The following is a 142,300-nucleotide window of genomic DNA, read 5'->3' on the forward strand; positions in this document are numbered from 1 at the left end:
ATCATGGTGGATGAGCAGCACTGGGGCAGGGGCCAGGAGATCTTTAAAAATTCTCCTGCAGAAAGCACTTACCAACCTGAACTAACTGTACAGTTAGCCCTGCCCAGAGCACATCGTGGTTCTGGAGATCTCCCAACCCAAATCTTCTAGGATGAAAGGGCTGGAAAGTGGAGCCCTGGGCAGGAGACACTGTTGTGGTGTTAGGGCCTTGCTGGCATTTGTACTCCCTGATCAAGCCTGTCCTCAGAGTTACACAGTGGGCAAGTTCATCCTCCAAAGGAGTCTCTGCTCCATGGGCAACGGGAGTCAAACCAGTGCAGGAAGACTGCAGAAAAGTTCTCAGGAACACACCAGGCATTCAGCCCCTTCGACTGCTGAGGTGTCCCCAGACCGGTGCTTTGCATCCTGGGTCTGAAGGGATAAGAAATCTCTGAAGCCAGAGCAGATCGGAGTCCCACCTCCCGGGCTCATGGGTTACAGGGTATCAGCAGGGCTGTACCGGCTGCAGGGAGGGAATCACTGCCCGGGGCATGAGCAGATCCCCCTCTGCCTTCCCCTCTCTCTTCACTGCCCGGAACAGAGATCGTGTTTCCCGTGTTGGCCCTCCCTGCTGGGCTGTATTCCCAGCCGGAGGGGATGCAGGCTTCACCCTGGGGAAATGCAGGAGAGCCCAGTCTCATCTAGAGGAGCAGGGTCCCAGCACACCTGCTAGGTGGCCAGGAATACAGGCTTCAGACCCCACTCTGTTCCCCGCACACCTCCTGCCTGGGACTGGAGGGAGCCCAGCAAGAAGGCAGGCATGCCTGGGGGTCTGGTGCCTTTGGGGTGGTGGCCCTTGGACCAGCCTCTGTCTGTAAGGAACTCAGGACCTTCTCCGCCTCCATGTTAGTGGCAAAGTTAGTGTCCCAGCTTCTTCTTTCTGGAGAGCTGAAGATTTAATTCTCTGGAGAAAGCGAAAAAGGAAACCCTTTTGTCCATGGGACTTATACCACCTGTCAACCTTCTACTGCCTTATCCTCCTCTATCACCCCAGAAATCCTTTACAAGGGGCATTTTTTGGTTTTTGACTTTACTGTGAGCAGCAGGTTGGGCTACAGGCCTCCTGTGGTCCCTTCAGCCTGAATTTTCCCAAAAGTCTATGATCTCAGGCCCCATTTTAATCACAGAGCAAATGTCTCTGGGACAGGAGTCATTTGGGCTTTATGTGACCATTCAAAAGAAGGCAGGTGAACACCTCCTCCTTCTTCCTTGTTGACTTTAAGAGCAGCCTGGGAGGCACTGCCTCAGGCATATCTACATTACCCCTGAAGTTCTTTGCATCCACCTTTAACCACAGAGAAGTCCATTGCCTGGATCCCCTCAGTGGTGAGGGGAGAAAGGCAGGCTTTTCTGTAGGGTGAGTTCTCTACCTCTGTAGTTGCACTTGTCCATTGATGGTGACATCCTGCCCTCCCTTTCTTGCCTGAAGCTCAGTCTGGATGGGGATGTGAATGTGGAGGTTGTCTGTCACTGCAGTGACCGTGAGATGGTGGAGAGGTAGGAGGAATAAGAGAATCGCTGCCCTGGACTGCAGGAGAAAGAATTTCATCTTGTTCAGGATCTGCTTGTCAGGATCCCACAGGTGACTGCCCTGGAGGGCAGAGGAGCCATGGAGCCCTCTTGGATCGTCAGCGACAATGTCGTCAAAACACAGGGACACTCTAGTCTGCAGGAAAGTCCATCAGGTCCTGGCCTGAGGCTGGCAGAGATGAGCAGGGACTTTGTGATTTAAGACTTGAGAAGGCAGAAGGAAGTGCACAGAGGGTTGGAAGGGGAATGGGCTACCCAGGAAGAAGACACAGCCATTGTGTGCGGTGGAAGGGATGGAGTTAGGCAAGCAAAAGCTCAGCTGCAGCTGGAGCTGGAGGTGGAACTAGGAAGGGACAGGGATGGCAACCAGAAGGGCTTCTGTAAGCACATGGGCAGGACAAGGAAGGCAGGCAGCCAAGGAAAGGGTGGTCTCCCTGCTCAGTGGGGCAGGGGACGTAGTGACAAAGACAGGGGAAAGGCTGAGGAGCTCATTGCCTCTGTTACCTTGTCTTTTGCTGGTATTGTCTACTGGCAGGCCTCCCTGGCCCCCGAGTCTTCTGGCAGCATCCGTGTTAGCAAAGCCTCACCCATGGCAGAGGACGGAGCAGTTAGGGAGGAACTCTGCCCAGTGGGCTCACACAAGTCCATGGGACCAGACGGGAAGCACCCCAGGGTGCAGGGAGAGATGGCTGGAGTCATTGCAATGCTGCAGTTGATCGTCTTTTAAAAGTCAGGGTAATCAGGGAGGTTCCTGATGACTGGGAAAAGGCAGACATTGCGCCCATTTTGCAGAAGGGCAAGAGGGAGGATCTGGGGAACGACAGGCTGGTCCTCTTCATCTCAGTCCCTGGGAAGGGGATGCAGCAAATCCTCCTGGAAACCATCTCCAAGCATATGAAGGACAAGGCCTGGAAGAGGCAGCATGGCTTGACCAAGGGGAAATGGAAAGCATGCCTGACCAACCTGATTGCCTTCTACCATCAGATGAATGGCTTTGTGCACAAGGGGAAAGTAGGGAATTTTGTGAATGTTCACTTTAGCAAGGCCTTTCACACAGTCCCTCATAGTCTCCTTACAGCCAAATTGTGGAGACCTGCCCTGAGTCAACGGATTGTAAGGCAGGTGGAGGATTGGTTGGACCGTCAGGCTGAAACACTGTGATCAGTGGTACAAGTTCCAAGTGGCAGCCAGTTACTAGCGGCATCCCTCAGTGATCACCATGTGGGGCAGGACTGTTTAACATCTTTAAGAATGGCCTGCACAGTGGATGGAGCGCACTCTCAGCACCTTTGTGGATAATGCATAACTGGGGGAAGCCCCTGGGCAACCTCATCTAGTTCCCTCTGCATTGACCAGGGGGGTTTGGGACTAGATGACGTCCAGAGGTCTCCTCCACCCTAAGTGCTGTGATTCAGTGCACCATTCCCTGGAGAGCTCTGTAAAGAGAGAAGAGGCAGAGGAAGCGGAAAGGACAGAGAAGGAGAAGAAGAGCTCTGAAACATGTCCATTTAAATGAAGTAGTTCCTCAGAACAAAGTTTCTCCATGCAGAGGATTGCCAGCAAGTGTATTTTGATGAAGAATGTATCTCTCTCTATATATGGTTACGCTCGCACAGACAGACTAATTCCTGTAGTACATGAACATGGTGCTGCCAATGAATAAGAAAGAAAAAAATATTTGGCAATGGTAAAAACTGTGTGAAGTTTTGGAAATGAAGATTTTTTTTTTGTCAAAAAAAAAAGAGACTCCTTTAAAACATTGCTTTAACACGGGTTTGTTGAGATTTGTGCAAATTTGGCCACTCAAAAATAGAGCATTTCCTTAAAGCTGGTCACCCTGCTTTCCTCACCAGTCGAGAGAGCCTGACACCTCAGAGTACGACGTGCTCTGTGCAAAGAGTGAGGGGTGGCATGGACAGCCGTGGGCAGGGGGTTGTCTTCTGAGCACCGGGCTCTGTGTGAGACACAAAAATATGCTGTTTAGTGGTGTAGGCCTGATTATAACAGAAAAGTTTAGAAAAGGACATTAAAAATGAAACAAGAAAGAAATTAAGACAAAGACTGAAAGCAAGGAAATGCTTTGTTATACTTTCCAGCTTTTCATTTTTTTGTGCTCTTATTGTCTTTCTTGATTTGTTCTGTTTTAGCATACTAGTGTTCTGGGGAGATTCTGCATTATCTTTCTGTCTGAAAAGGAAAGAGATTTTCAGAACTGTGGTGGGATGCAGTCACAGGGTCATGGACGGCTGGTGCCCTTCCAGGTGCCCTGGTCCCCTCTGCCCAGCCTGCCTCTGCAGCTCCGAGGGGCTCTGGTCTCCCGCAGGTCCTCTGTGAGAGCTGCCAGGCCCAGGCAGGTGCCTCGGAGATACTGGGGCCTCTCCAAGTGCCACTGGGTGCTTGTGGTTGGACACGTGATCTCTGCCTGGACAGGTGAAGAACTGTCTCAACATATCAAAAACATGAGCATTTATCAAAATATGACTTTCATCAGCTTGAATGATTGTCTAATTTTAATGTCAATGTTTTCCTATGATGAAAGAGTGGAAATCTGTAGGAAGGGTCTTAAACTGGGGAGAAGAAATATTGATCTGCCCTTGACCTTGTGTTCCCACTGCTCTGTCTATTAGACTGTGGATGTAGTCTCAGTGATCTCTCACATATTTCCACAGGCCCAGATTAAATTGATCATTTCTAAAGTCATCTTTGCATCAGACGATCTGGGCATATGCACTTTCCATAGTTTTCTAGTCTTTGTCCTCCCCTTGCTCTTTATCATTCAGATACCTCTCAACTCTCCAGTTGCTGCTTTAAGTTTCAGGGAGTCTATAGCTTGCCCTGTGTTTCAGGAGTCTCATTATCTCTTCAACCAATTCCTGCACTGTGTGTCTATTCAGCCTTTCCTATCTATTTGTCAAGAACATTTCAAGGAAGGTTTTTCCTTGTAGACCGTGGACCTAACTGAAGGCAACTTGGACTTGACATACAGTTGAGGAGTGTATTTTACTTCTTATTACACTGGATCAAGTTTATTTGTGTTTGATCACAATGAAGACAAATCCTTCTGTGCCTGTTTGCAGCTAGGTCTCTATGGAAAAACAGGTGGGAATTGGTGCACATGAGCTGTAACATTCAGCTGCAGCCTTGAGTGGCAAAAGGTTCGATTTGAACAGGCGTGATCTAAGTCCCCAGTGGCTGATGAGAGAAGTGGCAGGGCTAGGGTGGTGGGGAGGAAGGTTGTCCATACATGTCTGACCTCAAGGATGCTGCTTTTCCTACACATCGGGAATTCATTAGGAGACACTGTTGAATTGGAGAATGCGGGTATAACTTATTCTGAAAAGTGAAGAATCAAGAAAGCTTAAGAAGCGGACATCTTTCCTTTTCAGGTGCTCATTGAAATCTGCCTTATTTCAATATACTCCTGAAACCTCTCCAATTAGCCACAGCACAAGAATTGAAGAGCTGAAGAAAATTATGGGGAGAGGCATGGCTCCTTAGGGGGTTTTGCATTTTAATGACCCCTCGGGTGCATTTGGTGCTGAGCCCATGAACCTCCAATGCTGAGAAGAGACTGAAGCAACCTCTCAAGAAGTTTACATCAGAAGCAAATCCCAAGTTTCTTGGAGTGTTAATGGGTCCCACTGAGGGCCATTAGCAACAAAGCCTCCCCAGGGGCTGATTAGAGCAGAAAGTTGGAGGCCCTGATTGCAAGTAGGCAAAGGCAATGTGCAGGTGGCTTTGATGCCAAGACAACCTTGATGTGTGTTATCAAGCAGAATGGCCAAGACCCACAGCCAGCCCCTGGGTAGGGTGATCCTTCTCCTCACACTTTGCTCAGGGCTCTTCCTGGGGGCAGTGTGTGTGTGTGTGGGGGGGGTGCTGAGTGAAGGACAAATATGGTACCTCCTTAGCTCCGTGGAGGTGAGGAGGCAGCAAGGCCACAGTGCTTTATGGAAACAATGTCTTCTCGTGGGCCTTGGTGGCAGAGACAGCAGCCATAGCAAATGGGACAAAGACCTCAGTTCTGTTGGAGGCTTTCAGCCTTGGCATTGCCCTCGGTCATCTCCACCACAGACTGTCTGAAGCTGTCCCAAGGCTGCACCTGTTTCCCTGCAGCCTGTAGACACCCAACCTGCTTCCCCACCTTGCTCTCACCCCAGGATCTCCCCACCTCTCCTGGTGTCTTCCTGTCCTCACCTGTTTTTCCTTGAAATACAAAGCCAGGGGCTGAACACAGACTCCCTCTGGGTGACCTCTAGCACCACAGCACTACCCTTCGAGTGACATTTGCTTTTCCTAATGTCACAGCTAAACCCCACAAGCTGCTCTTGGTGGCTTTTTCTCCTTCTCATGTTGTTTCCCGCTACCAAGACAAGCTCCATTATCTCTGAAACCACCCTTTCAAGCAGTCACAGGCTCCTACTCTACTGCCCTTTGCCTCCACTTCAGCAGCATAAAGAAGCCCACGTCCATCAACCTCTCCTAATGGATGGGATTATTCCCACCTAGGCACAGGACTTCACACGTCTCTTGTGAATCTTCATAAGGTATCTGTTGTGGGAATCACCCGAGTTTCTCAAGATCCTTCTGAACTGAAATTCCTCTGTGTCAAAACATAAAAAAAACAAAAACAAAAACAAAAGCAAAATGGCACCAGTGGGTTAACGGTAAGCAGCCGTGTGCTGATGGTATGGGAAGGGATCAGGATGGTAAAAGAGACAGACTTAAAAGGGGTGAAAGAAAAAAAAAGAAATTAAAAGTGAAGTAAATGATTGATCAAGGCTGATTTGGAGGTTCCTGCCAAGAAGCCCTGCGTCTGAACAGTTCTGGATGGAGGAGGAAAAGAAATGACCTTGCTCTCACTGCAGGATCTCCCCACCTTCCCTGAAATCCCTCTGTCCTTGCTGGCTGCTCCTTGAATCACAAAGCCAGGGGCTGATCATGGAGTCCCTCTGGGTGTCCTGTTGCACCACAGCACTACCCTATGAGTGCCATTCTTGTTACCTGAAGTGCAGTCTGAACCTCTCAAGATGCACTTTGTGGCTCTTTCCCCTTCTCATGCTGCTTCCCACTGCCAAGAACATCTCCATCATCTCTGAAACCACCCTGTCACAGGTAGTCACAGGTGACTACTGTATTGGCCTTAGCCTCCACTTCAGCAGGCTGACGAAGCCCTGGTCCCTCAGCCTCTCCATATGGACCATGTGCTTCAGGACACCAATGCCATCTGGGCAGCCTCCTCTAGACCCTCTCCAGTTGCGCCCCATTTCTCCAGCACTGGCTGTACCACACTGGGACACACTGTTCCAGACATGTGGCCACAGCAGTGCTGAGTGGAGAGGGATAAGAACTGCCCTTGCCTGGGTGGCCACGCTCTTCCTAACGCAGTCCTGTATGCAGCTGGCCTCCTTTGTGGTGAGCATGCACCACTGGCTCATATGGAATTCCTTGAAACATCCAGGGCCTTCACCTCGGGGTCATTCCTCTGCTGGTCAGGTCTCTGCCTGTCCTGATGCACGTGTTCTTCTGCCCTGCTGATGAGCCTTTCAAAGAGGACAGGATGTGGGGTAGACCCCTGCATACCCCACCTTTCCCTGGCTTCCTGGTCAAGCATGACCCATTCATGCAACCCCTCTGAGCTCCATCATCCAACCAGCTTTTTGCCCATCTGGATGTCCATTGGACATCCACTACTCTCTTCTCCTCCACAAGTGCAGGCCTTTTATCACAGAAGGCAATCAGGTGGGTCAGGAATAATTTACTCAACCATGTTGTTGTCCTGCACTAGGCATTGCGCTCCTCTGTAATGGTGAAAGGAGGTTCCCACTAGGAGATCAAAGCCTGCAGTGCCCAAGGCCAGGGAGAAACAGAGCTGGGCTGTGCAGGAATGCCAGGAGAGGGGCTGGCGGCCTGAGCTGACTCTGCAGCACCAATGGGCCTGTGACAGACTTCTTGAACCAATCCCCAGAAAGGACAAGGTTCCAGTGAAGAAGTCCCTGGGCCTGCGCAGCCTGTGCTCCAGCTACCCTGAGGTCATCATTAGCCTAGTCCCTGTTCATATCATCTGGCGGTGTGAGAAGAGGTCCAGGAGAAGAAGAGTGAGAAGGGTTTGAGAGTGCAGGAACTAGAGCAGAGACGTTGCTGTGATGTGCCTCCTATTTATGAAGCATACATGGACGTAGACAAGATGGATTTTCCCTAAAGGCAGTATTGGGATTCATTTGTTTGGACACATGTAGGAAAGTCAAAATGCCCTGGGGCACTTGCCCAGCAATCACTCCAAAGGGGCATGGTTTTCTGTTAAGTCCCATGCAGTGTGTGCTAGAGCAGGTGGTTGTGCTGGACACCGCAGGCATCTGAAATGGTCCTGCCAGCCTATTTCTATGTCATGAAATCAAGTGTCTGCACTGAATTACTATAGGTCTTTGTAACATTGGGACCTTCATCTGTCTCAGCTTCATAGTGAGTAGGGCTCTAGTTGTAGCAGGCATCTAGTGTCTTTTCAGATGGCCAAGGAAATTCCCCACCTGCCCCCTGCCTGATGCTCTAGAAGGATGCAGCTCTCGCAGTGGCTCCTTCAGAGCAAGCAGACACTGGCACGTGCCTTAGACCACCTCTGTCTCTTCAACTGTCCCCAGGTGTTTGTGTGTGAGCAACTGACTCTCATCCTCCACCTCCAGGGATTACAATGGGAGCTTAGACAAGAAGCTTAACATGCAGACATCTATGTTGTGCTCACTTCAGTTTTGGGAAGGAGAATCCCACCTCCTGTGTGTTTGTGGAGTTCATGGGAGGGATCTGCATCGCACTGCATGCCAGGGGCTTTTAAAGGGGCATGAGATGCCCAGATTGACTCACCTGAATCAACACCTAAACCATGCATCAATGAGCTCCCTTCTTGTTCCCATCTAGGTATCCTGCCTCGTTAACAGATGGGAAGAGGGCCTTCCAGAGTGGGACATTTCCACCTATCATAGATAGTCATCCTCTGATGAAATAAATTGCAATGCTGGAATCAGTCTCTCTGCACTCTTTAGAAAAGGACAATAGCTGTTTATTTTAGTCTACTTCAGGGAACATTTCCCAGGAGGAGGGAGCTCAAGGGACAGAGAAATTCATGAGCTCATCTGGGCCTCTGCTCCTGAGCAGGGCCAGGCTCCTGGGATGGAGGGAGCTCATGGCAACCTGGCAGCACTGCCCAAAGACATCTGTGTGCAGGAGCAGCTCCTCTGCAAAGAGTAGCAGGGCTCTGGGCACTGCCTGCTGCTGCTAACATGAGATGAGAAGTGAAAGGCAGTGTGGAGTGGGAGGCCAGAGGAGAGCTCCTTGTGGGAGAAATCTTCACAGCCTTGCACACAGTAAGTCTCTGGCTGCAGGGCAAAACTAGTGTGGTTCCTGGAGGGGTCTTCTAAACCTATCCTACCCCATGGCAGTTTTTTAAGGATCGTTCTCCCAGCTTCCTCTTTGCAGAGGAGGAGGAGATGCTTCAGAGCAGGGATTCCCAGCCACACTGTCACAGGGACAGGGCATCCTGCTCCTTTCTTCCAAGGATGGCTGCAGGTGTGTGAAGCCTGGGTGTGCACACATGTCTGCACGGACCGTACTTCAGAGCAGTGTCACTGTGCCCCAGGGTGCTGTGTGCCTGGGACATAGACTCTGCTGCCTGCAAGGGTCAGCACTCAGCCTGTCTGGGGAACTCCCCATGACGCTGCGGGGAGAAGCTCTGGGTGGGAGGAGAGATCCCCATCAGGGCAGGTACTTTCTCCCATTGAGAGGCTGCTGTGTGGGTCAGGGCTGGGGAACATATCTGGAGGGGACTTTTCAACAGGAATGTCAAGGCAGGGGATGAGAGAAGGAGAAGGAGCTTTGACGAGTTTTTGCTTTCAGTTCTTTTCTGTTTGGGTGGAGTGAAATGGGATTGGATCTGTCAGGTTTAGACAGGGCATGGAGGCTCCAAAACAGTGACACTGAGAGAGGATCAGTTCTGGGAGGGACTCAGCAAATGCCTTCATCCACCCCTCAACCTACAGACAGAGCCAGCATCACCTTTCCGGCCTCAGCAAGGTTTCTCTCACCTGCTCCTTAGCACCTGCAAAAAAGAAGGTGCCCCTGGGCCATGTCCTGCCTCTGGAAGGTTTCTGCAGGGCAGAGCTGAGCGCCCAGAGGGTGGGATGGGGTCTGTGAGCACTGACAGGGGAGAGATGTGGGGACAGAGAAACAGCTCCCCGCAGGGACGGCTCCAGGCAGCAGAGTCATTCTCAAAGTGTGAGAGGAAACTATCAACTGTAACGCCTCCTCTCCTCTCCCAGCCAGCACAGCCCACTGCTCTCAAGGCTGGGGGGTGCAGGGCAGGAGTCGTTTCCTCAGCAGCTGGACATGCAGGAGAGGAGACACTCCTGAGTGCCCCTCTGTCCCTCCCTGGCCCTGCCTCCCTCGCCACAAATATCATGGTATTGCTCCATGTTTCCCACCTGTCCATGCTGCCCTTGTGCTTCCACTTGGACTCTCTTGCGCAGGGGGGGTTTCTGATGCAGTTCAGACACTGATCCTGTGGGTCCTGCCATGCAGACGTGTCCTTGACAGTGAGATGCCCAAGTGACCCTCTAACCTGTGGGTGTCCAGGCAATGCAGTGTGGGGGTCTGGGAATGAGCCAGGTCTCTCATCAGTACACCCCATCCTTAGGACATTCCGCCATTTCCCTGGGGTGTCTGGCTGGGCTGCAAGCTGCCCTCCACAAGGACACAGCTCTCCCATTGCAGCTGCGTGTTATCTAGGTGCCCCAGGGAGAAGCCACCTAGATACTGAGGCCACACTGAGACATACTGCTGGGTGGCTGGATGTGGGCAGCTGGAAGGAGCCTGATGTGTTGCTGGCTAGAAGGAGACAGCTGAGACCTGCCTCCCATCCCCTCAGAAAGAGTGCTGATGGGCACTTTGCAAGTGCATTCCTCTGCTCTCCGTGGTGTCGTTTCTTTTTCGGGTAACACGAGTGCAACTGTCCTCCACCTCCACGGTGCGAGCACAGGGCAGCTGGGAAGAAGGCAGATGGACAGGCCAGCTCTGCTCCCTCTGCACTCAAGCCAGAGTGAATCCTTTTGCCTCTTGGAAATCACAGCTGCTCACTCTGAGTGCAGCAGCAATGCTGAGGATTTCTACCTCCAAGAATCCTCCTCCGGTGTGACAGGGTCAGCTAAAGGAAACCAAAAAAGCCTTTAAAACTATTCATGACCCCACATTATGTGGAAGTGGGAGTGAAGGTGCTGAAAATGCCTTCAACATTATGAGTGGATGAAATCTGACTGGAACTGGGAATATAACAGTTTAGTCACCCCTGTTCCCATGTATGCAGTGCTGTAGGTCAGGACTGACTCCTCCGGAGCCCACGGGCAGAGGTCCCTGCTCCTCACAGCAAACTCAGCCAGCACAAACCAGAGCTCAAGCCATGGAGCTCAATGACACTGCTGCTGAGATGGGGAGAAGTAACGTGTGTGTGTTTGGGGGAGGTTGTGAGAAATGTTTGCTCAGAGAAGTCTGCCCTAACTTGTCAATGTCTCTTCTTCCTCGGACAGTCCACCTGTGCCCGAAAGGAGCAAATGTCCAACAGCAGCTCAGTGAATGAGTTCCTCCTCCTGGCATTTGGAAACACACGGGAGCTGCAGCTCTTGCACTTCTCACTCTTCCTGGGCATCTACCTGGCTGCCCTCCTGGGCAACGGCCTCATCATCATAGCTGTAGCCTGCGACCACCGCCTCCACACCCCCATGTACTTCTTCCTCCTCAACCTCTCCCTCCTTGACCTTGGAACCATCTCCATTGTTGTCACCAAATCCATGGCCAATTCTCTGTGGGACACCAGGGCCATTTCCTACTCAGGATGTGTTGTCCAGCTCTTTTTCTTTGCGTTTTTCCTTTTGGCTGAGTATTCTCTTCTCACTGTCATGGCCTACGACCGCTACGTTGCCATCTGCAAACCCCTGCACTACGGGACCCTCATGGGCAGCAGAGCTTGTGTCCAAATGGCAGCAGCTGCCTGGGCCAGTGGTTTCTTCAATGCTGTACTGCACACTGCTAACACATTTTCAATACCACTCTGCAAAGGCAACGTGGTGGAGCAGTTTTTCTGTGAAGTTCCCCAGATCCTCAAGCTCTCCTGCTCAGACTCCTACCTCAGGGAAGCTCGGCTTCTTGTGGTTAGTGCGAGTTTAATGTTTGGGTGTTTTGTTTTCATTGTGCTGTCCTACGTGCAGATCTTCACTGCTGTGCTGAGGATCCCCTCTGAGCAGGGCCGGCACAAAGCCTTTTCCATGTGCCTCCCACACCTGGCCGTGGTCTCCCTGTTTATCAGCACGGCCATGTTTGCCTGCCTGAAGCCCCCTTCCTTCTCCTCACCAGCTCTGGATCTGGTGGTGGCTGTTCTGTACTCAGTGGTGCCTCCAACAGTGAACCCTCTCATCTACAGCATGAGGAACAAGGAGCTCAAAGACGCACTGAGGAAACTGCTTCAGTAGGTACAATGTCAGCACTAGTAACTCTCCCATGTGCATCTGCTCCTCATTCCCAGGGTATTTGGCAACATAGCTAGGTGTTGCTCATGTCTTTCTTTCTCACTTACTCTTCTCTGTTACATTCTCCTAAAAGAAATAAACATATTTTGCTTTGTGCCACTTGTCCTCAGGAATCTCTCATTTGAATCTGATCAAGAGACCGTGTTGAAGCAGGAAGCCAGGCTTCCCCCTTCATCAGCAGAGATGGGAGAACCTCCGAGCCCGCTAGTCTGAGCTCCTTGGATGCCTTCAGTGCAATGAGGAGAGTTTCCCTTTGTAGTGTCTCTTTTGGTGCTGACACCAAGGGAGCTCAGGGGCACAGAGTCAGGCTCCGACGAGTACAGTCGTTTGCAGACCATGGCTTCCCTGTCCCTTAAGAGAGCTCAGTTCCTGTGGCCACAGTCAGGGTATGATCTCACACCCCTCTCCTGTGAGGGTGGCAGCTGGCTGTCACCATGGGTTGGTCCCTTCCCTCCACAGCATTCCAACACTCCAAGCATAGTGAGAGTGGAAAGAAGAAGAGTCTGGATGAAGTCTGTGGGGACAGACACTTTGCTCCTCAGGACTGTTCCCCCACTGCCACAGCAGGCATTTCCTCCCTGCAGCCTTCACTTGGTGGCTGCAGCTTTCTTGGAGACACGTCCACCAACAGCAGCAGGACTTTCTCTTCTCAGGGCTTTTCTTCTCGTTTCCACACTGCCCTGCCTTGCTCTGAAGCGTGTGTATGGCCTCAGTGCTCTTGTAATATGCTGGTGGTAGGTTTGTGCTTCCTTGTGCATTCCTGTGAGCTCAGGCAGGACCAGGCATTGGGTGCATTTAGGCCAGACCTGGCCTACACAAGAACATTGCTGTAATAAAAGGGGATCCCCTCCATTACGTGCCTGAAGTCTGGCCTTTCTTCAGAAGCCAGAGTCAAAAATACGCCCAAAGACATTGCACGATAGAAGGGCCTGCTGCTCTGCTTGTGACCTCCATGGGATGCGGGGGATAAGCTCAGAGTCTACATGTGATCTGTTAGGGACTGAGGGCTGGATCCTGGGTTCATCTGTTGGTGACCAGTGCCAGTGGAGCTGGTGAATGGTCTCTGAATTTCCTGCCTGAGGCTGTCCCACAGGTGACAGTGCTGATGAGAGATGTCCATCCTTGTGGAGGGGAATCTGAGCCCCCAGGAGAGCTCAGGGGATCTCCAGGGACAGCGTATGCCTGGTGTGGGCAGTGAGTGGAGCCTCACAAAGTGAGGGACGGTCTTCGGTGGAGTAACCAGATGGTAGAGCACTAAATGCAGGTATGCATGGGGAAAGGAGGGCTCTGCAATCCCCGGAGAGGCAGTGGGGAGCCAGGAGGCGCAGGGAAGGGTCACTGGAGAGTGATTCCTGCACCCTCAGGGAAGAATCACAGGCTGGAGCCTTGCCTGAGTCATGCTGTGGACATGCCTGTGCCTGGCCCTGCACCTCTCACATCCGGACCTGTCCCTGTCCCCGTCCTGCTGACTTGACTCCCCGTCTTAACCTCGAACCTGCCTCCACACTACAGTGAAGAAAGCCTTAGAAAGGGATGCTGGGACCCGAGCAGCACCCAGAGGGGGTTTTAGGTGCGAAAGATGACCATATATCCACAGCAACACTTGCCTGACAGCCAAGGTAAGGGTGTAAGGAGAGCTTCAGATCTGGACCCCTACTCAGCTAACACTGCACGCAGAGACTTAGCTGGACGAAACAGTGAGGGCGGCCACTTGGGTCAGGTTTTACGACGCACAGTTAGGAGAGGCAGCTCCAGCTCCCTCGAGGGCTGTAATGCAGCCTTTCAGGAGCAGGTTGAAGTGGGGCTGGCACCGCCAGGGCTGCTGGGGAGAGGGCAGCTCCCCTCTGCCATGCTGGAGCTGAGGCTGGGTCTGGGCACAGCTTTTCCTGGGGAGCTCCCTCAGGAGCTGCACTGGGGGGATCCTCCACCTTTGTGCTGGCAGCAGCACCAGTGCTCAGGGTGCCAGATGGGTAGTGCACAAGGGTGGCAGGGGGACGAGCTGCCCAGGAGGGTCATCGAGACCTTGTCTGTGCACGCAGGGATGGAATGAGGAAAGACAGAGCTCAGCTGGAGCTGGCACCAGAGACCTTGGACATGGAAAGGGCTGGGGTATTATTAAGTGACTCTTAAATGATCCCCCAGTGTCTGAGGGGTTTGAGCACCTGGCCTCTGCCCAGCCCAGGTTTTGCCACATGTAGGAGGAAGCAGACAGCCATGTTCTGGGATCTGCTGGGGTGTGGTGCAGAAGAGAGACCGTGCAAGGCTGGCCTTTTCTCCTGTGTCTGGATACGGAGACCTGCAGGAGGACGGAGCTGGCCATACACCACCCCACAGCTGGGGGAGCAGCCACCACTGGAAGGGGATGATGTGAGGGGCTGGTGTGGGACAATGGCCATGGGGCAGCTTCCCCAGTGTGTCCATGCAACACAGGGAACAACCTGGGCTCTTCTCTCCTGCATCCGCCGTGTCCTGGTGCCTTTCCCAGGAGACCTGCATTTGCCCTGCAAGCACGGCTCTGTGCTCCCACACTGCCGTTCACACACAGGAGCTGCCTGCTGGCATTTTTCCTCTCCTGGGTCCTTTCCAGACCACCCCAGACCCTCCCCAGCTCTCCCCACCTCCCCTGCCCTCTCCCCAGGCCACTCAGAAGAGCAGCCCATGCTGGGGTGCCCCACAGCAGTGCCCACCACAGGAGACTGCAGAGCTCTGGGCCCTCACACCACAGCCCCAGACACTCTGAAGGGCACAGCAGGTCCTGGGGGGCAGAGAGGGGTGTCAGCCTCCCCATCAGCCCCTGGGGGGCTGGGGGCCAGCAATGGCACAAGGAAATGCAGGCCACTCACTCCATGTCTCCACTGCTCTCATCACCAGGAGATCCTTAACCCTGGCTGCCTGCAGCCCCTCTGGGCAGCCCCTCTGCCCAGCACAGCACAAGAGTCCTGGCCCTGGGGCTCCTCAGGCAACTCTGGTGACAGAGCAGCCTGCCCTGAGCTGATACACACAGAAATAGGTTTCCATTTATTCTTCCCCACAAGCACACAGTTGCTCCTTTGCTCTTATCTGCAGATGTCCCTGCTCCCCAGAGGGCCTTTCCCCAGGTCAGTGTGTCTGTGCTGTCCTGGCTGGCCATTCCTGCACCCCTCCCCTGTGCTCTCCATAGGGTCCCGGGCTGGCAGTGTTGCTCTGCATGGTGAGCGGGCTTTGGGGTGACTCTGCACTGGCCATGATGGTCAGGGCAGGCCCAGCTGGACCAGCATCACTGCACCTGACAACCTCCTCCCCAGGGTCTGTGGCTGTGGAGGATGCTTGGAGCAATCACAGGGCATTTCCAAGGGCTCAGGGGTGTCATAGACCCAGCCCACTGCCTCTCCTGAGATTGCACAGCCCTGATTTGGTGCATTCCTTGGTTTAGCCCTTTGCTTTGGGTGACTCCACTTGGTTTTGTGAGACCCAAGTCACTGCCCGTCCCAGGAATGTGCTCTCCCTGGAGATCCCCTGTGCTCTTCTGCTGGCTCAGTACTCCTTTCCAGAAGGATGGGCATCCATCACCAGCCCTCTAATAGGTGGGACAATCCCTGGCACAGGCCTCTTGACCACTCACCCTCTGCAGGGGCACTGGACACCCACAAGTGACAGATGAATGCAGCCCTCATTCCCTCACACATCACCTGAAAGAGCTGATGCCCCTTAGCCCATGGAAAACCCAAGCACGGCAGCAGGGCCTTTTTGGGGGCAGTTCCCTGAGCGCATTCTTGGCTCCAGCTTGGGAAGAAGAGCCCAACCTTCAGGCACAGTACGAAGGAGATCCCCTTTTATTACAGTGGTGCTACTTGGGAGGCCAGCTCTGACACAGTGATCAGCAGCTTTGCAGAAGGCCTCTGGGTCAGACAGAGGGGCTTTGTGCCTCTGGAGAAGTGGGAGGAATTCAGACATTTGTGTACAAACATGACTATCACAGACAGAATGCACAACGCACGAGAATTGCTGGAGATGATAAACTGAAAATTGCTTGTGAGGAGAGATGGGCAGTTCATTGCTGCTGAACTAGTACCAGCTGAATCAGCTTCCTCACTGCCTCCTGGAGCTCCTTGTTCCTCATGCTGTAGATGAGAGGGTTCACTGTTGGAGGCACCATCGAGTACAGAACAGCCACCACCAGATCCAGAGCTGGGAAGGAGAGGGAGGGGTGCTTCAGGTAGGCAAAAAATGAAGTGCTGAGAAACAGGGAGACCACAGCCAGGTGAGGCAGGCACATGGAAAAGGCTTTGTGCCTGCCCTGCTCAGAGGGGATCCTCAGCACAACTGTGAAGATCTACACATAGGACAGCACTGTCACGCTATGAAGGTTCAATAGTAATGACTGAGACAGTAACGTAATAAAAAATATGTTTATTTTCTCACGCAAGCTCTTGGATTAGTAACATTCATTAAAATAATGTGATTACTAATTTAGAAAGGATAACTCCAAACCGTCGGTTACTGCACTATTAATTGAAGCACTGCTTATCCTGACTTGAAAGCTAGCTTGTTCACTCTCCTAGTGAGAGGACTCTCAACCTCGAGGAGTTACCTTAACCCAGCGTCCCAGGAAAAAGGAAGGGGGGGATACTCATGGTCCAGCCGGAGAGGATGGTCAGGTCACATTCCCGTCCCTGCTCAAACTCTCACAGCTGCCAAGTCTCTCTTTATATGGCTGGGACTCTGGGCAAACACTGCTTTTGCTGACCTCTGCGAGTTTCACAATCACGGGTCTGTTTGTTTGTCTGCTTGGAAGGACCCTGCTAGCGAGGCAAGACCGCAACACCGCCGTACAGCTTCCTCCCTCCCTGGGTGTCCGTGCAGTTTCGATTCCACAGCCTTATCAGGTGGCAGACTTCTTTAATCCTGTTAACTCTTCTATTCCACAGCCTTGCACATATCAGTTGGCAAACTTCTTCAGTCCTGTTAACTCTTTACTCGCTCGTCAGATGGTATTTATAAATGATGGCCTCACTGAGGTCCTCCTCAGGTGCAGATAATCCCCCCAACTCCAGAACCCACTGCTTTGGATCCTCAAAATCTCTTGCAGCCTCCCCCGCCTGCTACCTTCCCCTGGAAGATGCATATCAAATACCTGAGCCTGGCACAGGCACACATGGTCGTGGGAGAGGAAAAATGCTGCCATTCAGCTACTCGGTGTGAACGGCAGTGTGGGAGCACACGGCTGTGTGCTTGTGGGGCAAATGCAGGTCTCCTGGGAAAGGCACCAGGACATGGAGGGTGCAGGAGAGAAGAGCCCAGGTTGTTCCCTGTGTTTAATGGACACACTGGGAAGCTGCCCCAGGGCCATCGTCCCAGACCAGCCCCTCACATCACCCCTTTCCAGCACTGGCTGCTCACCCCAGCTGTGGGGTGGCCGATGGCCAGCTCCATCCTCCTGAAGATCTCCATATCCCGACATAAGGGAAAAGGCCAGCCTCGCACAGCCTCTCTTCTGCACCACACCGCAGCAGATTCCAGAGCATGGTGTCCGCTAAAACCCACGTTGGGCTCAGCCTGGGCTGGGCAGGAGCTGGGTGCTCAGATCCCCCAGACTCTGGGGGATCATTTAATGGTCATTTAATGATACCCCAGCCCTTTTCATGTCTGAGGTCTCTGGTGCCAGCCCCACCTCAGCCCACTCCTGAAAGGCTCCAGCACAGCCCTGGAAGGAGCTGGAGCTACCTCAGGCCCCAGGGCAGTCTGGCAGCAGGAGGGTTTGACATGGGCACAGCAGCAGCGCTGCCGGGAGCAGGGGGAGGAGATGGGAAATTGGGGTGAAGACCCCTGCCCTCAGCTGCACAGCCAGGGCACTGGATGGGAGAAGCCTGTGTGGCCAGCCAGGCTCCAGGTTCGGGGTGGATGTCAGCTGGAGGGTAGGAGCACTGGGATTTTCATGGGTTTCAGTGCAGCTGTGACTGTGGGGAAGGCAAGAGGGCAGACCCAGGCACACTCAACTGCAAAGGCTGTGGGTGGAAAAGGCAGTGTGGTGCTGGTGAAGGCCCTTCTTCCCCTCCCCATGGGGAAGAGAGTCCCCAGGAGATGCTGGACTCTGCTTTGGCTGATGGGAGGGGAGCACAGGGCAGGGGGAAGAGGCAGACGGAGCCTCTCGGGTTGTGTGAGGGAATTTTCCAAAACTCAGGGCTGAGCCAGGGTTGAACTTTGGATCTTCCCCCTGATGCTCTCCCATCCGGGCTCGTTCTGCCCTGCCCTAGGTGCTCTCGTCCCTATGCCAGCTGTGCCGGAGCAGAGGCTGAGGAGCAAGAATTCATGGAATCACAGAGGAGTTTTGGTGGGAAGGGAACTCCGGAGGTCTCCAGTCCAACCTCCCGCACAAAGCAAGGCTGGTTGGAGCCCTCCAGTCCTGTCCGCCCATCGCTGGACTGTCTCTGACCTCAGTTACCGTCCGCAAACCTGCTCCACTCCTCTTCTCTGGGCACTGCAGGATGGGACCTCTCGTCAGTGGTGCACTTCCCTGCCTGCCTTGCCAGCACCCTTGGCTCCCAGCTCCGCTTCCTGCACCGAGCAGCCCTGCTTTTGCTGATCCCGACAACACCCTCTTTGTAGCAGGAACCCCACCACAAAGGGTGCATAAACACTCAAGTGTTTCTGTGACACAGAAACACCTGTTGTCATAACTATGTATCATAAAATCATACTCCAGGTGGCTGTCCTTGCTTTTTTAATCCAGCTAAGACTTTCTGTGCACTTTGACCTGTGTAAGGGGTCCAAATCCAACGTTCCCCCTACACCTTTAAATTGGCTGTTAGGCAAGAGCTGCTGCTATGGATATGGGGTCACCTTTTGTACCTACAGCCTTCTCTGGGATCTGCTCGGGTCCCAGCTTCCCTTGCCAAGGCTTTCTTGACTGTAGTGTGGAGGCAGGTCCAAGGCAGAGACAGGGAGTCAGGTCAGCAGGACAGGGACAGGGTCAGGTCAGCACCCGAGAGGTGCAGGGTCAGGCACAGGCATGTCCACGGTGTAACTCAGGCATGACCCAAGGACAAGGGCAGCAGCTCCCCAGCAAGGGGGACAAAGCCCTGCAATGACACCAGTCATTCTCTTCTCCCCTGCTCTTGTGCACAGCACATCCCCCTCCCTGTCTGCCTGCAGCCCCTCCATGCCCACCCTGCTGCTCAGCATAGCACGAGAGCCCTGGCCCTGCAGCCCCTCTGGCAGCTCCTGCTGCCTTGGGGACAGAGCTGCCTGCCCCAGCTGGTGCACAGGGAAACCTGGTTCTCCTTCTCATTTCCTATCTCTGAATGCTGCCCTGCTTTTCTCCTGGGACATCCCTGCTCCCCAGAAAGCCTTTCTGTTCCTGCACCCCTGCCCTGTGCTCCCCACAGTGCCCTCCACTGGCAGTGCTGCTCTGCAGAGTGAGTGGCTGCAGGGTCATGAGGCCGTGGGGTGACTCCTGACTCGGCCCTGCCCATGCTGGTCACAGCAGGAAGCAGATCCAGCTAGACACGGCAAAACACGACTGATACTGCTGGTGCATGTCTGTGCGCATGGGCAGTGCTCAGAGTGACCCCAGGGCATTTGCAATGGCAGGAGATGTGTCTGGGCGTGCACTAGCTCCAGCCTGTGGTGTTTCTCTGAGGGTGCAGGAATCACTCTCCAGTGCCCCTTCCCTGCGCCTCCTGGGTCCCCACTGCCTCTCTGGGAATTGCAGAGCCCTCATTTCCCCATGCATACCTGCATTTAGTGCTCTACCTTCTGGTCACTCCACTGTGGACCGTCCCTCACTTTGTGAGGCTCCACTCACTGCCCACCCCCACCACACACTGTCCCTGGAGATCCCCTGAGCTCTCCTGGGGCTCAGATTAATCTCTAGAAGGATGGACGTCTCTCATCAGCACTGTCACCTGTGGGACAGCCTCAGGCAGGAAATTCAGAGACCGTTCACCAGCTCCACTGACACTGGTCACCAACAGATGAACCCTGCATCCAGCCCTCAGTCCCTAACAGATCACATGGAGACTCTGAGCTTGTCCCCTGCATCCCATGGAGGTCACAAGCAGAGCAGCAGGCCCTTCTATGGTGCCATTGCTTTGGGCATATTTTTGACTGCAGCTTCTGAAGAAAGGCCAGACTTCAGGCACATGATGAAGGGCATCGCCTTTTATTATAGCAATGTTCTTGTGCAGGGCAGGTCTGGCATAAATGCACCCAATGCCTGGTCCTGCCTGAGCTCACAGGAATGCACAGGGAAGCACAAACCTACCACCAGCACGTTACAAGAGCACTGAGGCCATACACACGCTTCAGAGCAAGGCAGGGCAGTGTGGAAATGAGGAGAAAAGCCCTGAGAAGAGAAAGTCCTGCTGCTGTTGGTGGACATGTCTCCAAGAAAGCTGCAGCCCCCAAGTGAAGGCTGCAGTGAAGAATTGCCTGCTGTGGCAGTGGGGGAATGGTTCTGAGGAACAGAGGGTCTGTTCCCACAGACTTCGTCCAAACTCTCCTCCTTTCCACTCTCACTCTGCTTGGAGTGTTGGAACGCTGTAGAGGGAAGGGACCAGCCCATGGTGACAGCCGGCTGCCACCCTCACAGGAGAGGGGTATGAGATAATACCTTGACTGTGGCCACAGGAGCTGAGCTCTCCTAGTGGACACAGGACCCATGGTCTCCCCATGCCTCTGCTTGTCTGAGCCTGACTCTGTGCCCCTGAGCTCCCTTAGTGTCGGCGCCAAAAGAGACACTGCAAAGTGACACGTGACACAAGTGGCACAAAGCAAAATATGTTTTCTTTTAGGAGAATGTAACAGAAAAAAGTAAGTAGGAAAGAAAGACATGAGCAACACCTAGCTATGTTGCCAAATACCCTGGGAATGAGGAGCAGATGCACATGGGAGAGTTACTGGTGCTGACATTGTACCTACTGAACCAGTTTCCTCAGTGCGTCTTTCAGCTCCTTGTTCCTCATGCTGTAGATGAGGGGGTTCACTGCTGGAGGCACCACTGCATAGAGAACAGCCAGCACCAGATCCAGAGCTGGGGAGGAGATGGAGGGAGGTTTCAGGGTGGCAAAGATTACAGTGCTGACAAGTAGGGAGACCACGGCCAGGTGAGGGAGGCACATGGAAAAGGCTTTGTGTCGTCCCTGCTCAGAGGGGATCCTCAGCACAGCAGTGAAGATCTGCACGTAGGACAGCACAATGAAAACAAAACACCCAAAGCCTAAACAAACACTAATCACAACTGCCCAAAACACCCTGAGGTAGGAATCCGAGCAGGAGAGCTTGAGGATCCCGGGAATGTCACAGAAGAACTGGTCCACTCTGTTGCCTTTGCAGAGTGGTACTGAAAATGTTTTAGCAGTGTGTAGCACAGCATTGAGAAAAGCACTGGCCCAGGCAGCTGCTGCCATTTTGACACAAGCTCTGCTGCCCATGATGGTCCCGTAGTACAGGGGCTTGCAGATGGCAACGTAGCGGTTGTAGGCCATGACTGTGAGAAGAGAATACTCAGCCAAAAAGAAAAAGAGAATAAGAAAGAACTGGGCAACACATCCTGAGTAGGAAATGGCCCTGGTTTCCCTCAGAGAATTGGCCATGGATTTGGGGACAATGACGGAGATGGTGCCAATGTCGAGGAGGGAGAGGTTGAGGAGGAAGAAGTACATGGGGGTGTGGAGGCGGTGGTCGCAGGCTACAGCTGTGATGATGAGGCCATTGCCCAGGAGGGCAGCCAGGTAGATGCCCAGGAAGAGCGAGAAGTGCAAGAGCTGCAGCTCCCGTGTGTCCGCGAATGCCAGGAGGAGGAGCTCGTTGAGGGAGCTGCCATTGGACATTTGATGCTTTGTGGCACAGGGGGACTGTGTGATGAAGAAGAGATATTGACAAGTTAGGTCAGACTTCTCTGAGCAAAAATTTCTCATAGCCTCCCACAAACACACAAATGTTACTTCTCCCCATCTCAGCAGCACCATCATTGAGCTCCATGGCTTGAGCTCTGGTTTATGCTGGCTGAGTTTGACATGAGGAGCAGGGGCCTCTGGCTGTGTGCTCCGGAGGATTCAGCCCTGACCTACAGCACTGTGGACATGGGAAGAGGGGTGACTACACTGTTATATTCCCAGTTCCAGTCAGATTCCATCCACTCATAATGTTGAAGGCATTTTCAGCACCTTCACTCCTAGTTGCACATAATGTGGATTCATGAATAGTTTTAAGGCTTCTTTGGTTTTCTTTAGCTGACCCTGTCACACCTGAGGAGGATTCCTGCAGACAGAAATCCTCAGCATTGCTGCTGCACTCAGAGTGAGCAGCTGTGATTCTGGAGAGGCAAAAGGATTCACTCTGGCTTTAGTGCAGAGGGAGCAGAGCTGGCCTGTCCATCTGCCTTGTTCCCAGATGCCCTGTGCTCGCACCTTGGAGGTGGAGGACAGTTGCACTCATGTTACCCGAAAAAGAAATGATTCTGCGGAGAGCAGAGGAATGCACTTGCAAAGTGCCCATCAGCACTCTTTCTGAGGGAATGTGAGGCAGGTCTCAGCCGTCTTCTTTTAGCCAGCAGCACATCAGGCTCCTTCCAGCTGCCCACATCCAGCCACCCAGCAGCATGTCTCAGCATGGCCTCAGGATCTAGGTGGCTTCTCCCTGGGACACCTAGATAACACGCAGCTGCAATGGGAGAGCTGTGTCCTTGTGGAGGGCAGCTTGCAGCCCAGCCAGACACCCCAGGGAAATGGCGGAATGTCCTAAGGATGGGGTGTCCTGACGAGAGACCTGGCTCATTCCCAGACCCCCACACTGCATTGTCTGGACACCCACAGGTTAGAGCAGCATTTGGGCACCTCATTGTCAAGGACACATCTTCATGGCAGGTCCCATAAAATCGGTGTCTGAACTGCATCAGAAACCCCCCTGCCCAGAGAGTCCAAGGGGAAGCACAAGGGCAGCATGGACAGGTGGGAAACATGGAGCTATACCATGATATTTGTGGAGAGGGAGGCAGGGCCAGGGAGGGACAGAGGGGCACTCAGGAGTGTCTCCTCTCCTGCATGTCCTGCTGCTGAGGAAAGGACTCCTGCCCTGCACCCCCCAGCCTTGAGAGCAGAGGGCTGTGCTGGCTGGGAGAGGAGAGGAGGTCTTAGAGTTGGTAGTTTCCTCCCACACTTTGAGCATGACGCTGCTGCCTGGAGCCGTCCCTGCGGGGAGCTGTTTCTCCATCCCCATGTCTCTCCCCTCTCAGTGCTCACACACCCCATCCCACCCTCTGGGCGCTCAGCTCTGCCCTGCAGAAACCTCCCGGGCAAAGGGCTCTGCCCAGGGGCACCTTCTTTTTTGCAGGTGCTAAGGAGCAGGTGAGAGAAACCTTGCTGAGGCCGGAAAGGTGATGCTGGCTCTGTCTGTAGGTTGAGGGGTGGATGAAGGCATTTGCTGAGTCCCTCCCAGAACTGATCCTCTCTCAGTGTCACTCTTTTGGAGCCTCCGTCCCCTGTCTAAACCTGACAGATCCAATCCCATTTCATTCCACCTAAACAGAAAAGAACTGAAAGCACAGACTCATGACAGCTCCTTCCCTTTCAGGTGTCCCCTGCCTTGTCATTCCTATTGAAAAGTCACCTCTGGATATGTTCCCCAGCCCAGAACCACACAGCAGCCTCTCAGTTGGAGAAAGTACCTGCCCGGACAGGGGTCTCTCCTCCCACCCAGAGCTTCTCCCTGCAGTGTCGTGGGGAGCTCCCCGGGCAGGCAGGCTGAGTGCTGACTCTTGCAGGCAGCAGAGTCACTGCCCCAGGCACACAGCACCCTGGGACAGGGACATTGCTGTGAATTACATTCCATGTAGACCTGTGTGCATACCCAGGCTTCACACCCCTGCAGCCATCCCTGGAAGAAAGGAGCAGGATGCCAGGTCCCTGTGACGGTGTGGCTGGGAATCCCTGCTCTGAAGTGTCTCCTCCTCCTCCTCTGCAAAGAAGAAGCTGGGAGAATGATCCTTAAAAAACTGCCATGGGGCAGGATGGGTTTAGCAGACCCCTCCAGGAACCACACTAGCATTGCCCTGCAGCCAGAGACTTACTGTGCAAAAGGCTGTGAAGATTTCTCCCACAAGGAGCTCTCTGTCCTCCCACTCCACACTGCTTTTCACTTCTCATCTCATGTCAGCAGCAGCAGGCAGTACTCAGAGCCCTGCTACTCTTTGCAGAGGAGCTGCTTCTGGATGCAGCTGTCTTTGGGCTGTGCTGCCCAGTTGCCATGAGCTCCCTCTGTCCCTGAAGCCCAGCCCCACTCAGGAGCAGGGGCCCAGCTGAAGTCGTGAATTTCTCTGTCCCTTGTGCTGCCTCCTCCTGGGAAATGTTCCCTGAAGTAGACTAAAATAATCACCTACTGTCCTTTCCTAAAGAGTGCAGAGAGACTGATTCCAACATTGCAGTTTATTTCATCAGAGGATGACTATATCTATGAAAGGTGGAAATGTCCCACTCTGGAAGCCCCGATTCTCATCTCTTAACAAGGCAGGATACCTAGAGGGGAAAAGAGGGGAGCTCATGGACACATGGTTCAGGTGTTGATTCACATCAGTCAATCTGGGCGTCTCATGTCCGTTTAGAAGCCCCTGGGCTGGAGTGGGATTCAGATCCCTCCCGTGAACTCCACAAACTCACAGGAGGTGAAAATAAAAGTGGGCACAACATAGAGGTCTGCATGGGAGCTCCTTGTCTATGCTCCCATTGTAATCACTGGAGATGGAGCGTGGGAGTCAGTTGCTCACGCACAAACACCTGGGGACAGTTGAAGAGACAGAGGTGGCCCCAGGCATGTGCCAGTGTCTGCTTGCTCTGTGAGACCCACATCCTCCTAGAGCATCAGCTGGGGGCCAGGTGAGAAATTTCCTTGGCCATCAGAAATGACACTAGATGCCTGCTACAACTAGAGCCCCACTCACTATGAAACTGAGACAGATGAAGATCCCAATGCTAAAAACAGCTGTTGTAGTTCAGTGCAGACACTTGATCTAATGACATAGAAATAGGCTGGCAGATCCACTTCAGGTGCCTGGGGTGTCCAGCACAACCACATGTGTCTAGCAGATACAGCATGGGACCTACAGAAAAAGAATGCCCCTTTGGAGTGATTGCTGGGCAAGGACCGCAGGGCATCTCGGGGTTACTACCTGTGCCCAGACAAATGAATCCCAATACTGCCTTTAGGGAAAGTCCATCCCGTCTACATCCATGGGCGCTGCATAAATGGGAGGCACATCACAGCAACATCTCTGCTCTAGACTCTGCACTCTCAAACCCTTCTCACTCTTCTCCTCCCAAACCTCTTCTCATCCCGCCAGATGATACGAACAAGGACTAGGCTAATGTGAACCTCAGGGTGGCTGGATCACAGCCTGGACATGCCCAGGGACTTCTTCAGTGGCACATTGTCCTTCCTGGAGATTGGTTCAAGAAGTCTGTCACAGGCCCAATGGTGCTGCAAAGTCAGCTCAGGCCACCAACACCTCTCCTGGCATTCCTGCATGGCCCAGCTCTGTTCCTCCCTGGCCTTGGGCACTGCAGGCTTTGGTCTCCTAGTGGGAACCTCCTTTCACCATTACAGAGGAGCGCAATGACTAATGCAGGACAACAATACGGTTAGGTAAATTATTCCTGACCCACCTGATTGCCTTCTGTGGTAAAAGACCTGCACTTGTGGAGGAGAAGAGAGTAGTGGATGTCCAGTAGACATGCAGATGGGCAGAAAGCTGGTTGGATGATGGAGCTCAGAGGGTTTTCATGAATGGGTCATGCTTGACCAGGAAGCCAGGGAAAGGTGGGGTATGCAGGGGTCTACCCCACATCCTGTCCTCTTTGAAAGGCTCATCAGAAGGGCAGAAGAACACGTGCATCAGGACAGGCAGAGACCTGACCAGCAGAAGAGTGACTCTGAGGAGAAGGCCCTGGACATTACGACAGGTGCCATATGAGCCAGTGGTGCATGCTCACCACAAATGAGGCCAGCTGCATACAGGACGGCATTAGGAAAAGCGTGGCCACCCAGGCAAGGGCAGTTCTTATCCTCCTCCACTCAGCACTGCTGTGGCCACATGTCTGGAACAGTGTGTCCCAGTATGGTACACCCAGTGCTGGAGGAATAGGGGAGCAACTGGAGAGGGTCCAGAGGAGGTCTGCCAAGAGGGCATTGGGGGTCTGAAGCACATGGCCTGTATGGAGAGCCTGAGGGACCAGGGCCTCTTTAGCCTGCTGAAGCAGAGGCTAAGGCCAATACAGTAGTCACCTGTGACTGCCTGTGACAGGGTGGGTTCAGAGATGAAGGAGCTTTTCTTGGTAGTAGGAAGCAGCATGAAAAGGGGAAAGAGCCACAAAGTGCATCTTGAGAGGTTCAGACTGCACTTCACGTAACAAGAATGTCACTCGTAGGGTAGTGCTGTGGTGCAACAGGACACCCAGAGGGTCTCTGTGATCAGCCCCTTGCCTTTTGTTTCAAGGAGCAGCCAGCAAGGACAGCAGGATGTCAGTAAAGGTGGGGAGATCCTGCAGTGAGAGCAAGGTGGGGAAGCAGGTTGGGTGTCTAGAGGCTGCAGGGAATCAGGTGCAGCTTTGGGACAGCATAGGACAGTCTGTGGTGGAGATGACTGAGGTCAATGCCAAGGCTGAAACCTTCCAAAAGAACTGAGGTCTTTGTCTCATTTCCTATGGCTAGTGTCTCTGCCACAGAGGCCCACAACAAGATGACGTTTCCTTACAGCACTGTGGCCTTGCTGCCTGCTCACCTTCACGGAGCCCAGGAGGTGCTGTATCGTTGTCCTGCACCAGGCATTGCACACAACCCCACCCTGACACTGCTCCCAGGAAGAGCCCTGAGCAACATGTGAGGGAAAGGATCACCCTACCCAGGGGCTGGCTGTCAGTGCCTGGTCACTCTGCTTGATAACACACATCAAGGTTGACTTGGCATCACAGTCACCCTCACATTGCCTTTGCCTACCTGCAATCAGGGCCTCCAACTTTCGGCTCTAATCAGCCCCTGAGGAGCCTTTGTTGATAATGGCCCTCAGTGGGACCTGTTAACTCTCCAGGAAACTTGGGATTTTCTTCTGACTTTAACTTCTTGAGAGGTTGCTTCAGCTCCTTCTCAGCATTGGAGGTTCATGGACTCAGCACCAAAGACACCTGAGGGGTCATTAAGATGCAAAAACCCCTAAGGAGCCATGCCTCTCCCCATAATTTTCTTCAGTTTGTCCATCCTTGTGTGGCTAATTGGAGAGGTTTCAGGAGTGTTTTGAAAGAAGGCAGATTTCAATGAGCACCTGAAAAAGAAAGATGTCTGCTTCTTAAGATTTCATGATTCTTCAGTTTTCAGAATAAGTCATACCCACATTCTCCAATTCATACTGGCCGACAGTATGTCCTAATGAGGTCTGGACATGTAGGAAAAGCACCATCCTGGAGGTCAGACATCCATGCAAAATATTGCTCCCTACCTCCCCAGCCCTGCCATTTCTCTCATCAGCCACTGGGGACTTAGATCACTCTTGTTCAAATCTGACCTTTTGCCACTCAAGGCTGGAGCTGAATGTTACAGCTCATGGGCACCAATTCCCACCTGCTTTCCTTAGACAACTAGCTGCAAAAAGACCCAGAAGGATTTGTCTTAATTGCGATCAAACACAAATAAAATTGATCCGGTGTCATAAGAAGTAAAATACACTCCTCAACTCTATGTGAAGTTCAAGTTGCCTCCAGTGAGGTCCACAGTCTATAAGGAAATACCTTCCTTGAAATGTTCTTCACAAATAGATAGGAAAGGCTGAATAGACACACAGTGAAGGAGTTGGTTGAAGAGACAGTTAGACTGCTGAAAGACAAGGCAAGCTTCAGACTCCCTGAAGCTTAAAGCAGCAACTGGAGAGTTGGGAGGTATCCGAACAACAAAGAGTAAGGGGAGGAGGAAGACTGGGAATCTATGGAAAGTGCATATGCCCAGATAGTCTGACAAACAGTTGACTTTAGAAATGATCAGTTTAATCAGGGCATGTGGAAATAGTTGAAAGATTAGTGAGGTTAAAACCACAGCATAACAGACAGAGCAGTGGTAATGCAAGTTTAGGGGCAGATCAACATTTCTTCTCCTGAGATTCATGCCCTTCCTCCAAATTTCCATTATGTCATCAGCGGAAAACACTGACATTTTTCAAAAATTATTCAGTCATTTCAGCTGATGTAAATGTTCTCATTTATTTATTTTTGTAATGTTGAGAACAGTTCTTCACCTTTTCAGGCAGAGATCACGTGTCTAACCATAAACATTCAGTGGCACTCTGAGAGGCCCCGGTGTCTCTGAGGCACCTGCCTGGGCCTGGCAGCTCTCACAGGGGACCTGCAGGAGACCAGAGCACCTCGGAGCCACAGATGGAGGTTGGGCAGAGGGGACAGGGCACCTGCAATGGCACCAGCCACCAATGACCCTGTGACTGCATCCCACCACAGTTCTGAAAATCTCTTTCCTTTTCAGACAAAAAGATAATGCATAATCTCCCCAGAACACTAGTGTACTGAAACAGAACAAATCAAGAAAGACAATAAGAGCACAAAAAAATGAAAAGGTGGAAACTTTAACAAAGCATTTTTTTCCTTAAATCGTTGTCTTATTTTCTTTCTTGTTTCATTTTTATTGTCCTTTTCTAAACTTTTCTGTTATAATCAGGCCTACACCACTAAACAGGATATTGTTGTGTCTCACACAGAGCCCAGGAATCAGAAGATCACCCCCTGCCCAGGGCTGTCCATGTTACCCTTCACTCTTTGCACAGAGCATGTCTCACTCTGAGGTGTCGGTCTCTCTCGACTGGTGAGGAAAGCAGGGTGACCAGCTTCAAGGAAATCTCAACATACCTGTGTTTAAGCAATATTTTAAAGGAGCCTCTATAACATCTTCAGTGCAATAATTGACAAAAAAATCCTCATTTCCAAAACTTCCCACAGTTTTTACAACTGTGAAATATTTTTTTCTTTCTTATTCATTGGCAGCACCATGTTCATGCACTACAGGAATTAGTCTGTCTATGCGAGCGTAAACATATATATAGAGAGAGAGACGTTCTTCTTGAAAATTCATTTGCTGGCAATCCTCTGCATGGAGAAACTTTGTTCTGAGGAACTAATTTATTTAAATGGACATGTTTCAGATCTCTTCTTCTGCCTCTCTCTCCTTTATTCTTCCTCTGCCTCTTCACTGAATCACAGCACTTGAGACTGTGTGAAAGGCCTTGCTAAAGTGAACATTCACAAAATTCCCTACTTTCCCCTTGTGCACGCAGGCATTCATCTGATGGCAGAAGGCAATCAGGTTGGTCAGGCATGGTTTCCATTTCCCCTTGGTCAAGCCATGCTGCCTCTTCCAGGCCTTGTCCTTCCTATGCTTGGAGATGGTTTCCAGGAGGATTTGCTCCATCACCTTCCCAGGGACTGAGATGAAGAGGACCAGCCTGTCGTTGCCCAGATCCTCCCTCTTGCCCTTCTGGAAAATGGGCGCAATGTCTGCCTTTTCCCAGTCATCAGGAACCTCCCTAATCACCCTGACTTTTAAAAGATGACCAACTGCAGCATTAAAACGACTCTGGCCACCTCTCCCTGAACCCTGGGGTGCTTCCCATCTGGTTCCATGGACTTGTGTGTGCCCACTGGGCAAAGTTCCTCCCCAGCTGCATCTTCCTCTGCCATGGGTGAGGCTTTGCTAACACAGATGCTGCCAAAGGACTTGGGGGCCAGGGAGGTCTGGCAGTAGACAAGACCAGTAAAAGACAAGGTAAAAGAGGCAATGAGCTCCTCAGCCCTTCCCCTGTCTTTGTCACTATGTCCCCTGCCCCACTGAGCAGGGAGACCACCCTTTCCTTGTCTGCCTGCCTTGTGCTGCCAACGTCCTTACAGAAGCCCTTCCGGTTGCCATCTCCATCTCTTGCTAGCTCCAGTGCCAGCTCCCGCTGAGCTTTGGCTTGCCTAACTCCATCCCTTCCACCACACATAATGGCTGTGTCCTCTTCCTGGGCAGTCCATTCCCCTTCCAACCCTCTGTGCACTTCCTTCTGCCTTTTCAAGTCTTAAATCACAAAGTCCCTGCTCATCTCTGTCAGCCTCAGGCCAGGCCCCGATGGACTTTCCTGCATATTCTCCTGTGTTCCTGTGCTTCAAGGACTTTGTCCCTGATGATCTAAGAGAGCTCCATGGCTCCTCTGCCCTCCAGGGCAGTCACCTGTGGGATCCTGACAAGCAGATCCTGAACAAGATGAAATCCTCTCTGCTGCAGTCCAGGGTGTTGATTCTGTTATTCCTCCTACCTCTCCACCTTCTCAAGGTCACTGCAGTGACAGACAACCTCCACATTCACATCCCCATCCAGTCTGAGTTTCAGGCAAGAAAGAAAGGGCAGGATGGCACCATCTACCTAGAGGTGCAACTACAGAGGTAGAGAACTCACCCTGCAGAAAAGTCTGCATTTCTCCCCTCACCACTGAGGGGATCCAGGCAATGGACTTCTGTGTGGTTAAAGGTGGATGCAAAGAAGTTCAGGGATCATGTAAATACACCTGAGGCAGTGTCTCCCAGGTAATGGGGAGGAGGAGGAAGTGTTCACCTGCCTTTTTTAGATGGTCCATAAAGCACAAGTGACTCCTGTCCCATTTGCTCTGTGCTTGACATGGGGCCTGAGGTCATGGGCTTTTAGGATAATTCAGGCTGTAGGGACCACAGGAGGCCTGTAGTGCAACCAGCTGCTCAAAGCAGGGTCAGATACCAAAAAATGCCCCTTGTAAAGGATTTCTGGGGTGATAGAGCAGGAGAAGGCCGTAGAGAGTGGACAGCATAGTATAAGTCCCATTGACAAAAGGCTTTCCTTTTTCGCTTTCTCCCGAGAATTAAATCCTCAGCTCTCCAGAGAGAAGAAGCTGGGACACTAACTTTGCCACTAACATGGAGGCAGAGAAGCTCCTGAGTCCCTTACAGACAGAGGCTGGTCCAAAGGCCACCACACCAACGGCAGCAGACCCCCAGGTGTGCCTGCCTTCTTGCTGGGCACCCCCCCAGCCCCACGCAGGAGGTGTGCGGTGAACAGAGTGGGGTCTGCATGGTGCAGTCCTGGCCACCCAGCAGGTGTGGTGGGACCCTGCTCCTCTAGGTGACACTGGGCTCTCCTGCGTTTCCTGATTGTGAAGTCTGAGCCCCCCCAGCTGGGAATAGAGCCTGGCAGGGAGGGCCAACATGGGAAACATTATCTCTGTTCCGGGCAGTGAAGAGAGAGGGGAGGGCAGAGGGGGATCTGCTCATGCCCCAGGGCACTGATTCCCTGCCTGCAGCCGGTACAGCCCTCCTGATGCCCTGTAACCTTAAAGTCCAGGAGGTGGCACTCCGGTCTGCTCTGGCTCCAAAGATTTCTCAGCCCTTCAGACCCAGGAGGCAAAGCACCATTCTGGGGACACCTCAGCAGTCAAAGGGGCTGAATGCCTGGCATGTTCCTGAGAACTTTTCTGCAATCTCCCAGTACTGGTTTGACTCCTGTTGCCCATGGAGCAGAGACTCCTTTGGAGGATAAACTCACTCACTGTGTGACTCTGAGGACAGGCTTGACCAGGCAGTGCAAATGGCAGCAAGGCCTCAACCCCACAACAGTGTCCCCTGCCCAGGACTCCACTTTCCAGCCCCTTCCTCCTAGAGGATTTGGGTTGGAAGGGACTGCTGGAGATCTCCAGGACCACAATCTGCTCTAAGGGCAAACTTGACAGTTAGATCAGGTTGGTAAGTACTTTCTCCAGGAGTGTTTTTAAAGATCTCCTGGCACCTGCCCCAGTGCTGCTTAACTACCATGATTATTTCTTTGTTTTTTTCCTTCAACTCATTTGAAATTTCCCTTCCTGCATCTTCTCCTTGTTCTCTCCTCCTTTCCTTCCCTTGGCCCCCAGCCAGACCATCCCATCTTTGTTGACCGATGACAATCACAGCCTCATCTCCAAGCACAGCCTTGCTGGGATCTCCCGGGACCACTCAGGCAGGCTGTGGTGGCCAGCCCCAAGCAGAGCTATGCACTGTGGGTCCCTACATGGTCTCAGAGGAGAGCGTATGGAGACATAGCATGACCCAGGGCAGAGCCTGTGGGCTGACACCAGGGCAGAGCTGGGTTCAGCAGGCGTGAGGAGAGAGGACCTCCAGCAGCTCCAGCAATCACCTGGGCAGGGAGTGACGAACCTGGCAGTGCTCCTGAGAGAGGACTGTGACACAGGAGAGGGGCACTGTGAGCTGTGGTGCAGGGCACTGACCATCTCTCCTGGGTCTGGGAGTCCTGACAGGTGGTGCTGGTGGCTGCAGCCACCAAGAGACCCTCAACCACACAAACAGCAGTGAGTCCCCTCCACAACCGTCGGGAGCTTCTGGAGTGTCGTGGCTCACATCTGCACCCCATCCCTGCGCTGACCCAGCCCTGCTGCCCTTCACGTGGCCTCATGGCCCCACTATGCAGGCACCACACAGTGCAGGAGGCATTCAGGAGTGGGGAAACACTCCCCTAGAATGGTCACCATGACAGTCCTTGGTGCCCCATCCCCCACATGCCCTCTTGCTCTGCAGCCTCCCACCAGCGCCCAGCCCCTGCCCATCCCTGATGCTGTGCCCCTGGGTTTAGCAGAAGGCCATGCTCTGGGGTCTGCTGGTGCCTGGGCCCAGGGAAAGAGGCCAGGCAGGATGGCCATTCCCCCCCCCCCTACACAAGTGCTGAGCCCAGCAGGCAGATGGAGCTGGTCACATTCCAAGATCACTCCTCACCAGCACCATGGGCAATGGCCAGTGCTGGAAATGGCTGGTATGAGGGGCTGGGGGTGGGAGGAGTTTCCTGGGGTAGCTTCTCCTCTCTGTTCATGCAGCAACAAGCTGGGCTGGATCTTTGTTCTGACAGACCCTGTACGAGGCCCCCCTATGGGAGGAGGATGGTCTAGAGGCCCAGTAGATGGCCCCAGGGCCTCCCCTGCATGCTCCCTGCTAGCCCTGCAGAGGACCCAGCAGAGGACTCATCCTCCCAGGGCACACAGCTGGATGCCCAATCCTTCAGCTGGGCACAAAGCCTTGTCTGGGGGTGACATCTGGGGTAAGGACCAGCATGTGGGGTGGGAGAGCTATTGTCTCAAGGACATGGACAGGGGGACAGGGCCTGAGGGACAGCAGCTCTGGATGAAGAGCCCAGCCTTCAGGCACTGCACCTGGAAGAACCTACTTTATTACAGAGATACTGTGAGGGAGTCAGCTCTGACCCAGTGTTAGACACAATTTTATATGGGCACCTGGTGAGAACGAGCATTCTCAGGAAAAGTGGAATGAATCCAGGCAATTCTGTAGCAACATGGTAAAAAATGATAATAACAACAGCAATAATAATGAAAATAAAGCAAAAAAACAAAGCTCATTCCTGGTACAGGACACAGCGGGAGTCATTTGTGGAGAGCAAAGGCAATTTTCCCACTGCTGAAAAACGTCCATGAAATCACTTTCCTCAGGGCATCTTTGAGCTCCTTGTTCCTCATGCTGTAGATGAGAGGGTTCACTGCTGGAGGCACCACTGAGTACAGAACAATCACCACCAGATCCAGAGCTGGGGAGGAGATGGAGGGGGGCTTCAGGTAGGCAAACAGGATAGTGCTGACAAACAGGGAGACCACGGCCAGGTGAGGGAGGCACATGGGAAAGGCTTTGTGCCGTCCCTGCTCAGAGGGGATCCTCAGCACAGCAGTGAAGATCTGCACGTAGGACAGCACAATGAAAATGAAACACCCAAAGAATAAACAGGAACTAACCACAATAAGCCCAACTTCCCTGAGGTAGGAGTCTGAGCAGGAGAGCTTGAGGATCTGGGGAATTTCACAGAAGAACTGGTCCACTGTGTTGCCTTCACAGAGTGGTAGTGAAAATGTGTTAGCAGTGTGCAGCACAGCAGTGAGAAAACCACTGTCCCAGGCGGCTGCTGCCATTCTGACACAAGCTCTGCTGCCCATGATGGTCCCGTAGTGCAGGGGTCTGCAGATGGCAACAAAGCGGTCATAGGCCATGACAGTGAGAAGAGAAGACTCTCCTGCAAACAAGAAGGCAACCAGGAAGAGCTGGGCAGCACATCCCCAGTAGGAAATGGCCCTGGTGTCCCACAGGGAATTGGCCATGGATTTGGGGACAGTGGTGGAGATGGTGCCAAGGTCGAAGAGGGAGAGTTTGAGGAGGAAGAAGTACATGGGGGTGTGGACGTGGTGGACACAGGCTACAGCTGTGATGATGAGGCCATTGCTCACAAGGGCAGCCAGGTAGATGCCCAGGAAGAGCGAGAAGTGCAAGAGGTGCAGCTCCTGTGTGTCTGCAACTGCCAGGAGGAGGAACTTGTTGAGGGAGCTGCTGTTGGACATTTTGGTATCTCTGGGCATGGGGGACTGTTGAAAGAAGAAAAGACATTGAGAAGTCAGGAGAGACTTTTCCGGCAAAAAAACACCCAAATCTTCCAGTTCTCATGCAACTCCCTGTGGAAGAATGGTTAAGTGAAAAGGGGCATGATCTCTTAGAAGTGAGCAATCCTGTCTTCACAATAGAGGGAGGATCCCTGTGGCTATGTGAACTGTCCTTGAGCATTCCTAGACCATTACAGAAGGGGAAGGCAAGTAGTGGTAAACAAGTAAAGGAGGGGGCTGACAAGCCCCTCCACAGGAACAGCAACTTTGCACTAATTGTGTATTCGCTTTAGGCGTGTGAACAGACTGTAAACCAATCATACAGCTATTGCTAGCACATGCTTATCGCTTGTCTATATATACTCTGTGTAAGCTCTAATAAAGGGAGAACGACCATACTCATATTGAGACTCATCGTTACTCCGGGTCCGTCTCCCACTCCGACATCTGGTAGCAGAGGATGGTTATGCTCGACTAAGATCTCCGAGACTGTGGTAAGCAGCTAGAGGAGGGGAGTGGGAAACCACGGCTGAGAGGCCACTGCCCGAAGCAGGAGCCGGGCAAACATTTTAGTGGGGTCGCGCCCCACTTCTCAGGCGCAGCTATGGAAACAGACGCTGCAGCAACGCTACTCGCTGGAATCCTCTCTAAGAGAGGGATAGACGTACCGGCGAAACTGCTACACAGCTTGATTAAACTGGGACGGCGTTGGGGTCCCTTTTCTGACACCTGCTTACTGTTTTCTGTGTCCGAATGGCGGGACTTTGGAGGGACGATGTGGCAGAAGTCAGCTGAGGGGAACGAGAAAGAGGAAAAAGAGATTAAAGCCGTTCGTGCGCTTTGGAACACCGTGCTAGAGACTTTAACATCAATGAAGGCAGAGAGTGAAGCAGCGTGTGCTGCCGTACAAATGCTGGGACCAGGAGCCCCTCCCAAAAAGCCCGTGAGCAAACCGGGACCCATTGCACGGTTCTTTGGGTTGTCCGCGGTGAAGGGACCAATGGGACCCGTCTGTAAGGATATGGACGAGGTGCGAGCAAGGGGGGGGGGGGCTGAAGCCTCTGCCGCTAGCCAAGCCCGATCGCACGGCTGAAAAAGCGGAAGTTTCTGCGGGAAAGGCAGAAGCGAACTCCAAGGGAGGGGAGGAAGTGCGCTTGGAGGAGGCCCCAAAAGGGGAGGAGGTCACGCCTCTGGCTGACCTCATAGACCTGGGCGGAGAGGGTTGCCGGCCCCCTCCTTCCGCCCCGCCTGCTCCTCCTCCGCCGATTGCCCCCCCCTCTCCCTCAGCCTTCCTCTTCGCCTTTGTATCCGCCCCTGCCTTCCTCCAGCAAGTCCTCGGGTGATACTACCCCGGTCACCGGGAAAACAGAGCCGCCGTCGCCAGATGTCACTGCAAAAATATTGCAAACAGCGCCAGATGTCACTGCAAAAATGTTGCAAACACCCCCAGATGTCACTGCACAAATGTTGCAAACAGTTTTAAAGCGCCTTGAGGAATTGGAGCTGCAGACAAAGCACAAGGGGGGAAGCGTTCCTCCATGCTTCCTGAGCCCCTCTACACCATCCGCGACTGCGCCTCCCGTACCTACGCGTTGGAGCGGCGTTATCAAAGACGCTATAATAGAAGGACAATGGAAGCCTGTTGCAGGGTCCAAGGGCCCCACAGCACTGGCGTTCCCCATGCTACAACAGAATGGTCAGGGGAAATGGGAACCACATGATTGGAAAATTTTACAACAAGCTCGTACCACCATCTCAAACTATGGGGGAGGTTGGACTGGACTAGGACCCCAATTTGGAACAATGGTACCCCAAAAGCCTTGCCGCCAGATGTCTTTTTGATATGTGGTGACAGGGCCTGGCAGGGAACCCCCCCCCCCCAAAAAAAAAAGAGAAAAGAAAAAAAGGGAAAGAAAAAATAAAAAAAAGAAAAAAAAGAAAAAAGGAAAAAAGGAAAAAAGAAAAAAAAGAAAAAAGAAAAAAAAGAAAAAAGAAAAAAGAAAAAAGAAAAAAGAAAAAAGAAAAAAGAAAAAAGAAAAAAAAAGAAAAAAGAAGGGGAAAAAAAAAAAAAGAAAGTTGATGTTAATAAAGATTCTCAGAGGTGTCTGACCACTAAAAGCTTAGTACAACTTCATAGTGAAGTTGAAATGGCTTGCCTTGTACTGTAGAGATTTTGACAACTTACCAACCTTTCCTTGCACTTGGTACTTTTGTGTCTTGATTTTGGCTAAATTAGCTTAACTCTGAGTTTTGGTTGAACCATTCCTGCAGTGCAAGAGGCCATACCATTTTTTTTTTTTTTTTTGGACTTTACTTATGCAACCTATGGGAGCCTTGCAGCCCGGAATGCCGTCACCTAGTATGCTGCCAATAGGGTGGCACCTACTGATTGTTGATTTGAAGGACTGTTTTTTCACCATTCCGTTACACCCTCAAGACACCCAATGCTTTGCCTTTTCTGTGCCAGCAATAAACAAGGCTGCGCCCGCGGAGCGCTATGAATGGGTTGTTTTGCCGCAAGGAATGAAAAACTCACCAACCCTGTGTCAACTTTACGTTGCGTGGGCATTGCAGCCACTCCGGGACAAATGGCCAGACACCATAATTTATCACTACATGGACGATATTCTCTGTTGCCAGGAGAAGCCTTTTGTGAAAGAAGCATTAGAACAGCTAACGGACACTCTGTCCTCAAAGGGACTTATCATTGCACCAGAGAAGATTAAGCGCACGGCTCCATGGAAATACCTTGGATGGTCCATTGCAGAGTCTAAAATTCGGCCCCAAAAGACAGAACTCACAACGCGGTTAAGCACCCTACATGATGTACAGACCCTGCTTGGGGACGTACAGTGGGTGCGACATTGTGTTGGTATCTCCAATACTGATATTGCGCCCCTGACGGCGCTATTGGGAGGCACTAATCCCGCTAACAAAATTACCCTGACACCTGAACAACATGCTGTGTTACAGCATATCACACAAAAATTACACTTGGCATGGTCCTCTCGACGCCTCCTAAACCTTCCCATATCCCTAATCATATGCAATGGGAAAGACTCACCATATGCAGTCGTTTGTCAGTGGCAAAACAGAAGCGGGGAATCTCTCCCCCCTATTCTGATCAATGCCACTGCCAAACACAAAGATCAAAAAGATGTATTTCATATCTTGGAATGGGTATTCCTGAGTGTACAACCAAAAACGAGTATCCAGACCCAAACCGAAGCAGTAGGTGAATTGATACGCAAAGGGCGATCAAGAATCTTAGAGATCAGTGGTCAAGAGCCGAACGATATCAGTATACCTGTTAACATGGCTGACCTAGAGTGGTGGCTCCAAAACGCTGTGGCCATACAAAATGCTCTGTTAGGTTTCTGTGGTAAGGTACATTCATGTCAGCCTCAGGGAAAGTTATGGCAGGTGTTACAGCGAAATCAATGGATAGAAAAGTCCAGAGTAAGTAGGGAACCCCTTTCAGATGGCGTTACTATCTACACGGATGCGGGTAAGCGCTTGCGACGTGCCGCGTGCGTGTGGAAAGAAGGTGAGCAATGGAAACAACACGTCATGGAGGGACAGCCTCGGGATTCCCTTCAGACTTTAGAATTAACTGCGGTAGTTTGGGCTCTAACCAATTGGCTGAATACTCCTTTAAATGTAGTGACTGACTCAATGTATGTAGCAGGGATAGTACCACGACTGGAGGATGCCTTAATAAGGGAAACATCTAACCCGAGGTTGGGAAGTCTGTTCATCACCTTGCGCTCTGTGCTGGGTCAACGAACAGCAGCTTGCTGCGTTATCCACATTCGTAGCCACCAGTTAGATGTAGGGCTAGGACAAGGCAATCAGATCGCTGACAGCCTGGTTAGCTCCGTGTGTCATTTACCCCCTATGGACAAATTCCAGCAAGCTAGACAGAGTCACGACACATTCCACCAGAACACAAAAGGGCTAAGAAGACAATTCGGTTTAACAGAGAGTGAGGCCCGAGGCATTGCACAGGCCTGCCCAAGATGCGGGAACCATGGCCCAGGCATTGGGCTTGGGGTAAATCCAAAAGGGCTGAAAGCTCTAGAATTATGGCAAATGGATGTCACTCATGTTCCAGAATTCGGTCGGTTAAAGTATGTACATGTGACCATTGATACCTTTTCAAAAATGATATGGGCAACTGCATTACCTGGAGAAAAGGCACAACATGCGTGCAAACACCTGCTGGCTTGTTTCGCCATATTGGGCGTACCGGAGCGAATAAAAACGGATAATGGGCCTGCCTATGTCAGCCAAAAGTTTAGAACATTCTTATCTCGATGGGGGGTTGATCATGTTACGGGAATTCCACATTCACCTACCGGGCAAGGGCTAGTAGAACGTACCCATCTAGTATTAAAAGACTATCTCAGAAAGCAAAAAGGTGAGGAGACGGACGCACAGCAGAGGTTGCACCGTGCGCTCTTCACCCTGAATTATCTTTGTCTCATGGGTGACCGTGAGGAACCCCCGGTGATCATTCACCATCAGCAGCTTAAATTTAATAATACAACAACGTTACCCCAGTTTAAAGTAATGTATAGGGACCCAGCCTCCGGAATATGGACTGGGCCCGCCCCTGTTATTTTTAATGGTCGAGGTTATATGTGTGTCTCCACAGATCGTGGACCAGTGTGGGTACCCAGCAAGAACGCGAAGCCTGTCTTAACTCACCATGACTCATCTAACGAACAAGCAGACAGAAATCCTGCTTCTGGGAATGTTGTTCCCAGTGGTAATGACTCTCCACAGGATTGAACACAGACAATATCTGTGCGTTACCTGGGCGAACAGGGCAACACGCCTTTCGTCTGTCACTGGCTTCTGCTACGCAACCCTTTAGAACCTGCCTAGTAGGAATTCCCAGCAGTATGATAAAGCGAATTTTCTGAGTATAGCAGGGGGAAGTGCAACGGCAGTATGCCTGCTAGTAATTGTAGTGCTGCGCTTATTAATGCATTAAGTGCTACGCTACCTTAGGATCCTCAAGAGCTAATTCCGCAGCCTTAACCTACTAGAGGACCAAAATAACCTGCGACATGCTCTTCTGCAAAATAGGGCTGCAATTGATTTTTGTTAGCAGCTCAAGGGCATGGTAGTGAGGATCTTGAAGGTATGAACTAACCTGTTTGGAAATCTGCCACAGTGGATAATAGGGTTGCTTACTGAAGGCATACTCATCATACTAATCCTTGTAGTGGTACGCTTGTGCTTTTGTGTAGTACTACACTGCCTGAAGAAAGCTTTGCTAAAAGTAGTGCACCACGCTTGGATTGCTCATAAACAAGAAGGGGGAATTGTGGAGGAATGGTTAAGCGAGAGAGGGCATGATCTGATTGGGATGAGCAATCCCGTTCTCAGGGTAAGGGAAGGAATGTAGGCCAAGGCGAGCGAGCCTTGCAGCGGCCGAGCGAGCCTTGCAGCGACCTTGAGCACTACAAAAGAAGGTATTCACAAAACTGGTGAACAAGTCTGGACGGAACTAGGTTCCATAGATGTCGACGGAGCGTGGACAGCAACCTTGCACCAATCATATATCCGCTTTATGCGCGTGGACAGAAACTGTAACCAATCATGTAACTATTGCTAGCGCATGCGTATTGCTTGTCGATATATATACTTTGTGTAAGCTCTAATAAGGGGAGAACGATCATACTCATATTGAGACTCCGTCGTTACTCCGGGCCCGTCCCCCCACTCCGACAATCCTTCTGTGCCTGTTTGCAGCTCGTTGTCTAAGGAAAGCAGGTGGGAATTGGTGCATATGAGCTGTAACATTCAGCTGCAGCCTTGAGTGGCAAAAGGTTTGATTTGAACAAGAGTGATCTAAGTCCCCAGTGGCTGATGAGAGAAGTGGCAGGGTTGGGGAGGTGGGGAGGAATATTTTGCATTGATATCTGACCTCCAGGATGCTGCTTTTCCTACATGTCCAGACTTCATTAGGAGACACTCTGGATCAATATCAGTTGGAGAAGGTGGATATCACTCTAGGTTGTAAGCTGAAAAATAAGGAAAACTTTGAAAGCAGAAATCCCTTTTTTTTCCTGCTCATTGAAAAACTCCTCTTGTAAATACACTCCTGAAACCTCTCCCATTAGCCACAGCACAAGAATTGAAGAGCTGAAGAAAATTATGGGGAGAGGCATGCCTCCTTAGGGGGGTTTGCATCTTAAGGACCCCTCGGGTGTCTTTGGTGCTGAGCCCATGAACCTCAGATGCTGAGAGGAGACTGAAGCAACCTCTCAAGAAGTTTACGTCAGAAGGAAATCCCCAAGTTTCTTGGAGCGTTAACAGGTCCCACTGAGGGCCATTACCAGCAAAAGGTCCCTGGTGGCTGATTAGAGCAGAAAGTTGGAGGCCCTGATTGCAGGTAGGCAAAGGCAATGTGAGGGTGACTGTGATGCCAAGACAGCCGTGCTGTGTGCTATCAAGCAGAATGGCCAAGTCCTACAGTCAGCCCCTGCATGGGGAGATCCTTTCCCTCACATGTTGCTCAGGGCTCTTCCTGGGAGCAGTGTCAGGGTGGGGTTGTGTGCAATGCCTGGTGCAGGACAACGATACAGCACCTCCTGGGCTCCGTGAAGGTGAGCAGGCAGCAAGGCCACAGTGCTGTAAGGAAACGTCATCTTGTTGTGGGCCTCTGTGGCAGAGACACTAGCCATAGGAAATGAGACAAAGACCTCAGTTCTTTTGGAAGGTTTCAGCCTTGGCATTGACCTCAGTCATCTCCACCACAGACTGTCCTATGCTGTCCCAAAGCTGCACCTGATTCCCTGCAGCCTCTAGACACCCAACCTGCTTCCCCACCTTGCTCTCACTGCAGGATCTCCCCACCTTTACTGACATCCTGCTGTCCTTGCTGGCTGCTCCTTGAAACAAAAGGCAAGGGGCTGATCACAGAGACCCTCTGGGTGTCCTGTTGCACCACAGCACTACCCTACGAGTGACATTCTTGTTACGTGAAGTGCAGTCTGAACCTCTCAAGATGCACTTTGTGGCTCTTTCCCCTTTTCATGCTGCTTCCTACTACCAAGAAAAGCTCCTTCATCTCTGAACCCACCCTGTCACAGGCAGTCACAGGTGACTACTGTATTGGCCTTAGCCTCTGCTTCAGCAGGCTAAAGAGGCCCTGGTCCCTCAGGCTCTCCATACAGGCCATGTGCTTCAGACCCCCAATGCCCTCTTGGCAGACCTCCTCTGGACCCTCTCCAGTTGCTCCCCTATTCCTCCAGCACTGGGTGTACCATACTGGGACACACTGTTCCAGACATGTGGCCACAGCAGTGCTGAGTGGAGGGGGATAAGAACTGCCCTTGCCTGGGTGGCCACGCTTTTCCTAATGCCGTCCTGTATGCAGCTGGCCTCCTTTGTGGTGAGCATGCACCACTGGCTCATATGGCACCCCTTGTAATGTCCATGGCCGCCTCCTCAGGGTCACTCCTCTGCCGGTCAGGTCTCTGCCTGTCCTGATACGTGTGTTGTTCTGCCCTGCTGAAGAGCTTTTGAAAGAGGACAGGATGTGGGGTAGACCCCTGCATACCCCACCTTTACCTGGCTTTCCAGTAAAGCATGACCCATTCATGAAAACCCCTCTGAACTCTATCATCCAACCAGCTTTTTGCCCATCTGGATGTCTACTGGACATCTACTACTCTCTTCTCCTCCACAAGTACAGCTCTTTCATCACAGAAGACAATCAAGTGGGTCAGGAATGATTTACCTTGGGTAAATCCATGCTGACTGTTCCCAGGCACCTTCTTCATGTGCCCAGAAAGGTGATCGGAGAGGATTCACTCAATGACAGATTCCTCACTAAAGTGAAGATGAATGGCCTGCAGCTCCCTGCTTTGTCCTTGGGGTCTTTTCTAGAGTTAGGAACAGCATATTCCTTCTTCTGCTCATTGGGACCTCCCCTGATCTCCACAGCCTTTCAAAGATGAAAGAGAGCAGCCTTGCTGTCAGAGCAGGCAGCTCTCTCCATGTCCTTGGATGCCAGCCACCCAATCCCATAGACCTATATGAATTTCGTTCTAGAGACTCAAGGTACTGTGGATTGGTTTTCTCCTCAGGAGTCCTGACTCTAGGCACAACAGCTGAGGAGACCTTGTGGGTGAAGACTGAAGCCAGGAAGGACTTGACTTCCTCAGACCAACCTACATCTACTTTTGCTAGAATCCCTGCCCCATTCAGCTGTGAGCCCTGATTTCCCTTTTTATTCCTTTACTGTCACTGAAGCAGTAGCAGCTCTTCTTCCTGTCCTTCACATCCCCTGCAAGTGTCTCTATGCCAGGGGAGCTTTGGCTTCCTTAACACCATCCCGACTTTGCTGGACAATATTTCTAAATTCCTCCTTTGCAGCCTCGGCCTTCTTCCCCTTTCCATATGCTGCCTGATTGTCCTGGAGCTCACATGGGAGTTCCCTGTTTAGCCAAGCTGGTGTCCAGAGAGGTCTACTAAATTTACAAACTGTTTGTTATGGTGCATTCTTGTGCTTGATGGGTGCTGTCCTTAGTGACCTGCTGGCTTTCCTGAGCTCCTCTGCCCTTCAGAGCTGCCTCCCTTGGTCCATGCCATGGAAGAGCTCCATACATGCAAGGTACCCCTTCACACATAGGGCATCCCCCTCCTCATCTTGCCTGGTGGTCTCTGCTGAAGAACTTGCACCCTGCCATTGAAGGACCCCAGCCACGCGAGTGATCCCAGCACATCTCAGTTATTCCAACCATGTGGCACTCCTGTCACAGACAGCTTGTGCATCTCCATTTGCTCCTGTACCCCAGGCTGCATATATTTGCATACATTTTGATAACAGCACCTCAGCTGTGGCCTCAACTGAAGATTTGTCACAGGGAAACCTGTTACCAAGACCTTACCTATGCATAGTCTTTGTTAGCACATGGTGACAGTCTGTCATGGATAGCAGATGGCCATGTAATGGTGAAAGGAGGTTCCCACTAAGAGAGCAAACCCTGCAGCGCCCAAGGCCAGGGAGAAACAGAGCTGGGACTTACAGGAATGGCAGGAGAGGAGTTGGCTGCCTGAGCTGACTTTGCAGCACCGTTTCACCTGTGACAGACTTCTTGAACCAGTCTCCAGGAAGGACAAGGCAACACAGAAAAAGTCTCTGGGCCTGGGCAGCCTCTGATCCAGCTACCCTGAGGACATCATTAGCCTAGTCCCTGTTCATATCATATTGGGGGGTGAGAAGAGGTTCAGGAGGAGGAGAGCTAGAAGGGTTTGAGTGTGCAGAGACTAGAGCAGAGACGTTGCTGTGATGTGCCACCCATTTATGAAGCATGTTCGGATGCAGACAGTACAGACTTTCCCTAAAGGCAGTGTTGGGATTCATTTGTTTGTGCACAGGTAGGAAACCCAAGATGCCCTGGGGCACTTGCACAACAAATACTATGAAGGGGCTTGGTTTTCCTGCAGGTCCCATGCTGTATCTGGTAGAGACATGTGTTTGTGCTGGACACCCCAGGCACCTGAAATGGCCCTGCCAGTCTATTTCCATGTCATTAAATCAAGTGTCTGCACTGAATTACATTAGCTGTTTTTAACACAGGGATCTTCATATGTCTCAGATTTTTAGTGAGTGGAGCTCTAGTTGTAGTAGGAATCTAGTGTCATTTCAGATGGCCAAGGAAATTCCCCACCTGGTCCCCACCTGATGCTCCAAAAGGATGTGGGTCTCATAGTGGCTCCATCAGAGCAAGCAGACACTGGCACATGCCTTGGACCACCTCTGTCTCTTCAACTGTCCCCAGGTGTTTGTGTGTGAGGAACTGACTCCCACCCTCCATCTCCAGTGATTGCAATGGGAGCTTAGACAGTGAGCTCCCATGCAGACCTCTGTGTTGTGCTCACTTCGGGTTGGGCAAGCAGAATCCCACGTGCTGTGTGTTTGTGGAGTCCATGGGACGGATCTGAAACCCACTCCAGCCCAGGGAGCTGGGCCAGCATGAGATACCCAGATTGACTCATCTGTATCAATACCTGAACCGTGGGTAAATGAGCTCCCTTCTTGTCCCCATCTGGGTGTCCTGCCTAGTTAAGAGATGGACATAGTGGCTTCCAGAGTGGGACATTTCCACCTTTCATAGATAGGCACCCTCTGATGAAATAAACTGCAATGTTGGAATCAGTCTCTCTGCACTCTTTAGGAAAGGAAAATAGCTGGTTATTTCAGTCTACTTCAGGGGACATTTCCCAGGAGGAGGGAGCAGAAGGGACAGAGAAATTCACGTCTTCAGTTCGGCCCCTGCTCCTGAGCGGGACCACGCTCCTGGGAGAGGGAGAGCTCATGGCAACCTGACAGCACTGCCCAAAGACAGCTGTGTGCAGGAGCAGCTCCTCTGCAGAGAGCAGCAGGGCTCTGAGCACTGCCTGCTGCTGCTGACATGAGATGAGAAGTGAAAGGCAGTGTGGAGTGGGAGGCCAGAGGAGAGCTCCTTGTGGGAGAAATCTTCACAGCCTTGCACACAGTAAGTCTCTGGCTGCAGGGCAATACTACTGAACTTCCTGGAGGGGTCTTCTAAACCCATCCCACCCCATGACTGATAAGTTTTTTAACGTTCGTTCTCCCGACTTCTCCAATGAGGAGCATGGGGAGATGCTTCAGAGCAGGGATTCCCTGCCACACTGTCACAAGGACAGTGCATCACGGCTACGTCCTTCCACGACTGGTGCAGGGGAGCGAAGCCATGGTGTGCACACATGCCTGCCCAGGGCTGTTGTTCAGATCAGCTTCCCTGTGCCCCAGAGTGCTGTGTGCCTGGGGCAGTGACTCTGCTACCTGCAAGGTCAGCACTCAGCCTTCGCAGGGAACTCCCGACAGCACTGCAGGGAGAAGTTCTGGGTGGGGTGAGAGACCCCCAGCAGGACAGGTTCATTTTCCTGTTGAGAGGGTTCTGCATGGGTCAGGGCTGCTCACAGCTCTAGCTCACCCTCAGAACATGTCTGGAGGGGTGTTTTCAAGGAAACACTCACTGCAGGCTTACCTGAAAGGGAAGGCACTCCCCTGAGGCTCTGATTTTGTTTTATATCTTTGGCAGGGAACAAATCAAAAAGGATGTTTTAGGCTTAGACGACTGAAGGAGAGTTCTGCATTGTTAGTGGGAGGGATCAATAGGTCTGCAAGGATCCCAGAAAGTCCCCTCAGCCATCCTTTTACCTGCAGGCAGCACCAATAGCACCTTTGCAGCTCTCATCAGTCTCATCATGCTTAATCTCACCTGCTCCTTAGGTCCTGCAAACACAGAGATGCCCCTGGGCAGTGCCCTTTGGCCACAAGGTTTCCGTAGGGCAGAGCCAAACACCCAGATGGTGGCATGGGGTCTGTGAGCAGTGACAGGGGAGAGACGTGGGGACAGAGAAAGAGCTCCCAGTGGGGACAGCTCCAGGCAGCTGAGAGGTGCTCAGGGAGTGCTAGGAAAGTGCCCACAGAAACACTGTGGCAGGCTGGCTTCAGGCAACTCTCTTGTGCTCCTTCCTTGGAGATGTCTTCCTCTGAGTAAGCCACGCTTTCTTTTCTCCTCTCCCACCCACCAGAGCCCTGCCTCTGCTCTGAAGGTGAAGGGCTCTAGGGCATCTTTCACCTCCTCTGCAGTCAGATTTCCAGAAAAACACAGCTGCCCCCCTCCTGCCACATGCCCATTTCCCCCTGCAAGGCAAAGGGACTGAGAACAACTGCCCTGGGAGGACACACTGTGCACTGGAGGTGCAATCAGGGAAGGTGTCCCTCTGCCTCTCTCTCTCATTCCTTGGCAGCAGGGTCACAGTGTTTCTCCTTGTTTCCCTGCCTCTCCTTTCTGCTCTTGTACTTGCTGTCAGCTGGGGGTTCAGCTACAAATTCAGACACCCACCCTGAGGTCCTGCCATGGAGGTGTCTGCATAGGGACAAGGTGCCCAAGGCCTGTCCTCACCCCAGGGTGCTGAGGAATGCAGTCGGAGGGGCTGGCGAAGGAGCTGACTCTCCCTTTAGGAGACCTCATTTTCAGGACACATGACTATCATCTCCTTCGGGTGTCCTGCTGCGTTTGTGAGCTGCCCTCCAGAAGGGCACAGCTCCCCCCTTGCATCTTAGCAGCATTGGAGAGCCATTTCAAGAAGTTCAGGTCATGCTAATGCCACAGAATGCTCCTGAGTGGTTTTGTATGCATGCAGCTGAAGTGAACCTGTCATTTTCTCAGCTAGAATGGGAGTGTTAAGAATTTCCTCAGCTATAGGCACTCACCTCAGAGAATCCTTGGTGTGATCGTGTATGTCCAGAGGAAAGTCCTGTTCTCTCCATCACATCTCCACCCGGAGTTGAGAAAGAGAGCAGAGTTAGATCTGTGCTTTAAAACCAGCCTCTCATAATCTCATCAGAGCCCAGTGTCTTTTCTAGAGTAACTTGTGTGTGAAATCATCCTCTGGGTAACACAAGTGTGAGAACAGGGCAGCTGGGAAGAAGACGGATGGACCCAGCAGCACTCCTGACACTGCAATAAGCAGCAGAGAGCCCATTTTCCTCTCTGGTCTTTTTAATGTTCATGCTTGAAGAAATAAAAACATCTGTCCCTACAAAGAACAGTCACCAGATGTGATGGCAGAATCTAAAAATCTCCAAACAAAATAATTGTAGAAAAAATGCTAAGTCTCTCTACTGCAGCACAAACTCTTTAAAAGTGTGTGTGAGGATATTAACAGACCTTTTCCATTAAAGGTGGATGGTCTTTGATATCAGCTGTGAAAATAAGGGACGTAACTAACCAGTCCCATATACCCACCGGTAAAACAGGTCCCTGCTCCTCCCAGCACACTCAGCTGGAGCTGAAACTGAGGAGCTGAACAAAGGTCTTCCTGAGAAGAAGAAAAGGAAATTTGCCTGTACTGCAAGGAAGTCGGTGGGGGAGTATTTCTATGAAAACCAGAAAATTTTTCTCAGAGAAAAATCTTCTAAGTTATCACTGGTTTTTCTTCTTTGGACAGTTCCCCTGTGCTACATGGAGCAAATGTCCAACAGCAGTTCCTTCAGTGAGTTCCTCCTCCTGGCATTTGCAAGAACGCAGGAGGTGCAGCTCTTGCACTTCTCGCTCTTCCTGGGCATCTACCTGGCTGCCCTCCTGGGCAATGGCCTCATCATCACAGCCGTAGCCTGTGACCACCGCCTGCACACCCCCATGTACTTCTTCCTCCTCAACCTCTCTGTTCTGGACCTTGGCTCCATCTCTGTCATTGTCCCCAAATCCATGGCCAATTCCTTCTGGAACACCAGGGCCATTTCCTACTTGGGATGTGTTGTCCAGTTCTTTCTCATTGTCTTTTTCCTTTTGGCGGAGTATTCTCTTCTCACTGTCATGGCCTACGACCGCTTTGTCGCCATCTGCAAGCCCCTGCACTACAGGACCATCATGGGCAGCAGAGCTTGTGTCAAAAAGGCAGCAGCTGCCTGGGCCAGTGGTTTTCTCACTGCTGTTCTACACACTGCTCACACATTTTCAATGCCACTCTGCAAAGGCAACACAGTGGACCAGTTCTTCTGTGAAATTCCTGAGATCCTCAAGCTCTCCTGCTCAGACTCCTACCTCAGGGAAGTTGGGCTTCTTGTGGTTAGTGTCTGTCTATTCTTTGGTTGTTTCATTTTCATTGTGCTGTCCTACGTGCAGATCTTCACCTTGGTGCTGAGGATCCCCTCTGAGCAGGGCCGGCACAAAGCCTTTTCCATGTGCCTGCCTCACCTGGCCGTGGTCTCCCTGTTTGTCAGCACTGGCATCTTTGCCTGCCTGAAGCCCCCCTCCCTCTCCTCCCCAGCTCTGGATCTGGTGGTGATTGTTCTGTACGCAGTGGTGCCTCCAGCAGTGAACCCCCTCATCTACAGCATGAGGAACAAGGAGCTCAAAGACGCACTGAGGAAACTGGTTCAGTAGGTACAATGTCAGCACCAATAACTCTCCCATGTGCATCTGCTCCTCATTCCCAGGGTATTTGGCAACATAGCTATGTGTTGCTCATGTCTCTCTTTCTCACTTACTTTTCTCTGTTACATTCTCCTAAAAGAAATAAATATTTTGCTTCGTGCCACTGTCCTCGGGAATCTCTCATTTGAATGTGATCGAGAGACCGTGTTGAAGCAGGAAGCCAGGCTTCCGCCTTCATCAGCAGAGATGGGAGAACCTCCGAGCCCGCTAGTCTGAGCTCCTTGGATGCCCCCAGTGCAATGAGGAGAGTTTCCCTTTGCAGTGTCTCTTTTGGTGCTGACACCAAGGGAGCTCAGGGGCACAGAGTCAGGCTCCAACAAGTGCAGGTGTGGGCAGACCACGGGTCCTGTGTCCCTTATGAGTGCTCAGCTCCTGTGGCCACAGTCAGGATATGATGTCACACCCCTATCCTGTGAGGGTGGCAGCTGGCTGTCAGCATGGCCTGGTCCCTTCCCTCTACAGTGTTCCAACAGTCAAAGCAGAGAGAGAGTGGAAAGGAGGAGAGTTTTGACAAAGTCTGTGGGAACAAACCTTCTGCCCCTCAGAACCATTACCCCACTGCCACAGCAGGCATTTCCTCACTGCAGCCTTTGTGTGAGGCCTGCAGCTTTCTAGGAGACACGTCCACCAACAGCAGCAGGACTTTCTCTTCTCAGGGCTTTTCTCCTCATTTCCACACTGTCCTGCCTTGCTCTGATGTGTGTGTATTGCCTCAGTGCTCCTGTAACGTGCTCGTGGAAGGTTTGTGCTTCCCTGTGCATTCCTGTGAGGTCAGGCAGGACCAGGCAATGGGTGCATTTAGGTTCATCTGTTGGTGACCAGGGCCAGTGGAGCTAGTGAATGGTCTCTGAATCTCCTGCCTGAGGCTGTCCCACAGGTGACAGTGCTGATGAGAGATGTCCATCCTTCTGGAGGGGAATCTGAGCCCCCAGGAGAGCTCAGGGGATCTCCAGGAACAGCGTGTGCCTGGGGTGGGCAGTGAGTGGATCCTCACAAAGGGAGGGACAGTCCACGGTGGAGTGACCAGAAGGTAGAGCACTAAATCCAGGTACGCATGGGGAAAGGAGGGCTCTGCAGTCTCAGGAAAGGCAGTGGGGAGCCAGGAGGCACAAGGAAGGGGCACTGGAGAGTGATTGCTGCACCCTCAGGGAAGAATCACAGGCTGGAGCCTTGCCTGAGTTATGCTGTGGACATGCCTGTGCCTGGCCCTGCACCTCTCACGTCTGGACCTGTCCCTGTCCCCATCCTGCTGACCTGACTCCCATCTCTACCTTGGACCTGCCTGCACACTGCAGTCAGGAAAGCCTTATAAAGGGATGCTGGGACCCGAGCAGCACCCAGAGAGGGTTTTAGGTGCAAAAGATGACCATACAATCAAAGCAACACTTGCCTGACAGCCCAGGTAAGGGTGTAAGGAGAGCTTCAGATTTGGAGCCCTGCTCAGCTAACACTGCCCGCAGAGTCTTAGGTGGACGAAAAAATGAGGGCAGCCACTTGGGTCAGACTTTACGATGCACAGTGAGAAGAGGCAGCTCCAGGTCCCTCGAGAGCTGCACTGGAGCCTTTCAGGAGTGGGCTGAGGTGGGGCTGGCACTGCCAGGGTGGGTGGGGAGAGGGCAGCTCCCCTCTGCCATGCTGGGTCTGGGTCTGAGGCTGGGTCTGGGCATAGCTTTTCCCTGGGGAGCTCCCTGAGGAGCAGTTCTGGGGGATCCTCCACCTCTGCCCTGGCAACAGCACCAGCACTCAGGGTGCTGGGGGGGAAGTGTACAAGGGTGGAAGGGGGACGGACTGCACAGGGGGAGCACTGAGACCTTGTCTGTGCACGCAGGGATGGAGTGAGGAAAGGCAGAGCTCAGCTGGAGCTGGCACCAGACACCTTGGACATGGAAAGCGCTGGGGCATTAAATGTCTTTTTTTGCCTCAGCTTTCCAGGGGAAGCTCTGCCTGAGGCCTCCCAGTTACGGGGGTGTGAGCAGACAGCCGTGCTGTGGGATGTGCTGGGGTGTGGTGCAGAAGAGAGGCCGTGCAAGGCTGGCCTTTTCTTCTGTGTCCAGATACGGAGACCTGCAGGAGGACGGAGCTGGCCATGGAGCACCCCACAGCTGGGGTGAGCAGCCAGTGCTGGAAAGGGGTGATGTGAGGGGCTGGTCTGGGACGATGGCCATGGGGCAGCTTCCCCAGTGTGTCCATGCAACACAGGGAACAACCTGGGCTCTTCTCTCCTGAACCCTCCGTGTCCTGGTGCCTTTCCCAGGAGACCTGCATTTGCCCTGCAAGCACACGGCTCTGTGCTCCCACACTGCTGTTCACGCACAGTAGCTGCCTGCTGGCATTTTTCCTCTCCTGGGTCCTTTCTAGCCCAGCCCAGACCCTCCCCAGCTCTCCTCATCTCCCCTGCCCTCTCCCCACACCACCCAGAAGAGGAGCCCAGCCTGGGGTGGCCCCACAGCAGTGCCCACCGCAGGGTGCTGCAGAGCTCTGGGCACTCACACCACAACCCCAGCCCCTCTGAAGGGCACAGCATGTCCTGGGGGGCAGAGAGGGGTGTCAGCCTCCCCATCAGCCCCCGGGGGGCTGGGGGCCAGCAATGGCACAAGGAAATGGAGGCCACTCATTCCATGTCTCCACTGCTCTCATGACCAGAACATCCTTAACCCTGGCTGCCTGCAGCCCCTCTGGGCAGCCCCTCTGCCCAGCACAGCACAAGAGTCCTGGCCCCGGGGCTCCTCAGGCAACTCTGGTGACAGAGCAGCCTGCCCTGAGCTGACACACACAGAAACAGGTTTTCATTTATTCCTCCCCACAAGCACACAGTTGCTCCTTTGCTCTTCTCCGGAGGCGTCCCTGCTCCCCAGAGGGCCTTTCCCCAGATCAGTGTGTCCATGCTGGCCTCAATGGCCGTTTCTGCACATCTCCTGCACCTGTGCTCCCTGCAGGGCCCCGAGCTGGCGGTGCTGCTCTGCAGGGCGAGCGGGCTGTGGGGTGACTCTGCAGTGGCCATGCTGGTGAGGGCAGGCCCAGCTGGACCAGCATCATTGCTCCTGACACCCCCCTCCCCAGGGTCTGTAGCTGTGGAGGATGCTTGGAGCAATCACAGGGCATTTCCAAGGGCTCAGGGGTGTCGTAGACCCAGCCCACTGCCTCTCCTGAGATTGCACAGCCCTGATTTGGTGCATTCTTTGGTTTAGCCTTTTGCTTTGGGTGACTCCACTTGGTTTTGGGAGACTCCACTCACTGACCATCCCAGGAATGTGCTGTCCCTGGAGATCCCCTCTGCTCTTCTGGTGGTGCCATACTCCCTTCCAGAAGGATGGGCATCCATCACCAGCCCTCTAATAGGTGGGACAGTCCCTGGCACAGGCCTCTTGACCACTAATCCTCTCCAGGGGCACTGGACACACACAAGTGACAGCTGAATCCAGCCCTCATTCCCTCACACATCACCCAAAAGATCTGATGCCCCTTAGCCCATGGAAAACCTAGGCACGGCAACAGGGCCTTTTTGGGGGCAATTCCCTGAGCGCATTCTTGGCTCCAGCTTGGGAAGAAGAGCCCAAACTTCAGGCACAGTACTAAGGAGATCCCCTTTTATTACAGTGGTGCTACTTGGGAGTTCAGCTCTGACACAGTGATCAGCAGATTTACAGAAGGCCCCCGGGTCAGACAGAGGGGCTTTGTGCCTCTGGAGAAGTGGGATGAATTCAAACATTTGTGTACAAACATGACTATCACAGACAGAATGCACAACGCACGAGAATTGCTGGAGATGATAAACTGAAAATTGCTTGTGAGGAGAGATGGGCAGCTCATTGCTGCTGAACTAGTACCACCTGAATCAGCTTCCTCACTGCCTCCTGGAGCTCCTTGTTCCTCATGCTGTAGATGAGGGGCTTCACTGTTGGAGGCACCACTGCATACAGAACAGCCACCACCAGATCCAGAGCTGGGGAGGAGAGGGAGGGGTGCTTCAGGTAGGCAAAAAATGAAGTGCTGAGAAACAGGGAGACCACAGCCAGGTGAGGCAGGCACATGGAAAAGGCTTTGTGCCTGCCCTGCTCAGAGGGGATCCTCACCACAGCAGTGAAGATCTGCACATAGGACAGCGCTGTCACACTATGAAGGTTCAATAGTAATGAATGAGACAGTAACGTAATAAAAAATATGTTTATTTTCTCATGCAAGCTCTTGGATTAGTAACATTCATTAAAATAATGTGAATACTAATTTAGAAAGGATAACTCCAAACCGTCAATTATTGCACTGTTAATTGAAGCACTGCTTATCCCGACTTGAAAGCTAGCTTGTTCGCTCTCCTAGTGAGAGGACTCTCAACCTCGAGGAGTTACCTTAACCCAGCGTCCCAGGAAAAAGGGAGGGGGGGATACTCATAGTCCAGCCAGAGAAGATGGTCAGGTCATGTTCCCGTCCCTGCTCAAACTCTCACAGCTGCCAAGTTTCTCTTTATACGGCTGGGACTCTGGGCAAACACTGCTTTTGCTGACCTCTGCGAGTTTCACAATCACAGGACTGTTTGTTTGTCTGCTTGGAAGGACCCTGCTAGCGAGGCAAGACCACAACACTGCCCTATAGCTTCCTCCCTCCCTGGGTGTCCGTGCAGTTTTGATTCCACAGCCTTATCAGTTGGCAGACTTCTTTAATCCTGTTAACTCTTCTATTCCACAGCCTTGCACATATCAGCTGGCAAACTTCTTCAGTCCTGTTAACTCTTTACTCGCTCGTCAGATGGTATTTATAAATGATGGCCTCACTGAGGTCCTCCTTAGGTGCAGATAATCCCCTCAACTCCAGAACCCACTGCTTTGGATCCTCAAAATCTCTTGCAGCCTCCCCCACCTGCTACCTTCCCCTGGAAGATGCACACCAAATACCTGAGCCTGGCACAGGCACACATGGTCGTGGGAGAGGAAAAATGCTGCCATTCAGCTACTGGGTGTGAACGGCAGTGTGGGAGCACAGAGCCGTGTGCTGGCAGGGCAAATGCAGGTCTCCTGGGAAAGGCACCAGGACATGGAGGGTGCAGGAGAGAAGAGCCCAGGTTGTTCCCTGTGTTGCATGGACACACTGGGGAAGCTGCCCCATGGCCATCGTCCTGGACCAGCCCCTCACATCACCCCTTTCCAGCACTGGCTGCTCACCCCAGCTGTGGGGTGCTCCATGGCCAGCTCCATCCTCCTGCAGGTCTCCGTATCCAGACACAGGAGAAAAGGCCAGCCTTGCACGGCCTCTCTTCTGCACCACACCCCAGCACATGCCACAGCACGGCTGTCTGCTAACACCCCCGTAACTGGGAGGCCTCAGGCAGAGCTTCCCCTGGAAAGCTGAGGCAAAAAAGACACTAAATGCCCCAGCCCTTTTCATGTCCAAGGTCTCTGGTTCCAGCTCCAGCTGAGCTCTGCCTTTCCTCACTCCATCCCTGCGTGCACAGACAAGGTCTCAGTGCTCCCCCTGTGCAGTCCGTCCCCCTTCCACCCTTGTGCACTTCCTCCCCAGCACCCTGAGCACTTGTGCTGCTGCCAGGGCAGAGGTGGAGGATCCCCCGGAGCAGCTCCTCAGGGAGCTCCCCAGGGAAAAGTTGTGCCCAGACCCAGCCTCAGCCCCAGCCCCAGCGTGGCAGAGCAGAGCTGCCCTCTCCCCACCCACCCTGGCGGTGCCAGCTCCACCTCAGCCCACTCCTGAAAGGCTCCAGCGCCGCCCTCGAGGGAGCTGGAGCTGCCTCAGGCCCCAGGACAATCTGGTAGCAGGAGGGTTTGACAGCAGCAGTAGTGCCTGGAACAGGGGGAGGAGCAGCGAAATTGGGGCAAAGACCCCTGCCCTCAGCTGCACAGCCGGGGCACTGGACAGGCTATGTCTCTGTGGCCAGCCAGGCTCCAGGTTCTGGGTGGATGTCAGCGCAAGGGTAGGAGCACGGGGATTTTCATGGGCTTCAATGCAGCTGTGACTGTGGTGAAGGCAAGTGGGCAGAGCCAGGCACATGCAACTGCAAAGGCTGGGGTAAGAAAGGCACGGGGGGGTCGGGGAGCATGGGCAACCGTGGGGCAGGGTGAGCAGCCCTGCTCAGGGCCCCGTGGGTGGACCAAGGAGGCCCGAGGCTGCTGAGGCCAGCCGGGCTCCGGATGCTGCTTCAACGTCAGCTCTGTGCTGGGAACATCAGGGTTTCAGCCTTTGCAGGGAGCAGCCTGCAGTGGGGCCATGATGGGGCTCTATCCTGGACACAGGCCCTGTTTTAGGCAAACATGACCACTCCAATTGGTTTGCATAAAATCCATTTTAATGGAATAATTGAGCAAGACACAAGTAAGCAAAACAGCGCTGGGCGGCCGGGGAGTCTCCTGCTCCACCAACGGCGCGCGCGATCCCCCCCTCGCAGTCTCCTTATATGCAATTCCAGCTCCGGGTATATGTGGCACTTCCTGTAACTTCTGCAGTTGCGCCAGCTGTTGCTAGGGGGTCTTCTTCAGCCCTCTGGTGGTCGTGGGGATGAAGGCTGGAGTCTTCCTCTGCATTGTGAGTGGTGACTCTCAGGTCACGCATATATTTTACAACTTTCGAGGTCGTGCTATATTTCACAGTTGTGTGACATCGCCATTACCATATTAGGGAATCTAAACTAACATTGCCGCTTCGCTATCTCAACTCCCTTATCTCAGGCGGGGTACATGCCCCCACCACAGGATGTAGGATGTTCCCACAGATGTTCCCAAGGCTGTTTCTCACTTTGATGTAACAAATTAGCACATATCACAATCCCCCCTTTTTGTTTTGGTCCCTTCTAATTTGTTCATCAAATCGAGCAACAGCCTCCTGTGCCAGGGAGAGCATAGGGTTATGCTTACTCTCATCTTCGTTTAGTTGTTCATATTGACTTTTTATCAACAGTAGGTGGGCACCTTCGAGTCTGCTTTTTGCTAAGTTAATTATTTTATTTACTATACACGGCCCAAAGGTCAACACAAGTACTAGTAAAGCTAATGGACCCGCTATTGCAGACAATAAGGTTGTTAGCCAGGGAGAACGACTGAACCATGATTCATACCACCCTTGCTGGGCTTCTCTTTCCTTTTTACGTTTTTCAAGGCCTTCTCTCAATTTCGCCATAGTATCCCTGACAACTCCTGTGTGATCCGCGTAAAAACAACATTCTTCTCCTAGGGCTGCACACAATCCTCCCTGTTGTAAAAATAAGAGGTCCATCCCTCTTCTGTTCTGTAACACCACTTCTGATAGTGATGTTAACGACTTTTCTAAGGAGGTGATGGATTTTTCTACCATTTAAAGGGTTGGTGTACATTATGTTCCCCTTTGATTCGTCTTCCTAATAAGCCCAGCACAATCATCTTCCAGAGGAGTAGTGGACCCATGGCTTGGTTAACGGATACTTAACAAACCCTTAATGCCTTGGAGGGGCGATCCGTGATGCCAGGTGTCTCTGGGACTTTAAAGAGTCTGGGTCTTATAATTTTAGGTATTCCTGCTTAGGAGGTGGCTTGTTGGCCTCGATCCCCACAGTTTCTATACGTCTCTGTCTCCTCTGCCTACTCTTTTGCTCAGAGCAGCAGGGTGTACCGTCTTCTCGACAGCAGCCGTATTCTTCAGGGGAACCTCCTTTATGTGCCTTTCTGATTTGAAAGGCTTCCCAGTTTTTCGAGAGAGACACCCAACATACAGCACAGTCCACCTACAATTGGCGTTTTTAATTTTAGCCTTATGTGATCGGGGTGGTTGGCATGGGTACAACCTTTCTCAGGTTGTACTCCTTTAGCAAAGGCTTCCCACCATTCTACCGATCTTTTCTTATGATCTTTTAATGTCCAATAAGTCAATTTTGTCGTAACAAGGGCGGCAGATGCCGCTAGGGAGATACCCGTACTAACAATGAGTCCACTACTTCCCTTCACAAACCCTACGTGCATAACACACAAAGGGATAACAAATACAATGTGGGGTTATAACAAATACTATGTTAGGTTTTACCAAATGTGGTCTCACTTATCGAGGATTCCAGGTTTCTTCTTAAAGGTTACTTTTAAATTGTCCGGGTTTCCAAAGGCTTCCCACGATGATTCTGAAATCGGTCCTTTAATTCTGCTAGCGTGTGTCCATCCTCGCTCTGCGGTACGAATAGCAGTGTCTGTGGTAAGTAAGACAAGAAAAGGTCCCTCCCAGCGGGGAGTCAAGGACGAGTCTTTCCAGGTTTTAATTAAAACCTTGTCTCCAGGGTTAACTCGGTGAATGGCTACATCTAGTGGAGGTCTCTGTTTGGCAGAGCTGAGGTGGGACCCCAGCTCCAAGCACCAGACTAAAGCAGAGGAAGACAGCGAGCCGCCTCGGCGTGCGGAGCAGCACAGGCGGTGCTGGGCTGGGGGAGGCACCGTCACCCCACTACCTGCCTGCTGGGGGGGGCCTGGGGCTGCTGCCACCGCCAGCCAGGGCAGCAGCGTCTCCAGCGGGGAGAAGGGGGAAGCCTGCACCCCACTTCTCGCAGCGCCTGCTGGGACCCCAAGCAGGGTGCTCAGCCCAGGAGCAGCCGGGGTCTCATCCTGCCTTCCTGGGGCAGTGTAGGGGCTGATGCGGGAAGAGGGCTCCTTGCCAGGGCGGGGGCTGTCTCATCGCTCTGTGCCTGGAGCCGCACATGGGGCAGACAGGCTCTTCAGCCAACACACGGAGTATGGGGTGGGGGTATTATGGGGAGACATACAAGGCTCCAGTAACCTTTGATTTATTAGCCTCTGGATTACTGGTCGGAGTCCTTGCCTCCCTTCCTGTGACATTGGATATTGCTTGTCTCTAACAGGGATTTCTGGATTTCGTATACTCACTTCAAAGGGAGCAATATCTAGTCTTCCTACTGATTCTGGGGTATACCAAACTTCAGGGTTGATTTTGGCCTCATCTTCAATAGTAAGGGTGCATAATTTTATAACTAATTCTTGATTCTCTACTTCTAAATTGACTCCTAATTCAACCATCATATCTCGGCCCAGTAAATTATATTCAGCTTCGGGAACTAATAAAAAGGATCCAACACTTAATCGAGATTCTGATTCTATTTCCACATTTTTAATTACTGGGACCTTAAAGGGTTCTCCCTTAGCTCCTATCACTTGTAATTTCTCTGGGGATGGTTTACACCCCCAGGGTACCGTTTGGACAGTAGATCTTTCTGCCCCAGAATCCACAAGGAATTCTACTTCTTGTCGCTGGGGACCCAATTTCAATTTTATCAAGGGCTCGGTTCCTTTATGAGTCCCCAGCAGATAGAGCCCCTGACCCCCCCTACTCTTCTTGGAACATTTGCTCATCCTGCATTCGCTTCCTGCAATTTCTCTTCAGATGCCCTTTTTTTTGGCAATAAAAACACTCCACCTGTCTCAAGTCCCTCGTCACAACTTCTCTGGGTTGTCCTTCTTGGTGAGGTGGCTTTCTTTTAGGTCTGTTATACGACCTAGGGGGTTGTGCCTGGATTCCTCTCTGCCCTTCTCGGACTGCCGCCACCAGAATCTTTGCCTGCCGCCGATGGGTTTCCTCTTCCCTTCGCACATGCACCTTCTGAGCTTCCCTCAGCAATTCGTCCAGTCCTCTATCTTGCCACCCATCTAACTTTTCTAGACAAACTGTGTTTTCAATAGAGCCTGTCCCACAGGGGTACTGGGGTCTACCCCGGAATAAAGTTGCAGATTTTTCCTAAGTCTCTCGAGCCATTCTGTTGGTGTCTCGTCCTTCTTTTGTTGTTCCATGAAGGCCTTATTAATATTTTGCCCCCGGGAACTGATTCCCTGAACTATTATGGTTCTTAGATCAGACATATGCGTCCGATGCTCAGCATTCTGATTGTCCCAGTCCGGCCGTTGGGTGGGCCATTCAATATCTGCTGCGGGACCTTGTTGGTGTTGTTGATCCCAAATCCGCATCCCAGCCCTACGGATCATTTCCCTTTCTTCCGCTGTAAATAATATGCTTAAGATGGATTGTAATTCCTCCCATGTGTAAAGGCTGGGACCTAAAAACTGATCTAATTTCTCAGCCACCCCTAAAGAGTCCTCTAATAAATTCCCCATTTCTTTCTTAAAGTCCCGTACGTCCCCTGAACTCAGGGGCATGGACACAAATCCCATCCCCGGCTGCGGTCCATGGGGAGTTCTCGCAAGGGGTACAGCTGATCAGGTCGCCCACTTCCCCTCGTTTGACTCCTCGTGACCCTTCGGGTTTCTTCTGGGGAACTAGGAGGGTCTAGATCCCGGTCTGGGGTCATTGGAGAGGGGCTACGAGGAGGGGCTGGTGTTGGGTTTTGAGCCGGAGCTGAGGGAATATAGGGGGGAGGAGAAACGGGAAGTTCCTCCAATATTTTGCTTTTCTTCCTCGAACCCTTCTCTTTCAGGGTAAATATCATGGTCCGAGTATCTGGTCTTATCCATAAACTAGCATACGCACTCCCTTCTAAACTAAAGGGCTCCTTTGAATTCACATATATATTTAGGGCCTGACATATCCACTTTTCAAAAGACCCGTATATTGGCCAATAAAGGTGGTCTGTTCTAATCTGCTTCCCACCCCATACTTGCATGCAGTAATGTACCATTTTCTCTCGACTTTTGCCTTTTCTGGAGGGCCAATCGTTCCAATACTTAATCATTAATCCTAAAGGGCTATCGGGCGGTATATCTGGTAATCGTACTGTAAAGCCCTCCATGGGATCAGCAGACTTGCTCTTTTTCTGTCCCATCTTCCGGAGCACACACACACACACGCTCAATCGCTCCCCTAGGTCGTGGCCCATGCCCTCGCGGACAATGGGAACCGCACTACTGTAGGGTCCGCACTCACTTCGTCCGCTGGGGACGTCTCACTCAGACGTGCTCCGGGTATCCCACCCCAACTGAACGGAACCACTTAAGAATACTTTACTCAATCCTGAGTCTTCGTTCGGATCTTCGTGCACAAAGTTTACGGGGTACTGCAGTTCTTTTGCTTACTTGTCCGATTTAGGGTTCGGAAGTACAAGTTGTGGTAGGGGAACTACCCACTCAAGGGCCATCCGAAGATGGGGCGCCTCCCCTGAGTCAGAGTCCCGAACCAGGGAACCCTGTATCCGAGTCACAGCACCAAAATTGTTATAGGTAAACGTGACAAATCGTAACGACCACTCTAATTGGGTTGCATAAATTCCAATTTAATAAAATAATTGAGCAAGTCACAAATAAGCAAAACAGCGCTGGGCGGCTGGGGAGTCTCCTGCTCCACCAACGGCGCGCAAAATTCCCCCGCTCACAGTCTCCTTATATGCGGTTCTAGTTCCGGGTATACGTGGCACTTCCTGTAACTTCTGCGGTTGCGCCGACTGTTGCTAGGGGGTCTTCTGTAGCCCTCTGGTGATCGCGGGGATGAAGGCCGTAGTCTTCCTCTGCGTTGCAAGTGGTGACCTTTAGGTCGTGCGCGCACATTTCACAGTACTACCATATTAGGCAATCCAAGCTAACATTGCAGTTTCGCTACCTCAGCGGATCAGTTTGGGTGGGGGACATGTTCTCCTTACAGGATGTTGCAGTTTAGCCCGTACTTAGTGCCTAGTTTCATCGTACAATCACTTCCCGAGTTGATGTAACAAATTAGCACATATCACAAGATGAAAGCCGTTTGCAGAAGACTTTTCTGTAGGGAGTGCTAACAGCGTAATCAAGGGACGTGCAAGTGGCCCAGGTGAGCTTCTCCTCTCCTCTCACTTCAGCCTCAGCACCTGACAGACCAGCTTGATGCATATTACTGATGTTTGTGTTTGTGAAGTCATTCGGGCTCAGTATCTGCTAGGCCACCAGCAGACACATTGCTTCTTTTTGTACAGGTGCAGGAGCACCTGGTAGAGCAGCAGTATGGAGATGAGTGTTGTTTGGGCTTCTGGGGATGGTGTGCCTCAATCCGTGCTAGGCGAGGAGCATGCACGTGGCTTCAGTGCAGACTGTGAGGTCACTTTTGTTTCAGTATTGAGAGGTCAGTGGTGGGCACATGGGTGCTGTTTGTGGTTGCGAGGTCACTTGTGGCTCAGTGCCTGATAGGCCAGTGCTAGGCCCATGGCTGCTATTTGTGGTTGCGAGGTCACTTGTGGCTCAGTGCCTGCTAGGCCAGTGCTAGGCCCATGGCTGCTGTCTGTGGTTGCGAGGTCACTTGTGGCTCAGTGCCTGATAGGCCAGTGCTAGGTGCCTGGGTGCTGTTTGTGGTTGCGAGGTCACTTGTGGCTCAGTGCCTGCTAGGCCAGTGCAAGGCCCATGACTGCTGTCTGTGGTTGTGAGGTAACTTGTGGCTCAGTGCCTGCTAGGCCAGTGCTAGCTGCATGGCTGCAGTTTGTGATTGTGAGGTCAGTGGTGCCTCAGTGCCTGATAGGCCAGTGCTAGGCCCATGGCTGGTGTTTGTGGTTGTGAGGTCACTTGTGGCTCAGTGCCTGATAGGCCAGTGCTAGGCCCATGGCTGCTGTTTGTGGTTGTGAGGTCACTTGTGGCTCAGTGCCTGCTAGGCCAGTGCTAGGCCCATGGCTGCTGTTTGTGGTTGTGAGGTCAGTGGTGCCTCAGTGCCTGCTAGGCCAGTGCTAGGCCCATGGCTGCTGTTTGTGGTTGTGAGGTCACTTTTTTTTCCTCCCATGCCTGTGCTGGGGAGAATAGAGGGCTGGGAAAAGAGCACGGCTTAAGCTTAGGGAAGTCTTTGCAGAGTTCTCGCGCTTTTTGATAGCTTCCTTTCTTCTTGCAGTTGCTAAGGAGGAAAGGAAAAGGATGCCACAAATGGGCTCTGTCCTCACTAGACCAAGGAGATGGACATGTACACACCCCTGCATGGAGAGCCTTTTCAAACCATTTACAGGTTGAGGCCCATTTTGTCAGTTTTTTTCCAATATTCCTCGACACCGGTGTCCTTATTTCTCCCAGGCCCTTGGTTGAACCTAAATGGTAGAGCCAGAGCGTAACCCTCTCATGGAGGTGTGCATTGCTGTTAGAGTCGGAGGTATCTAAGCATACATTCATTTTTCCTCGCTTCTGCCTCCTGTCCATCCATGTCCCCTCGCTCTGGCTGCTTTAGCAAATCCAAGCTTTCCCCATTCATTTCTCAACTGTGGAGAGAAAATGGATCTTCCTGCGTCATCAAACTACTTCTGACCCCCCCAAGTGTTTGATGAAGACAGGCAGAACAAGAGTCTCATGGATGGTGAGTGCTCTCCTAAACCTGGAGCAGGATGTGCTACTGTTTAAGAGCCGGTATTTTTACCGCAGCCAGGTATTTAAACTGTAGTTTTCTCTGAATGTCACATTGAGAATGCTGAAGTGTTCTTTCTCTCTGCAGGAAAGCTGATGTGTGCACGCTGTGACTGAAGACAACTCGACTGAAAGTCATGTTGTGCTAAAAATAGAACTGGAGGACACAGAAATCTTCTGCCCCCTTGAGTTTTACCTTCTGAAATACCAAAACATGCTGAATGAGAATCTGTTTTAGTAGGAATAGATTTGCATTTACCATCTTTCCCCCAATATTTTCTGCTTGACGTTAGTAGTAAATTGACAGCAACTATTCCATGTGTTTGGTGAAAGGTGCAGTGAAGGCTCTCAGTTCTGTTGTAGGAAGTTTTTGTGCACCTGACACAAAAGGGAGATGGTCCAGTAGTGATGGTACCGTCTGGGTTTGGGAGCAAAAGAAAGGGAAAGAAGTGATTTTTTTGTTGAACACAGATTGAAGAATCCTTACAGTGTTGCCTAGTCTTTTTGAAAGCAACTAGAAGAAACCTTAGAAACCGCTTTCAGTCTCTGTTTGTGAAGCAGAACTACTTGCAAGACTCCATCTTTGTATCAGCTGATGAACTCTTTCACCTGACTATTGCCTTGTGCCTGGTGAGGAAGTGTGCAGCTGAGACTTACTGAAAGACCTAGATCCTGAGCCCTGCTTTAGCAGGATGTTATTTCAGTGAGTGTCTGAGTTGCTTTTCTGTCTTTTCTTTCCTGTCCTAGGTGGACTCTTCTTTTTCTGGAGCTTACAGAGGTAGTGATTTACATGTTTGCTTATGATCTGAGATGGCTCAGTAACCTTTAGTGTGTTGCTTTCCTTGAGGAAGGCAGCAAGCTTTACATCTAGGCCGGGGCAGTATGCTGTTGCTAGTAACACCAGCAACCTTGGGTGCTTGAAGGGGGTGTTACTGGAAGGCCTGTGAGAAAGAGGCCGAAGACGCAGTGGTGGGAGAAGTAGCTGTGTGTGAGCGGGCTGTTGCCTGGGCGAGGTGTGTGGGGTTGCTGAGATGCTGCAGCGGTGGCAGTAGCTGCCCCTCGAGAGACCTTCCCGTGTTTCTGGTGGAGATGATCCGCGAGGTGCTTGGAGGGGAGAACTTTGGGAGCCGAAACATAATGTTGGGAGTCAGGGCCCTGTGCAGGGCCCTCAGTCTGTGAGAGACCTGCCTGTGGTTGCCTAACCCTGTTGTGCCTGTTCTTTCCACAGCATTGAGCCACGTGTGGAGGACCCTGGCCAGACTCGAGCAGGGAAGAGAAAATCAGGAGTTACACCTTATTCAGGTAATTAATGTGCGTTATTGTTCTTGGGTGTCAGGTGCCTTGGAAAACTCTGCTTCTTCTACTAACCCATTGTTGCTGAAATGGTGAGGCTTTTCCCCCATTCTTTTCTCTTTGTGACCAGCTGTGCAGCCAGGGGCCCAAGGAGGTGTCGTGGGGACTAGGTAGGATATGATCTGTGCAGAGTGAATGTGACGGGATACACTATTTCTAGTGCCAGCAGGAGAGATGCCCACGTCAGCAGAGTGCCCTGGACTCCAGGCACTGTTTTCTGGCTGTGTGCCTCTCCCCATGGGCAGCAGCGAGAGCATTTCAGCTGAAAGTCTAAGATCTTTTGGTCGAGGAAGTCTAAATCAGCTGGAGCGTTAATGCTAATATAGCTTCTGTCGGAAGCTGTAGAATACAACAAGCTCTCTCTGGAAAGAAAGAAAAAAAATGGGGGGGGAAAAAAACCCTCCTGGCTGGTTACTGAAGTGGCTGAAGTGGCTTTGTAAGGATTTTGTGAAAGGGAAAATGCATGTTAAAAGTGAATGAGAGCCTTCAGTGTGCCAGTGACTTTCTGAGGTGTAGACTGAGCTCTGTTGGAATAGGGGTGACCTTTGTAGTGTCCTGCTGTTTGCAGTAATGGTGGAAGATAAATTCCCTGGGTACCCTTAGGAGCCCTTTGCTTAAATTAAGGTAGAGTTTAGACAAGACTTAAATAATCCCTTTGTAACTCTTTGGTGCATGTGTGTGCATGGGGTTTTTTTTGTTGTTTTTTTTTGTTTGTTTGTTTGTTTTATGATGGCAGAGCTTCCAAACCAAGTAAGTAGATCACATCTTTTCTGGACAAGCCCCGTTCCATTGTTTATATCAAGGTGGCTTCTTTTCTGGACCCTCTCTAGAAAATTGGAGGTATGTAACTTGTGAGGGTGTCCTGAACTGTGCCCTGCAGAGAGGTCAGGTTAAATTGGTTTACTGACAAACAATTTTCTTCTGTAGCCTGCAGTTCGTAAGAATGTCATGTGTACACATTTACTATTGCCCCAAAGAGGTTTTTTTAATCCTGTTCGTTATTTAAATAATAGTTCACAAGTACTTCTTTTTACATGTCTGACATGATTATGCAGACGTATGAGTTTTGTAATTATTTTTGAGTAGGTTGTGGAATTAGGGGCCTAATTTGGTCCTATGTGGAGTCTCGACATTAAACCCCTAGCAGCTGCCTTGCTTCCACGCTCATGAACTTTCACATGATACTCGCAAGGCCTGTTTGTCAGAGCTCGGGCTTCCTGCTCAGCAGTCAGTGTTAGGAAGCTGTCTGCACTGTCCCCCATAAACTGGCAGCCCCGTACATGTAATTGTCCTTGAAAGCTGACTCGTGCTTTTTCTCTTAACACTTTGCCTTCCTTAAACACACTTGGATGCCAACAGCCATATTGCAGCCAGTCAAACGCACATCATGGTGTTCCGATTGCCTGACTCCAGTGTTGTCCTCTGTTTCCCCTTGTGTCGTCAGCTCAGCTCGCTTTGAAGCTCTCCACCCTCAAGACCTTCCAGGCTCCTGTCCTAGGTGCCTTGGTGCGGGCAATGCCTGCTGTGGCTGGCTGAAACCTCAGCATTGCGAGGGCTGCAGCCTGGTGCGGCACAAGAGGCGTTTGCTGTTCTTGTGTTCGTTCCTGAGCTGCTTTCTTGTGTTTGCTAGTCCTCGGGTTTTCTGTGTGCTTCCTCTCTTTCCACTGTTACTGCTGAAGAGCGAGCAGATTGAAACAACCCTGCCCTTCAAAGTTAGGACTCTGAAACAAGGAACCAGGCTGCTGTGGCTCACTGAGCAACAAACGGAGGGAGCCAGTGATCCTGGGCTCTGAAACACTCCTGCTGTTTCCGGGCTCTAACTTAACAGGCTTTGACAAGCCTTGTTTAGCTACCTGCTGCTCGAAGGTTCGTGTGCTCATTCCTATGTCTCATGAGCCCTTTCCGCTGTAACTGTGGTTTTTCAGGCCATGGTGAGAGGGGTCCTTGCTGCATTTGAGGAAGACAAGCCAGAGGAGACCGTGAGCAGTGCTTTTAACCTCACTGCCACCCCTAAGGACGTCCAGCCTCTAAGGAAGCTTTGCTGGCTCTGGGAGGAGGTGACATTTGCTGCAGTGTAGTGGTGTCGTCATGCAGTGTGTATTGAAAAATACCCCTTGACAGTGTATGGGAGTTTTCTTTTCAAACTCTTTGCTGGCCCCTCACTGCACATCTCAGAAGTATCTGGGTTCGGGCTCTGATTTTCCACCTTAAAGGGCACAGTATTTCTGAAAGCACCTGCACTTCTTGTCTGGTGCTGCTTCCCAGAGTTAATCACACTTAAGTCCAGATTAATCGGAGTGGGTGACTAGTGTTTCTAGGAAACTCTGTAGAAGTAACCATGCACAAAAGTGTGGGAACAAAAGCTGTGACTGGAGTTCTCTCAGGCAGCTGCCTGCTCCAGTGTTGCCAGCAGATAAGTGTTTCAAAGCTTTTTTCACACTTGCTTTTCTTTGCTCTTACATGTGCAGCTTTGTATTGACCCTGCAGAAGGAGGAAGGACCTGAGGAAGGCTGTTAGCTGTAAATGATTTACTGCTATCATGCAGAGCAATTGAAGTACTGTTAAAATATACCGTAATTTCTCACTAATATCTGACTATGATCTTTAGAATTTCTCTTTTTCTCCTACAAAAGTGGATTTTTGACTGCAATCAGCAGGAGGGAAAAATGAACCTAAGTGCAGTGCATGATTGCAAATTCTCAAACGCTTGTTCTTAAATCTCTATCAAAAGGGAACATTTGAACTTTTTTTTTAAGGTTTTCGGGACCTGGCTAAGAGCAAACCAGCGCATGAAGTGAAGATGAGGGAAGATCTTGGGGTGTTCAGTGATGCAGAGAAAGTAAGTATTTATTTATCTTACTCTTTTTGTGTAAGTAATATATTTCACCCAGCAAATTAATAGTGCTAATTTTGCTGAAATAACTTCTTCCAAAGAATGCCACACTCTGAGAGAACTTTTATTTTTCCTCTCTAATTATAACTTTAGAAATTGATAGGTATGACCATACTAGAGGCATCCTCTAATCAGGGAGGACCTATCTTCTTCCTCAGAAAATGTGACATAACAGTGAGAAGTTGGTATATACACCTTGTGCTGCATTCTCTGAATTGCCTTTTTGTGATTTTTGAATGGACACTGTTTACAAACAGCTGTTTCGGGACTTGTTTTTTCACTCTAAAGCTTATCAAAATGATGGCTGGGGTTAAAATATGCTAAAAGACTGCCTGATGCCTTCCATCATATAGGCACAACCAGCTTTTAATCTGTTGAGATTTGCTCCTCAGTTACTAAATCTTGTTGTTCCTCATGCACAAAGGAATGATGTTTGCTTGGGCAGTGTGGTTAGCCTACAGGCTAAAAAGGCACTGTACAGCTTCCTGTGCTTGTCCCAGTGACTGAGGTTTGGATTGCCGTTTGCCTGTTTTTCCTTGACACCTCATCACCTCCCAAAGAATCTCCTGTCTCCTGTAGTTCAGTCACCTGTTACAGGCAAAAGGATCCCAGAATCATTTTTATAAATTGACTTAAGCTCCTTTGTAATATAGTCCCTTCATTGAGAGTCACTTCCAGGATTTCCTTTTCAGGGAGCTGCATTTATTGGGGGCAACTTTATGGGTATTTGTTCTTGTGGCAGCATTGCTTGTGAGCATAACTGGTTCTCTGTCCCTAGAGCAACTTCTATTATATGTAACAATCATATTTCCTCTGTCTTGGTTTGGCTATGTCAAATTAAATTCTCCTAGTGCGCTTTTGAATGATTGGCACTTCATTTTTGGAGCATCTTCATAGCCTGCCTCTGTCGCTTTTTGTTGGAATCTCAGTTCCTTTTTTTCAAATGAGACCAGAATTACCCACAGTATTTCATATGATATCCCTCAAGTGCCGGTAGGAATACTTCTGTATCTGCTGGGAAACAATGACTTTCTTCATGATTCTACTTGCGGATTATTAATCTGTAATTAGCTGATACCCTTAGTTTTGTGTCTCAATAAGAACCTCCACATTTACTGAACCCTGTTTTAGAGCAGAAATTCTTGCGCTTCTGCGTTTTTGTATTGAGGGGTTAGTCAGTGAGAGGTGCTGTTGGGGCCGGCTCGGAATTCAGAGCTCTCCTCTGGGCACTCAGTGGGAAATAATGTAGGAATGAGGGTAATTCGTGAAAGGCCTTAGCCACTTTGTTTGCAGTGAGAGAAGAAACTTGAAGGGTTTCAGGAGAATGTTCTTTGTGATGAAGGGAATAAGTTCAGAAGATGACCTTTAGAGCAGCTTTCTGAATGGATGTGAGTGGGACAAGGCTGTATCTCAGGACAGAAGAGGATGTTGCAGTAGTTGAGCTGATCGTGCCTTGAGGAAGAGGTGTAATTATGCAATACATCGTGAAGGCAGTACCTCGCCCATGTTCCGCAGCCTGTGCAAGACTTGAACAAGGGAATAAAAACCTATAAAAAGGCTCAAGCCAAAACTTGTATGCATCATAATTATCCTCCTGTATGCATCGTAATTAACTGAAGCTCTCTCAGGAGCTCCCTTCTTGACTTGTCCTGCTGTTTTGGTAACAGCTGTGAACACGAAGTTCAGGGGAAATCAGGGGCAATAGATTCACAAATACAGTTACTTTGCAAGGCTCTGGCCTATCATATGCCAAAGTCAAGCTGCATATAAGTACCGTGTACTTTTTTTTTTTTTTAGCCTTCCCAATAAAGATGGAATTTTGTTCTCAAAAAGAAGAACATGTAATGCAGTTTGAAATCAGATGCATGAGGAATACATGTAATGTCATAGATCTCACAGTACCTTCTGGGGTAGACTTCACTTGATTTTTGATGCGACTTAGTGTGACCTAATCTTGTTTTTGTTACTGCCTTTGAAATGCTTGCAGATGGAGACATGCAGTCTACCGCAGTGATTCCCCATCCTCCACTGATGATGATGAGGAACATTTTGCCCAGGATTCTACTGAAGAGGAGGCGCAACTGCCTGACTGTGAAATGTTCTCCTCCCTGCTCTTGTACAGACTCTAAACAGTGGCAATATTTAATCCATTGGCATAATATGTAATTTGCTGGCACTGGTGGCTCTTAAGTGGGCTCTCTACCATTGGACTTTTATAATTGATTCTTTAAGAGCACAGAATCACAGAATCACAGAATGGTTGAGGTTGGAAGGGACCTCTGGAAATCATCTAGTCCAACCCCCCTGCTCAAGCAGGGTCACCTAGAACACGTTGCACAGGATCACGTCCAGGTGGCTTTTGAATATCTCCAGAGAAGGAGACTCCACAACCTCTCTGGGCAACCTGTTCCAGTGCTCTGTCACCCTCACAGTGAAAAAGCATTTCCTCATGTTCAGATGGAATTGTCTGTGTTTCAGTTTGTGCCTGTTGCCTCGCGTCCTGTTGCTGGGCACCACTGAAAAGAGTCTGGTCCCATCCTCTTGACACCCTCCCTTCAGATACTTGTACACATTGATAAGATCTCCTCTCAGCCTTCTCTTCTCCAGGCTGAACAGGCCCAGCTCTCTCAGCCTTTCCTCATAAGAGAGATGCTCCAGTCCCCTAATCATCTTTGTAGCCCTTCGCTGGACTTGCTCCAGTAGTGCCACATCCCTCTTGTACTGGGGAGCCCAGAACTGGACGCAGTACTCCACATGTGGCCTCAGCAGGGCTGACTAGAGGGGGAGAATCACCTCCCTCGACCTGCTGGCAACACTCTTCCTGATGCATGCCAGGATACCATTGGCCTTTGCTAGGTGCGTGGCTGCTGTTTGTCGTTGTGATGTCAGTTGTGGCTCAGTGCCTGCTAGGCCAGTGCTAGGTGCCTGGGTGCTGTTTGTGCTTGTGAGGTCCCTTGTGGCTCAGTGCCTGATAGGCCAGTGCTAGGTGCGTGGCTGCTGTTTGTGGTTGTGAGGTCCCTTGTGGCTCAGTGCCTGATAGGCCAGTGCTAGCTGCATGGCTGCTGTTTGTGGTTGTGAGGTCCCTTGTGGCTCAGTGCCTGATAGGCCAGTGCTAGCTGCATGGCTGCTGTTTGTGGTTGTGAGGTCACTTGTGGCTCAGTGCCTGATAGGCCAGTGCTAGGCGCATGGCTGCTGTTTGTGGTTGTGAGGTCCCTTGTGGCTCAGTGCCTGCTAGGCCAGTGCTGGTCATGTGGCTGCAGTTTGTGGTTGTGAGGTCACTTGTGCCTTTACTGCCAGATAGGGCAGTTCTGGTGTTATGGAAAATATTAGGCTCGCCGGCCACCATAACAAGGTCCGACCCTAGGTTCCCGCTGAGCAAAATTTCGAAGTGCGATTGGGGGGAAATAAAATTTAATGATATATGTGTGGTAATTACAGCTCAAGCTGGGTGCCTCCGAAGAGGGACCCCAAACAAAGAAATCCCTGGGCAATTATACCCTTACAATCTAAATTCCCCACCCCTTAAGTGATAGTTTGGACCAATAGTAATAGTTAGGTCTGGGTTCTTCCCCTTCTTCATTGGGCCCCTTCATTGTCTCTAGGCAGGCTGCTGCTTTTCTTCAAGGTTGGCTACTCCTGCTGTGCATGTAACTTCCTTATCTCTCCAGCTTGAACCGGCTCTGGGGCCCCCTTTTACTTATCTAGGTAAAAGTTCACAGCCTGAGGCCTAAGGCTTCAGCAAATTTAGCTACTAATGCTAAGCAAGTTATGCTAAGCGATTAATTCTAGACAGCTTCAGTTCAATATTCTCTAACACTGCCCTTGACCTTGTGTTTCCACTGCTCTGTCTATTAGGCTATGGATGCAATCTCAGTAATCTCTCACATATTTCCACATGCCCCGATTAATCATTTCTAAAGTCATATTTGCATCAGACTATCTGGACATATGCATTTTCCTTTGTTTCCCAGTTTTCCTGCTCCCCTTACTCTTTATCATTCAGGTACATCTCAGCTCTCCAGTTGCTGCTCTGAGCTGCTGGCAGTCTGAAGGTTGCCTCGTCTTTCAGCAGTCTCCTTGTCTCTTCAACCAGCTCCTTTGTCCTGTTTCTTGTCTATCCTTTCCTATCTATCTGTGAAAACATTTCAAGGAAGGTTATGTCTTGTGGGCAGTGGACCTCACCGGAGGCAGCTTGGACTTGACATACAGTTGAGGAGTGTCTTTTATCTTTTATTCAACTGTTCCAAATTTTATTGTTGATTGTTTGCAATTAAGACAAACTGTCTGTGTCTGTTTGCAGCTAGTTGTCTAAGGAAAGCAGGTGGGAATTGGTGCACATGAGCTGTAACATTCAGCTGCAGCCTTGAGTGGCAAAAGGTTAGATTTGAACAAGAGTGATCTAAGTCCCCAGTGGCTGATGAGGGAACTGGCAGTGCTGTGGAGGTGGGGGGGAAGGTTGTCCATACATGTCTCCTATCAAAAATAGTGCTTTTCCGACATGTCCAGAGTTCATTAGACACTGTGGGTCAGTATGAATTGGAGAATGTGGGTATCACTTATTCTGAAAACTGAAGTATAGAGAAAGCTTAAAAAGCAGACATCTTTCTTTTCAGGTGCTCATTGAAATCTGCCTAATGTCAATACACTCCTGCAAACTTTCCAATTAGCCACACAAGAATTGACAAACTGAAGAAAATTATGGGGAAAGGCATGGTTCCTTAGTTTATTTCGCATTTTAATGACCCCTCGGGTGTCTTTGGTGCTGAGCTCATGAACCTCCAAGGCTGAGAAGGAGCTGAAGCAACCTCTCAAGAAGTTAAAGTCAGAAGAAAATCCCCCAGTTTCTTGGAGAGTTAACAGGTCCCACTGAGGGCCATTATCAACAAAGGCTCCTCAGGGGCTGATTAGAGCCGAAAGTTGGAGGCCCTGATTGCAGGTAGGCAAAGGCAATGTGCAGGTGGCTGTGATGCCAAGTCAGCCTTGATGTGTGTTATCAAGCAGGGTGACCAGGCACTGACAGCCAGCCCCTGGGAAGGGTGATGCTTTCCATCAGGCATTGCTCAGGGCTGTTCCTGGGGGCAGTGTGTGGGTGGGGGTGCACAATGCCAAGTGGAGGACCATGATATAGCACCTCTTGGGCTCCCAAACCACAAGGAGGCAGCAAGGCCACAGTGCTTTATGGAAACAATGTCTTCTCATGGGCCTTGGTGGCAGAGACACCAGCCATAGCCAACAGGACAAAGACCTATCTGTGTTGGGAGCTTTCAGCCTTGGCCGTGCCCTTGGCCATCTCCACCACAGGTGTCCTGTCCTTTCCCACACCTGTGCCTGTTTCCCTGCAGCCTGTACACACCCAAGCTGCTTCCCCACCTTGCTCTCACCCCAGGATCTCCCCACCTCTCCTGATGTCTTCCTGTCCTCACTTGCTTTTCCTTGAAACAGCAAGTCAGGGGCTGATCACAGTCTCCCTCTGGGTGACCTCTAGCACCACAGCACTACCCTTCGAGTGACATTTGCTTTTCCTAATGTCACAGCTAAACCCCACAAGCTGCTCCTGGTGGCTTTTTCTCCTTCTCATGCTCTTTCCCACTACCAAGAGAAGTTCCATCATCTCTGAAACCCCCCTTCAAGCAGTCACAGGCTCCTACTCTGCTGTCCTTTGCCTCCACTTCAGCAGCATAAAGAAGCCCAGGTCCCTCAATCTCTCCTCATGGATGGGATTATTCCTGCCTAGGCATAGGACTTGACACTTCTCTTGTAAATCTTCATAAGGTATCTGTTGTGTGAATCACCCGAGTTCCTCCAGATCCTTTTGGACTGAAGCTCCTCTGTGTCAAAATAAGACAAAAACAAACAAACAAAGAAAAACAGCGCAAATGGGTTAAAGGTAGGCAGCGGTGGGCTGTAGGAGAAGGGATCAGGATGGTAAAAGAGACAGACTTAAAAGGGGAGAAAGAAAAAAGAAAAAGGTAATTAAAAGTGAAGCAAAGGATTGATCAGGGCTGTTTGGGGGGTTCCTGCCAAGAAGCCCTGCATCTGAATAATTCTGGCTGGAGGAAGACAAGAAAGCTGGCCTGCTTCCACTGTCACAGGGCACCTGCCTGCTTTCCCTGACATCAACAAAGGAAGATCGAGACTGGGAAGAATCATGGACTCTTTCAGGGTGGAAGGGACCTCAGGAGGTCTCTAGGCTTGCTCAAATCAAGTTGAAAGACATTTTCTGCTCTCCAAACACAAATAGAGCTATTTAATCTTAATAGGCAATCAGGTTGGTGAAGCACAATTTACCCTGGGTAAATCCATGCTGACTCTTCCCTATCACCTTCTTCTCCCTCACATGCCCAGAAGTGAGTGGACTCACTCCATGACACACTCCTCAACCAACTGAGGCTGAATGGCCTGTAGTTCCCTGGGTTGCCCTCTGCGCCTTTTTTGAAGATGGATGTAACGTTTGCCTTTCTGCAGTTATTGGGACCTCACTCCATCTCCACGACCTTTCGAAGATAAGAGAGGGTGGCCTTGCTATGACAGCGGCCAGCTCTTTCAGTGTCCTTGGATGCAGCTGTTGCAATCACACTGACTTGTAGGGGTTGAGTTCTTGCAAGTCGTCCCTCACTCAACCCTCATCCCCTGCTCGCTCTTTTTCTCCTCTGGAGCCCTGACTCGAGGCACAACAGCCCAGGAGATCGTGTTGGTGAAGAATGAAGCCAAGAAGGCCCTGAGCTCCTCAGACCTATCTGCATCTGCTATTACTAGAGCCCCTGGCCCATTCAGCAGTGAGTCCAGGTGTTCCTTGCTTATTCTTTCTCTGTTAGCAGAGTAGTAGCAGCTCTTCTTCGTGCCCTTGACGTCCCCTGAAAGTGTCTACCCTCTGGGAGCTTTGGTTTCACCATCCCTACTTTGGTGGACAAGAGTGTCCTGTTTAGCCAAGCCCATCTCACCAAATGTCTCCTAGTTTTAATGAGTATCGGTATGGACCATCCTTGTGCTTGGTGGCTGCTGCCCTTAAAGACCTGCTGGCTTTCCTAAGCTCCATTGCCCTTCAGAGTTGCCTCCAATGGGATCCCCCACCAGTCCCCTGAGGAGGACAAAGTTTCCTCCTTTGAAGGCTGGAGTCTGTACACTTCCATTGTCCTTCCTCACTGCCCTCACGATCTAGGACTCCACTGTTCCATAGTCACTGCAGCCAAGGTTTCCACAGATTATCACAGCCCTCATCAGAGCTTCCTGGTGTGTGAGTATCAGATCCAGGTGAGCGTCACCCTTACTGGCCCATCAGGGAGCTGTGCTTAGAAGCTGTCCCTGACAGCCTCCAGAGATCTCCCGGACTGCTTGCACCCTGCTCTTTGCCCTTCCAATGAATATCGGGGAGATTAAAGTCCCCCCATCAGAACCAGGCCCTGTGACCCACTGACTTCCTCAGGTTGCTTAAAGGAGACTGCATCCACCTCCTCACCCTCATCGGGTGCTTTGTAACTCCCATCACAGCGTCATCTTTACTCTGATGCTCATGCACAAGCTCTCACCCAAACCTGTGTCCATCCCATGCAAAAGCTCCACACATCTGAGCTGTCCCTTCACACAAAGGACATCCCTCCTGCTCATCTTCCCTAACTGTCTCGCCTGCAGAGCTTGTACTCTACCATCAGAGCCCTCGAATCATGCTAGTGGTCCCTCCACATCTCAGTTATTCCAACCATGTTTCAGTCCTGTGACAGCTTGTGCATCTCCATCTGCTCCTCTCTGTGCCCCAGGCTGCATTCACTTGTGTATATTGGGGTTGCAGAGCCTCAGCTGTGGCACAGAGAACAGAATGGTCATGGTGAAACCTGTTACCAAGGGACAAGGACACTGTGTGTGCAATGGCCCCACTTCAGAGCAGAGCCATGCTGCCACAGATAGCAGGTAGCAATGTAATGGTGAAAGGAGGTTTCCACTAAGAGAGCAAAGCCTGCAGTGCCCAAGGCCAGGGAGAAACAGAGGTGGACTTTGCAGGATTGCCAGGAGACGAGTTGGCTGCCTGAGTGGATTTGTTGCACCTTGGGGCCTGTGACAGAGGTGAATCGATCTCCAGGCAGGACAAGTGCCACTGAAGAAGTCCCTGGCCCTGACTAGCCTCTGATTTAACAGCCTGAGGTCATCATTAGCCCAGTTCCTGTTCATATCATCTGGGGGTAGGAAGAGGTTCAGGAGGAGGAAAACTAGGTTTTAAGGGTGCAGAGACTAGAGCAGAGACCTTGGTGGGATGTGCCTCTCCCATTTGTGAAGCACGCTTGGCTGTAGACCAGAAGGACTTGGCCTAAAGGCAGTGGTGGGATCCAGTTCTTTGGGCACTGGTAGGAAACCTGAGTTGCTCTGGGGCACTTGCCCAGCAACCACTTCAAAAGGGCATGGTTTTCCTAGAGGTCCCATGGTGTATCTGCTAGAGACGTGTTTGTGCTGGACACCCCAGGCATCTGACATGGCCCTGCTGGCCTATTTCTGTATCACTGAATCAAGTGCCTGCACTGGATGACATCAACAGTTTACAGTGTTGGGACCTGCATGTGTCTCAGCTTCCTGGCGAGTGGAGCTCTGGTAGCAGTGGGCATCTAGTATCTTTTCAGGTGGCCAAGGCAATTCCTCGATTGGCCCCCAACTAATGCTCCAGAAGGATGAAGGTCTCACACTTGTTCCATCATAGCAAACACGCACTGGCACATGCCTTCGAGCACCTCTGTCTCTTCCAATGTCACCAGGTGTTTGTGTGTGCAAAACTGACTCCCACCCTCCATCTCCAGTGATTATAATGGCAGCATAGACCAAGATCTTGCATGCAGACATCCGTGCTGTGCTCACTTCTGCCTGGGCAAGGGGACTCCCACTTCCCGTGTGTTTTTTGTGGAGCTCACGGGAAGGATCTGAATCTCACTGCATCCCAGGGCCTTCTAAGGCAGCCTGAGAAGCCCAAACTGACTCATCTGAAGCAATACCCAAACCATGGGAGAACAAACTCTATTCTTGTCCCTGTCGAGGTGTCCTGCCTCGTTAAGAGATGGGAAGAGGGCCTTCCTGATTGGGATGTTTCCACCTTTCATAGATAAGACACCTTTCCCTGATAAGACAAATTGTACTGCTGGAATCAGTCTCTCCGCACTCTTTAGAAAAGGACAATAGATGATTATTTTAGTCTACCTCAGTGAACATTTCCCAGGAGGAGGGAGCACAAGGGACAGAGAAATTCATGCCTTCAGCTGGGCCTCTGCTCCTGAGCAGGGCCAGGCTCTGGGGATGGAGGGAGCTCATGGCAACCTGGCAGCACTGCCCAGAGATAGCTGTGTCCATGAGCAGCTCCTCTGCAAAGAGCAGCAGGGCTCTGGGCACTGCCTGCAATTGCTGCCAGAAGATGAGACAAGGCAGAGAGAAAAGAAATGCAGTGTGGAGTGGGAGGCCAGAGGAGAGCTCCTTGTGAGAGAAATCTTCACAGTCATTGACACGGTAAGTCTCTGGCTGCAGGACAATGCTACTGGGCATCCTGCTACCTTCTCCCAGGGACGCTGAATGGGTATGAAGACTGGGTGTGCAGACAAGTCTGCCCAGGGCTGTAATTCACAGCAGTGTACCTGTCCTGCAGGGTGCTGTGCGCCCAGAGTAGTGACTCTGCCACACTCAGCCTGTCCGGGGAGCTCCCCACAGCGCTGTGGGGAGAAGCTCTGGGTGGGAGAAGAGACCCCCGTCAGGGCAGGTTGAGCCTTCTCTCAGGAGAATGCTGCGTGGGTCAGGGCTGCCCAGAGCTCCAGCTCACTCCCAGGACATTTCTGGAGGGGCCTTTCCAAAAGGAAGGTCAGGGCAGGGATAATATGAAAGGGAAGGAGCTGTCATGAGTCTGTGCTTTCAGTCTTATTCTCTTTGGGATTGGTGAAATGGGATTGGATCTGTCAGGTTTAGACAGGGGACAGAGGCTCCAAAACAGTGACACTGAGAGAGGATCAGTTCTGGGAGGGACTCAGCAAATGCCTTCATGCACCCCTCAGCCTAAGGACAGAGCCAGCATCACCTTTCCAGCCTCAGCAAGGTTTCTCTCACCTGCTCCATAGCACCTGCAGACATGGAGGTGCCCCTGGGAAGTGTTCTTCGCACAGGAGGCTTTTGCAGGGCAGAGCTGAGCACCCAGCGGGTGGGATGGGGTCTGTGAGCACTGAGAGGGGAGAGACGTGGGGACAGAGAAACAGCTCCCCGCAGAGACGGCTCCAGGCAGCAGCGTCATGCTCAAAGTGTGAGAGGAAACTATCAGCTCCAACTCGTCCTCTCCTCTCCCAGCCAGCACAGCCCTCTGCTCTCAAGGCTGGGGGGTGCAGGGCAGGAGTCGTTTCCTCAGCAGCCGGACATCCAGGAGAGGAGACACTCGTGAGTGCCCCTCTCTCCCTCCCTGTCCCTGCCTCCCTGGGCACAAATGTCATGGTATTGCTCCATGTTTCCCACCTGTCCAAGCTGCCCTTGTCCTTCCCCTTGGACTCTCTGGGCAGGGGGCTTTTTGATGCAGTTCAGACACTGATTCTGTGGGTCCTGCCATGCAGACGTGTCCTTGACAGTGAGGTGCCCAAGCGCCCCTCTAACCTGGGGGCTCTGGGCAATGCAGTGTGGGGGGTCTGGGAATGAGCCAGGTCTCTCGTCAGGACACCCCATCCTTAGGACATTCTGCCATTTCCCTGGGGCGTCTGGCTGGGCTGCAAGCTGCCCTCCACAAGGACACAGCTCTCCCATTGCAGCTGCGTGTTAGCTAGGTGCCCCAGGGAGAAGCCACCTAGATCCTGAGGCCACTCTGAGATATGCTGCTGGGTGGCTGGATGTGGGCAGCTGGAAGGAGACCAATGTGTTGCTGGCTAGAAGGAGACAGCTGAGACCTGCCTCCCATCCCCTCAGAAAGAGTGCTGATGGGCACTTTGCAAGTGCATTCCTCTGCTCTCCGCGGTGTTGTTTCTCTTTTGGGTAACATGAGTGCAACAGTCCTCCACCTCCATGGTGTGAGCACAGGGCAGCTGGGACCAGGGCAGCTGGGAGCAAGGCAGCTGGACAGGCCAGCTCTGCTCCCTCTGCACTCAAGCCAGAGTGAATCCTTTTGCCTCTCCAGAATCACAGCTGCTCACTCTGAGTGCAGCAGCAGCAATGCTGAGGGTTTCTACCTCCAGGAATCCTCCTCCCATGTGACAGGGCCAGCTAAAGAAAACCAAAAAAGCCTTAAAACTATTAATGACCCTACATTATTTAGAAGTGGGAGTGAAGGTGCTGAAAATGGCTTCAGCATCATGAGTGGATTAACTCTGACTGGAACTGGGAATATAACAGTGTAGTCACCCCTGTTGCCATTTCCGCAGTGCTGTAGGTCAGGGCTGACTCCTCCGGAGCACACAGCCAGAGGCCCCTGCTCCTCATGGGAAACTCAGCCAGCACAAATCAGAGCTGAAGCCACAGAGCTCAATGATGGTGCTGCTGAGATGGGGAGAAGTAATGTGTGTGTGTTTGAGGGAATCTATGAGAAATTTTTGCTAAGAGAAGTCTGTCCTAACTTGTCAATGTGTCTTCTTCATCAGACAGTGCCCCTTTGCCCGAAAGGAGCACATGTCCAATGGGAGTTCCCTCAACGAGTTCTTCCTCCTGGCATTTGCGGACACACGGGAGCTGCAGCTCTTGCACTTCGCGCTCTTCCTGGGCATCTACCTGGCTGCCCTCCTGGGCAATGGCCTCATCATCACAGCTGTAACCTGCGACCACCACCTCCACACCCCCATGTACTTCTTCCTCCTCAGCCTCTCTGTCCTGGATGTGGGCACCATCTCCACTACTGTCCCCAAATCTATGGCCAATTCTCTGTGGAACAGCAGGGCCATTTCCTACTCAGGATGTGCTGCTCAAGTCTTTCTGTTTCTCTTCTGGCTTGGAGGAGAGTATTTTCTTCTCACTGTTATGGCCTATGACCGCTTTGTTGCCATCTCCAAGCCCCTGCACTATGGGACGATCATGGGCAGCAGAGCTTGTGTCAAAATGGCAGCAGCTGCCTGGGCCAGTGGTTTTTTCCATGCTGTGATGCACACTGCTAATACATTTTCACTACCACTCTGCAAAGGCAATGCTGTGGAGCAGTTCTTCTGTGAAGTTCCTGAGATCCTCAAGCTCGCCTGCTCAGACTCCTACCTCAGGGTGGTTTGGGCACTTATGATTAGTGTTTGTTTAGGCTTTGGGTGTTTCATTTTCATTGTGCTGTCCTATGTGCAGATCTTCAGTGTTGTGCTGAGGATCCCCTCTGAGCAGGGACGGCACAAAGCCTTTTCCATGTGCCTCCCTCACCTGGCCGTGGTATCCCTGTTTCTCAGCAGTGGCATCTTTGTCTGCCTGAAGCCCCCCTCCCTCTCCTCCCCAGCTCTGGATCTGGTGTTGGCTGTTCTGTACACAGTGGTTCCTCCAACAGTGAACCCCCTCATCTACAGCATGAGGAACAAGGAGCTCAAGGATGCACTGAGGAAACTGGTTCAGTAGGTACAATGTCAGCACCAATAACTCTCCCATGTGCATCTGCTCCTCATTCCCAGGGTATTTGGCAACATAGGTAGGTGTTGCTCATGTCTTTCTTTCTCACTTACTTTTCTCTGTTACATTCTCCTAAAAGAAATAAATATTTTGCTTTGTGCCACTTGTCCTCAGGAATCTCTCATTTGAATCTGATCAAGAGACCGTGTTGAAGCAGGAAGCCAGGTTTCCTTCTTCATCAGCAGAGATGGGAGAACCTCTGAGCCTGCTAGTCTGAGCTGCTTGGATGCCTTCAGTGCAATGAGGAGAGTTTCCCTTTGCAGTGTCTCTTTTGGTGCTGACACCAAGGGAGCTCAGGGGCACAGAGTCAGGCTTTGATGAGTACAGGCATGTCCAGACTACGGGTCCCGTGTCCCTTAAGAGAGCTCAGCTCCTGTGGCCACAGTCAGGGTATGATCTCACACCCCTCTCCTGTGAGGGTGGCATCCGGCTGTCACCATGGCCTGATCCCTTCCCTCTCTAGCGTTCCAACACTCCAAGCAGACCAAGAGTGGAAAGGACGAGAGTCTGGATAAAGTCTGTGGGGACAGACCCTCTGTTCCTCAGGACTGTTCCCACACTGCCGCAGCAGGCATTTCCTCACTGCAGCCTTCACTTGGGGGCTGCAGCTTTATTGGAGACATGTCTACCAACAGCAGCAGGACTTTCTCTTCTCAGGGCTTTTCTCCTCATTTCCACACTGCCCTGCCTTGGTCTGATGCGTTTGTATGGCCTCAGTGCTCTTGTAATGTGCTGGTGGAAGGTTTGTGCTTCCCTGTGCATTCATGTGAGCTCAGGCAGGACCAGGCATTGGGTGCATTTAGGCCAGACCTGGCCTGCACAAGAACATTGCTGTAATAAAAGGGGGTCCCCTCCATTACGTGCCTGAAGTCTGGCCTTTCTTCAGAAGCTGCAGTCAAAAATACTCCCAAAGAAATTGCACCATAAAAGGGCCTGCTGCTCTGCTTGTGACCTCCATGGATGTGGGGGACAAGCTCAGAGTCTACATGTGATCTGTTAGGGACTGAGGGCTGGATTCAGAGCTCATCAGTCAGTGACTGGTGCAGATGGTGAATGGTCTCTGAATCTCCTGCCTGAGGCTGTCCCACAGGTGACAGTGCTGATGAGAGATGTCCATCCTTCTGGAGGGGAATCTGAGCCCCCAGGAGAGCTCAGGGGATCTCCAGGAACAGCGTGTGCCTGGGGTGGGCAGTGAGTGGATCCTCACAAAGGGAGGGACAGTCCACGGTGGAGTGACCAGAAGGTAGAGCACTAAATCCAGGTACGCATGGGGAAAGGAGGGCTCTGCAGTCTCAGGAAAGGCAGTGGGGAGCCAGGAGGCACAAGGAAGGGGCACTGGAGAGTGATTGCTGCACCCTCAGGGAAGAATCACAGGCTGGAGCCTTGCCTGAGTTATGCTGTGGACATGCCTGTGCCTGGCCCTGCACCTCCCACATCCAGACCTGTCCCTGTCCCCATCCTGCTGACCTGACTCCCAGCTCTACCTCAAACATGCCTGCACACTACAGTCAAGAAAGCCTTAGAAAGGGATGCTGGGACCCAAGCAGCACCCAGAGAGGGTTTTAGGTGCAAAAGATGACCATATATCCACAGCAACGCTTGCCTGACAGCCAGTGCAAAGGAGTAAGGAGAGCTTCAGATCTGGACCCCTACTCAGCTAACACTGCCTGCAGAGTCTTAGCTGGACGAAAAAGTGAGGGCAGCCACTTGGGTCAGATTTTATGATGCACAGTTAGGAGAGGCATCTCCAGGTCCCTCGAGGGCTGTGCTGGAACCATTCAGGAGCAGGTGAGGTGGGGCTGTCACTGCCAGCGTGGTTGGGGAGAGGGCAGCTCCCCTCTGCCATGCTGGGTCTGGGTCTGGGCACAGTTTTTCCCTGTAGAGCTCCCTGAGGAACGGCTCCGGGTGATCCTCCACCTCTGCCCTGGCAGCAGCACCAGCACTAAGGGTGCCAGGCAGGAAGTGCACAAGGGTGGAAGGAGGACGGGCTGCCCGGGGGGGCAGCCAAGGGTAGACCTTGTCTGTGCACGCAGGGATGGAGTGAGGAAAGCCAGAGCTCAGCTGGAGCTGGCACCAGAGACCATGGACATGAAAAGGGCTGGGGTATTAAATATCTTTTTTGCCTCAGCTTTCCAGGGGAAGCTCTGCCTGAGGCCTCCCAGTTATGGGGGTGTTAGCAGACAGCTGTGCTGTGGGATGTGCTGGGGTGTGGTGCAGAAGAGAGGCCATGCAAGGCTGGCCTTTTCTCCTGTGTCTGGATACGGAGACCTGGAGGAGGATGGAGCTGGTCATGGAGCACTCCACAGCTGGGGTGAGCAGCCAGTGCTGGAAAGGGGTGATGTGAGGGGCTGGTCTGGGACAATAGCCCTGGCGCAGCTTCCCCAGTGTGTCCATGCAACACAGGGAACAACCTGGCTCTTCTCTCCTGCACCCTCCATGTCCTGGTGCCTTTCCCAGGAGACCTGCATTTGCCCTGCCAGCACACGGCTCTGTGCTCCCACACTGCCGTTCACACCCAGTAGCTGAATGGCAGCATTTTTCCTCTCCCACAGCCGTGTGTGCCTGTGCCAGGCTCAGATATTTGATGTGTATCTTCCAGGGGAAGGTAGCAGGTGGGGGAGGCTGCAAGAGATTTTGAGGATCCAAAGCAGTGGGTTCTGGAGTTGGGGGGATTATCTGCACCTGAGGAGGACCTCAGTGAGGCCATCATTTATAAATACCATCTGACGAGCGAGTAAAGAGTTAACAGGACTGAAGAAGTTTGCCAGCTGATATGTGCAAGGCTGTGGAATAGAAGAGTTAACAGGATTAAAGAAGTCTGCCACCTGATAAGGCTGTGGAATCAAAACTGCACGGACCCCCAGGGAGGGAGGAAGCTATAGGGCAGTGTTGCGGTCTTGCCTCGCTAGCAGGGTCCTTCCAAGCAGACAAACAGACAGTCCTGTGATTGTGAAACTCGCAGAGGTCAGCAAAAGCAGTGTTTGCCCAGAGCCCCAGCCATATAAAGAAAGACTTGGCAGCTGTGAGAGTTTGAGCAGGGATGGGAACGTGACCTGCCCAACCTCTCCGGCTGGACCATGAGTATCCCCCCCTACCCCCCTTTTTCCTGGGATGCTGGGTTGAGGTAACTCCTCGAGGCTGAGAGTCCTCTCACTAGGAGAGCGAACAAGCTAGCTTTCAAGTCGGGATAAGCAGTGCTTCCAATTAATAGTGCAGTAACCGACGGTTTGGAGTTATCCTTTCTAAATTAGTAATCACATTATTTTAATGGATGTTACTAATCCAAGAGCTTGCGTGAGAAAATAAACATGTTTTTTATTACGTTACTGTCTCATTCGTTACTATCGAACCTTCATAGCGTGACAGCGCTGTCCTATGTGCAGATTGTGCTCAGTTGTGGTAAGGATCCCCTCTGAGCAGGGCAGGCACAAAGCCTTTTCCATGTGCCTCCCTCACCTGGCCGTGGTCTCCCTGTTTGTTAGCACTGTCATCTTTGCCTACCTAAAGCCTCCATCCATTTCCTCCCCAGCTCTGGATCTGGTGGTGGCTGTTCTGTATGCAGTGGTGCCTCCAACAGTGAACCCCCTCATCTACAGCATGAGGAACAAGGAGCTCCAGGATGCAGTGAGCAAACTGTTTCAGCTGGTACTAATTCAGCAGCAATGAGCTGACCATCTCTCCTCACAAGCAACTCCCAGGTTATCTCAGTTTATCTCCAGTAACTCTTGTACTTTGGGCGTCCTCCCTGTGATAGCCATGTTTGTACACAAACGTCTGAATTCATCCCACTTCTCCAGAGGCACAAAGCCCATCCCTCTGACCCAGAGGCCTTCTGCAAAGCTGCTGATCACTGTGTCAGAGCTGGCCTCCCAAGTAGCACCACTGTAATAAAAGGGGATCTCCTTAGTACTGTGCCTGAAGGTTGGGCTCTTCTTCCCAAGCTGGAGCTAAGAATGTGCTCAGGGAATTGTCTCCAAAAAGGCCCTGTTGCCATGCCTGGGTTTTCCATGGGCTAAGGGGCATCAGATCTTTTGGGTGATGTGTGAGGGAATGAGGGCTGGATTCAGCTGTCACTTGTGGGTGTCCAGTGCCCCTGCAGAGGGTGAGTGGTCAGAGGTCTCTGCTGGGCACTGTGCCACCTATTAGAGGGCTTGTGATGGATGCCCATCCTTCTGGAAGAGAGTATGGAGCCACCAGAAGAGCACAGGAGATCTCCAGGGACAGCACATTCCTGGGACGGGCAGTGAGTGGAGTCTCACAAAACCAAGTGGAGTCACCCAAAGCAAAAGGCTAAACCAAAGAATGCACCAAATCAGGGCTCTGCAATCTCAGAAGAGGCAGTGGGCTGGGTCTGTGACCCCCCTGAGCCATTGGAAATGCCCTGTGATTGCTCCAAGCATCCTCCACAGCCACAGACCCTGGGGAGGGCGTTGTCAGGTGCAGTGATGCTGGTCCAGCTGGGCCTGCCCTGACCAGCACAGACAGTGCAGTGTCACCCCACAGCCTGCTCACCCTGCAGAGCAGCACCGACAGCCCGGGACCCTGTGGAGAGCACAGGGGAGGGTTGCAGGAAGGGCCATCTAGGCCAGCATGGACACACTGATCTGGGGAAAGGCTCTCTGGGGAGCAGGCATGTCTCCAGAGAAGAGCAAAGGCACAACTGTGTGCTTGTGGGGGGAATAAATGAAAACCTGTTTCTGTGTGTGTCAGCTCGGGGCAGGTTGCTCTGTCACTGGAGCTGCCTGAGGAGCCCCGGGGCCAGGACTCTTGTGCTGTGCTGGGCAGAGGGGCTGCCCAGAGGGGCTGCAGGCAGCCAGGGTTAAGGATCTCCTGGTCATGAAGGCAGTGGAGACGTGGAGTGAGTGTCCTCCATTTCCTTGTGCCATTGCTGGCCCCCAGCCCCCCGGGGGCTGATGGGGAGGCTGACACCCCTCTCTGCCCCCCAGGACCTGCTGTGCCCTTCAGAGGGGCTGGGGCTGTGGTGTGAGTGCCCAGAGCTCTGCAGTCCCCTGCGGTGGGCACTGCTGCGGGGCCACCACCAGCCTGGGCTGCTCTTCTGGGTGGTCTGGGGAGAGGGCAGGGTAAGTGGAGAGAGCTTGGGAGGGTCTGGGCTGAGCTGGAAAGAACCCAGGAGAGGAAAAATGCCAGCAGGCAGCTCCTGTGTGTGAACAGCAGTGTGGAGCACATGGCCATGTGCTTGCAGGGCAAAAGCAGGTCTCCTGGGAAAGGCACCAGGACATGGAGGGTGCAGGAGAGAAGAGCCCAGGTTGTTCCCTGTGTTGCATGGACACACTGGGGAAGCTGCCCCATGGCCATCGTCCCACACCAGCCCCTCACATCACTCCTTTCCAGCATTGGCTGCTCACCCCAGCTGTGGAGTGCTCCATGACCAGCTCCGTCCTCCTCCAGGTCTCCGTATCTGGACACAGGAGAAAAGGCCATCCTTGAACGGCCTCTCTTCTGCACCACACCCCAGCACATCCCACAGCACGGCTGTCTGCTAACAGCCCCGTAACTGGGAGGCCTCAGGCAGAGCTTCCCCTGGAAAGCTGAGGCAAAAAAGACACTTAATGCCCCAGCCCTTTTCATGTCCAAGGTCTCTGGTTCCAGCTCCACCTGAGCTCTGAGTTTCCTCACTCCATCCCTGCGTGTACAGACAAGGTCTTGGTGCTCCTCCTGGGCAGCCCGTCCCCCTGCCACCCTTGTGCACTTCCTGCCCGGCACCCTGAGTGCTTGTGCTGCTGCCAGGGCAGAGGTGGAGGATCCCCCGGAGCCGTTCCTCAGGGAGGTCCACAGGGAAAAGCTGTGCCCAGACCCAGCCTCAGACCCAGCCCCAGCATGGCAGAGGAGAGCTGCCCTCTCCCCACCCACCCTGGCAGTGACAGCCTCATCTCAGCCTCCTCTTGAAAGGCTCCAGCGCTGCCCTCGAGGGAGTTGGAGCTGCCTCTCCTCACTGTGCATCGTAAAACCTGACCCAAGTGGCTGCCCTCACTTTTTCGTCCAGCTAAGTCTCTGCGTGCAGTGTTAGCTGAGTAGGGCTCCAAAGCTGAAGCTCTCCTTACACCCTTACATGGGCTGTCAGGCAAGTGTTGCTGTGGATATATGGTCATCTTCTGCACCTAAAACCCTCTCTGGGTGCTGCTCGGGTCCCAGCATCCCTTTCAAAGGCTTTCTTGACTGTAGTGTGGAGGCAGGTTCGAGGTCGAGATGGGAGTCAGGTCAGCAGGATGGGGACAGGGACAGGTCTGGACGTGAGAGGTGGAGGGCCAGGCACAGGCATGTCCACAGCATAACTCAGGCAAGGCTCCAGCATGTGATTCTTCCCTGAGGGTGCAGCAATCACTTTCTAGTGCCCCTTCCCTGTGCCTCCTGGCTCCCCACTGCCTTTCATGAGACTGCAGAGCCCTCGTTTCCCCATGCACACCTACATTTAGTGCTCTACCTTCTGGTTACTCCACTGTGGGCCACCCCCCACTTTGTGAGGCCCTCCTCACTACCCCCACCAGGCACATGCTGTCCCTGGAGATCTCCTGAGCTCTCATCAGCACTGTAACCTGCAGGACAGCCTTGGCAGGAAATTCAGAGACCATTCACCAGCTCCACTGGCACTGGTCACCAACAGATAAATCCTGGATCTGTAAGGGATCTATAGACCCACAGACTTCGTCCAGACTCTCCTCCTTTCCACTCTCATTCTGCTTGGAGTGTTGGAACGCTGTAGAGGGAAGGGACCAGGCCATGCTGACAGCCGGCTGCCACCCTCACAGGAGAGGGGTGTGAGATCGTACCCTAACTGTGGCCACAGGAGCTGAGCTCTCCTAATGGACGTGGGACCCATGGTCTGGTCATGCCTGTGCTTCTCTGAGCCTGATTCTGTGCCCCTGAGCTCCCTTGGTGACAGCACCAAAAGACACACTGCAAAGGGAAACTCTCCTCATTGCACTGAAGGCATCCAGGGAGCTCAGACTAGCAGGCTCGGAGGTTCTCCCATCTCTGCTGATGAAGGCGAAGCCTGGCTTCCTGCTTCAATACAGTCTCTGGGTCAGATTCAAATGAGAGATTCCTGAGGACAAGTGGCACGAAGCAAGATATTTAATTCTTTTAGGAGAATGTAACAGAGAAAAGTAAGTGAGAAAGAGAGACATGAGCAACACATAGGTATGTTGCCAAATACCCTGGGAATGAGGAGCAGATGCACATGGGACAGTTATTGGTGCTGACATTGTACCTACTGAACCAGTTTCCTCAGTGCGTCTTTGAGCTCCTTGTTCCTCATGCTGTAGATGAGAGGGTTCATTGCTGGAGGCACCACTGAGTACAGTACAGTCACCACCAGATTCAGAGCTACGGAGGAGAGGGAGGGGGGCTTCAGGGCGGCAAATATTACAGTGCTGAAACACAGAGAGACCACAGCCAGGTGAGGGAGGCACATGGAAAAGGCTTTGTGCCGGCCCTGCTCAGAGGGGATCCTCAGCACGACTGTGAAGATCTGCACGTAGGACAGCACAATGAAAATGAAACACCCAAAGCCTAAAGAAGCACTAATCACAAGTGCCCAAAACACCCTGAGGTAGGAGTCTGAGCAGGAGAGGCTAAGGACCTGGGGAACTTCACAGAAGAACTGGTCCACTGTGTTGCCTTTGCAGAGTGGTATTGAAAATGTATTAGCAGTGTGCAGCACAGCATTGAGAAAACCACTGGCCCAGGCAGCTGCTGCCATTTTGGCACAAGCTCTGCCACCCATGATGGTCCCGTAGTGCAGGGGTTTGCAGATAGCAACATAGCGGTCATAGGCCATGACTGTGAGAAGAGAATATTCGGCCAAAAGGAAAAAGATAATGAGGAAGACCTGTGCAGCACATCCCAAGTAGGAAATGGCCCTGGTGTCCCACAGAGAATTGGCCATGGATTTGGGGACAATGACGGAGATGGAGCCAAGGTCGAGGAGGGAGAGGTTGAGAAGAAAGAAGTACATGGGGGTGTGGAGGTGGTGGTCACAGGCTACAGCTATGATGATGAGGCCATTGCCCAGGAGGGCAGCCAGGTAGATGCCCAGGAAGAGCGAGAAGTGCAAGAGCTGCAGCTCCCATGTGTTCGCAAATGCCAGGAGGAGGAACTCATTGAGGGAGCTGCTGTTGGACATTTGCTCCTTTAGGGCACAGGGGGGCCTGTCTGAGGAAGAAGAGATATTGACAAGTTAGGGCAGACTTCTCTGAGCAAAAATTTCTCATAACCTCCCCCAAACACACACACGTTACTTCTCCCCATCTGAACAGCACTGTCCTTGAGCTCCATGGCTTGAGCTCTGGTTTGTGCTGGATAAATTTGACATGAGCAGCAGGGGCCTCTGCCTGTGGGCTCCAGAGGAGTCAGCCCTGACTTACAGCACTGCAGACATGGGATCAGGGGCGACTACACTGTTATATTCCCAGTTCCAGTCAGAATTAATCCACTTATAATGTTGAAGGCATTTTCAGCATCTTCACTCCCACTTTTTAATAAAGTGGGGTCATGAATAGTTTTAAAGCTTTTTTGCTTTTCTTTAGCTGATGCAGTCACACCTGAGGAGGATTCCTGGAGGTAGAAATCCTCAGCATTGCTGCTGCACTCAGAGTGAGCAGCTGTGATTCTGGAGAGGCAAAAGGATTCACTCTGGCTTTAGTGCAGAGGGAGCAGAGCTGGCCTGTCCCTCTGCCTTCTTCCCAGCTGCCCTGTGCTCGCACCTCGGAGGTGGAGGACAGTTGCACTCGTGTTACCTGAAAAAGAAACGACGCCATGGCGAGCAGAGGAACGCACTTGCAAAGTGCCCATCAGCACTCTTTCTGAGGGTTTGTGAGGGAGGTCTCAGCCCTCCCCTTCTAGCCAGCAACACATTGGTCTCCTTCCAGCTGCCCACATCCAACCACCCAGCAGCATGTCCATGACCTCAGTAGCTAGTTGGCTTCTTCCTGGGACACCTAGATAACACACAGCTGCAATGGGAGAGCTGTGTCCTTGTGGAGGGCAGCTTGCAGCCCAGCCAGACATCCCAGGGAAATGGCAGAATGTCCTAAGGATGGGGGTGTCCTGATGAGAGACCTGCCTCTTTCCCAGCCCCCCACACTGCGTTGCCTAGAGCCCCACAAGCAAGAGGGGGACTTGGGCACCACACTGTCAAGGATACGTCTGCATGTCAGGACCTGCAGCGTCAGTGTGTGAACTGCATCAGAAACCCCCCTGCCCAGAGAGTCCAAGTGGAAGCACAAGGGCAGCATGGACAGGTGGGAAACATGGAGTAATACCATGATATTTGTGGTGAGGGAGGCAGGGACAGGGAAGGACAGAGGGGCACTCACGAGTGTCTCCTCTCCTGCATGTCCAGCTGCTGAGGAAACGACTCCTGCCCTGCACCCCACAGCCTTGAGAGCAGAGGGCTGTGCTGGCTGGGAGAGGAGAGGAGGCGTTGGAGTTGACAGTTTCCTCTCACACTCAGACCATGACTCTGCTGCCTGGAGCCATCCCTGCGGGGAGCTGTTTCTCTGTCCCCACGTCTCTCCCCTGTCAGTGCTCACAGACACCATCCCACCCGCTGGGTGCTCAGCTCTGCCCTGCAAAAGCCTCCTGGGTGAACGACACTGCCCAAGAGCACCTTCTTTTTTGCAGGTGCTTCGGAGCAGGTGAGAGAAACCTTGCTGAGGCTGGAAAGGTGATGCTGGCTCTGTCCTTAGGCTGAGGGGTGGATGAAGGCATTTGCTGAGTCCCTCCCAGAACTGCTCCTCTCTCAGTGTCACTGTTTTGGAGCCTCCATCCCCTGTCTAAACCTGACAGATCCAATCCCATTTCACTCCACCCAAACAGAAAATAACTGAAAACACAGGCTCATGACAGCTCCTTCCCTTTCAGGTATCCCCTGCCTTGGCATTCCTGTTGAAAAGTCTCCTCCGGATATGTTCCCCAGCCCTGACCCACACAGCAGCCTCTCAATGGGAGAAAGTACCTGCCCTGCCAGGGGTCTCTGCTCACACCAAGAGCTTCTCCCCCTAGTGCTGTGGGAAGCTCCCTGGGAAGGCTGAGGGCTGACCCTTGCAGGCAGCAGAGTCACTGCCCTGGGCACACAACACCCTGAGGCACAGGGACACTGCTCTGAAGTACAGCCCTGGGCAGACCTGGGTGCACTCATGCTTGGAGTGGAGTTAGAGGAGAGAAAGCCTTCGCTCAGACTGTGACAGTGAGTGTGTCGCAGGATGGGTGTCTCAATGGTGAGCGGTGGGTGAGGTTAGGGAGGAGCATTGTTCCCATCCTGTTTGCGGTAAATGCCTGGGACATGCGTGGGGGCACGGCCAGGGAATGTTCCTGCCTTAGAAACACAGCCCTCTGCTGGATCCTACCTCCCAGGTGAGGTGTTGGTGCCCCTCGGCAGGGCTCTGGGCTGGCTCAGGGGCAGCAAAGGCACTAACTCTAACTGCGCCAACCGGCAAGCTCCCCAGGACTCTGCTCAGCTAACAAGGGAGTCGGAAGAAATGTGTGGAGAAAAGAGGGAGCTGCAGGAGAAGACTCCCAGGAAGGGAAATGCCCATCACCTTTCTCACCCATAGATGCCACCATGCAAAATCTCAGCAGCTAAAAAGAAACAGACCTGTCTCAGAAGACACAGCACAAACCTGCAGTCCTCAGGATGAGGTGCTGACCTCTGCACTGATGGTGCTGGGCAAGGATGATCCAGGTCATGGTCTCATCCTCTGCCTCTTCCCCACCACATCCTTCTCTTCCCTGAGCTCTCTGCAAACCACCACCCAGGGCTCAGGCATTGCTCTGCCCTTGCTGTCTTCTTCCAGCAGCACCTGTGGTGCATGTCCAACAACACCTGAATGTCCCCTGCCCTCTGGAGTGTCCTGAGGGCTAAAGCACTAACGAGTCTCTGAAGGCTCCTGCTGCAGCTGGTCTCTCCCTAGGGACTGCAGAGAGTGAGCAGTGCAGAATTGGTTCTCAAAGGAGACTGAAACTTCTGAGCTGCTGGAAACTTTGTGAACACTTCCTGGCATTCAACTTTCCCCATAACTCTGGTCACTCAAACTCTGGGACATGCTGCTTTGAAAAGGAAACTGAGGCAGAGAAATCATCAGGCCTCCTCCAAAGTCATGATGCAAAGTCAGGAGAGATCCCACAAATGGGATTCCCCTCACCTCCCTGCATGCGACTCTCTGTTCCCTGATTCTCTAAGGTTTAGAGAATCCTGCTTGCCTGAGCTGGTCCCTCCAGCCTCCTGTGATGGTCAGGGGGGAGGAAGAGGTCAAGCACCTGGCATTTCCTCCCAGCCATGGAGACTTGTCCTGGGGATGGGGTGAGTCCCCCTCAGGTGCCAGGCTCTGTACCTTGAGGGGAGAGGGCCCCCCAGTGTCTCCCAGAAGCACAGGGGCCTGGCGTGTCAGAGGCTGAAGGGAGCAGAGCTATGGATATTTCCTCCTGGTTCCTGTCCACCTCTTACCTTGGAGGTTCCCAGGAGCCTCCTTTGCTCCTGTTGTTGCAGCAGTAGTTGCCACTGGACGTGATTCCTCTCAGCCCTGTTGGACTTGCCTGTCGTGAGATGCAGTCTCCTCGCTGTCTGCCCTGACTGGAAGGGCAGGAGTGGGTGTCCCCATGGACACAGAAGTTTGTGCGACAGCTGCCTGAGCATCCGGAAGGCCTTCTACTGAATTGGCTCCAGTTGGTCACTGTCTTGCCTTTATTTGGGACCCAACACTGGATGTGGCACTCTAGATGTGATCTAGCGAGTACTGAGTGATGGCAGGTGACCACTTCCCTCAATCTCCTGGCCATGCCCTGGAAGCTGCTGCCTTCCTCGCTGCCAGGCCACGCTGCCGGCTGACGTTCACTTGGCCGTGCACCAGGACCTCCAGGACCTTCTCCGCAGAGCTCCTCCTGGCCAGGCTGTTGTCAGGCCTTCGTGGTCCTCACCAGCCTCACCATGCCCCTCCACACACATGTCCAAGAAACCCCATCTAAGCTCAGGCCTGGGCCTTCAGTCCCATCTGGAGCTACGTTGCAGGTGGGCTTGTCTGCAGCTGCATTACAGGTATGCCTGTTCCTGCCCATGGACCCTGTTGATCCGGACTCCGAAGCAGAGCCTAACTTTCTAGCTCTACCTTAGACCTACCTCATCGCTATGGACCTGCCTTGCAATTAGGGGGCTTTGTATGACCCTGGTTACTGTCAGTGGACCTGATCCTGATTTACCAAGATGTGATCCCGGCTTGACCTCGGAGCTGTCTTGACACCAAGAACTTTCCTGGTGATCTGGAGTCTTGGCTGAACCTGGCTACCATCTCCAGGTCTGCCCTGCTCTCCTCACTGGGCTTTGGTGGGGCTTGACCCTGGCTGGTGAGGCCCTTGCCTTTTTGGCCTTGTCATCATGTTTGGCTCCCGGCTCCTTGTCCCTTTGGGAGCAGCTGGCCCTTGCTGCTGCCTGAAATCTGCCCACAGCCTGTATTGTTGCTTCTTACTTCCCGGGGGCAAGATTTGGCATTGATCTTTGCTGAATGTCATATGATTGCATGCTGCCTATTCCTCCAGACCTTCAAGGTCCCTCTGGATGGCTGTCCCATGCTTGGGCACATTGACTGGTCCCACTCTACTTCGTTCTCCTCTGCAGACCTCCTCCAGGTGAGTGATAAAGATATAAAAATGAGCAGATACCAGGATAGACCCCTGAGGGACTTCCCTTGCTAATGGCCCAGCAGACACTCTTTTGTGAGCCTCGTCAGCCAAGCAGTGTTTTATCCTCCTGGTTGTCCACCCATCCAGACCATCACATCCTGACTTGAGAGATCATGTGGAAAGCCTTGTTAAAGACACGGTGAGCGACATCCGCTGCTCTTCCCTCTTCCACCAATCCAGTTCTTTTATCCTAGAAAGTAAGAAGTTGGTGGGGCAAGATTTGCGCTTGGGAAAGCCGTGCTGACTGTTACCAGTCACATTCTTTCCATGTGCTCATAAATGTGTTTCAGGAGGATTCACTCCATGATTTGCTGAGGCACTGAAGTGAGGCTGACCAGCCTGTTGCTTCTCGGATTATTAAGAGGATGATTAGAAGATTGGCCCCTTCTGAAGACGGCTTCAAATTTTGCTTTTGTCCAGTCGCTGGGTATGCCTGCCCTCATCTCTCAAAAATGACAGAGTGTCCTTGCAAGGAAGTTGGTGACTTCTCTCAGTACGCTTGGAGGCAGCAAGTCAGGTCCCATGGCTTTCAGAGGCGGAGTTCTCACAAGTAATCTCTGACTCCATCCTCATCCACCACTGGCAGTTCTTCTGCCCCTTGAGCCTTTCCAGGAATCACAGAGGAGTTCCTCAACCTTCTGTGTGTCCACTGTCACTAAGTCACCCACTCCATTCAGCAATGGGTCAGCTCTTTTGTTCTTCAGCCCTTCCTGCAAGTCTCAACTCTGAGCTTTGGCTTTCCTGACACCATCCCTCCATGCCCTGGCCGTGTTTCTCTGTTCCTCCTTTGTAGCTGTTCCCTGCTTCCACCTCCTGCATGCTGCCTGTTTGCATTGGAGCTCCACCCCAGCTGTCCCCACCTGCATTAAGGGCAGAGGAGACCTTTCACACAGGGCAGGTTTAACACCTCCTGGAAGCCAGAAGCTCTTTGGAAGGGGAAGCCACCAGTGCAGTAAAGCTCCATGGCGAAGACTGTGGGATGATCTGACATAGTACCCACCTCGAAAGAACGTCTCACCCCACAGACAGAGCCCTTTCGTCTTGGAAAAAAAGACAAGAAAGGTGAACTCTTTTGGAAAGGAAATCCACAACCATCATACCCCTCTGAACCAGCTAGTCCCTTATCCAAGGTCTTCCTCCTTGTCCAGCCTCTGTCTTGCAAGCTATGGAGATGGAATGTGCCTGTGTCGTGGTCAGTGGGCTGGTGCCTCCTCTAGTCACTGGTCCTGCAGACAAGACCACCAGGAGTTCAGTGGTCAGAACCCTTCCAGCTCAGAGGCAAGGACAGAGGATCTCCCAGAAACGGATCAGGCAGGGAGATCTGGAGGGAAGATCGTCCTCAAACAGGCACCACTGACCTCATATTGTGAGTCCACTGAGAAGGTCGGGAGGCTCAGTGGTCAAACTCATGCCCCTTCCAGGTGCTTCCTGGGAGCACAGGTTTCCTCCCCATCAACAGGCAGGACCCAGGGTCTAAGGGCAAAGAGCGTGGAGGGGCAGCAGCTCCAGCCAGATCTGAGATTATTGCTCATAGCCATGGGGTCCAAGAGGGTGTGTTTCTGGGGCAGTAAGTACAGGCCCAGCTCTGAGGTGCTGCAGATCCTTCAACTCTCCTGCACAGGCCACTCCCAGCAGCCCCTGCTCCAGACCTTCGCCATGGAGACCAGAGAAGGGTCAGGAGCGGGGAACTCCCCAGGGACCCAGACTGGGACCCCAGGCTTGGCTGGGTGCTGCACAGACCCCTCTCCCCCGCTAATACTGGGTGTCCCTTCGTGCACAGCGCTGCACGGGCCCTCTGACCCAGACCAGGAACATGCTGAACCTGGCACAGATTCCCCTAGAAGGAAACATTTGCCCCCACCCTGGGCCCTTCACAACCACCCCCCGTTGCCTCTCCCACACTCGAGCCCATTGGGCTGCCACATCACCTCTTCCCTCAACATGTCCACCACACCATTCCTTGAATTCTGCTGCCCTCCCATGCAGTCCTGCCCTTGGCTGAAATGAATCCTGCAACATCTCCCGAAGCATTTCTGTCTCTCGTGTTGATGCCTCCATCTGAGGGGTCCCTTGTGCTCCTGTATGTCCAGTGGATGCAAAGAGGAGCTTTGGGAACTCGGTTCTTCTCAGTCCAAAGAGTCCTCCAAGGAAGGGGAAAGCACTTGCTCTCTGGAAGTGCCATTCTCCTTGCACTGTGTGCAAAGGCGGATAAGCTACCATGCAATTATCACAGAGTGGGCATCAGCTGTGTTGCCCTGTGATGTGAGAATGGCGATCCATTTGTCTTTCCATTTTTCTCCTTATCCAACAAAGCTGCTCTCCCTTCTCATGCCCTTTGCTGCCTGCCGTTAACCAGGTAGAGCAAGCAGAACCTCTCCCTGAGGGTAGTCACCTTCCTCTTTGCCTTTTTCTTTCAAGCAGGTTCCAACATCTCCAAAGCTCAAATAAAATCCCTCCACACAGGCATCATTAATTGCAGCTGAGATTAGGACTGAACATCAGGGCACAAAGTCTCTGTAGCAATCCCCCTCTTGTTTTGGCAGTACCCGTGATGCTTTTATTAGAGTTTGGGTAACGTTTTCTTTGAGAATCACTTCAGAACCTCTTCTGCGAGGCTGCAAAAGCATCTCTGCACAGCCCAGAGCATTTCCCTTGCACACAGGGCATGGAAGTGAGCCATTGCCTGCTTTTTCAGGGTGGAAGAAAGGAGGCATAGAAGTTCACCTCCAGAGATGCTGTAAAACACCTTCTGGTAGTTTCAGGGATCTGCAGATGATGAAGCATTAGAAATGAGGTTTGAAGGCAGACTAACAATGTGCTTGCCTTACTTTCATGTATCGACTGCATTGTCCTCAGGCGTCTAAGTTTTCAGGAAAGAACCCTCATCTTTTTTGGAGAACTGCAAAGGGTAGTTTGTGCATCGTGCACTGAGAATAGGATTTTTCTCAGTTGCTTTTTTTTTTTTTTAATCTAAAATACATGCATCATTGCTTCCACGGATGAAGAGCATGAATCCAATTTTGGAAACCTTCTAGGAGAGACAGAGATGGGCAGAAGAAGTGTTTGCAGAAAAAAGATGTTCTTTGGTAAGGGGAGGATCAGAGGTGGCAGGGGCAGGCGTGAGGGAGCGTGGGCAGCGATTCATGATTGGGAGGCACCTCTCAAAGAGTGGTGTCTGGTGGACAATCACTCTGCGGTGGCAGATGTCACCCCCATCCCCGGCTGTGCCACATCCCAGCTGTCACCCCCATCCTCGACGTGGTGCATCCCAGCTGTCACCCCATCCCGGCCGTGTGTCCCCGACCAATGACACCTCCAATGGGAGAAGGCTCAGGGGGAGACAGGCAGGGCAAGGTGCCCATGGAACTCAGGGGAGAAGGTGGGAGGTGGCTCATTCACCACAGCTGGGGCACCCAGAGCTGACTGTGTCTCAACACAGAGGCACCAGCGGGTGGCCTGTGTGTTAGATGAGCAGCTGCATCTGCCGAGGGCATCAGCTGGTGCAAATGCTTCTTCCTGAGTTCTTCAAGAGTGTGAACGTCTCCCTGAGAGAGCCAGGCCAGCATGGGGGAAGTGTGTATGGGGCCCAGCCCAACGCAGAGTGTAAAACCTGAACAACCACCAAAGGAATTTCCAAGAGAGCAACGGGCCTGAGCTGCCTTCAACCGATGTTTTCCTGCCTGGCGACTGGGGACACCCAGCGTTGTGACATGAGCGTAGTATAGAGACCGGGAATGGGGATCACATGGGTGTTGGGATAGAACTGTATATTGCAGCTGCTGTATTTTGCTATATTTTGCACTTGTATTTTGATTCCAGCACATTGCTGTATCACTCTGCTAAATCAAAAATCCTGGGTAACATCAGGTATCTTCAAAGTAAACTTTTTTTATTGAACGTTGCACTCTCCGTGTGTGGAATATCTAGAAGAACCTGGTCAGAGAGTGTTGGACTCTGACACAAGAGAGGCCAAGTGAGCCTGGTCCTCCCCTCCCTGCCCTCCATCCATCCCAGCTGGCAAACAGCCTGAACCCCTGATGCCGGCCAGGATTTGGGTTCCTTGGAGAAGCCAGGCAAGAAGTAGCTGTGGGATTACTGTGCTCTTCAAGGCCAGATCACTCTGGCAGCAGAGCCTGGGGAATGGCCCCTGTATTGCCGAGCCGGACACCAGAGACCCAGGAGCTGCAGTACTGTCCTGATGGCCATGGGAGCTGCAGGTGCTCCCAGCCCCTGGGAGCTGTGCCACCTCGTTGCCTGCTGAGGGATGGGAGACCAAACCTGGGCTCTGAGGGTTGCAACTCTGGTCCCTTGTGTGTCTGAAGAGGGGGCAAATGATTTTCAGGTGAGCCACAGGTTTGAAGTGTGAATGCCCCATGCAGAGCAGGCAGCCAGCCTGCAAGGGGGCAGGGGACCTCCTGGTCTCTCCAGGCACCTCCTGTCTGGTTATCAGCATGTTCAAGGAGGCTGGAGGAAGCTTTACCACTGTCTCTGTTCAGCCATGGACCTTTTGTCTCCTCTTCCCAGGGGCCCATGAGCTCCTGGGGTTGGGGAGCGAGGGCAGCCCGTACTGCTTGGACGAAGCCCCAACCTGGCTGCGATGCATCGCTGCCAGCATCTCCCTGTGGCCCAGCTGTGGGGCGAAAGAGGGGCAGGATGCAGGCAGTTGTGTTTGCACGTGTGGCCCCTGAAGGGCAGGAAACCCCAGCTCTGTTTCTAAGGCGAGAACACGGCTGGTCACGGCTGGGCTGAGCTCAGCCTGGAGCTGCTCTCTGCTTCTCAGGGCTGAGCTCACCATGGCTGTGTGGGCCTTGGAGCATCTGCGTGCCCCAGCTCTGCTCCAGGGGTCAGGAATAAATACCCTGCTGCTGCTGGAGGACCTCAGGGCTGGCTGTGCCACCCCAGCTCCCCCTCCCCACATCCTTGTGCTCTCTGTGTGTGTCCTGTCTGCTGCCAGCCTCTCCCTCCAGACCCATCGCTCACCTCTCTGCACGCCTGTGCACCCGGAGTCTGTCCATAGGCTGGGAGCAGGCATTCGTCTCCCACTCCCTGGCCATCTCTACAATCCTCTGCCGGAGACTTGCCGTTCTGGCCCTGAGGGGAGCTGCTCCCTCCTGCCTGAGCCGCTCTCCTCGGAGTGGGCACCTGGGGGCCCTGGCCAGGACAGGGACACGGTCACCATGGGGACACCAACCATCACAATGGCCTTGAGGGCATGATGTCACCTCCATCACAAAGCCCTGGTGGTCACCAAGGAGACTCCCAAGACCATGTCCTGATAATCCCCCATGGGGACCCCCCATCACAGTGCTTTGCTGCCCCCATGAGGATCTCCATCTCCATGTCTTTGCCTCTCTGGGTGCAGTTCCTGAGCCCAGCTCAGAGCTGGTTTCTGGGGAAAAGGAAGAACCTTCCTCTCCCCAGCTCTGGGCTCCCCTGTGCCTTGCCGAGACCACTGCTCTCCTTGGCTCCTAGGCTCCCCCGGCACTCACAGCCCCTGGGAAGGTCCTCACAGATGTGCTGGCCCAGACTCACCATGGGAGGGCCCGGTCTTGCAGGACACCTCAGCAGAGGTCCTCGCGCACAGCCTGGGACAGCCCTAAGATGCAAAGGTGTGCCCAGGTGTGGGGAGCCCATGGTGGCAGCTGCTGGGGGCAGAAGAGCATTTGGGGTTGCAGCACAGCTGTGTGTCAATCCCTGGGATGGCCAGCGAGGCCATCCAGAGCCAGGATGTCCACACACAGCTCTCGGTTTGGCCCTCCACAGAGGCCAGGGAGGTGCTGCTGCACATAATGCCACAGCAGATGAGTTGACACTCATGTTGCTGTTGCTCTGGGGGTGCCTGGAAAGCTAACCAGCCTGGGTAGAAACCCCATGTGGGTGCAGGGCACCGTCAGAGGAAGCTCCCAGCAGTGGGGGGGGGGGGGGGTAGGGCACTTTTGGGGGAAGCTCAAAGTGGGCAGGGGGGGCAGGGCACTCTCAAGGATGATCACAACAGTGGTGGGTATCCAGGGCTGTTCTTCAGAGGGAACTTGACAGGACACTGGACCAGGGGCCCAGAGTCATGGGGGGCATCCATTCTTGGAGGCAGTCACACCTTGATGGCACCAGGCCCAGGGAAACCTGCTCTGTCGGCTCCACTTGCAGCAGGGGCTGGAACAGAGACCTCCAGAAGCCCCTTCCCACCCCAGCGGCTCTGTGACTCTGGGAACGGTTGAACGGGTTTCTCTGCAGCTCTCTCTGGCTTCACTGGCATTGCCCGCACTAGTCTTTCTCTTGAGATAGACCTGACCCAGTGAAACCCTGGGGGGAAAAGCTCTCCACACCCACCATGCTCACCCCAGACAGAACTCACGCATCCGGCTCCCTTTGATGGTCAGTCCCACCCTGCACTCCTTGCTCACCCAGTTTGGAAGGCCCCTGGCCAAGGGAGAAGCTGCTGGTTTTGCTGGGCGAGCAGGACTCCTTCTGGTGCCATGTGTCTGTGTCTGGGGCAACGTTCAGGAGGCTGGTCTGACCCAGCTCATGTGGATGGAGGTATCTTTCTCCAACTTCTCCCATTGTAAAAGGTCTTGGTCAGCATCCTCCTGCCCCTCTTCCTTCCTGGTCAAGTCCACTTGCTCGTCCTGTGGCACCCCCAGGACTCTCTGCCCCGCTCCCACCTCCTGCTTCTTTTTGGGGCAGGGCTTGAGAGCTCTGCAGCATGTCCTGCTGAGTCCTTGTGTCCTGGAGGAGCTCCACTTGCGTGAGCTCAGGTTTCCACCAGTTGGGGAACCGGTGTCTGCTGAAGACCTGAAAGGAGTGTGGGAGACTGGTGATGGGAGCTTCATTTCCAGCTGGGAAATGCCTCCCAGGAAGCTGGTGTGGTGGCCCTGCTGTCAGCACTGTGTCCCCACGAGTGTGGGGATCAGGTCGTGGCTGAGCCATGGGGGCTGTGATTTTGCCCCGCTCTGTGGTCTGGTCTCCCATGGTGGGGAGAGGCAGAAAGTCTGGCAGATGTGTCTGTCTCTGCTCTTCTAAAACTCTCACTGAGCATTATCTCCCTGTGCTTAATGCAGGGCAGGGTCAGGGCACTGCTGGGGGAAGCTCACAGCACTTGGGGATCAGGGCATTACTGAGAGACGATCATAGCTATGGGGTGGTGTCGAGGTGTCCTTGGGCTTGCAGGGTTTCCAGGGGTACCCCAAGGGCATGAAGGTGCCAGGGAGTTTAGTGGTGTCACTGAAATCCATGGGGAGTTTGCAGGTGGGCGTGCAGGTTTGTTAGGACCTGCAGTAAATGACAAAGCCCAGCCAGGAGCAGTGAGGGCCTGGAGGGATGAAAGACGGTGTGGAGGTCAAGGCGACTTATCTGAGATCATGATTGTGAGGGCGTTTCTGTTGCAGTGGGAAGGCCCGTCGGTGAAGATGGCCGAGGCTTGTCTTCCCCTCAAACTATCATCCTGTGTTGTTCATCCACGTGGGCACCAAAGGCACTGCCCGGGGAGACCTGCAAAGCATCAAGCACAACTACCTGGCTCTGGGGGTGATAACTGGGGGATCTGGGGAGCAGGTGGTTTTCTCTTCAATCTTGCTGGTGAGGGCGAAGGGCATGAGGAGATCAGAACAGATCCTGTGGGTGACCAACTGGTTGCACAGCTGGTGTCAGCAAAAGGGTTTTGGTTTTATGACCATGGGGCCCTCTTTGCTTGGAAGACATTGGGTCAGGCTGACCAAGCAGGGCAAGAGCATCTTTGCTGACAGCCTGGCAAACCTGGTAAGGGGAGCGTTACACTGGGAATGAGAGGAGGGAGAGGATGACCAACAGTCAAGCAAGGAAGTGGTGGAGCAGGTTGTCAAGGAAAGGGTGCAGGTCAGTGTGTCCGTGCTGGCCTGGCCATTCCTGTACCCCAGCCCTGCGCTCCCCACAGGACCCTGGGCTGGCGGTGCTGCTCTGCAAAGTAAGTGGCTGTGGGGTCATGAGGCCATGGGGTGATTCCTGACTCAACTCTGGCCATGCTGGTCAGGAAGGGAAGCAGGCTCAGCCAGGCAAGGATCATCACAACTAATACTGCTGGCACATGTCTGTGCTCATGGACAGTTCTCAGAGTGACCCCAGGGCATTTGCAATGGCAGGAGATGTGTTTGGGTGGGTGTCGTAGCATGACAGTGGGGACTAGCTCCAGCCTGTGGTGTTTCACTGAGGGTGCAGGAATCACTCTCCAGTGACCCTTCCCTGCACGTCCTGGGTCCCCACTGCCTCTCTGGGGATTGCAGAGCCCTTGTTTCTCCATGCCTACCTGCATTTAGTGCTCTACCTTCTGGTCATTCCTCTGCGGACCATCCCTCACTTTGTGAGGCTTCACTCACTGATTCACCACAAAATCCTCTTTTATTATGGAAAGGTTATTCTGGAGGCCAGGTCTGGCCTAAATGCACCCAACGCCTGGTCCTGCCTGAGCTCACAGGAATGCACAGGGAAGCACAAACCTTCCACCAGCACGTTACAAGAGCACTGAGGCCATACACACGCTTCAGAGCAAGGCAGGGCAGTGTGGAAATGAGGAGAAAAGCCCCAAGAAGAGAAAGTCCTGCTGCTGTTGGTGGACGTGTCTCCAAGAAAGCTGCAGGCCCCATGCAGAGGCTGCAGTGAGGAAATGCCTGCTGTGGCAATGGGGGAACGGTCCTGAGGAACAGAGTGTCTGTCCCCACAGACTTTGTCCAGACTCTCCTCCTTTCCACTCTCATTCTGCTTGGAGTGTTGGAACGCTGTAGAGGGAAGGGACCAGGCCATGCTGACAGCCAGCTGCCACCCTCACAGGATAGGGGTGTGACATCATATCCTGACTGTGGCCACAGGAGCTGAGCACTCATAAGGGACACAGGACCCATGGTCTGCCCACACCTGCACTTGTTGGAGCCTGACTCTGTGCCCCTGAGCTCCCTTGGTGTCAGCACCAAAAGAGACACTGCAAAGGGAAACTCTCCTCATTGCACTGGGGGCATCCAAGGAGCTCAGACTAGCGGGCTCGGAGGTTCTCCCATCTCTGCTGATGAAGGCGGAAGCCTGGCTTCCTGCTTCAACATGGTCTCTCGATCAGATTCAAATGAGAGATTCCTGAGGACAAGTGGCACAAAGCAAAATATTTATTTCTTTTAGGAGAATGTAACAGAGAAAAGTAAGTGAGAAAGAGAGACATGAGCAACACATAGCTATGTTGCCAAATACCCTGGGAATGAGGAGCAGATGCACATGGGAGAGTTATTGGTGCTGACATTGTACCTACTGAACCAGTTTCCTCAGTGCATCCTTGAGCTCCTTGTTCCTCATGCTGTAGATGAGGGGGTTCATTGCTGGAGGCACCACTGTGTACAGAACAGCCACCAGCAGATCCAGAGCTGGGGAGGAGAGGGAAGGGGGCTTCAGGCAGGCAAAGATGCCACTGCTGAGAAACAGGGAGACCACAGCCAGGTGAGGGAGGCACATGGAAAAGGCTTTGTGTCGTCCCTGCTCAGAGGGGATCCTCAGCACCAAGGTGAAGATCCGCACGTAGGACAGCACAATGAAAACGAAACACCCAAAGGCTAAGCAAAGCGTAATCACAACTGCCCAAACCACCCTGAGGTAGGAGTCTGAGCAGGAGAGCTTGAGGATCTCAGGAACTTCACAGAAGAACTGCTCCACAACATTGCCTTTGCAGAGTGGTAGTGAAAATGTATTAGCAGTGTGCAGCACAGCATTGAGGAAACCACTGGCCCAGGCACCTGCTGCCATTTTGGCACAAGCTCTGCTACCCATGATGATCCCATAGTGCAGGGGTTTGGAGATGGCAACGTAGCGGTCATAGGCCATAACAGTGAGCAGAGAATACTCTCCTGTAAACAAGAAGAAAACCAGGAAGACTTGAGCAGCACATCCTGAGTAGGAAATGGCCCTGGTGTTCCAGAGGGAATTGGCCATGGATTTGGGGACAGTGGTGGAGATGGCTCCAAGGTCGAGGAGGGAGAGGTTGAGGAGAAAGAAGTACATGGGGGTGTGGAGGTGGTGGTCGCAGGCTACGGCTGTGATGATGAGGCCGTTGCCCAGGAGGGCAGCCAGGTAGATGCCCAGGAAGAGCGAGAAGTGGAAGAGCTGCAGCTCCCGTGTATCTGCAAATGCCAGGAGGAGGAACTCGTTGAGGGAGCTGCTGTTGGACATTTGATCCTTTCGGGCACACGGGGATTGTCTGAGGAAGAAGAGACATTGACAAGTTAGGGCAGACTTCTCTGAGCAAAAATTTCTCATAACTTCCCCAAACACACACAGGTTACTTCTCCCCATCTCAGCAGAACCATTATTGAGCTCCATGGCTTGAGCTCTGCTTTCTGCTGGATGAGTTTGATGTGAGGAGCAGGGGCCTCTGCCCATGGGCTCCAGAGGAGTCAGCCCTGACCTACAGCACTGCGGACATGGGAAAAGGGGTGACTAAAATTTATATTCCCAGTTCCAGTCACATTTCATCCATCCATAATGTTGAAGGCATTTTCAGCACCTTCACTCCCACTTCTAAATAATGTGGGTTCAGGAAGAGTTTTAAGGTTTTTTGGTTTCCTTCAGCTGACCCTGTCACACCTGAGGAGGATTCTTGGAGGTAGAAATCCTTAGCATTGTTGCTGCTGCACTCAGAGTGAGCTCCTGTGATTCCAGAGAGGCAAAAAGATTCACTCTGGCTTTAGTGCACAGGGAGCAGAGCTGGCCTGTCCATCTGCCTTGTTCCCAGCTGCCCTGTGCTCCCACCTTGGAGGTGGAGGACAGTTGCACTTGTGTTACCCAAAAAAGAAACAACACCGTGGAGAGCAGAGGAATGCACTTGCAAAGTGCCCATCAGCACTCTTTCTGAGGGTTTGTGAGGCAGGTCTCAGCCCTCCCCTTCTAGCCTGCAACACATCAGGCTCCTTCCAGATGCCCACATCTGGCCACCCAGCAGCATTTCCATGGCATCAGTACCTAGGTGGCTTCTCCCTGGGGCACCTAGATATCACGCAGCTGCAATGGGAGAGCTGTGTCCTTCTGGAGGGCAGCTTGCAGCCCAGCCAGGCATCCCAGGGAAATGGCTGAATGTCCGAAGGATGGGATGTCCTGATGTGAGAGTTGGCTCTTTCCCAGACCCCCACATTTCATTGCCCACAGACCCACAGGTTAGAGGGGCACTTGGGCACCTCACTGTCAAGGACACATCTGCATGGCAGAACCCACAAATTCTGTGTCTGAACTGCATCAGAAACCCCCCTGCCCAGAGAGTCCAAGGGGAAGGACAAGGGCAGCATGGACAGGTAGGAAACATGGAGCAATACCATGATATTTGTGGCGAGGGAGGCAGGGCCAGGGAGGGACAGAGGGGCACTCACGAGTGTCTCCTCTCCTGCATGTCTGGCTGCCAAGGAAACGACTCCTGCCCTGCACCCCCCAGCCTTGAGAGCAGAGGGCTGTGCTGGCTGGGAGAGGAGAGGAGGCCTTGGAGCTGATGGTTTCCTCTCACACACTGACCATGACTCTGCTGCCTGGAGCCGTCCCTGCAGGGAGCTGTTTCTCTGTCCCCACGTCTCTCCCCTCTCAGTGCTCACAGACTCCATCCCACCCACTGGGTGCTCAGCTCTGCCCTGCAGAAACCTCCTGGGCGAAGGGCTCTGCCCAGGTGCTGCTCCGTGTCTGCAGGTGCTATGGAGCAGGTGAGAGAAACCTTGCTGAGGCTGGAAAGGTGATGCTGGCTCTGTCCTTAGGCTGAGGGGTGGATGAAGGCATTTGCTGAGTCCCTCCCAGAACTGCTCCTCTCTCAGTGTCACTGTTTTGGAGCCTCCATCCCCTGTCTAAACCTGACAGATCCAATCCCATTTCACTCCACCCAAACAGAAAATAACTGAAAACACAGGCTCATGACAGCTCCTTCCCTTTCAGGTATCCCCTGCCTTGGCATTCCTGTTGAAAAGTCTCCTCCGGATATGTTCCCCAGCCCTGACCCACACAGCAGCCTCTCAATGGGAGAAAGTACCTGCCCTGAGGGGGGTCTCTCCTCCCACCCAGTGCTTCTCCCCTCAGCATCGTGGGGAGCTCCCTGGGCAGGCTGAGTGCCGACCCTTGCAGGCAGCAGTCACTGCCCCGGGCACACAACACCCTGGGGCACAGCAACACTGCTCTGAATCACAGTCCGTGCAGACATGTGTGCACACCCCAGCTTCACACCCCTGCAGCCATCCCTGGAAAAATGGTGCAGGATGCCCTGTCCCTCTGACCATGTGGCAGGGAATCTCTGCTCTGAAGCGTCTCCCCATCCTCCTCACTGGAGAAGTCGGGAGAGCAATCTTTAAAAAACCAGTCATGGGATGGACTGGGTTCAGAAGACGCCTCCAAGAATGACAGCAGGCCTGCCCTGCAGCCAGACACATACCGTGCAAAAGGCTGTGAAGATTTCTCCTACAATGAGCTCTCCTCTGGCCTCCCACTCCACTCTGCCTTTCACTTCTCTCTGCCTTCTCTCCTGTCATGTCAGCAGCAGCAGGCAGTGCCCAGAGCCCTGCTACTCTTTGCAGAGGAGCTGCTCCTGGACGCGGCTGTCTCTGGGCAGTGCTGCCTGGTTGCCATGATCTCCCTCTGTCCCCAAGGCCTGGCACTCTCAGGAGCAGAGACCCAGCTGAAGACATGAATTTCTCTGTCCCTTGTGCTCCCTCCCCCTGGGAAATGTTCCCTGAAGTAGACTAAAATAATCAGCTATTGTCCTTTTCTAAAGAGTGCAGAGAGACTGATTCCAGCATTGCAATTTATTTCATCAGAGGATGGCTATCTATCAAAGGTGGAAATGTTCCACTCTGGAAGCCCCAATTTCCCTCTCTTGACTAGGCAGAACACCTTGGTAGGGACAAGAAGGGAGCTCATGGACACATGGTTCAGGTGTTGATTCAGATGGGTCAGTCTGGGCATCTAATGTCCGTTTAGAAGCCCCTGGACTGGAGTGGGATTCAGATCTCTCCTGTGAACCCCACAAACACACAGGAGGTGGGATTCCCCTTGCCAAAACTGAAGCGAACACAACAGAGATGCCTGCATGTGAGCTCCTGGTCTAAGCTCCAGTTATAATCCCTCGAGATGGAGGGTCGAGTCAGTTGCACGCACACAAACACCTGGTGACAGTTGAAGGGACAGAGGTGGTCCCAGGCATGTGCCAGTCTCTGGTTGCTCTGACAGAGCCACTGTGAGACCTCCATCATCCTAGAGCATTAGGTGGGGGCCAGGTGGACAATTCCCTTGGCCATCTGAAATGACATTAGATGCCTACTACAACTAGTGTTCCACTCACTAGGAAGCTGAGACAGATGAAGATCCCAATGTTACAAACAGTTGTTGTAGTTCAGTGCAGACACTTGATTTCATGACACAGAAATAGTCTGGCAGGGCCATTTCAGATGCCTGGGGTGTCCAGCACAACCACATGTCTCTAGCAGATACATTATGAGACCTAAAATAAAACCATGCCCCTTTGGAGTGGTTGCTGGGCAAGGGCCCCAGGGCATCTTGCCTTTCCTACATGTGCCCAGACAAATGACAAACTGCCTTTATGGAAAGTCCATCCCATCTACATCCATGTGTGCTGCATAAATGGGAGGCACATCACACCAGCGTCTCTGCTCTAGTCCCTGCACTCTTAAACCCTTCTAGCTCTCCTCCTCCTGAACCTCTTCTCACCCCACCACATGACATGAACACGGACTAGACTAACGATGACCTCAGGGTGGCTGGATCTCAGGCTGCCCAGGCCCAGGGACTTCTTCAGTGCAACCTTTTCCTGCCTAGAGATGGATTCACTTCTTTCACAGGCTCCATGGTGCTACAAATCAGCTCAGGCAGCAATTCCCTCTCCTGCCATTTTGACGCAGCTCATCTCTTTTTCTCCCTGGCCTTGGGCACTGCAGGCTTTGCTCTCCTAGTGGGAACCTCCTTTCACCATTACAGAGGAGCACAATGCCTAGTGCAGGACAACAATACGGTTAGGTTAATCATTAATGAGCAACCAGATTGATTGCCTTCTGTGATATAAGGCCTGCACTTGTGGAGGAGAAGAGAGTAGTGGATGTCCAGTAGACATCCAGATGGACAGAAAGCTGGTTGGATGATCAAGCTCAGAGGGTTTTCATGAATGGGTCATGCTTGACCAGGAAGCCAGGTAAAGGTGGGGTATGCAGGGGTCTACCCCACATCCTGTTCTCTTTGAAAGGCTCATCAGCGGGGTAGAACAACACGTGCATCAGGACAGGCAGAGACCTGACCATCAGAAGAGTGACCCCGAGGAGAAGGCCCTGGACATTATGAGGGGTGCCATATGAGCCAGTGGTGCATGCTCACCACAAATGAGGCCAGCTGCATACAGGACTGCATTAGGAAGGGCATGGCCACCCAGGCAAGGGCAGTTCTTATCCCCCTCCACTCAGCACTGCTGTGGCCACATGTCTGCAACAGTGTGTCCCAGTGTGGTACACCCAGTGCTGGAGCAATGGGGAGAACTGGAGAGGGCTCAGAGGAGGTCTGCCAAGATGGCATTGGGGGCCTGAAGCACATGGCCTCTACGAAGAGGCTGAGGCACCTGGGCTTCATTAGCTGGGCGAAGTGGAGGCTAAGGCCAATACAGTAGTCACCTGTGACTGCCTGTGACAGGGTGGTTTCAGAGATGATGGAGCTTTTCTTGGTAGTGGAAAGCAGTATGAGAAGGGGAAAGAGCCACAAAGTGCATCTTGAGAGGTTCAGACTGCACTTCAGGTAACAAGAATGTCACTCGTGGGGTAGTGCTGTGGTGCAAGAGGACACCCAGAGGGACTCTCTGATGAATCCCTGCCTTTGTGATTCAAGGAGCAGCCAGCAAGGACAGAGGGATGTCAGTAAAGGTGGGGAGATTTTGCAGTGAGAGCAAGGGGGGGAAGCAGGTTGGTTGTCTACAGGCTGCAGGGAAACAGGTGCAGCTTTGGGACAGCACAGGACAGCCTTTGGTGGAGATGACAGAGGGCAATGCCAAGGCTGAAAGCCTCCAAAAGAACTGAGGTCTTTGTCCCATTTGATATGGCTGGTGTCTCTGCCACCGAGGCCCACAAGACGACGTTGTTTCCATAAGGTACTGTGGCCTTGCTGCCTCCTCTCCTCCACGGAGCCCAGGAGGTGCCATATTTGTCCTTCGCTCAACACCCCCCCACACACTCCCACACTGCCCCCAGGAAGAGCCCTGAGCAAAGTGTGAGGAGAAGGATCACCCTACCCAGGGGCTGCCTGTCAGTGCCAGGTCACTCTGCTTGATAACATACATCAACGTTGACTTGGCATCACAGCCACCTGCACATTGCCTTTGCCTACCTGCAATCAGGGCCTCCAACTTTCGGCTCTAATCAGCCACCAGGGAGCTCTTGTTGGTAATGGCCCTCAGTGGGACCCATTAACGCTCCAAGAAACTTGGGGATTTGCTTCTGACGTAAAGTTCTTGAGAGGTTGCTTCAGTCTCCTCTCAGCATTGGAGGTTCATGGACTCAGCACCAAAGACACCCGAGGGGTCATTAAAATGCAAAACCCCCTAAGGAGCCATGCCTCTCCCCATAATTTTCTTCAGCTCTTCAATTCTTGTGCTGTGGCTAATTGGAGAGGTTTCAGCAGTGTATTTACAAGAGGAAGATTTCAATGAGCATCAAAAAAAAAAAAGACTTTCTGCTTTTAAAATTTTCTTTATTTTTCAGCCTACAAACTAGCGTGATATCCATCTTCTCCAACTGATATTGATCCAGAGTGTCTCCTAATAAAGTCTGGACAAGTAGCAAAAGCACCATCCTGGAGGTCAGACAGCCATGGAAAATATTCCTCCCCACCTCCCCAACCCTGCCACTTCTCTCATCAGCCACTGGGGACTTAGATCACTCTTGTTCAAATCGAACCTTTTGCCACTCAAGGCTGCAGCTGAATGTTACAGCTCATGTGCACCAATTCCCACCTGCTTTCCTTAGACAACTAGCTGCAAACAGACACAGAAGGATTTGTCTTAATTGCAATCAAACACAAATAGACATGGTCCAGTGTCCTAAGAAATAAAAGACACTCCTCAACTGTATGTCAAGTCCAAGTTGCCTCCAGTGAGGTCCACGGTCTACAAGGAATAACCTTCCTTGAACTGTTCTTCACAAATAGATAGGAAAGGCTGGATACACACACAATGAAAGAGTTGGCTGAAGAGACAATTAGACTACTGAAAGACAAGGCAAGCTTCAGACTCCCTGAAGCTCAAAGCAGCAACTAGAGAGTTGAGAAATATCTAAATTGTAAAGGGTAAGGGGGAGGAGGAGGACTGGAAAACTATTGAAAGTGTGTATGTCCAGATTGTCTGATGCAAAATTCACTTTAGAAATGATGAATTTAATCAGGACATGTGAACCATGAGAAAGATTAGTGAGGTTAAATCCACAGCATAACAGACAGAGCACTGCTAACGCAAGTTAAGGGGCAGATCAACATTTCTTCTCCTGAGATTCATGCTCTTCCTCAAAATTTCCATTACGTCATCATGCAAAACCACTGACATTTTATTAACATTATTCAGTCATTTCAGCTGATGAAAGTGGGCTCATATATTTCTTTTTTTTAAAGTTGAAAACAGTTCTTCACCTTTCCAGGCAGAGCTCACGTGTCCAACCACAAGCACCCAGTGGCACTTGGAGAGGCCCTGGTGTCTCTGAGGCACCTGCCTGGGCCTGGCAGCTCTCACAGGGGACCTGTGGGTGACCAGAGCCCCTCGGAGCTGGAGATGGAGGCTGGGCAGAGGGGACCAGGGAACCAACAATGGTACCAGCCATCCAAGACCCTGTGACTGCATCCCACCCCAGTTCTGAAAATCACTGTCCTTTTCAGATAAAAAGATAATGTGGAACCACCCCAGAATATTAGTATACTGAAACAGAACAAATCAAGAAAGACAATAAGAACATAAAAAAATAAATAGATGGAAAGTATAATAAAACATTTATTTGCTTTCAATCTTTTTTTCTTAATTTCTTTCTTGTTTCAGTTTTAATCTCATTTTCTAAACTTTTCTGTTATAATCAGGCCTGCACCATTAAACAAGATATTTTTGTGTCTCGCACAGAGCCCAGTGCTCAGAAAACCACCCCCTGCCCACAGCTGTCCATGCCACTCTTCACTCTTTGCACAGAGCACGTCGCACTCTGAGGTGTCGGGCTCTCTTGACTGGTGAGAAAAGCAGGGTGACCAGCTTCATCTATTTTTGGATGGCCAAATTTGCACAAATCTCAACATACCTGTGTTACTGTGACCTTTTAAAGGAGTCCCTAAAACATCTAGCCAAACTCTCTTTTCATTCCCTGCATGGTCAATGAAGTGCAACTTCATTTTTGGGGACAACAGGGAGGAGGCTGATCTCACCCCAGGCCAGACCCAGTTGTCTGGGTTTCCCTTTCTAGTCAATGCAGGGAAATAGGTTCCCTCAACTGAGTTGTTTTCAGATACATTTCCTAATGACAAGCTAAGGTCCCATAGGAGCCACCTCCAAAATTTCCAGCACCACAGGGGAACACAGCTACCCCAGGACATCTCAGGCAGCAGCAACCTCTCTCTGTGGTCCAATGAATCAAGCCCCAACAGGAGATTCTTGTCATAAGTTGAAATCTTCTCAAAAAATAACTCCATGCAACAATTGACAAAAATCCTCGTTTCCTCGTTTCCAAAACTTCACACAGTTTTTACCATTGCCAAATATGTTTTCATTCTTAATAATTGGCAGCACCATGTTCACGCAATACAGTAACCATGGCTATGAAGCATGGCAGGGAGCAGGGTCCCAGATAAAGCTCTCTGGATGACGTGTGTTAAGGGCACCTTTGCTCTTTTCTGGCATATCACCTCTATCTTAAGCACCACAGACCGAGAAACCTTGCTGAGGACTTCTAACAACAAAGAGCCTGCTTTGGTGCCTCAGGGAGGAAGGCTGCATCCTGTCCCAGATTGTCCTACATCCTGCTTCTACAAAATGAGAGACCCACAGGAGAAATCAGTTTTGAGGCTCACCAAAGCATTTCAGCCTGTGGCCACACTTCGTACTGTTCCATCCCACATGACTTTGATCCTGTTTTTAAAAAATGCCAAATCCCAAGCCAACCCCAAAGGCCTACATTCCCACACAGGTCTGCCCAGTGCAGAGACCTGACAGTGCAGGGGCACAGACATGTCCTCTCCAGGGCTCCCTTTTTCATATCTCACAGCCTCTGGCACCATCTGGAGATGTTCCTGAAGGATTTGTCAGCAAGTTTTGTAAAATAACTGGGGTGACAGGAGGTGACTGCTTTCCAGAACATGAGGGGAAATCTCTCAGCTCTCTCCCTGGCTGTGCCATCTCCATGGCAGTGACCTACTGATCCCCCAGATGACACGAGCTGAGGTCACAGTGGGATGTGCCGCATCACAGGGAGGTCTCCCCGGTGCCATGGCAGTGCCCTCACTTCCCTGCAAGGCTCAGGAGCTGCTGAGCACTGCTGACACGCTCCCCACTGCTGCTCTTCAGAGCCGCTCCAAGGCAAGGATGGGGGGACAGGAGACAGCGGGGCCGCTTTGGGGCCTCTCACCAGCAGGCAGAAAGGAAGGGACATGTTGGAGAGAGTTTTGGGTGAAGACACAGGAAGACCATCCCTCCTCCCTGGCTGGAGAGGCAATCCGATGGCAAAGGGGCAAGCAAGAACTGCTGGACCAAGACCATCAGTCTGGACCACAATTTCTTATTCCAAGCACTCCTACAGCTCCCTCCTGAGGTAAGGGCTTTAGGAGCTCCTTGCTGAGGTGTCGCACAGCGACTGTTGAGTGCAAAAAACGGCTGTGGATCCTGGGCTGTGGAGGTGGCTGGAAAGGGCTGGGGGCTGCCACAAGAGCCCTGCCTGAGGGTCCCATCTGGCTCAGGGGGACAAGGTGGCAGCCAGGACTCCTGGATACTGGCGATGGGGATGCCCTAAGCCCCAAGGATCCTGTGGGGCTGCCTCCATCCACTTGTGCAGGATGGGGGGCAATCCATGGCCAGGTTGCCCTGGGAGTGGGTCCCCCTTTGGCATCTGCCTCTGGCACAAAAGGGGTCCTGTGTCCTGCAGCTGGGGTGTCCTGCAGCTCCCATGGGGCTCTCAAGAGCCTGCTGGAAATGCCCATGTTGGAAGTGGATCCTTCCCCTTGTAATAACCCCAAGGTGTCTGCTGCTTTGGGAGAACCTCTGCTCCTCCCCCTGGATCCTTTTATGCTTCCAACTTGGCACAGCATGGTTTGGGCTCAGAGATCTTGTCCTCAGATGGCCACAGACCCTGTCCTCCTGCACATGGGGGTCAGACCTCTGCACCCAAAAGACAGCTTGTTTGGGGGAGCAGCTTGGGAACAGGTGGGGGTGCCACGGCCACCCCACAAGTCCCTGCTGACCCCAAGCATTTTTCTCTGAGCCGTGGGGGGCAGTGCTGGGGGCAGTCCAGCAGAGCCATCTCCTCCAGCCCCCTCCCAGACCCACACCTCTGCTGCTCAGCACCGGCAGGCCCAGAGCTGCTCTGCCCCTGGCTGCCCCGTGTCCCCGGGGCTCCTCAGCCCTGCGGAGCAAGGCGCTGGGGTACAGCCCGGCCCCACAGAGAGCAGCCCCTGCCTGGCCGTTGCCCAGCCCTGCCGGATGCAGCGCAAGGGCTGCCGAGCCCCATTGGTGCTGCAGGCAGGGGGCTGGGGCCCCAGGGGCAACAGGGCCCTGCCGTGCCCTGGGGGCAGCAGGACACTGCCTGCAGGCTCCAGCACCCATGGCCATGCCCAGGGCCCCTGCGCCAGCACCAGGTCCGGCACCAGCACAGGCCCCAGGGCTGCTCCCTCGTGCCCCCCACTGCCCCCTAGCACAGGGCAGCCAGGAGCCCTGCGGGGCCCCCGCGGCAGAGCCCAACCCCAGCGGGGGAGCAGCCGTGCCCCGGGCCCCCGCAGTGCCCGGGCACACGGGGCCACGCTTCCCCGAGGCTCCACGACGCCTCGCGATACCCCGCGATGCCGCCCACAAGATGGCGCCGACCGCAGGGGCAGGGGGCAGAGCTGGGCGCCAGGGCAGGAGGCTGCAACGTTTCCATGGCAACGCCCCCAGTGCTGCACTCCTATTGGCCGGCAAGAGAAACATGGAGGTGGATTTGAATGATGGCTCTCTCAGCCAATCGTAGTCCAGCATGGGGGAAACAGGAAGAGGTGGAAGTGGAGCTGGAGCAAGGCTGGAGCGAGGGAGCGGGCGAGAGTGGGTGTGAGCGGGGCTGGCGGGGCTGCGGGCGCCTTCAGCTGCCGGCGGGTGCCCTCCCGCCGGGGCGGGGGCAGCGGTGCTGGCCCCAGGGCTGCTTTCCTGCAGGAGCTGCAGCAGGGGCTGGTGGGGCCGTGAGCACGGCACAGAGCGACCAGGGACAGAGCGGGGAGCTGCCCTGCAGCCAGATGTGGTGGCCTGCCCCGAGCAGCTGGGCCGGGGCGTCTGCTGGGGTTGGGGGGCAGGAAGCTTTGGCCCTGCCGGGGGTCGGAGACCCATGTTAAGCCGTTTCCCTGAGCTGCTGCTGCCACTGCAGCCCCCAGGTGCTGCTCCGAGCTGCGTTTGGGAGGTGCTGGGCAAAGTGTGAGCAGGCTGCTGGTGTCCTCGCTAGGGGCCCTTCCCAGTGGTGTCTTTTGTTGTGAAAACGGCATTTCCAAGTGTCTCTGAGGGAGGCTGTCCCCGCGTGTCACACCGTGCCTTAGCCGTTGTTTTTGCTGCAGGCCTCTTGCTTCGCCCCAAGACCTGTGAGCCTGGCAGCAGCCTGCAGGGTGTTTCCAGAGCAGCTGTGTAAGTGGGAGCCGTTTTGCTTGTGAAGGGCCTTGAAAGTGGCCGAACGGCCAGTGCTCCCACTTGCCGTTGTTCTTTCCGTGCTCCTAGGTCAGGGTGAAGAGTTGCTGACTTGTGGCTCTGCTGGTTTCACCAGCTGCGATGCCCTGGCCTGAGTCCTTCCACGTGTCTCCAGTTGTCAGGGCATAAAACAGGAGAATGCTGGTTGTCCTGGATGTGTAGAGGATTTGCTGAGTTTGTTCAGCATTGGGGAAGGAACCAGGCTTGTGAGTTGTGGGAAGGGACTTGTGGGGTGGCCATGGCACCCCCACCTGTTCCCAAGCTGCTCTCCCAAACAGACTGTCTTTTGGGTGCACAGGTTTGACCCCAGTTTACAGGAGGACAGGGTCTGAGGCCATCTGAGGACAAGATCTCTGAGCCCAAACCATGTTCTGCCAAGTTGGAAGCATAAAAGAATGCAGGGAGCAGGAGCAGAGGTTCTCCCAAAGAAGTGGACACCTTGGGGTCATTACAAGGTGAAGGATCCATTTCCTCTATGGGCATTTCCAGCAGGCTTTTGAGAGCCCCACAGGAGCTGCAGGACACCCCAGCTGCAGGACACAGGACCCCTTTTGTGCCAGAGGCAGATGCCAAAGGGGGACCCACTCCCAGGGCAACCTGGCTATGGATTTCCCCCCACCCTCCACAAGGGGACAGAGCCTGCCCCACAGGATCCTTGGTGCTCAGGGCAGCCCCATCCCCAGCACCCAGGCGTCCTGGCTGCCACACTGTCCCCTGAGCCAGATGGGACCCTCAGGCAGGGCTCTAGTGGCAGCCCCCACCCCATCCTGCCATCCCCACAGCCCGGGACCCACAGTAGTTCTTGCCGTTAACAGTCTCTGTGTGACACCTCAGGAAGGAACTCTTAAAGCCCTTACCCTTGGTGGAGAGCCCCAGGAGTGCTGGGAACAAGGAACTGCGGTCTGGCCTGATGGTCCTGGTCCAGCAGTTCTCCATCGCGCTTGCCCCCTTGCCCTCGGCTCTTCTGTCCACCCAGGGAAAAAGGACACTCTTCCCAACTTGTCACCCAAAACTCCTCTCCCTGCTCCTCTGCCTTTTGCCAGGGTCCCCAACATGGCCCTGCTGCCTCCCATCCCTACCCTTTGCCTTGGAGTGGCTCCAAAGGGCAGCGGTGGGGAATGTATGAGCCGTGCCCAGCATCTCCTGGGCCTCGCAGGGAAGTGAGGGCACTGCCGTGGCACAGGGAGACCTCCCTGTGATGTGGCACATCCCACTGTGACCTCAGCTTGTGTCATCTAGGGGCTTAGCAGGTCACTGTCATGGAGATGGCACAGCCAGGGAGAGAGCAGACAGATTCCCCCTCACCTCACCTTCCTTCACCTCAGGTATTTTCCAAAAAATTCTGATAAGTCATTCAGGAATGCCTCCAGACATTGCCAAAGGCTGTGAAATATCTCAGAGGGGGCCCTGGAGAAGTCACTCCTGCTCCCATGCACTGTCAGGTTTCTGCACTGGGCAGACCTGTGTGGGAAGCTGGGGCTTGGGTTGGTTTTGGGTTTGGCATTTTTCAAAGACGAGATCAAAATCATGTGAGATGAAACAGCACAAAGTGTGGCCACAAGCTGAGATCCTTTGGTGAGCCTCCAAACTGATTTCTCCTGTGGGTCGCTTTTTTTGTAGAAGCAGGATGTAGGACAATCTGGGAGAGGATGCCGCCTTCCTCCCTAAGGCACCAAAGCAGGCTCTTTGTTGTTAAAAGTCCTCAGCAAGGTTTCTCGGACTGTGGTGCTTAAGATAGAGATGATACGCCAGAAAAGAGCCAATGTGCCCTTAACACACATCATCTGGAGAGCTTTATCTGGGACCCTGGTCCCTGCCATGCTTCATAGCCGTGGTTACTGTAGTGCATGAACATGGTGCTGCCAATTATTAAGAATGAAAACATATTTGGCAATGGTAAAAACTGTGTGAAGTTTTGGAAACGAGGATTTTTGTCAATTATTGCATTGGGATATTTTTTGAGATTTCAACTTATGACTAGAATCCACTTTTTGGGCTTGATTCATCTGACCACACAGAGAGGCTGTTGCTGCCTGAGATGCCCTGGAGTAGCTGTTCCCATGTGGTACTGTAAATTTTGGAGGTGGCTCCTATGGGATGTTAGCTTGTCATTAGGAAATATATCTCAAAACAACTCAGTTGAGACAGCTTATTTCCCTGCATTGACTAGAAAGGGAAGCCCAGACAGCTGGATTAGCCAGAGACATCTGCACTGATGGGGTCTGGCCTGGGGTGAGATCAGCCTCCTCCCTGTTGTCCCCCAAAATGAAGTTGTACTTCATTGACTGTGGAGGGAATGAAAAGAGAGTGTGGCTACGTGTTTTAGGGACTCCTTTAAAATGTCATGGTAACACAGGTATGTTGAGATTTGTGCAAATTTGGCCACCCCCAAAGTAGATGAAGCTGGTCACCCTGCTTTCCTCACCAGTCAAGAGAGCCCAACACCTCAGAGTGCGACGTGTTCTGTGCAAAGAGGGAAGAGTGTCATGGACAGTCATGGGCAGGGGGTGGTCTTCTGAGCACTGGGCTCTGTGTGAGACACAGAAATATCTTGTTTAATGGTGTAGGCCTGATTATAACAGAAATGTTTAGAAAATGGCATTAAAAATGAAAGAAGAAAGAAATTAAGAAAAAAGATTTAAAGCAATTAATGTTTTGTTATACTTTCCAGCTTTTCATTTTTTCTGTGTGTCCTTATTGTCTTTCTTGATTTGTTCTGTTTCAGTACACTAGTCTTCTGGGGAGATTCTGCATTATCTTTTTGTCTGAGGAAAGTGATTTTCAGAACTGGGGTGGGATGCAGTCACAGGGTCATGGGTGGATGGTGCCATTGCAGGTGCCCTGGTCCCCTCTGCCCAGCCTCCATCTGTGGCTCCGAGGGGCTCCGGTCTCCTGCAGGTCCCCTGTGAGAGCTGCCAGGCCCAGGCAGGTGCCTCAGAGACACTGGGACCTCTCCAAGTGCCACTGGGTGCTTGTGGTTGGACACGTGAGCTCTGCCTGGAAAGGTGAAGAACTGTTTTCAACATTTTGATAATATGAAAACACTTTCATCAGCACAAATGATTCTCTAATTTTAATGTCAATGTTTTCCTATGATGAAATAGTGGGAATCTTCAGGAAGGGTACTAAGCTCGGGAGAAGAAATATCGATCTGCCCTTGACCTTGTGTTTCCACTGCTCTGTTATGCTGTGGATGCAGTCTCAGTGATCTCTCACACGTTTCCACATGCCCAGATTAAATTGATCATTTCTAAGGTCATCTTTGCATCAGACTCTCTGGGCGTATACACTTTCCATAGTTTTCCAGTCTTCCTCCTCCCCTTACTCTTTATCGTTCAGATACCTCTCAACTCTCCAGTGGCTGCTTTAAGCTTCAGGGAAACTATAGCTTGCCTCATCTTTCAGGTGTCTCATTATCTCTTCAACCAATTTCTTCACTGTGTGTTTATCCAGCCTTTCCTATCTATTTGTCAAGAACCTTTCAAGGAAGGTTTTTCCTTGTAGACCATGGACCTCACTGGAGGCAACTTAGACTTGACATACAGTTGAGGAGTGTATTTTATTTCCTGTGACACTGGATCATGTTCATTTTCGTTTGATCGCAATTAAGGCAAATCCTTCTGTGTCTGTTTGCAGCTAGTTCTCTGAGGAAAGCAGGTGGGAATTGGTGCACATGAGCTGTAACATTCAGCTGCAGCCTTGAGTGGCAAAAGGTTCGATTTGAACAAGAGTGATCAAAGTCCCCAGTGGCTGATGCAGGAACTGTCAGGGCTGGGGAGGTGGGGAGGAATATTTTGCATGGATGTCTGACCTCCAGGATGGTGCTTTTCCTACATGTCCAGACTTCATTAGGAGACACTCTGGATCAATATCAGTTGGAGAAGGTGGATATCACTCTAGGTTGTAAGCTGAAAGATAAGGAAACCTTTAAAAGCAGAAATCTTTTTTTTTTTTTTTCAGGTGCTCATTGAAATCTTCCTCTTGTAAATGCACTGCTGAAACTTCTCCAATTAGCCACAGCACAAGAATTGAAGAGCTGAAGAAAATTATGGGGAAAGGCATGGCTCCTTAGGGGGTTTTGCATCTTAATGACACCCACCTCTACGGTGTCTTTGTTGCTGAGTCCATGAACCTCCGATGCTGAGAGGAGACTGAAGAAACCTCTCAAGAAGTTTACATCAGAAGCAAACCCCCAAGTTTCTTGGAGCGTTAATGGGTCCCACTGAGGGCCATTATCAACAAAGTCTCCCCAGGGGCTGATTAGAGCAGAAAGTTGGAGGCCCTGATTGCAGGTAGGCAAAGGCAATGTGAGGGTGGCTGTGATGCCAAGTCAACCTTGATGTGTGTTATCAAGCAGAGTGACCAGGCACTGACAGCCAGTCCCTGGTTATGGTGGTGCTTTCCCTCACATGTGGCTCAGGGCTCTTCCTGGGGCAGTGTCAGGGTGAGGGGATGCACAATGCCTAGTGCAGGACAACGATACGGCACCTCCTGGGCTCCGTGGAGGTGAGGAGGCAGCAAGGCCACAGTGGTGTAAGGAAATGTGATCTTCTCATAGGCCTTGGTAGCGGAGACACCAGCCATAGCCAAGAGGACAGAGACCTCAGTTCTTTTGGAGGCTTTCAGCCTTGGCATTGACCTCAGTCTTCTCCACCAAAGGCTGTCCTACGCTGTCCCAACCCTGCACCTGTTTCCCTGCAGCCTGTAGACGCCCAACCTGCTTCCCCCCCTTGCCCTCACTGCAAAATCTCCCCACCTTCACTGACATCCCTCTGTCCTTGCTGGCTGTTCCTTGAAACACAAAGCCAGGGGCTGATCACGGAGTCCCTCTGGGTGTCCTCTTGCACCACCGCACTACCCTATGAGTGACATTCTTGTTACCTGAAGTGCAGTGTGAACCTCTCAAGATGTACTTTGTGTCTCTTTCCCCTTCTCATGCTGCTTTCCACTACCAAGAAAAGCTCCATCATCTCTGAAACCACCCTGTCACAGGCAGTCACAGGCATCTACTGCATTGGCCTTAGCCTGCACTTCAGCAGGCTAAAGCAGCCCAGGTCCCTCAGCCTCTCCATACAGGCCATGTGCTTCAGGCCCCCAAACCCATCTGGGCAGACCTCCTCTGGACCCTTTCCAGTTGCTCCCCATTTCTCCAGCACTGGGCAGCCCACACTGGGACACACTGTTGCAGACGTGGCCACATGAGTGCTGAGTGGAGGGGGATAAGAACTGCCCTTGCCTGGGTGGCCACGCTCTTCCTAATGCAGTGCTGTATGCAGCTGGCCTCATTTGTGGTGAGCATGCACCACTGGCTCATATGGCACCCTTCATAATGTCCAGGGCCATCTCCTCAGGGTCACTCTTCTGCTGGTCAGGTCCCTGACTGTCCTGATGCATATTGTTCTGTCCTGCTGATGAGCCTTTCAAAGAGGACAGGATGTGGGGTAGACCCCTTCATACCCCACCTTTCCCTGGCTTCCTGGTCAAGCATGACCCATTCATGAAAAAACTCTGAGCTTGATCATCCAACCAGCTTTCTGCCCATCTGGATGTCTGCTGGACATCCACTACTCTCTTCTCCTCCACAAGTACACGTCTTTTATCGCAGAAAGCAATCAATCAGGTGTGTCAGGAACAATTCACCTTCAGTAAATCCATGCTGATTGTTACCAAGAACATTCTTCATGATGTGCCCAGAAAGGTGATCTGAGAGGCCTGCCTCCACGTAACTCTCCTTACCAATGTGAGGCTGAATGGCCTGCAGCTCCCTGGGTTGTCCTTGTGGCCTTTTTTGAAGATGAGCACAACATATTCCTTCTTCTGCTCATTGGGACCTCCCCTGATCTCCACAACATTTCAAAGATGACAGAGAGCAGCCTTGCTGTCACAGCAGGCAGCTCTCTCCATGTCCATGGATGCTAGCCATCCAGTCCCATAGACTTCTGTGGGGTGAGTTCTAGAGACTTAGGCACTGCAGGGTTTTTTTCTCCTCAGGAGTCCTGACTCTAGGCACAACAGCTGAGGAGACCTTGTGGGTGAAGACTGAAGCCAGGAAGGACTTGACTTCCCCAGACCTACCTACATCTGCTTTTACTAGGATCTCTGCCCCATTCAGCAGTGAGCCCTGATTTCCTTTTTTATTCTTTTACTGTCACTGAAGCAGTGTCTCTATGCCAAGGGAGCTTTGGCTTCCTTAACACCATCCCCACTTTGCTGGACAATATTTCTAAATTCCTCCTTTGCAGCCTCGCCCTTCTTCCCCTTTCCACATGCTGCCTTACTGCCCTGGAGCTCACGTGGGAGTTCCCTGTTTAGCCAAGCTGGTGTCCAGATATGTCTACTGATTTTACAAACTGTTTGTTATGGAGCATTCTTGTGCTTGACGGGTGCTGTCCTTAATGACCTGCGGGCTTTCCTGAGCTCCTCTGCCCTTCAGAGCTGCCTCCCTTTGTCCATGCCATGGAAGAGCTCCGTACATGCAAGCTACCCCTTCACACATAGGGCATCCCCCTCCTCATCTTGCCTGGTGATCTCTCCTGAAGAACTTGCACCCTGCCATTGAAGGACTGTAGTCGTGTGAGTGATCCCAGCACATCTCAGGCATTCTAGCCATGTGGCACTCCTGTGACAGCTTGTGCATCTCCATTTGCTCCTGCACCCCAAGCTGCATATGTTTGCATACATTTTGGCTTCAGCACCTCAACTGTGGCCTCAACCAAAGATTTGTCACAGGAAAACTGTTACCAAGGACATCATGTATGCAAAGGCTTTGATTGCAAGTGGTGACAGTCTGTCATGGATAGCAGGTGGCAATGTAATGGTGAAAGGAGGTTCCTACTAAGAGAGCACAGCCTGCAGTGCCCAAGGCCAGGAGAAAGAGAGCAGGGCTGAGCAGGAATGGCAGGAGAGGGTTTGGCTGCCCGAGCTGACTTTGCAGCACCATTTCACCTGTGACAGACTTCTTGAAGCAATCTCCAGGCAGGACAAGGTGCCAGTGAAGAAGTCCCTGGGCCTGCGCAGCCTGTGATCCAGCCACCCTGAGGTTCACATTAGCCTAGTCCTTGTTCGTATCATCTGGCGGGATGAGAAGAGGTTTGGGAGGAGAAGAGTGAGAAGGGTTTGAGAGTGCAGAGTCTAGAGCAGAGATGTTGCTGTGATGTGCCTCCCATTTATGCAGCGCCCATGGATGTAGACGGGATGGACTTTGCCTAAAGGCAGTATTGGGATTCATTTGTTTGAACACATGTAGAAAACCCAAGATGCCCTGTGGTACTTGCCCGGCAATCACTCCAAAGGGGCATTGTTTTCCTGTAGGTCCCATGGTGTATCTGCTAGAGACACGTGTTTGTGCTGGACACCCCAGGCATCTGAAATGGATCTGCCAGCCTATTTCTATGTCATTAGATCAAGTGTCTGCACTGAACTACTACAGCTGTTTTTAACATTGGGATCTTCCTCTGTCTCAGTTTCATAGTGATTGGGGCTCTACTTGTAGCAGGCATCTAGTGTCATTTCAGATGGCCAAGGAAATTTCCCACCTGGCCCCCAGCTCATGCTCTAGGAGGATGTGCATCTCATAGTCACTCCATCAGAGCAAGCAGACACTGGCACATGCCTGGGAGCATTTCTGTCTCTTCAACTGTCCCCAAGTGTTTTTGTGTGAGCAACTCCCTCCATCTCCAGTGATTACAATGGGAGCTTAGACAGGGAGCTCCCATGCAGACACCTATGTTGTGCCCACTTTTATTTTCACCTCCTGTGAGTTTGTGGAGTTCATGGGAGGGATCTGAATCCCACTCCAGCCCAGGGGCTTCTAAACGGGCATGAGATGCCCAGATTGACTGATGTGAATCAACACCTGAACCATGTGTCCATGAGCTCCCCTCTTTTCCCCTCTAGGTATCCTGCCTTGTTAAGAGATGAGAATCGGGGCCTTCCAGAGTGGGACATTTCCACCTTTCATAGATAGTCATCCTCTGATGAAATACACTGCAATGTTCGAATCAGTCTCTCTCCACTCTTTAGAAAAGGACAATACTGATTATTTTAGTCTACTTCAGGGGACATTTCCCAGGAGGAGGCAGCACAAGGGACAGAGAAATTCATGCCTTCAGCTGGACCTCTGCTCCTGAGTGGGGCCAGGCTTTGGGGAAAGAGGGAGCTGATGGCAACCTGACAGCACTGCTGAGAGACATCTGTGTGCAGGAGCAGATCCTCTGCCAAGAGCAGCAGGGCTCTGGGCACTGCCTGCTGCTGCTGCTGCCATGAAATGAGAGAAGACAGCGAGAAGTGAAAGGCAGTGTGGAGTGGGAGGCCAGAGGACAGCTTACTGTGGGAGGAATCTTCACAGATCTTTGTACAGTAAGTCTCTGGCTGTAGAGCAAGACTATTGAGCTTCCTTGAAAGGTCTTCTGAATCCAGCCCATCCCGTGACTGATAGGGTTTTAAAGGATCATTCTGCTGCCTTCTCCAGTGTGGAGGAGGAGGAGATGCTTCAGAGCAGGGATTCCCTGCCACGCCATCACAGGGACAGGGCCTGCTGCTACCTTATCCCGAGGATGGCTTCTGGGGTTGTGAAGCCAGGGAGTGCACCCAGGTCTGACCAGTGCTATGATTCAGAGCAGTGTCCCTGCACCCCATGGTCCTGTGTGCCTGGGGCAGTGACTCTGCCGCCTGTGAGGGTCAGCACTCAGCCTGCCTGGGGAGCTCCCCATAGCACTTCAGGGAGAAGCTCTGGGTGAGAGGGGCGACCCCCAGCAGGACAGGTTCATTCTCCCATAGAGTGGGTGCTGAGTGGGTCAGGGCTGCTCACAGCTCCAGCTCACCAGGACATTTTGTGAGTGGAGTCCTCAAGAGGACTTGTCTCTGCCTGGTGGGAATGGAGATGCAGCAGTCAGGTTTAAACAAGGGGCTAAGATCTTAACCATCACACTGAAGGATGAGTAGGTTTGCAAGTACCTTCACCACTCCTCAGCCTACAGACAACACCAACATCACCTTGCCAGTCTCATCAGAGATTTTCTGGTCTGCTCTTTAACACCTGCAAACAGAGAGATGCTGCTGGGCAGTTTTCTGCTGCTTGGAGGTTTCTGTAGGGCAGAGCTGAGATGACAGTGAGTGGGATGGGACCTGTGTGGGGACAAAGGAAGAGCTCCCAGCAAGGACATCTTCAAGCAGCAGAGAGATGGTCAGAGAGTGAGAGGAAACTGATACCAGACACCTCATGTGAGGTTGGGGTGCAGGCAATTCTCTGCCAGCCCCTGCAGTGCAGGTGCTTTCCCCTGAGCAAGCCCCCTTCATCTTTCCTCTGCCACCCAGCAGAGCCCTCTGCCCTCAAGACCATGGGATATCGGACAGGAATTGCCTTTTTGGCAGCCAGAGCCCCAGAAGAGGAGAGGAGCAGCTCTCCTGCCACCTGCCCATTTCCTAAAACATGACAAAGGGGCTGAGAGCGACCTCCCTGCGATGCCTCCATCTGGGAGGTGGTGTGCACAGCTGGGTTAGGGGAAGACCTTCCTCAGTGTCCCTCTCTCTTTCTGTCTTTGCCACCCTAGGCAAGCACCAAGGTGTTGCTCCTTGTTTCTCCCTGTGTCCGGGCTGCTCTTGCTCTTGGGCTTTCTGGGGATGAAATTTGCTGCTACAGAGTCTGACCCAGACCCTGTGGTTCCTGCCGCAGAGTTGTCTGCAATGGAGTGAGAGGATGAGGACCCCTTCTTGCCTTTGGGGCTCAAAGCAGCACAGTGTGTGGGGCTGGGGAATGAGCTGAGTGTCCTTCAGGAGCCCCCACCTTTCAGACACTTCACCCTCCCTGGGGTGTGCTGCTGAGCTGTGTGCTGCCCTCGAGGAGGGCACAGCTCTTCTACTGGACATTCATGACAGCTGCATGCCCCATGCAGAAGGCACAGAGGTGCTAAGGAGATGAAAATGCTGCTGGGGGTGGCTGCATGTGGGCAGCTGAAATAAGCACTGTATGTTTTTGCCTAGAAACTGGGTGTCAAAAGCTCCCTCAGTATCAGCACCACGTCACAGAGTCCTTCTTCTGATCATCGGAGCTATATGCTGTGTCCCACCCTCTCCATCACTCTTGGGACATCTGAACTGAGAGAGAGGTGAGTTTGCAGATCTGCACTTTGCAAGTGGCCACCACTGTCAGCAGAGGCCAATTTCCTTTAAGGGTAACTTGCGTTCGAGACTGTCCCCTAGCTGAGAAAGGTGCATGCCCAAGGCAGCTGGGAATGGGACTGATGTGGAGACCAGTGTGCCGGCTCTGTCCTAGGCCACATAGGGAGAGCTTTTGCCTCTCAGGACTCAGTAGTCTTCACACGGAGAGCAGTGGAAAGGTTGCATATTCCTACCCTGCAGAGCAGACAAACAAACAAACAAGCCCCCCAAAAGCGAAGCTGTTGCTTTTGTGGTCAAAATGCCTCCGAACTGGAGGTGAAGATGTCAACCACCCTCCTGCGTTATAGCAGGACTTGGCCCCCCTGGAGTCTGTGGGCAGAGGTCCATGCTCCTCATGGCACACTCAGCCAGCACAAATTGGAACTGCAGACATGAGTGATGCAGTGTGTGTGAGATAGAGAGAGCAAGAGCTTTGAACAGAGAATTCCCTGCTGACTTGTGACTGTCTTTTCCTCCTTGGACAGTCCCCCATATCCAGAGAGAGCAAAATGTCCAACGGCAGCTCCCTCAACGAGTTCCTCCTCCTGGCATTCGCGGACACACGGGAGCTGCAGCTCTTGCACTTCTCGCTCTTCCTGGGCATCTACCTGGCTGCCCTCATGGGCAACGGCCTCATCATCACAGCCGTAGCCTGCGACCACCGCCTCCACACCCCCATGTACTTCTTTCTCTTCAACCTCTCCCTCCTCGACCTTGGCTCCATCTCCACCACTGTCCCCAAATCCATGACCAATTCTCTCTGGAACACTGTGACCATTTCCTACACAGGATGTGCTGCCCAGGTCTTCCTGGTCACCTTCTTGTTTGGAGGAGAGTATTCTCTTCTCACAGTCATGGCCCATGACCGCTTTATTGCCATCTGCAAACCCCTGCACTATGGCACACTCATGAGCAGCAGAGCCTGTGTCAAAATGGCAGCAGCTGCCTGGGGCAGTGGTTTTCTCAGTGCTGTGCTGCATACTGCTAACACATTTACCATACCACTCTGCAAAGGGAATGTCGTGGACCAGTTCTTCTGTGAGATTCCCCAGATCCTCAAGCTCTCCTGCTCAGACTCCTACCTCAGGGAAGTTGGAGCTACTGTGGTTAGTGCCTCTTTAGGCTTTGGGTGCTTTGTTTTCATTGTGCTGTCCTACGTGCAGATCTTCACAGTTGTGCCGAGGATCCCCTCTGAGCAAGGCCAGCACAAAGCCTTTTCCATGTGCCTGCCTCACCTGGCCGTGGTCTCCCTGTTTGTGAGCACCTCATTTTTTGCTTACCTGAAGCCCCCCTCCCTCTCCTCGGCAGCTCTGGATCTGGTGGTGACTGTTCTGTACTCAGTGGTGCCTCCAACAGTGAACCCCCTCATCTACAGCATGAAGAACAAGGAGCTCAAAGATGCCCTGAGGAAAATGATTTCATGGACGTTTTTCAGCAGTGGTAACATTGCCATTGCTCTCCACAAATGACTCCTGCTGTGTCCTTTACCAGGAGTGAGCTTTGTTTGTTCATTTTATTTTTATTATTACTATTATTGCTGGTGTTTTTATTATTTATTATCATATTGGTACACAATTTCTTGAAGAAATTCCACTTTCACTGGGGCTGCTCTGTCTCACCAGGTGCCCATATAAAGTTGTGTATAACACTGGGTCAGAGCTGACTCCCTCACAGTATCTCTGTAGCAAAGTAGGTTCTTCCTGGTGCAGTGCCTGAACGCTGGGCTTCCTCCACAACTGCGTCCTTCAAGTCCTGTCCCCAGCACATGTCCTTGAGGCAATCTCGCCCACCCTGCATGCTGGTCCTTACTCCAGAAATCACCCCCAGATAAGGCTCCATGCCCAGCTGAAGGACTGGGCATACAGCTCTGAGCCCTGGGAGGACGAGCCCTCTCCTGGGTCCTCTGCAGGGCTGGCAGCAAGCATGCAGAGGAGGTCCTGGGACCATCTACTGGGCCTGTCGACCATCCTCTTCCCATGGGGGCCCTCGTACAGGGTCTGTCAGAACAAACATCCAACCCAGCTTGTTGCATGAACAGAGAGGAGAAACTGCCTCAGGAAACTCCTCCCAGCCCCAGTCCCTCGTACCAGCCATTTCCAGCACTGGCCATTCCCCATGGTGCTGGTGAGGGGTGATCTTGGAATGTGACCAGCTCTGTCTGCCTGCTGGGCTCAGCACCTGTATGGGAGGAGTGCCAGTCCTGCCTGGCCTCTCTCTCTGATCCCAGACCCCAGCAGACCACAGGGCACGGCCTTTTGTTAAGCCTGGGGGGACAGAATCAGGGCTGGGCAAGGGCTGTGGAGTGGTGGGAAGCTGCCAGGCAGAAGGCCGAGGGGGACAGGGAACCAAGGGCTATCATGGGAACCATGCTGGGGAGATGTTTCCCCAACCCTGAATGCACCCTGTCTTGCGCGGTGCCTGCACAGTGGGGCCGTGGGGCTGCATGCAGGGCAGCAGGCCTGTGCCAGTGCAAGGATGAGGTGCAGATGGGAGCCACAACACTCCAGGAAGCTCCCGATGGTTGTGGAGGGGACTTACTGCTGCTAGCAGGGTTGGGGGTCTCTTAGGGGCTGTAGTCACCAGCATCACTGGCCAGGACTCCCGGACCCAGCACGGATGGTTGGTGCTAAGCACCGTAGCTCACAATGCCCCCTCTCTTGTCCCACAATCCTCTCTCAGGAGCCCCGCCAAGTGTGTCACTCCCTACTCAGGTGTGCAGAGAAGCTGCTGGAGGTCTCTTCGTGGCTGCTGATCCTGGCTCTGCCTGGGTGCTGGCCCACAGGCTTTGCCCTGGGTCATGCTATGTCTCCATACGCTCTCCTCTGATACCACGTAGGGACCTGCAGCACATAGCTCTGCTTGCAGCTGGCCGCTACGGCCTACCTGCATGGTCCTAGGAGATCCCAGCTAGACTCTGCTTGGAGGTGAGGTTGTAATTGGCCTCGGCATCGTAGATGGGATGGTCTGGCTGGGGGCCAAGGGAAGGAAAGCACAAGAGACAACAAGGAGAAGATGCAGGAAGGGAAATTTCAAACTAGCTTAAGTAAAAAAGAAATAACCATGGTAGTTGAGCAGCACTGGGGCAGGGGCCAGGAGATCGATAAAAAATCTCTTGGAGAAAGCACTTACCAACCTGATCTAACTGTAAACTCAGCCCAGCTCAAAAAAGATTGCAGTCCTGGAGACCTCTGGTGGTCCCTCCCAACCCAAATCCTCTAGGAGGAAGGGGCTGGAAAGTGGAGTCCTGGGCAGGGGACACTGTTGTGGGGTTGAGGCCTTGCTGGCACTTGTACTGCCTGGTCAAGCCTGTCTTCAGAGTCACACAGTGAGCAAGTTCATCCTCCAAAGGAGTCTCTGCTCCATGGGCAACAGGAGTCAAAGCAGTGCAGAGAGACTGCAGAAAAGTTCTCAGGAACACACCAGGCATTCAGGCCCTTTGACTGCTGAGGTGTCCCCAGACCAGTGCTTTGCATCCTAGGTCTGAAGGGCTGAGAAATCTTTAGAGCCAGAGCAGATAGGTGTCCCACCTCCTGGGCTCACAGGTTACAGGGCATCAGCAGGGCTGTACCGGCTGCAGGGAGGGAATCGCTGCCTGGGGCATGAGCAGATCCCCCTCTGCCCTCCCCTCTCTCTTCACACCCTGGAACAGAGATCGTGTTTCCCATGTTGGTCCTCCCTGCCGGGCTCTATTCCCAGCCAGAGGGGATGCAGGCTTCACCCTGGAGAAATGTAGGAGAGCCCAGTGTCAGCTAGAGGAGCAGGGTCCCACCACACCTGCTGAGTGGCCAGGGCTGCAGGCTACAGACCCCACTCTCTTCCCCACAGACCTCTTGCCTGGGGCAGAGGGAGCCCAGCACGAAGGCAGGCATGCCTGGGGTGATCTGCTGCCATTGGGGTGGTGTTCTTTGGACCAGCCTCTGTCTGTAAGGGACTCAGGAACTTCTCTGCCTCCATGTTAGTGGCAAAGTTAGTGTCCCAGATTGTTCTCTCTGGGGAGCTGAGGATATAATTCTCTGGAGAAAGCGAAAAAAGAAAGCCTTTTGTCCATGGGACTTATACCACCCTGTCAACCCTCTGCTGTCTTCTCCTGCTCTGTCACGCCCGAAATCCTTTGGCAGGGACATTTTTTGGTTTCTGACCCTGCTGTGAGCAACAGGTTGCACTACAGGCCTCCTGTGGTCCCTTCAACCTGAATTATCCTAAAAGCCTATGACCTCAGGCCCCGTTTCAAGCACAGAGCAAATGCCTCTGGGACAGGAGTCATTTGGGCTTTACGTGACCATCTAAAAGAAGGCAGGTGAATACCTCCCCCTCCTTCGTTGTTGACTGTAAGAGCAGCCTGGGAGGCACTGCCTCAGGCATAGCTACATTACCATGAAAATTCTTTGCATTCACCTTTAACCACATAGAAGTCCATTGCCAGGATCCTCTCAGTGGTGAGGGGAGAAATGCAGGCTTTTCTGCAGGCTGAGTTCTCTACCTCTGTAGTTGCACCTCTGGGTAGATGGTGCCATGCTGCCCTTTCTTTCTTGCCTGAAGCTCAGCCTGGATGGGGATGTGAATGTGGAGGTTGTCTGTCACTGCAGTGACCGTGAGATGGTGGAGAGGTAGGAGGAATAACAGAGTCACTGCCCTGAACTGCAGCAGAGAGGATTTCATCTTGTTCAGGATCTGCTTGTCAGGATCCCATGGTGTCTGCCCTGGAGGGCAGAGGAGCCATGCAGCCCTCTTGGATCATCAGGGACAAAGTCCTCAAAGCACAGGAACTCTCTAGTATGCAGGAAGGTCCATCAAGGCCTGGCCTGGGGCTGACACGGATGAGCAGGGCCTTTGTGATTTAGGACTTGAAAAGGCAGAAGGAAATGCACAGACTGTTGGGAGGGCAATGGGTCATGCAGGAAGAAGACACAGACATTACCTGTGGTGGGAGGGATGGAGTTAGGCAAGCCAAAGCTCAGCTGGAGCTGGAGCTGGAGCTGGAGCTGGAGGTAGAGCTAGGAAGGGATGGGGAGGGCAACCAGAAGGACTTCTGTAAGTACATGTGCAGCACAAGGCAGGCAGCCAAGGAAAGCGTGGTCTCCCTGCACGGTGGGGCAGGGGACAGAGTAAGAAAGACAGCAGAAAGGCTGAGAAGCTCATTGCCTCTTTTACCTTGTCTTTTCCTGGTATTCCATACTGCCAGGCCTCCCTGACCCCCAAGCCTATTGGCAGCATCTGTGTTAGCAAAGCCTCACCCATGGCAGAAGAAGATACAGCTGGGGAGGATTTTTGCCCAGTGGGCAAACATAAGTCCACGGGACCAGATGGGAAGCACCCCAGGGTGCCAGGAGAGGTGGCCGGAGTCATTGCAATGCTGCTGTTGATCATCTTTTAAAGGTCAGGGTAATCAGGGAGGTTCCTGATGACTGGGAAAAGGCAGACATTGCACCCATTTTCCAGAAGGGCAAGAGGGAGGATCTGGGCAATGACAGGCTGGTCCTCTTCATCTCAGTCCCTGGGAAGGTGATGGAGCAAATCCTCCTGGAAACCATCTCCAAGCCTATGAAGGACAAGGCCTGGAAGAGGCAGCATGGGTTGACCAAGGGGAAATGGAAAGCATGCCTGACCGACCTGATTGCCTTCTGCCATCAGATGAATGGCTTTGTGCACAAGGGGAAAGCAGGGGATTTTGTGAGCCTTCCCTTTAGTAAGGTCTTTGGCATGGTCCCCCAGAGTCTCCTTAGAGGTAAATTGTTGAGCTCTGCCCGGGATCAATGGACCATAAGGCAGGTGGAAGATTGGCTGGACCATCAGGCTGAAACATAGTGATCCGTGGTACAAGTTCCAAGTGGCAGCTGGTTACTAGTGGCATCCTTCAGTGATCAACATGTGGGGCAGCACTGTTTAACATCTTGATGAATGGCCTGCACAGTGGATGGAGCGCACTCTCAGCACCCTTGTGGCCAATGCATAACTGGGGGGAGCCCCTGGGCAACCTCATCTAGTTCCCTCTGCATTGACCAGGGGGGTTGGCACTAGATGACGTCCAGAGGTCTCGCTCATCCTAAGTGCTGTGATTCAGTGCACCGTTCCCTGGAGAGCTCTGTAAAGAGAGAAGAGGCTGAGGAAGAAGAAAGGAGAGAGAGGCAGAAGAAGAGATCTGAAACACGTCCATTTAAGTAAAGTCGTTCCTCAGAACAAAGTTTCTCCATGCAGAGGATTGCCAGCAAATGTATTTTGATGAAGAATGTATCTCTCTCTATGTATGTTCATGCTCGCATACACAGACTAATTCCTGTAGTGTATGAACATGGCGCTGCCAATTAATAAGAGAGAAAAAAATATTTGGCAATGGTAAAAACTGTGTGAAGTTTTGGAAATGAGGATTTTTTTGTCAATTATTGCATTGAAGATGTTTTAGGGACTCCTTTAATACATTGCTTTAACATGGGTATGTTGAGATTTGTGCAAATTTGACCACCCAAAAATAGAGCATTTCCTTAAAGCTGGTCACGCTGCTTTCCTCACCAGTAGAGAGAGCCCGACACCTCAGAGTGCGACGTGCTCTGTGCAAAGAGTGAGGAGTGGCACGGACAGCCGTGGGCAGGGGGTGGTCTTCTGAGCACCGGGCTCTGTGTGACACACAACAATATCCTGTTTAGTGGTGTAGGCCTGATTATAACAGAAAAGTTTAGAAAAGGATATTAAAAATGAAACAAGAAAGAAATTAAGACAAAGATTGAAAGCAAAGAAACGCTTTGTTATACTTTCCAGCTTTTCTTTTTCTTTTTCTCTTTTCTTTTCTTTTCTTTTCTTTTCTTTTCTTTTCTTTTTTTCTGTTCTCTTTGTCTTTCTTGCTTTGTTTTGTTTTAGTATACTAGTATCCTGGGGAGATTATGCATCCCCTATGAAAAGGGAAGAGATTTTCAGAACTGGTGTGGGATGCAGTCACAGGGTCATGGAGGGCTGGTGCCATGGGAGGTGCCCTGGTCCTCTCTGCCCAGCCTCCATCTGCAGCTCCGAGGGGCTCTGGTCTCCCGCAGGTCCCCTGTGTGAGCTGCCAGGCCCAGGCAGGTGCCTCAGAGACACTGGGGCCTCTCCCAGTGCCACTGGGTGCTTGTGGTTGGACACCTGAGCTCTGCCTGGAAAGGTGAAGAACTGTCTCAACATTAAAAAAACAAATCAATGAGAACATTTTCATCAGCTGAAATGACTGAATAATTTTAAAAGAAGTCGTATTTTGCCATGATGACGTAATGGAAATTTTGAGGAAGAGCATGAATCTCCGGAGAAGAAATGTTGATCTGCCCCTTAACTTGTGTTACCACTGCTCTGTCTGTTATGCTGTGGACGTAGTCTCGGTGATCTCTCACATGTTTCCACATCCCTGATTAAACTGATCGTTTCTAAAGTCAACTGTCTGTCAGATAATCTGGGCATATGCACCTTCCATAGTTTTCTAGTCTTCATCCTCCCCTTACTCTTTATCAGTCAGATACCTCTCAACATTGCAGTTGCTGCTTTAAGCTTCAGGAAGTCTAAAACTTGCCTCCTCTTTCAGCAGTCTAATTGTCTCTTCAACCAACTCCTGCACTGTGTGTCTATCCAGCCTTTCCTATCTATTTGTCAAGAACCTTTCAAGGAAGGTTATTCCTTGTAGACCGTGGACCTCACTGGAGGCACCTTGGACTTGACATACACTTGAGGAGTGCATTTTACTTCTTAGGACACTGGATCATGTTCATTTTTGTTTGATCACAATGAAGACAAATCCTTCTGTGCCTGTTTGCAGCTAGTTGTCTAAGGAAAGCAGGTGGGAATTGGTGCCCATGAGCTGTAACATTCAGCTGCAGCCTTGAGTGGCAAAAGGTTCGATTTGAACAAGAGCGATCAAAGTCCCCAGTGGCTGATGAGAGAAGTGGCAGGGCTGGGAAGGTGGGGAGGAATACTTTCCATGGATGTCTGACCTCGAGGATGGTGCTTTTCCTACGTGTCCAGACCTCATTAGGAGACACAGGGATATCACCCTAGTTTGTAAGCTGAAAAATAAGGAAAACTTTGAAAGCAGAAATCCTTTTTTTTTTTGATGCTCATTGAAATCTTCCTCTTGTAAATTCACTGCTGAAACCTCTCCAATTAGCCACAGCACAAGAATTGAAGAGCTGAAGAAAATTATGGGGAGAGGCATGGCTCCTTAGGGATTTTTGCATTTAATGACCCCTCAGGTGTCTTTGGTGCTGAGTCCATGAACCTCCGATGCTGAGAGGAGACTGAAGCAACCTCTCAAGAAGTTTACGTCAGAAGCAAATCCCCAAGTTTTCTGGAGCGTTAACAGGTCCCACTGAGGTCCATTATCCAGAAAGTCTCCCCAGGGGCTGATTAGAGCAGAAAGTTGGAGGCCCTGATTGCAGGTAGGCAAAGGCAATGTGAGGGTGGCTGTGATGCCAAGTCAACCTTGATGTGTGTTATCAAGCAGAGTAACCTGGCACTGACAGCCAGCCCCTGGGTAGGGTGATTCTTCTCCTCACACTTTTTGCTCAGGGCTCTTCTTGGGGGCAGTGGGTGGTGGGGATGCCCAAGGCCGAGTGCAGAACCATGATATGGCACCCCTGGGCTCCCAGGACACAAGGAGGCAGCAAGGCCACAGTGCTTTAAGGAATGGAGTATTCATGTGGCCTTAGTGGCAGAGTCACAAGCCATAGCCAACAGGACAAAGACCTCAGGTCTGTTGGGAGCTTTCAGCCTTGGCAGTGCCCTCGGTCATCTCCACCACAGGCTGTCCTATGCTTTCCCATTCCTGTTCTTGTTTCCCTGCAGACTGTACACACCCAAGCTGCTTCCCCACCTTGCTCTCACCCCGTGATCTCCCCACCTCTCCCGATGTCTTCCTGTCCTCACCTGTTTTTCCTTGAAACACCAAGGCAGGGGCTGATCACAGACTCCCTCTGGGTGACCTCTACCACCACAGCACTACCCTTCGAGTGACATTTGCTTTTCCTGATGTCACAGCTAAACCCCACAAGCTGCTCTTTGTGGCTTTTTCTCCTTCTCATGTTGTTTCCCACTACCAAGAGAAGCTCCATCATCTCTGAAACCACCCTTCAAGCAGTCACAGGCTCCTACTCTACTGCCCTTTGTCTCCACTTCAGCAGGAAAAAGAAGCTCAGGTCCCTCAGCCTCGCCTCATGGACGGGATTATTCCCACCTAGGCACAGAACTTGACACTTCTCTTCAGAGGCACCTGTTGTGTGAATCACCCGAGTTTCTCAAGATCCTGCAGGACCAAAGTTCCTCTGTGTCAAAACAAAACAAACAACAAAAAGAAAAGCGAGATGGCACCAATGGGTTAACAGTAAGCAGGTGTGGGCTGATGGTATGGGAAGGGATCAGAATGGTAAAAGAGACAGACTTAAAAGGGGGGAAGGGAAAGAAAAAAAAAAGGGAGGGGGGATTAGAAGTGAAGGAAATGATTGACCAGGGCTGTTTGGGGGGTTCCTGCCAAGAAGCCCTGCATCTGAACAATTCTGTGTGGACGAGGACAAGCAAGCTGGCCTTCTTCCACTGTCACAGGGCACCTGCGTGCTTTCCCTGACATCAACAAGAGAAGATTGAGAGTGGGAAGAATCATGGACTCCTTCAGGGTGGAAGGGACCTCAGGAGGTCTCTAGCCCAATCTGCTTGCTCACAGCAGGGTCATCTCTGGGGTCAGAGCAGGTTGCTCTGGGTTTCTTCCAGTCTGGTCTTGGAAACCTCCAAGGGAGGAGACTGCACAGCCTCTCTGGGCCACAAGTTCCAATACTTCTTCACAGACCAAGTACTCCAGCTCCCCAACTATTGTAAGGCCCTCGTCCAAATTTGCTCCCAGTTATCCGCCTCTTTCTTGTTCTGGGAACCCAAACCTGGATGCAGTGTTCTAGGTGGTGTCTAATGAATACTGACTAGAAGGCGATCATCATTTCCCTTGACCTCCTGGCTGTGCTCCTGCTCACACAGCCCACGATGCTTCTGGCCTTCTTTGCTGCCAGGGAACGCTGCTGGCTCATGGTTTGCCTCCTGTCCTCCAGGACCCTCAGGTCCTTTTCCACAGAGCTGCTCCCCAGGCAGTCAGGCCCCAGCCTGTAACACAGTGGGGTGTTGGTTTATCCCAAGTGCAAGCCCTGGCATTTGTCCTTGTTGAATTTCATGAGGTTCCTGACAGCCCACTCCTCCTGCCTGTCTAGGTCCCTCTCAATGGCAGCCCTCAAGCATAGGACTGGGCCCTCCCGCCTCCAGTCTGGGGTCATCCACAAGCATCATGAGTGTTGCCTCCTCTGTGTTACTAATACACATGAGAAACAGGACAGGTTCCTGGAGAGACCTTCTGATACTCCACTTCTCCCTGGCCTCCAGGAAGAGTACTACCCATGCACCACTGCCCTCTGAGCATGATCATCCAAGCAGCTTTTTATCCATCCGGTGGTCTGCTCTTCTAGACTGTAATGCTGTAACGTTCATGCAGGGATATTGTGGGAGACAGTGTCAAACACCTTGCTGAAGTCTAGGTAAAGGACATTTACTCTTCTCCATCCACAAATACAGTTATTTTTTCATAGAAGTCAATCTGGTTGGTGAGGCACAATTTACCTGGGTAAATCCATGCTAACTTTTCCCAGGCACCTTCTTCTCCTTCATGTGCCCGGAAATGTGATGTGAGAGGATTCGCTGCATGGCTCACTCCTCATCAAAGTGAGGCTGAACTGCCTGCACCTCCCCAGGTTGTCCTGTTGCCCTTTTTTGTAGATGGATGTAACAATTGCCTTTCTGCAGTCATTGGGACTTCGCCCCATCTCCACAACCTTTCAAAGATGATAGCGAGTGGCCTTGCAGTGAGAGCAGTCAGCTCTCACAGCATCCTCGTATGCAGCTCCTCCAACCTCTTTGACTTGTATAGTTTGAGTTCTCACAAGTAATCCCTCACGAACCCTGTCCCCTGTTGGCTGCTCTTCTCCTCTGGAGTCCTGACTCAAGGCACAACAGCCCGGGAGACCTTGCTTGTGGAAACTCAAGCTAACAAGGGGTTGAGTTGCTCAGCCCTGCCTGCATCTGCTGCTACAAGATTCCCTGTTCCATTTAGCAGTGAGGCCACATTTTCCGGTCTATTCTTTGATTCTTACGGAAACAGTAGCAGCTCATCTTCATGCCCTTGACATGCCCTGCAAGTGTCAATCCTCAGGGAGCTTTTTCTTCCCTAACACCATTCCTGTGACCCTGGACAATAGTTCTAAATTCCTCCTTTGCCTCTTCCTTCTTCCCCCTTCTGTATGCTGCCCTATTACCCTGGAGCTAAGGTGCGAGGTCCCTCTTTAGCCAAGTTGGTCCCCTGAGGTGTCTGCTAGTTTTACTGAGCATCAGGATGGCCCATCCTTGTGCTTGGCAGATCTGTCCTTAAAGACCTGCTGGCTTTCCTGAGCTCCTGGGCCCTTGAGAGCAGCATCCCATGGGTTCTGCCACCAGTCCCCTCAACAGGCCAAAGTTTGTTCCTCTGAAGTCCAGGGTCTGTACTCTGCTACTGTCCTTCCTCACTCCGCTCAGGACTAGAGCAGAGACCTTGGTGTGATGTGCCTCCCATTTATGCAGCATGCTTGAATGCAGATGGAATGGACTTCCCCTAAAGGCAGTGGTGGGATTCATTTGTCTGGACACAGGTAGGAAAACCTGAGATAACGTGGGGTGTTTGCCCAGCAACCACTCCAAAAGGGCATGGTTTTCCCAAAGGTCCCGTGTGGTTGTGCTAGAAACCCCAGGCATGTGACATGGCCCTGCCAGACTATTTTTATGTCACTACATGTAGTGTCTGCACTGGATTACATTAGGATTTTGCACTGTAGGGATCTGCTTGTGTCACAGCTTCATAGTGAGTGGTGCTCTAGTAGTATTAGGCATCTGGGGTCATTTGAGATGGCCAAGGAAATTCCCCACCTGCTCCCCACCTAATGCTCTAGAAGGATTCAGGTCTCACGCTTGCTGCATCAGAGCAAGCAGACACTGGCACGTGCTTTGGACCACCTCTGTCTCTTCAACTGTCACCAGGTGTCACCAGGTAACTGACTCCCACCCTCCATCTCCAGTGATTATAACGGGAGCTTAGACAAGGAGTTCACATGTAGACATCTGTGTTGTGCTCACTTCAGCTTGTGCAAGGGGAATCCCACCTCCTGCGTGTTGGTGGAGTTCATGAGAGGGATCTGAAACCCACTCCAGTCCAGGGGCTTCTAAATCGGCATGTGATACCTCAGCTGACTCATCTGAATCAACACCTGAACCATGGGTAAATGAACTCCCTTCTTGCCCCTTTCCAGGTGTCCTGCCTATTTAAGAGATGGGAATAGGGGCTTCCAGGGTGGGACATCTCCACCTCTTGCAGATAACCATTCTCTGAGGAGACAAATTGTAATGCCGGAATCAGTCTTCCTTGAGTGCTTAGAGAGGGACCAATGGTGATTATTTTAGTCTACTTCAGAGAACATTTCTCAGGAGGAGGGAACACAAGGGACAGAGAAATTCAGGACTTCAGCTGAGTCCCTGCTCCTGGGCAGGGCCAGGCTCCTGCAATGGAGGGAGCTCAAGGCAACCTGTCAGCATTGCTGAGAGACAGCTGTGTGCAGGAGCAGCTCCTCTGCAAAGAGCAGCAGGATGCAAGGCGCTGCCTGCTGCTGCTGACATGAGATGAGACAAGACAGCGAGAAGTGAAAGGCAGTGTGGAGTGGAAGGCCAGAGGAGAGCTCCTTGTGGGAGAAATCTTCACAGCCTTTTGCATGGTAAGTCTCTGGCTGCAAGGAAATGCTACTGATGTTCCTGGAGGGGTCTTCTAAACCGAGTCCATCCCATAACTGATAGGCTTTTTAAGGATCGCTCTCCCAGCTCCTCCAGTGCATAGGCAGAGGAGGAAATGCTTCAGAGCAGGGATTCCCTGCCACACCATCACATGGACAGGGCATCCTGATACCTTCTCCCAGATATCCTGCAGGGGTGTGAAGCTGGGATGTGTACACAGGTCTGTACAGAGCTGTGATTCAGAGCAGCGTCCCTGCGCCCCAGGGTGCTGTGTGCCTGGGGCAGTGACTCTGCCACCAGCGAGGGTCGGCACTCAGCCTGCCCAGGGAACTCCCCATGACAAAGTGGGGGGAAGCTCTTGGTAGGAGGAGTGACCCCCAGCAGGGCATGTTCATTCTTTTCCTGAGAGGGTTCTGCATGGGTCAGGGCTGCTAACAGCTCAAGCTCATGCGCAGGATATGTCGAAGGGGTCTTTTCAAGACGAGGTCAAGAGAAGGGCTACTTGAAAGCTAAAGAGCTTTCCATCTGGTGTCTGCACTTTCAGTTTCCTATTTATGGCAGGGAGAACGAAGGAACAAGTTTTCTGTTTTGACAAGGAACTGGGAGTCTGAAACCTTCACTCTGAGAGATTAATAGGCCAGTGAGAACCCTCAGGAAGCCACTTCATCCCCACCTTAGCCTACAGACAGCATCAACATCACCTTTGTGGCCTCATAGGAGTTTATGTGACCTGCTCCTTAGGATGTGCATGCACAGAGATGCCCCTGGACAGTGCCCTGATCTGAGAAGTTTCTGAGGGCAGAACTGAGCACACAGAGGGTGGGATGAGGTCTGTGAGCACTGACTGGGAAATGATGTTGTGACAGAGAAAGAGCTGCCAGCAGGGACAGCTCCAGGCAGCAGAGATGGGCAGGGAATGAGAGGGAACTCCAGGGCACAGGCTGCCTCCTCTGCAGCCAGACCTCCAGCAGAGGAGAGGGGCATCTCTCCTGCTACGGACCCATTTTGTGCTACCTGAGAAAGTGGCTGAGAGCGACTGTTCTGCAATGTCACCATCTGTGAGGTGGCATGCCCAGCTGGTAAGGTGAAGGCTGTCCGACGTGCACCTCTGTCTCTCTCTCCTTGCCTCTCTTGGCAGCAGGATCATGGCATTGCTCCTTTTTCCCCCTCCTCTCCATGATGCTCCTGTTCTTCTCTCAGGCTCCCTGGGGTTCAGGGTTTTCAGCTGCAGTTCAAACATTGATGATACAAGTTGTAAAATAGAGGGGTCTGCATGGGAGTGAGATTCCCCCATCCCCCTTCTAACCTGTGGAGCTCCAGGAAATGCAGTCTGTATGGCTGGGAAATGAGCTGACTCTCCCTTAAGGAGAGCCCATCTTTAGTCCTAACAGTCCTTTGACTGTTTCCCTGTGGTGTCCTGCCAGGCTGCAAGCTGCCCTCCAGAAAGGCACTGCTGTCTCATAGCATCACTCAGAGACAAATGAAGAAGGTGCAGAGCTGCTGAGAGTATGGAGCTGGTGGTGGGAGGCTCTCAATGGGCATCTGAAAAGAGTCCTGTGTGTCCTTGGCTAGAAGGGGAGTGTGGAGATTTCCCTCTGGTGCCCTGAGAAAGGGAGAGATGGTTGGAGATCTGCAGTTTTGAAACTGGACTCATCTGCTCTCAGCAGGGGCTGGTTTCTTTTTAGGGCAACGTATGAGTGCGATCATCCTCCAGCTCAAAGAGTTGCAATCATAGAACAGCAAGGAACAAGGCTAATAGACAGACAAGCTGTCCTCACTCTGCACCAAGCGACAGTGAATCCGTGTTTCTCAGGACTCAGTAGAAATGCTGAGAATTTCTGCCTTTGAGGATCACTGCCCAGGGGTGACAGGGGCATCTCAAAGAAAATTTAAAAATCCCTGAAACTCTGTTCCTCAAATCTCATTCTTTAGAACTGGGAGTGAAGATGGGGAAAAGCCCTTCCACAAGGTGAGTGGATTTCACCTGACAGAAATTGTGAATGTCAGAGCTAGTCACCCCCATTCCCCTGTACCCATGGCTTTACAGCAGGACTGACTCCGCTGGAGCCCATGGGCATAGGTCCCTGCTCCTCACAGCACACTCAGCCAGAGCAAATAGGAGTTCAAGCAAGGGAGCTGCATAAAGATCCTCTCCGTAAAGAGAGAGGCAGTGTGGGGGCTTGTATGAGAACTGCAAAATCTGGGGGGTTGTTTGCTTGAAAAGTCTCTCCTAACTTCTCAATGTCTTTTCCTCCTTGGACAGTCCCCCATGCCCAGAGATAGCAAAATGTCCAACAGCAGCTCCCTCAATGAGTTCCTTCTCCTGGCATTTGCAGACACACAGGAGCTGCAGCTCTTCCACTTCTCGCTCTTTCTGGGCATCTACCTGGCTGCCCTCCTGGGCAACGGCCTCATCATCTCAGCTGTAGTCTGCAACCACCACCTCCAAACTCCCATGTACTTCTTCCTCCTCAACCTCTCCCTCCTTGACCTTGGCTCCATCTCCACCACTGTCCCCAAATCCATGGCCGATTCCCTCTGGAACACCAGGGCCATTTCCTACTCAGGATGCGCTGCTCAAGTCTTCTTGGTTGTCTTCTTGTTTGGAGGAGAGTATTCTGTTCTCACAGTCATGGCCTATGACCGTTTTGTGGCCGTCTGCAGACCCCTGCACTACGGGACCATCATGGGTGGCAGAGCTTGTGTCAAAATGGCAGCAGCTGCCTGGACCAGTGGTTTTCTCCATGCTCTCCTGCACACTGCTAACACCTTTTCAATACCTCTCTGCCAAGGCAACACAGTGGACCAGTTCTTCTGTGAAGCTCCCCAGATCCTCAAGCTCTCCTGCTCAGACTCCTACCTCAGGGAAGTTGGGGTTACTGTGGTTACTGCCTGTTTAGACTTTGGGTGCTTTGTTTTCATTGTGCTGTCCTATGTGCAGATCTTCACAGTCGTGCTGAGGATCCCCTCTGAGCAGGGCAGGCACAAAGCCTTTTCCATGTGCCTGCCTCACCTGGCCGTGGTCTCCCTGTTTATCAGCACTGGCACGTTTGCTTACCTAAAGCCCCCTTCCCTCTCCTCCCCAGCTCTGGATCTGGTGGTGGCTGTTCTGTATGCGGTGGTGCCTCCAACAGTGAACCCTCTCATCTACAGCATGAGGAACAAAGAACTCAAAGATGCCCTGAAGAACTTTATTTCATGGACATTTTTCAGCAGTGGTAACATTGCCTTTGCTCTCCACAAATGACTCCCCCTATGTCCCATACCAGGACTGAGCTTTGTTTGTCCACTTTATTTTTATTATGACTATTATTACTATTGTTATTATTATGTGTTATCATATTGCTACACAATTGCTTGGATTCATTCCACTTTTACTGAGACTGCTCTATCTCACCTGTTACCCATATAAAATTGTGTCCAGCACTGTGTCAGCACTGACTCCCTCACAGTATCTCTGTAATAAAGTAGGTTCTTCCTGGCGCAGTGCCTGAAGACTGGGTTCTTCCTCCAAAGCTGCTGCCCTCACACCCTGTCCCCAGCACATGTCCTTCAAACAATCTTGCCCACCCTGTGTGCTGGTCCTTACCCCATATGGCACCCCCAGACAAGGCTCCATGCCCAGCTGGAGGACTGGGCATCCAGCTGTGAGTTCTGGGAGGATGAGTCCTCTCCTGGGTCCTCTGCCGGGCTGGCAGCAAGCATGCAGAGGAGGTCCTGGGACCATCTACTGGGCCTGTAGGCCATCCTCCTCCCATGGCGTGCCTCAGACAGGGTGCGTCAGTGCAAAGATGCAGCCCAGCTTGTTGTTGCATGAACAGAGAGGAGAAGCTGTCCCAGGAAACTCCTCCCAGACCCAGGCCCTCGTACCAGCCATTTCCAGCACTGGCCATTCCCCATGGTGCTGGTGAGGGGTGATCTTGGAATGTGACCAGCTCCATCTGCCTGCTGGGCTCAGCACCTCTATTGGGGGGAAAGTCCAGCCCTGCCTGGCCTCTCTCCCTGGGCCAAGACCTCAGCAGACCCCAGAGCATGGCCTTCTGCTAACCCCAGGGGGACAGGGCTGGGCCTGGGCAGGGGCTCTGGACTGATGGGAAGCTGCTGGGCAGGAGGGCCATGGGGGATGGAGAACTGAGGACTGTCATGGTGACCATGCTGGGGATGGGGGGGGGGGGGGTTCCACATCCCAGAACACACCCTGTCCATTGTGGTGCCTGCACAGTGGGGCTGTGGGGCCACGTGCAGGGCACCTGGAGGTGAGCGCAGGGATGGGGCGCAGACGGGAGACACGATACTCCAGAAGCTCCCGATGGTTGTGGAGGGAACTGACTGCTGCTAGATGGGTCGAGGGTCTCTTGGGGGCTGCAGCCACTGGCGCTGCCTGCCAGGACTCCCAGACCCAGCACAGTTGGTCAGTGCTCAGTACCATAGTTTACGGTGCTCCCCGTCTCTGGTGTCACCATCCTCTCTCAGGAGCACAGCTGGCTGCATCAGTCCCTGCCTGCGTGTGGAAAGGATCTGCTGGAGCTTCTCTTCTCACCCCTGCTGCCCCCGACTCTGCCCAGAGGCTCTGCCCTGGATCATGCTATGTCTCCATACGCTCTCCTCTGAGACCATGTAGGGACCTGAAGCACAGAGCTCTCCATGGAGCTGGCCACTAAGACCTGCCTGCGTGGTCCCAGGAGATCCCAATATGGCTGTGCTTGGAGATGATTCTATAATTGTCCTCAGTCTGAATTGGTGGGATGGTCTGGCTGGGGGCCAAGGGGAGGAAAGGACAAGAGACAACAAGGAGAAGATGCAGTAAAGGAAATTTCAAATAAGTTTAAGGAAAAAAATAAAGAAACAACCATGGTAGCACTGGGGCAGGGGCCAGGAGATTCTAAAAAACTATCCAGGAGAAAGCACTTACCAGCATGATATAACTTTAAAGTTAGCCCAGCTCAAAAAAGATTGCGGTCCTAGAGATCTCCGGTGGTCCCTCCCAACCCAAATCCTCTAGGAGGAAGGGGCTGGAAGGCAGAGTCCTGGGAAGGGGACACTGTTGTGGGGTTGAGGCCTTGCTGGCATTTGTACTGCCTGGTCAAGCCTGTCCTCAGAGTCACACAGGGAGTGAGTCCATCCTCAGAAGGAGTCTCTGCTCCATGGGCAACAGGAGTCAAACCAGTGCTGGGATACTACAGAGAAGTTCTCAGGAACATGCCAGGCATTCAGCCCCTTCGACTGCTGAGGTGTCCCCAGACCAGTACTTTGCATCCTGGGTCTGAAGGGCTGAGAAATCTTTAGAGCCAGAGCAGACCAGAGTCCCACCTGCTGGGCTCATGGGTCACAGGGCATCAGCACGGCTGTAGCAGCTGCAGGGAGGGAATCAGTGCCCGGGGCATGAGCAGATCCCCCTCTGCCCTCCCCTCTCTCTTCACACCCCAGAACAGAGATCCTGTTTCCCGTGTTGGCCCTTCCTGCCGGGCTCTATTCCCAGCCAGAGGGGATGCAGGCTTCACAGTGGGGTAATGCGGGAGAGCCCAGTCTCATCTAGAGGAGCAGGGTCCCACCACACCTACTGGGTGTTGAGGGCTGCAGGCTGCAGACCCCACTCTGTTCCCCGCACACCTCCTGCATGGGGCTGGAGGGTGCCTAGCAAGAAGGCAGGCATGCCTGGGGTGGTCTGCTGCCATTGGGGTGGTGGCCTTTGGACCAGCGTCTGTGTGTAAGGGACTCAGGAACTTGTCCGCCTCCATGTTAGTGGCAAAGTTAGTGTCCCAGGTTGTTCTCTCTGGAGAGCTGAGGATTTAATTCTCTGGAGAAAGGGAAAAAGGAAAGCCTTTCACCCATGGGACTTATACCACCCTGTCAACCCTCTGCTGTCTTCTCCTGCTCTGTCACGCCCGAAATCCTTTGGCAGGGACATTTTTTGGTTTCTGACCCTGCTGTGAGCAACAGGTTGCACTACAGGCCTCCTGTGGTCCCTTCAAGCTGAATTTTCCCCAAAGTCTGTGATCTCAGGCCCCATTTCAAGCACAGAGCAAATGTCTCTGGGACAGGAGTCATTTGTGCTTTATGGACCATCTAAAAGAAGGCAGGTGAATACCTCCCCCTCCTTTGTTGTTGACTGTAAGAGCAGCCTGGGAGGCACTGCCTCAGGCATAGCTACATTACCATGAAAATTCTTTGCATCCACCTTTAACCACATAAAAGTCCATTGCCTGGATCCCCTCAGTGGTGAGGGGAGAAATGCAGGCTTTTCTGCAGGCTGAGTTCTCTACCTCTCTGGTTTGCACTTCTCTGTAGATGGTGCCATGCTGCCTTTTCTTTCTTGCCTGAAGCTCAGCCTGGATGGGGATGTGAATGTGGAGGTTGTCTGTCACTGCAGTGGCTGTGAGATGGTGGAGAGGTAGGAGGAATAACAGAATCACCGCCTTGGACTGCAGCAGAGAGGATTTCATCTTGTTTAGGATGGAGTTAGGCAAACCAAAGCTCAGTGGGTGTTGGAGCTGGACCTTCAACTGGGATGGGATGGGATGGGGCGGGTAACCAGAATGGCTTCTGTAAGCACATAGGCAGGACAAAGTATTCAGCCAAGGAAAATGTGGTGTCCCTGCTCATTGGGACAGGGGACGTAGTGACAAAGACAGGGGAAAGGCTGAGGAGCTCATTGTCTCTTTTACCTTGTCTTTTACTGGTGTTGCCTACTGCCAGGCCTCCCTGGCCCACAAGTCCTTTGGCAGCATCTGTGTTAGCAAAGTCTCACCCATGGCAGAGGAAGATGCAGCTGGGGAGGACTTTTGCCCAGTGGGCACACACAAGTCCATGGGACCAGACGGGAAGCACCCCAGGGTGCTGGGAGAGGCGGCTGGAGTCATTGCAGCGCTGCTGTTGATCGTCTTATAAAGGTCAGGGTAATCAGGGAGGTTCCTGATGACTGGGAAAAGGCAGACATTGCACCCATTTACCAGAAGGGCAAGAGGGAGGATCTGGGCAATGACAGGCTGGTCCTCTTCATCTCAGTCCCTGGGAAGGTGATGGAGCAAATCCTCCTGGAAACCATCTCCAAGCATATGAAGGACAAGGCCTGGAAGAGGCAGCATGGGTTGACCAAAGGGAAATGGAAACCATGCCTGACCGA

General features: G+C 52.3%; 1 protein-coding gene across 1 annotated transcript; it reads left to right on the top strand.

Annotated features, from left to right (window-relative positions):
- Nucleotides 1-31,078: 31,078 nt before the first annotated feature.
- Nucleotides 31,079-78,572, top strand: LOC136996018 (olfactory receptor 14A16-like; the record flags this gene model as incomplete). The annotated part of the gene is made up of 5 exons (XM_067317014.1): nt 31,079-31,159; nt 34,291-34,440; nt 65,107-65,255; nt 68,062-68,190; nt 77,645-78,572. Coding segments are annotated over exons 1-5 (1,437 nt in total), but the record flags the coding sequence as incomplete, so codon positions are not given.
- Nucleotides 78,573-142,300: the final 63,728 nt, after the last annotated feature.

The sequence above is a fragment of the Apteryx mantelli genome, unplaced genomic scaffold (genome assembly GCF_036417845.1).
Source record: "Apteryx mantelli isolate bAptMan1 unplaced genomic scaffold, bAptMan1.hap1 HAP1_SCAFFOLD_20, whole genome shotgun sequence".
NCBI classification, from domain to species: domain Eukaryota; kingdom Metazoa; phylum Chordata; class Aves; order Apterygiformes; family Apterygidae; genus Apteryx; species Apteryx mantelli.